Source organism: Podarcis erhardii (assembly GCF_964252035.2).
Source record: "Podarcis erhardii genome assembly, chromosome: 7".
NCBI lineage: Eukaryota > Metazoa > Chordata > Lepidosauria > Squamata > Lacertidae > Podarcis > Podarcis erhardii.
In genome coordinates this window covers 25,578,652-25,722,830 of record NC_138511.1, presented here as the reverse complement: position 1 = coordinate 25,722,830, position 144,179 = coordinate 25,578,652, and the positions used below count along the sequence as shown (strand labels likewise).

At 47.1% G+C, this 144,179-nt stretch overlaps 2 protein-coding genes across 12 annotated transcripts in view; both read right to left on the bottom strand.

The window, feature by feature from the left end:
• The window catches only part of LACTBL1 (lactamase beta like 1), a 19,762-nt gene extending 18,284 nt beyond the window's left edge, over positions 1-1,478 (bottom strand). The window contains exons 1-2 of the mRNA XM_081871048.1: positions 1,360-1,478; positions 901-978 (exon numbers count right to left, since the gene is read on the bottom strand). Coding sequence (XP_081727174.1) covers positions 901-921 — 21 coding nt within the window. The 5' untranslated portion in view covers positions 922-978; positions 1,360-1,478. The remainder of the gene's footprint in view (positions 1-900; positions 979-1,359) is intronic.
• Positions 1,479-30,078: 28,600 nt separating this feature from the next.
• On the bottom strand, positions 30,079-142,490 carry EPHB2 (EPH receptor B2). Of its 11 annotated transcripts, none has more exons than XM_081870854.1 (16): positions 142,105-142,490; positions 111,771-111,835; positions 100,031-100,715; positions 68,720-68,875; positions 67,691-68,026; positions 53,442-53,566; positions 49,478-49,640; positions 48,023-48,131; positions 47,226-47,332; positions 44,598-44,723; positions 43,523-43,770; positions 40,984-41,199; positions 36,995-37,216; positions 35,417-35,610; positions 34,429-34,584; positions 30,079-34,088 (listed from the first exon to the last, which is right to left on the bottom strand). In XM_081870854.1, the coding sequence occupies exons 1-16, from the start codon at positions 142,193-142,195 to the stop codon at positions 33,980-33,982; spliced, it is 3,108 nt and encodes a 1,035-aa protein (XP_081726980.1). In that variant the 5' UTR covers positions 142,196-142,490; the 3' UTR covers positions 30,079-33,979. The 11 variants fall into 11 exon arrangements, with proteins under 11 accessions (XP_081726980.1, XP_081726984.1, XP_081726986.1 ...); XM_081870858.1 differs by having other exon boundaries at positions 47,226-47,293; XM_081870860.1 differs by having other exon boundaries at positions 47,226-47,290.
• Between the last annotated feature and the right edge of the window lie 1,689 nt (positions 142,491-144,179).

The following is a 144,179-nucleotide window of genomic DNA, read 5'->3' as shown; positions in this document are numbered from 1 at the left end:
TGGCAACATGACAACATTGGCAACATATGAACGAACAGCTTATAGGCACAGACTGTCTTTGGATAAATACAATGACATGCGTTTATACAGAATATATTAGGTTATTGAAAAGTATATGTGGATTAGGATAATAAGAATATACATATTTGTATATTAATGTATGGTAATGTAACAGTATCGTTTCTTTTTTCCATTCTCACTTTTTCTTTCTTCTTCTTTTCACTCTTTTTTATAAATGATTTTTTCTTAATAAAATATTAATATATAAGTTTTTTATATTAAAAAAGAAAAGAAAAGAAACCCTCATTCTGCTTTCTGTCCTACATTGCACTACACATCCTATGGCATGATGCAATAAAGAGTTAAATGCTTGTGCTGTTTATCATGCCCAGAAGGAGACGACCAATGATATCTATGGAACACATGAAGCTGCCTAAAATGCAGATCACTGGTCCATCTAGCTCACTATTGTCAACTTGGACTGGCAGCATCTCTCCAGGGTTTCAAAGCAGGGACACTGCCTGCCCAATCTGGAGATGCTGGGGACTGAACAGGGCTGCTGTTAGGGAAGCAGGAGTACTACCGCTGAGCTACAGCCCTTCCCCAAAGTGCCAAATTTGCAAAACTGCACTTGCGACGATTTGTTTTAAAAACCACCTTGGCTGTGTTCCCCTCCTGACTATTGGGGTTGTTTTGTTTTCCTCCATCATTTCCCCCCTCAGTTGTTCAGACTCGCCCCCAGGCAGCAGTTAACTTGCAGATACATAAATTAACCTATGCAAATGAGAAATAACAAGGAGGATGGCAGACCTGGCCTTCTTATCGGAGAGCCCAGGTTGCTGCACCCAGAGGGCAGCTGCAGACTCCCTCTCCCCTCCCCTCCTTCTTATTGAGGCTTACCCGAAGCTGCAGGCCTTCCATAGCTCGCTACAGTTTTTCCTTCATAGCGATATCTCTAAAAATCCAGGGAGATGGCCCCTGCAAGAGAGGTAGGATCAGTTAGAATAGGGCTGTAGTTGACTGGGAGACCTGGGAAGCAGATGCTCTGAAAGTTCCCATGGCCTCCGATAAATCTTCAGCACCTTTTCCTCCTCCTATATTTGCAGGTAGGATGTCTTCCTCTGGCCTTTCATGTCTCTAAAAGCCCAAGAAAACTTAAATGGGTGCTCTGGTGCTGGCCAGGCACTTGGGGCAACAGGGGCACTGCCCAGCTCCCCAATTCCGTTCCGGTAGACTTCTTAATTTGAGAATGGCCTGGAATAATCCAACAAGCAAAACCACCCTTACCTCCCCAAAAAGGAGCCTCACAAGGGCCACCAACTCCCATTTTGCAGAGATGCCATAAAAAAAAGTTCTTACCAGGCTCTCTGCTTCTGCTTTGTGTGTCCAAGCGGTGCTGCCTGGGAGTTTGGGGGCTGGCGTCCTGCTGCAGATGTTAAGACCGGACAGAACGGTAATCCCGTCGGGCACAGATTACTCCCCTCGCCAAGGCAATGTGCAGGCTGTGGAACATCTGGTCCGGAGCAAGCCCAAATGGAGCCTGGGGTTTCACGGGGCAGACGGGGAGGAGTGCTTTAAGCCCTGGCACAAACATTTGCTGGCTGAGCTGTGCAGGCAGCTGACCACTCCAGATTTCAGAAGGGAAATGCGTTAATCAGGGCAGGAAGGGAAGGAGGTGGAAGGGTGCTGGGCCTTGGGACAGCCGGGCAGCCTTCACTGCAAAGGCTGTATGTGTTGCAACATAGAATCATAGAGTTGGAAGGGACCACGAGGGTCATCTAGTCCAACCCCCTGCAACACAGGAATCTTTTGCCCAACGTGGGGCTCGAACCCACAACCTTGAGATTCACTGGGAAACAAAATTTTTGTTGCATTGACACTTGCAGTTGTTCTAATCTAATTTTGATATGCTGATTTCATATCTGAAGTTGGTTTTGTTCTGTAAGCTCTAGTTGTTTTTTGCAATTCATGTTTTTCACTTTTCACCATAATTTTTGTTTTTCACAATGCAATAATTCAATTAAACAATTAAATCAAGAATTTTATTAAACAGATAGCCAAAGTAGTACAATATGAGTATAAATGTAAGTGACTTATATAGCATTGGACATGTATAGCATTGAAAATGACATGTATATCTATGTACAGTTGGAGGTATGCAAAAAATGTATTCCCTTGGGATACACAGTATACTGGGGAACATTTTTTTTTTTCATTTTCTGTTGCATGAGATTTTTCAACGTGTACGTGCTATAGTTATCTTTCAATTTCCGTCTTTTGCCAATATGTCATATTTACACAACTATAAAAATAAAGAAAAATTAAGTTTGCAAAACAATAATTACCATGTGGTTAGGGTGATCAACGTGTCAGTGTCCACTTATCCCCAGTGTAAATATGACATAATGGCAAAAGTCGGAAATTGAAAGATAACTATAGCACGTACACGAAAATCGATGTCAGATTTGAAATCAGCATTGAAAGAACATATAAGAACAGCTGAAAATTCTCATGCAACAGAAAATGAAAAAATAAAATTGTTCCTCAGTGACAGATCGAAATAGGGGCACACTTATTTTCATAGCAAGAATGCCCCCTGGTTGTGCACCACTGAAGTTCTATATTTCCTGGGTTTGTTTGCCGTTTTTAACTGATGTAAAAAAAGATTGTTCTTTTGGTAAAAGATACACTACTACACACTGCCTGAAATCTTGAAAAGCCACCTCCATTCCGCACAGAGTAGGTGTGGGAAACTTTTGGCCCTCTGGATGATGCTGAACTACGACTCCCATCACCCCTGGCTTTTGCCCATGCTTGCTGGGGATGCTGGGAGTTGTAGTTCAGCAACACCTGCAGCATGAAAAAGTCCTCCAGCCTTGGCGTAGCCAGTTCTGAGATAGATGCACCAATGGTTTGACACATCTTCCAACGTTTGCATGTTAAAGTGAATTAAGCTGTGGAAATTCATATTCCTGGAATCACCACGAAGACATGCTGGGACCCCTCCCAATGACCCTCCCCTCCCTACTACCTGCCAAGAGGCTGGCACCTCCCTCCTCAGTTGGCATGGATGAACCACAGCCAGCATACAATCTTATACAGAAGCACCAGCTTAGATCCCTGTTACGTTAAATTATGTAAGGAGCTTTCGGATCCAGAGCTCAGCATGGGGTGCTGAGCAGAACGAAGTGGCTTCTCCAGCTGGTGCTGGGCTTAGGATCAGAGCAGCAGCACATGTGTTTTGGCTCCCCCCTTCATTTGCATATATTTATTTGTTTAACCGGATCCAAATAGCCCGCAGAGGCTGGGCTAGGAGGCAGAAAGAACAAGCGCAATCACTCAGCAACCACACCTCCTCACCACCAGTCACTAGTTCAGACACAGTGAGAATGGGTCGTGCCTGCATATAAACATTTTCCTTGCTTTTAAAATACAATATATTGATTTACATGCAGGCTGATTTACTGCACTGAAATATATACACCCATGACTGAAATGCATAGTCATCTGTGAAGGAGTGTGCTTAAGAAACAAAAGGTTCCCAATCTTCATTAAATCCATCACATTTTTATTTACTATGGTGATGTTTTAATAATGTCACTGTAGTATTTATTTTCCCATGCTTCTGTTCCAGGTGCCTCCCTCAGCATTCACCATGGAGCTCAGAAGATCATTGGCTGTTAGAATATAAACCAGCAGTTCCTAGAATCCATTGTTTATAGCTTCGTCAATATATATATATATATATATATATATATATATATATATATATATGAAAGGTTCACTTCCTCCCTTCGACTTGTGATGACATCTATAAATACAAAAAGCAACTATGTCACATACAATTAACATCAAGAGCGGGTTTTCCTAGATACTGAGCAGCTGCAGCTACTAGGATGGGACAGATGAGGCTGATTACTGAACATGCTTCTGGGCTCTAAACCAAGCCAATACAGAGCCTGGCTCCAATCTAAGCCAATACTGAGACATGCCTGGCAGCTCCTGCCATACCAGTTGCAAAGCAGTGAACTCCAACTCTCAGGACTGCTCCTGTCCTGTCCCATCCAATCTCATATCTCTTTTGCTGCAACGAGGAGAGCAGTTGACCTTTGAAGCTGCTGAAGGGATGGGAAAGGCAAGGCGCATCCCGACAGGCTGCCTGGCAGGGCACCGTCTCCTGTCAAGTGCTCTGCTGTGGAGCTGTCACCTTTGCTCAAGTCTGCCCGCCAGCCTGCTAAGCAAGAAACCAGATCTAGAAGCTCAAAGGGCCTTCCCAGGTGGCACTGGGAGAGGAGAAGACATCTCCATAATGCTGCTGATTGCCTTGCTTGGGGTATTGGTGGGCTACAGGTATAATAGACAAGTACAGTGGTACCTCGGGTTAAGTACTTAATTCATTCCAGAGGTCCGTTCTTAACCTGAAACTGTTCTTAACCTGAAGCACCACTTTAGCTAATGGGGCCTCCTGCTGCTGCCGTGCCACCGGAGCACGATTTCTGTTCTCGTCCTGAAGCAAAGTTCTTAACCCGAGGAACTATTTCTGAGTTAGCAGAGTCTGTAACCTGAAGCGTATGTAACCTGAAGCGTATGTAACCCGAGGTACCACTGTATAAAGATAACAAAGGGTATGGACAGAGTTGGCAATAGAACACTATGGGAACCTGCAGGGCATCTACTGCTGGCCTCTGAAGCCTCCTGCATGTCCTCCTTGCTTTAACGGGTTCTCCTTGAGGGCTTCTGATTGGCCAAAAGATGCAGGACTAGACGGACCTTTGTTCCAATCCAGCAGGGCTCTTCATATATCCTTCTTGTAGGCTTCCCATTAGGACTTCTGGTTGGCCACTGTGAGAATTAAATGATGGGCCTTTGACCTGGTTCAGCTGGGCTCCTCTGACCTTTGCATATTGCCTCTGGAAGATGGGGACCAAGCCACCAACCTGAATTGCTTTAGAAGAGGATTAGGCCATTTCATGGCAGATAAAGCTATCGGTGGCTACTAGTCATGACGCCTATGTTCTGCCTCCGCCGTCACAGACTGTGTACCCTCTGAATACCACAAGTATTCACAAGTGTGTGTGGGGGAATAGCTCTTGTGCTCAGGTCCTGATTGCTGGTTCCCCACAGGCATCTGGTTGGCCACTGTGAGAAGAAGATGCTGGAGCAGTCTCCTCCTGCCCTCCCCCAATTTGCACTGTGTTTCGTTTGCACAGAAATGAATGGAGTGGAATCACACAATGTGCCTAATTAATTACCTCAATTACATAAGTTAGGTAACGTCATAGCAGACAATGAAATGAACGATGTTGTTTATGGTGGAGGATGAACCGCAGTGGAGCAGCAACAGCGCCGCCTGAGATGAATGGAAAACAATGCCCTTGTCATAACCTGTGTGGTTTTCTTGTAAGGATTAATGTGATGATGAATGTGAGATGCTTCAAAAGGACTACACAGATTTTCAGTGTCATTAATATTTGCCCATGAGAGAGTGTGCGCCAGAGAGAGGCAGAGAGCGCACATGTAAGCTCGCATAAACCTCGGCTGGGTCTACGTGCGCCCGATAACCCAGCCTGCTGAGGAAAGCTGGCTCCTGTGGGTCCCTAAGGCTAAAGCACCCTGATTCTTCCTTGAGTGCTAATAGCCATTAAAGATCTTGTTGCCATGGGGCTGAAATATCCAGAGGCGATATGCATTATCTGTAAACGGGCTGCCGCGGGCAGTTAACAAAGGAGCTCCGAGGCGGCTGAGCCCCTGCAGATTTTCTGAGACATGCCTAAAATAGATTCAGGAACTCCCAGGGCTTGGGGGAGATGCTGAAGAGAGCAGGCAGGCAGGCAGGCACAGAGAGAGCAAAGGAGGGCATGGCAGAAGTGTATGACATTGTGTATGGTATAGAGAAAGAGAAGTTTTTCTTCCTCTCTCAATTCTAAAACTCACCCAGTGCCACTAAATGTTGGAAGATCCAGGAGTGTTGTGCCCCACTGCAATATCCAAGCGGTCAGAGCAGGGATGCAAGGGGTGTGGGGCACCCGGGCGCTGAATTCTGGGGGGTGCCAGGTGCCCGCTGCTGAAGCCGCCTAAGCTCTTAACTATCTACCTGTTACGAAATAATAAATATTTTGTATCAAGCTAGAAAAACAAAATACACATATATCTAGGTATTACCAGAATGTATACCCGCTGTTTCACTGAAGGACTTTCGACTTTGTGCCCTCGTTTACCAAAGACGCGCCGTGCCAGCGGTGGTGCTTGTCATTCACAGAGGCGCCGTGCACACAAAATTAACTCTTACATCAAAATATTATGGTACGTATTGCATTGAGCTGCTATGCGGCAGCAGCACCTTTGACACGACTGATGTTTCTCCTAAGTAGGTGCCTAAACAATACTTATAAGTTAAATGTGGTGGTGTTGTATACTTAAGTATAAGTGTACTGTAAATGCATGAGCGAATAAAAAAGTTAGTTTCCTTTTCCTCCCTTCTTTTGTAAACAAGAGATAAGGCGTAAGTGTGGTGTCTGACACAAGCATAATAAAAGTTAATTTGGGGGGCTAAACTAAATTTGGGGGCGCTGGGCGAATCTTTGCACCCCGGTGGCACATATGCTAAAGACAGTGCTGGGTGCGAGATACCAGGGGTTCCAGGCATATGCCCAGAGTTTGTGCTTCCTCTGAGAATGAGGCACAGAGGAGACTGTGGTGTCCTCATGATATCTGGTTTATTTACACGTATATGCAACCTGAGTCTGTGATGGAGAGGCTCAGAGCATCGACACCTCAAAAAGGGCCTTGTTTCTCCCATAGCCACAGGCCACGGGAGAATGCCAGACAAGATGGGCTTTGGGCCTGATCCAACAGGGGTCTCCCCATGTTCTTATCCTTCTTTTTGGACCCAGTCTGTGTTTGCTTCCCACCTTTCGCAAAACACAACAGGGTTTGGAGCAGAGGCAAGGCTTGGGCCTGTTTCTATGGTGTGTGCAAACACTTATGTGCAGATTCATTCTGACTGCTTCTTGTGCCATTCAAATCAGAGTATTCCAGGGTAAGCTGAGTTTTCATGCTCTTTTGCTCCACGTTGTTCTCCATCTCTACTCTTGCATCCTTTTCCCCAAAGTTATTGAGTTCTTTTCCCCCCAAAATCTCAAAAAAATAAAATAACCAATGAGCTATTTTTTTTAGGAAATTCACCAAAACCTCCCCACACATATGGGTTTCCATACATCCAGATTTTCCCAAACATTTCAGCAATTTCTGCCCGGACACTGCTTCAGACTGCAGTATTCCGGCTAAATCCAGCAAACTCCAGATGTATGACAACCCTGTTCCAGTTCAAAACTTCCATTCTGGCTCGGCTGAGCTCTGTAGTTCTGGGCTGGTTCTGGGCCAAACTGCATGCTACATTATTCAATCTCCTGCCACTCCCAAAAGAATACTTAAAACTGGCCACTTCAATTATAATGGACCCTAAAACTCTCTATTTTCCAAGGACAAAGTCAGGCACCTGCAAGGAATTATTGCTCTTTTTATAGCAGCTCACACAGAAATAGCACATTTCTCGGAATGAGAGGAAAGGTCTGCAATGAGGAAGAGGGCCAATGGAATATGGATGGCCACTGGCACATGCTGATAAGCTAACACAGTCATGTAGGCTTGGTAGGGGCAAGGTGAAGCAAGAAACTTACCCCCCCCCCAAGTGATTGGTAGCCTTTTCATTCATATATTAATTCCAACCCCGGGGAACCCAGACCACCACTTTCTCAGATGTCATTTTGGCTTCACCGATATGTGTAAGAAGTTGGAAATAGATATTATGCCCAGACTTTAAATGTTGAAAGATAGGGCATCCCAGGTGTGATATATACACTATGTAAAAGGTAAAGGGACCCTGACCGTTAGGTCCAGTTGTGGCCGACTCTGGGGTTGTGGTGCTCATCTCGCTTTATTGGCTGAGGGAGCTGGCGTACAGCTTCCGGGTCATGTGGCCAGCATGACTAAGCTGCTTCTGGCGAACCAGAGCAGCACACGAAAATGCCGTTTACCTTCCCGCTGGAGCAGTACCTACGTATTTATCTGCTTGCACTTTGACGTGCTTTCGAACTGCTAGGTTGGCAGGAGCAGGGACCGAGCAACGGGAGCTCACCCTGTCAGGGGGATTTGAACCACCGACCTTCTGATCGGCAAGTACTAGGCTCTGTGGTTTAACCCACAGCGCCCCCTGCATCCCATATATGCTATGTATTATAATAATAATAATACTGCTAATAATAATACTGTAATAATAATAATAAAATATTTACATTGTTATTTATACCCCACCCTCCCCAGCCAGGGCAGGGCTCTGGGCGGCTAATACCAAATATGAATTACAATAAAACGCAATAGGAAAAAACTAAACAAAACAAAAACAAAAACAAAGAAACAAACAAAGTTAATTAAATTACGGTTTAAAATACAGCTTAAAATACAGCTTAAAATGCAGCCTCATTTTAGTCGTAGCCCATAAATCAAGACCATAAAGGGAGGAAACATCAGATATTCACCTGAGCCAGCTATCCATGCTGGTCCTATATGGGCCAGCAAAAAAGCCAAGGGAAAATTTATATACCAATTCCCATATAAGGGGTCAGAGTGAGTCTAAGCCGAAGGCCAGGAAGAACAGCTCTGTCTTGCAAGCCCTGCGGAAAGATGTCAAATCCCGCAGGGCCCTGGTCTCTTGTGACAGAGCATTCCACCAACTTGGGGCCAGTGCTGAAAAGGCCCTGGCCCTATTTGAGACCAATCTAACCTCCTTGAGGCTTGGGACCTCCAAAGTGTTGTTATTTATGCACCTTAAGGTCTTCTGTGGGGCATACCAGGAGAGGCGGTTCTGTAGGTACGAGGGTCCTAGGCCGCATAGGGCTTTAAAGGTCAAAACCAGCACCTGAAACCTGACCCTGTACTCCACCGGGATCCAGTGTAGCTGGTTAAGCACTGGATGAATGTGATCCCGCGGCAAGGACCCCGTAAGGAGCCTCACAGCAGTATTCTGCACCCGCTGCAGTTTCTGGGTCACCACCGAGCCTCTTGGACTTGCTGATCAGAAGGTCAGTGGTTTGAATTGAGCAACAGGGATGACAGATGATTTGGAGGGTAGGGCACCCCAATTTGCCCTTCTGAAATGTTGGAGGGTATGCCTTGATTTGACTGGGGGACAGGCTGTCTCCAGCATGTTAGTGCCTAATCCCTTATATCTCTGAGGTCGGGGGGAGTTGCTGCCAGTGATTCCCCATGGCTTGAATGCACAGCTCACGTCCACCAGGAGCCTCTCTATGTCAGTATTGTGCGTCCAATTTTGTGGAACTCCTTTCCAACTGAGGTCAGGCAGGCCCCCTCCCTGTTGAGCTTCTGTAGCACCCTGCTTGTGGTTAACGCTTAGCTGGAATGAAATATTCAACGCAGCAATAGAGAAATTAAAATAGTAATTTATTTGTCAGACAAATAAATAAGAGGCACAGTGGTACATGGTTACCAAGCTCTGGCCTGGCCTCCTGCCATTCTGGCCAGCACTTATATTCCCTTAATCCAGCCCCCTTTGCTCCTCCTGTGGCTGCCTCTGTCCAATCAGCCTGGTTGAAATTCCTATTGGCTGTTTGCTAGAACCAATCACAAAAGATACACCCACAAAAGATACACCCATTTCCTTGCCCTTATAAGGGAGACAAAGAGCTATATATATGACATATAAGTAATAATATATCTTACATGGAATCTTAATTACCAGCTCACCTCTTGCCCTCCTTGCCCTATTGCCTTCTAAAACAAATGTTTAATCTTACATTTTTATGTTCAACAGATGTCAAGGATCTTGAGTTTCACATCAACATTGAAAGATTTCCTTCATTTAATGTTTCTAAACAAAATGCCTGACAACTATATATCAAGACTGCTTGGATGGCGTCTTCTGTCTGGCGGGGGGGGGGGGGGGGCTAGGCTGGTGGCTGACTTAATTTCAGGATAAATACAACTCTTACAACCATATGAAATAAGAATCTAGCATTCCTTAAATCCTTTGCATAATTACATTTAAGCCAATATATTTAAGCTAATATATTTCATACATTTATCATAGGTAGCCTCTTAAAAGAATAAAGCTTTTCAAAGTAAAAAGGAAGGAACTCAGTAAAACACAGCTTTTAAACAGAAACCTCTTCAGTGTACACCTCCCCCTTTCACCCCCCTTTCCAGCCTCAAAATAAAATAGGAAGAAGCTTCTTCTTCTGCCAAGCCAGTTGCCTTTCCAACATTTAACACATTTTAACCTTTTTAACTCTCTCAGTTTAAGAAACAGCTTTAGAAGAGACTTTTCAAAAATGTTCTCTTTTTCTGTCAGCTAAATGTTTTTCCCCTTTGCTCCTGGCCTTTCAACCTTAGAAAGAAGATCTGGCTCATTTTACTGGGAGGCACATTAGTATTATCTTACCCATTCTTAATAGTGTTTTTTCAGCCTTGGGGCAGCATATGTAATTCTCCCTTTTTATGACTTTGAGAATTGTTTTTCTACTATAAATCAATGGGGCCCTCTTGTCTTAGGAGAATGGCCAAGGTTTTCTCTGCCTGGCATGAAACATTTGAAAATCCTTTTTAAGCTCATTTTTAAATACAAGCCTTGATTGAAATATATAGAAGCTTTGATAAAAATGCAGGCTTATGGTTAGGTGCCTCACTTCCACTGCCAAATGAAGACTTTAGGGTTTTTATTATATTTTTATTTTTATGTGTAATTTTTTTTTTGTTAAATTTTCTGTCCTCCACTTTAGAATACTCATTTAAGCATCCTTAAAATCTCAATGACTTCCCTTCTTCTGTTTCCATGGTTCATTTTGCATATCATAAATCCCTGCATATTTTACAAAAACGAAACCATTCAATATTCCATTATTATGTCCATCAAAACTTATTTACACTGTTGAATTTATCTTAATGCTGCCAACGTTTTCAAGTGTACACAGTCCCCCCCCCCATATATTCAATAAACATTTTCCAGTCTTCCGGTTTTTATTTTATTTTAATCTGAGTTTGCTTTTATAGTTTTAGTTGATTTTTAAAAAAATGTTCTGTATTGTGTTTTATGTGAACTGCATAGAAACCACTGTTGTTAAGTAGAATATAAATGGCTTAAAAATGAAAACAGCTTTGTTTTCTTAAAAATAGTTTTTATTAAGTTTTACATTTTTATATTCAACACAATCATCGTCACAGAAAAAACAACAACATATGCAAATCCCAGTCTCCCCCCTCCTCCCCTCCCCCACCTTCCCTCAGCTTCCTTTTCTGGTTCTTTAAATATTTGTTTTTTCTGCTTGTTTTATACTACCTTAATCTGTAATCTTTTAGCTAAATATTATTGCATTAATATCATTTTTATACCATATTTCCCAAATTACATCTTATGCTTTATTATTTTCCCAATTATTGCTGCTTAACTTTTATGCTTATTTTCTTAATTGTAAGTGTTTAGTCAAACCCTGCTAGTGAGTCTGTTTCTTTACAATGTTTCTGTAGGTACATTATAAATGGTTCCCAGTCTTTTTAAAAATCTCTATTGTCTTTGTCTCTAAGTTTCCCAGTGAGCTTCGTCATTTCAGCGTATTCTATCAGTTTTACTTGCCATTCTTCTTTTGTTGGTATCTTGTTGTCTTTCCATTTTGGGGCTAGAAATATCCTACCCGCTGTTGTAGCATACATAAATAGTTTCTTCCACTCTTTTGGCCAGTCTTGACCTGTGATGCCTAGCAAATAGGCTTCTGGTCTTTGAAACCATTGTCGTTAAGCAGAATAAAGGTAAAGGGACCCCTGACCATTAGGTGCAGTCATGGCCGACTCTGGGGTTGCGGCGCTCATCTCGCTTTATTGGCCAAGGGAGCCAGCGTACAGCTTCTGGGTCATGTGGCCAGCATGACTAAGCTGCTTCTGGCGAACCAGAGCAGCGCATGGAAAGGCCGTTTACCTTCCCGCCGGAGCAGTACCTATTTATCTACTTGCACTTCATGCTTTTGAACTGCTAGGTTGGCATGAGCAGGGACCGAACAACGGGAGCTCACCCCGTCGTGGGGATTTGAACCGCTGACCTTCTGATCAGCAAGTCCTAGGCTCTGTGGTTTAACCCACAGTGCCGCCTGCGTCCAGTTAAGAAGACTATAAATGGCTTAAAAATAAAAAAAACAGCTTTGTAGACATTGCAGAGTTGGATCAGTGCCTTAGCAAAAACCGAGACATGTACCTTACAGCTCTGCTCTGTGATGTTGCAACCATATTTGCATGCTGCACTGAATTCCGAAACAAAAGTTTTTAAACAATCAGATTGTGGCGAGAGTTTGTGTTCTGAGTTTCAAGAGGGGAGCCAGGACACATCTCTGCCTGAGCAGGTATATCAGGAATAGCCATTTCCTGATGACAGGAGCTTGCTGCACTTATCAGGCTCAGCTCGGCCTGGCCCAGCCACTCATTCTTTCTGTTCCCATCTCCACCTGTCCCTTCCCATTCCCAGTCATCCTTTGGGAGCCCCAGGGTGGCCAGTAGTGGGCATCTGCTGCCACCTGCAGGCTGTTGCTTAGCTCTGGGTATCTTAGAGAACGGAAAGTAAATATGAGCAGGGTGTTTTGGGGATTCAGTGAGTGGTTCACATTTTAATACAGATTTACTTAAATCACACCTCCCGAATCAATGTATGAACCGAAACACAGTTATCCTCCCGATTTTGCACTTTTAAGAGCGGTAGTCTCATAATCTGGGGAACCGGGTTCGCGTCTCCGCTCCTCCACATGCAGCTGCTGGGTGACCTTGGGCCAGTCACACTTCTCTGAAGTCTCTCAGCCCCACTCACCTCACAGAGTGTTTCTTGTGGGGGAGGAAGGGAAAGGAGAATGTTAGCCGCTTTGAGACTCCTTAAAGGGAGTGAAAGGCGGGATATCAAATCCAAACTCTTCTCTTCTTCTCTTCTTTTTCAAATAGTGCAATGTAGCATTCAAAACAAAAAAGTGTATATTCAGAGAAAGTGTGCATAAGAATGGGGGGGGGGAATATTAGTGAAAATAGCAAACAGAAATGCATTAAATTGGGGAAAATTGCTTGCACAAAGGCATGCACTCAGCAAAACTGCATGTAAAATGTGTAGGGTTGCCATATATTGAAGAACAAAAAAAAAAAAAGAGGGCACATTTGCCAACTTCTACTTTTGACTGTGGATGGCTAATGACAACTCTCATTTTACATACTCAAGAAAAAGAGGACATGTCCTGGAAAGAGAGGACATATGGCAACCCTTCGTGGTTAGGAGAATTGTGCACCATCGTGATACAGAATGTTCATGCACAGTTTTCTTTTTGACATTACATAACAGACTCACAATTATGAAGAGCTGAAGAGTGGGAAAAACAAGAAACCAAAGTAGATAGATCTGTCCATCCCTAGCTGAAAGAACCAGTAATACCTGCAAGTTTGGATGCTGTGGATACTCAGGGTAGACCTGCTGAAATTAACAGACCTCGGTTAGTCAGGTGCTTGTTGTATAGAACTCCAGGACAGATGCTGCCCTGAGTCCTCTTTAACCAGTGCTCCAGTCCAATGAACAACACCGAGTCTGCAAGCTGATATTTTAATTTCCCATAATGCCCCTGAAGTAGTGTCACTTTGGGGCATGGAATGGTGGATCCCCTCCCCATAGATTGCATTATGGGCAGGGGACCATTAGAAGGTGCATTTCTAAGAGGTCCCATAGCCCTGGAGTAAGCCCACCCACACTGCAGTGAGTTCCTCCACTTATGCATCTAGATGTTTTGCTTATCCCTAAACTGGTATCAGACATGGAGCCCTCAAAGGATGAACCAGGCACTCTACAGGTTCAGGACCTTAGGGAGTGAGCTGTCATGGACTGGCTGTGCACAGAAGAATGGTGGGAGAACCCCCAACAGAAGGAAGCTCAGAGCCCAGGGATTGGTGGTGGGACAATGATGAATGGTCAGAGGGAGAAGCCTGGGAGGAGAGGGTGGTGGAAGCTGAAGAAGAGGTAACAGGGGTTTGTGAGCAGGGAGAATTGGTGGCAGAGGGAAGTCCAGAATCAGAATCAGAAACTGAAGCAAGTAAGGGAGACCAAAAGGCAGAGATGAGTTAGATTAGTGAAGAAGCCAGGTCTCCCAGAACCAGAAGATGTATGAAAAGGGAGGAGCAGGGATGGCATGTTCTCTGATTGCTTGGGAAGGGGCTGGGGGGAAGAGGAGATTTAGGCAGCTGTGGAAAGGTAGGTATAGGGTGGTATATGAATTTAATTGATAACCACTGGTTGAAAAAACCCTAATGAATCATTTCTCCCACCCACCCCAAATTAATTTCAGGCTGAATCTGGCTCGTGTGTCCCCTGGGTTGGGTTTGGCTGGGGCTAAACTGGGTCCCTGAACAGCCCCGCTGAATACTGCATCAAGCACTTTGCAACACCATCAAAGCAGATAGCTGCAAACTATTATTTCATCACGTTTCTCTCCCCCCCTTTGATTCCCCCACTCATTGCTTTGAGGTGTGGCTTAGCCAGGGCACATGAGCCCTGCAAGAAAATGCCCTAGGTGTATTTCAGGCAAATCGCAGTACAAAAACTGTGCATATAAGAAGGGCACACTCAAAGGCTGACTGATTTTTCCCAATGACTTAAAAAAAGAAAAGAAAAAATATCACCAATCAATGTAGAAAGGTAGCAAACTCGACAACACTGGACAAATGAGAAACCAAGAGGAAGGAAAGTTGGGCAGATGTTTTCACCTGCAAAATGTAGAGGGATGGGGAGGGAGGGAGTCTGGATGCACCTTTTAAAATGTTAGGAGGTGTGTGCACTAGTGCTAGAGAAGGTGAGTGCCTAGGCATCAAAGAGCAAGCCTTGCAAGGTTTATCCCCATGGAAAAGAAAATTTCCCCAAATCTTCCTTGCAGCTGTCCTTCCCCCCCACTGCCGGCTGAGCAGGCCATGCTGAGCCCCTTTTATGTGCTCATTAAATGGGTCACCAGTAGGTAACAGGAGGAAATTACCCCTCATTTTATTCCGAGGAGCTGCAGACCCAGCGCTCCCCTGTAGCTAAACAGCAGGGTTGACAAAGGAGGTTTGAGAACGGGAGCTGGCAATGTGGCTTAACCCCTTTTGTGCCTCTTCCGTCCGCCTGGGAGATGTGAAGCATGATCGAGGGCTCCTGCTCTGTTTGCCTCCAGCTCCCCCTCCATCCCCTTCTTACCTTTCGCCACATTGCCTGTCCCCTGACACGGTACCTTCTCACACAGGACATAGTTAAATAGAGGGAATTCACTCCTGCAAAATGTAATCATCGCCACCAACTCGTGTGGCTTTAAAAGAAGATTGGAACAATTCAGAGGGACAAAGCAAGCTGGCTGACACTGTGCCATTGGTTCATCTAGCTCAGCATTGTCCACACTGAAGTTTGGGATTTCAAGCAGGAGATTCTCACAACCCTACTTGAAGATGCTGAGAGTCCAGATCAAGGCTTCTGCAAGCAAAGTAGATGTCTATCAGTGCACTCTCACTTTGTGGAGGATAAGACTATTGATGATTCCTAGCAATGACGGCTACATTCTGACTCCACTGCCAGGGCCAGTAAGTGAGTTGCCTGGAATTGCAGGTGGGGAACATTGCTGTTGTGGGCTTCCCAGAAGCATTGGGTTGGCCACTATGAGAGTAGGATGCTGGGCTAGGTGGAGAAGGATTCTTCTTATGTTCTTCCTGAGATTTAGTGTTGCTTCCAAGTTTTTGCATTTCTGGGCTCAGAAGCCCTTGTTTTCTAAGTGCAAAGGGGAACATTGTTTCTGGCTGCAAGTGATATCTCAATGCAGATAGGGGTTGGGGTTGGAACAAACTCAGTGGGCAAACACACTGAGACTCCCTCTGGTTTGGCTCAGTGGAGCCACATGTACTAATCTCCCTACCTACCAACAAATAACAGTTGGGGTGACAATTCCCCAAGCCAAACTGAGTCATTGCAGCCTGGGTGAGAATGTGAGCTATGTGGTGGACTCTGGGCTCCAGCCATCAAACTACCTTCTCAAGAGCTGACCAAACCTTGATTGCTCTTGTTATTACTATTGGAACTGTTGTTCCTCTTAATAAAAAGGGAAGAGGGGGAGGGCAGGAGGGAGTGTGTGTTGGAACCTGCCATTGATGTAGGTTGCTTTGGGCATTTGGGCAGAGGTGGACAGCTTTCTGAGAAGGGCCATTCCCCTCATGCCCAATGATCATGATTGCTGGGGCAAGGCTGAAGGGAACTTTTAGAGGGTCTCAAAACATCTGGAGGTCTAGAAAATGCCCTATTTCTGGTCAAGAACTTTTCTACATTATTTGGAATCCTCTCTGAACAATTAACTCCCATTGACTAGTTAGCAATTGATCCTTCCAGACCATTAACCATATGCATTTCTGTGCACACTTACACACACACACACACACACACACACACACACAATTGATAACTTGATTGTACAGTGGTACCTCAGGTTACAGACGCTTCAGGTTACAGACTCCGCTAACCCAGAAATAGTACCTCGGGTTAAGAACTTTGCTTCAGGATGAGAACAGAAATCGTGCGGCGGTGTGGCAGTGGCGGTGAGAGGCCCTATTATCTAAAGTGGTACCTCAGGTTAAGAACAGTTTCAGGTTAAGATTGGACCCCCAGAATGAATTAAGTTCTTAACCTGAGGTACCACTGTATTGCAAAATTCAGAGAAGTGTGAATTTCAAAGGATGGCTCTTTTTTGGTTTTCACATTGTTTTGGAAAGGATGGATTCAGTTGGTTTGCCTTTAATGTGACCTGAGTCGAATTCCCTCCCCCATCCCTAATGCAGAGAAGCCCTTACTGAGCCTTGCCTAACTGGCAATTCAGAGCTACATCCAGCCATAATTGTCACCTCCTCCCACAAAGGTGCAGCTTCTGGAAGAGTGGCGCTCATGTTCAGAGGTGCATTCATGTTCGGAGCCCCACCTGTGACCCTGCTTGCTAGGTGGGATCCCTTTGACACAAAATGAAAGGAGCCCCTTTTACAAGGTCACCTTCAGCCCTTACCTTGTAGTTGTTAGAAGTCAGCACCTTCCCCTGGGTGGAGATGAGGCCAAAGATTTTTTTTAAAAAAGGAGATAGCAAGCTATCAGCAGATGCTGGGGCTGTCAGAGCCCCATCAGAAACGGGTACAAAAGACTCCGCAGTGGGGAACAGGCAGAGAATTAATTGGCCTTGTATTGACAAAAGCAGCAGGCAACACTGGATTGTCAAGGTCAGCAAGGCAAGGCTGGAATCAGGCTACCCAAACGCGTGAGATAATAGGCACTGAGAACAAATGCAGAGGGGAGGGGGGCAGCAGTGGGGCAGCCCATCAGCACAGCTAGCGCACCGAGTGCCATGCAGAGGCAATGGCTGAATTGATGGCTGAGGTGCACGCCATTTGCTGAGCCTGCAGAATGAATTGGGTAAGCAGGAGTGGGCTTGCAGAGATTTGGTCTGCGTTGGTGGCGGTGGTGGAGCTTATCTTGAGCATGATGGGAATAACAGCTGGAGACTCCCCACCATCCCTCCTCCCCACATAGCTCAGTAGTAGAGCAACTGCCTTGCAAGCAGAAGGTCCCAGGTTCAATCCCCAGCATCTCCTAGTAGGGTTGGAAGGGACTCCTGCCTGAAATCCCAGTGTAGACAATACAGAGCTAGATGGACTTGGTATGTCAGCTTCCTATGTTCCTATATGGTTATCTTCCTCTGGACTGAGCAGAAAACCACTTGGTGTTCTTGAGGGTTTTAAGCATTACTCAGAGTTGTTGGCATCCATGTGTCTCAAGAGACAATGGAGTGCACCCCTGGGGGTGAAGCCAAACTTCTCTGCTAGTAGCACTGAAGTGACCTCCCTGGGGCATGTTTATGGAGGTCCTGGGCTGCCTAGATGACAAGACCCCCCTCTCAGCCTTGCTTATGTGGACCAAAGGAAAGCAGAGCAATAAGCTTGGCACCAGCTTGGCTGCAGGAGTTGCCGGAAGGCACCCAACCATTTTAGGGACATCCAACCTTCTTAGGGACTCACCAGGGTGGTGGCTTTGATTTGCCTTCCCGTGATTGATCCATGCACACGGCTTTGTGTTTCAAACCCAAGACCCACTGAAGAACATCTCATCCAGTTCAATCTTTGAAAAACAGATTTGAAAAACTTTTTCATATTCTCCAGTGCGCTACCCTTGCCGTTGTGGCGGCACGGGGTTGCCGTTCTGTGGCTGGACTTATGCTACTTGTTGAACGGTTCATTTATCCAGTCTGTAGAACGTTTACTGCACATGTAACTTGTTAAGATAGAGTTGTACATTTATCCACTCCATGTTTACAGTATCTCCAGGCTTTGTCTTGCACATGGCACCTTAGGATGTTTGTTGTTTGAATGGTTATAAGTCTATCTCTAGTCTAGCTATTATTCTAGTAAATTTGGTTTTATACTTATAAGCCAGTTTGTGGTGTTGTTGTTTTGTTGGCCTTTTCTTCTCCCGAAGATATTCCAGAAGGCAGCAGAGGTTTCTTCTTTAATTGAAAGACTGCATGTAGGTATCCTAACAAATAAACTTTTTCTAGAAGGGTTGCCATATGTCCTCTTTTTCCAGGGCATGGCCTCTTTTTCATGGGTAGAGTCGTCACAATGATCCATAGTTAAAGGTAAAGGTAAAGGTACCCCTGCCCGTACGGGCCAGTCGTGTCCGACTCTAGGGTTGTGCGCCCATCTCACTTAAGAGGCCGGGGGCCAGCGCTGTCTGGAGACACTTCCGGGTCACGTGGCCAGCGTGACGAAGCTGCTCTGGCGAACCAGCACCAGTGCAGCACACGGAAACACCGTTTACCTTCCCGCTATAAAGCGGTACCTATTTATCTACTTGCACTTTGACATGCTTTCGAACTGCTAGGTGGGCAGGAGCTGGGACCGAACGATGGGAGCTCACCCCGCCGCGGGGATTCGAACCGCCGACCATACGATCGACAAGTCCTAGGTGCTGAGGTTTTACCCACAGCGCCACCCGCGTCCATAGTTAGAAGTCAGCAAATGTGTCCTCTTTTTTTGCTCTTCTGAATATGGCAACCCTAATTTCTACTATATATTTTGGGAAGTGGTTTGCCTGTTTCTAACCAACTCTCTCCCCCCACCCCCGCAATGGTTTCAGAGATCTAGGAGATCCAGGAACAGTTTGGATACAGTTGGACACCCTTTTGATACAGAATTGAAGATGGAACCTTTAAAAACTGCATTGCTTTTAACCACTGGCTTCAGAACTGTACAGATTTGGGGGGCTTCTTAGAATTCTCGAGCAACACCAGTGACAAGGCTGCTAAAACAGGCTTAGTTCAGCTGAGTTCCTAGACCCACTTACCTGGGAGAAGGCCATTCCTCCATTGTGAATTTTTCCAATGCATGAGTGGGGTTCAGCTGAGCCCACTTCCCAATTATTTCCAGGCATCACCTTCAAATGAACATAAATAGGAGTTTGTGATAAATGGTCCCAAAGCACACCCCCCCCCCAAAAAAAACCAACACACTATCTTCATGGACATCAGAGTGTTTTGAGTTTTGTTTGTTTGTTTTACACCTGGTGAAAATTAAGATGAAATCAGTGAGCGGCTAAAAGGAATGGTGTGTGGAGCAGGGGGAGGCAGGGCACTGAAAGCAATGTCTGCTCGCGTTTCCAGCCGACTAGGCTGAAGTGGCTGAGAGGCATCAACGGTGCTGTTTGTGTGGCTGATTCCCAACACTTCTCAGTTCCTCCTCTCCTCTCCCCGCTCCCCACACCTTCACCTCTGCTCCTCCACCCATCCTCCCCCTCCATTCCAGGGAGAATAAATCAAGGCAAATTGCACAAGGCAGCCGATAGGCACATGTCAAACATTTCTTAATGGAGTAGCTCAATGAAGGTTTCTGCTGCCTGGGCGTGGGGGCTGGTGGGGGGGGGGGGTAGGTTGGCCCTCAACTTGGGGAAAGAGAAGATAAAGAGAGGAAGCAGAGTGTAGGGGAGAGAAGAAGGAACAAAGAGAGGCAGGAGATAGGAAACATAATACTTTTTTTTCCTGCCTTTTCTGCCTTTGCATTTCAGAGTATGAGTATAGGCTTGTTTTCAAGGTGGAACTTTTAAGGAATTCCTTAGAATAAAATCTGAATGTTGTGTGGTGCATGTTCAATTCATTCCTGTTTTCCCCTGCCACATTAATAATAATAATAATAATAATAATAATAATAATAATTAATAATACTTGCCCTTCACCAGCAGGTCGCAGGCCAGGTTACCACACTTTAAAAGCAGTTAACACTGATGTGACAAAGAGTCCTCCTGCTGGTACCAGATTTTTATTTTTTTTATTTTTTTTTTGCAAACCGCTTTGATGATTTGAACTGATATTACCCTTACTGGGACCTTTCCCGGGAAAATCAGAGCCTCACTATGTCAGGTTCCTATTGGAAGACCGGACAAATGCTAGAACATTAGCAGTGGCGAAGTTTTTATCGGTGGTTGCAAGAACCAATGATCCCTATCTTTAAGTCTGAACAAAATGCTTGTTTAACCTGGAGGTAGGCTGTCTCAGTGAGGGACGCGGGTGGCGCTGTGGGTAAAACCTCAGCACCTAGAACTTGCCGATCGTCAGGTCAGCGGTTCGAATCCCCGCGGCGGGGTGCGCTCCCATTGCTCGGTCCCAGTGCCTGCCAACCTAGCAGTTCGAAAGCACCCCCGGGTGCAAGTAGATAAATAGGGACAGCTTACTGGCGGGAAGGTAAACGGCATTTCCGTGTGCTGCGCTGACTCGCCAGATGCAGCTTGTCACGCTGGCCACGTGACCCGGAAGTGTCTGCGGACAGTGCTGGCCCCCAGCCTCTTAAGTGAGATGGGCGCACAACCCTAGAGTCGGACACGACTGGCCCATACGGGCAGGGGTACCTTTACCTTTTTAGGCTGTCTGAATTGTGCATTGCTTTGTAACGATTTGCTGGGTCTCTGGGCCGTAATAAAGATTGATTGATATAATCAAGATGTATCTAAATCTTGTAAATAAATAAGATTCTTTCTGCAGGGAAGTAAGAGCAATTTTTACCTTTGTATAATAGACTAATTTCCACACACACTTGCACACCCTTTCCCCTATCTTCCATTCAGGGAAGGAAGAAGCGTTATTTGGGTTCAAGGCCACATGCCAGCTAGGCAAAAGCACTCAAGGAGGGTACGAGGAGAAGAGGGGTGGTGGTGGATGCGCGGGCTGAGATTTTCCAACCATGGGATAGGTCTCATCCAAGCCTCATCTTGGAATGAGAGGATTTCCCTTATGTTTCTTATTCCTCTGATACTAGGGTTGCTACCTTTGTTCTGGCAAAATACAGGACAGGGCGGGGTGGTTGGGGGGCTTTCCCCCTCCCCATCTTTTGCTGAAGTGACTTCAAAGCAATCCATTGCAATCTATTGCAGCCTAACAGGATGGCCCCTCTGGAATTTGCCCCACCCACCCACAAATTTGTTAATCTGTCTGTGCTTGGCTACACAGAACTTAAATACATGACCTTTCACACACCCTTTCAAAAGCATGCATTGGAGAGTATCCCTAACTTGGCAGAGAGAGAGAGAGAGAGAGAGAGAGAGAGAGAGAGAGAGAGAGAGAGAGAAAAGACCTGAAATCAGGGCCAGATTTAGGTTTGATGAGGCCCTAAGCTACTGAAGGTAATGGGGCCCTTTATATGTCCAGCTATCCTTTGTCAACAACATATTGTCACAGTTTTTTGTGTTGAATGTATGCTATATGGTAATGTATGGACCTAATAGGTATCTAAAGCCATTTGCACATAACAAAGTATGTATTTTATCAAAGTAATTGTTGAACTGAAATACAATTAAGAAGTATATTAATAGTGAAATACAATTAAGAAGAAGTATATTAATAGTGAAATAATTACTAAGCTCTAACTTAAAATTTTGGAAATGTACATCCAGTTTTTTCCCCTTTAATTTTTTGGGGGCCCCCCGAGCCCTAAGCTATAGCTTGTTTAGCTTATACGTAAATCCGGCACTGCCTGAAATATAGGACAAAACTGTATCAATACAGGATGTAGCATTTTACATTGAAATACAGGACAATCTTGTATTATACAGGAGGGGTGGCAAACCTATTTGATATCCACTACTGCTTTTGAACTTCAATTAAACTGGAATAACTTCCAAAGTTATTTCCCAAATCAGAGTGCTTTTTGTTTGCCACAAATCTGTCCATTACTTTGCACCTTTTACGTTACCAGTGAATATGTGTACCATGATTAACACTGTTATCCACATTAGCTCCACATTAGAAACGAGGGTGGAGAATTTGGAACTGCAGATTGTAAGGGGAATTCAGACGAGGGTTTCAGAAGCTCCCCCTAGGATTACATTGCAGAAGTTGGGCCTTCTCGGCAAACAGAGCGTTCAGTGTTTGCCTCACTGAAGAATTGTAGAGCTGGAGGGAAAGTTGAGATTTGGGTAAGCAAAATGACCAAGGGGAAGGAGCAACACCACCGTGAAGAAAGGTTCCAATATACAATATTATTGTATATAATAATGGTAATAGGTTAGTTTAGGGAAGAGGCAAGTCAGTAGGGGCATGATAGAGGCTTATAAAATTAGTGTGGAGAAAATGGATAGGGGAAATCTTCGCTCTCCCACACTTAATACTAGAACTTGAGGACACTCAATGACGCTGAATGTTGGAAGATTGAGAACAGAGAGAAGAAAGAAACTTATCTATGCAGTGAATAGTTAAACTGGGATCTGTTCTCACAAGATGCCCATCAACTAGGATGACTTTAAAGGAGGATTAGGCAAATGCAAGGAGGGTAAGGCTATCCGTGGCTACCAGCCACAATGTCTGTGTTCTTCCTTCACTGTTGGAGGCAATATGTCTCTGAATACAAGTTTCTGAGAATTAGAATCAGGGAGCAGGCTCAGGTCTGGCTCGTGGACTTGTCCTGGGGCATCTGGTAGGCCACTGTGAGCACAGGATGTGGAATTAGATGGGCCTTTGGCCTGATCCTGCAGCAGGTCTCTTCTTAAATTCTCACATTGTTCTCTCCAAGCTGTTGAAAATGAGTTTGGCAAAGGACTGCTGTGGGAAATGAGATTTTTTTCAAAAAGGTTGTTCTGTTTTGCTTTCTCCCCTAAAGTCAAGCAACAGGACAAAGGAACAATATAGTTCCACGTCTTCAGGGATTCTGTGCTCCACATGGCTACAGGGCCTGTCATTCATAGACACTGACTTTGCAATGTCTGGCAGACGTGCAGATTAAGAGTGGCGCAAGTCCTGGAGAGCATCTCTGACCTGAAATTTTGCTCATTTTTTTTGCAGCATTTTCTGCAGTTGTGGGAGATCGTTCCCTCTTTACGCTAGCAACAAACATGGCGGCCCCTTTTCTTTTTTGCTGGTCTACGGACTGTAGCGGGTCTACAGACCGCACCGATAAAATGCTGGGCTTTAATTGTCCAATGGTATTGGGCTTCTACCAGAATGCTCCTCCAATCACAATTAGTCAAGAAAAGAGGAAAGGTGAGAATTTCCCAATTATCCTTATTTGGTGCGAAAAGCTTCCTCCCCACCCCCACCCGTCACGTTTAGGAATGGGAGGGGGGATGTTGATCTCTCCTGATGTGCGCTGAACTTTTGAACCCGCGACGACCTATTTTAATTTTTTTTTTTAGTTTTTCAGGAGTCATGTAAAGTTCATTGCCCTTTTGCACATTTGCACCACCAAGGGGACACAAGGGAGCACATCAAAAGCAATATCCGTCAACCTGAGGATGCATTCAGGATCCATCATTTTATTAGCAACCCCAGTGAAACACCAGTAGCTGTGGGAGGTGCAATGTGCAGCATAGGCACATGCAACAATATCTCTTTGTGCAGAACATGGGGACCTTTCTTCATCTGCACCAATTAGGAAGCTGCCTCGCTGTGAGTCGGAGGGGTCCGCAAGACCGACACCCAAATGTACCCAATTTTCGCTGGTTCAGTGCTCTTTCCTTCCTGCCAGAGCTCATAAGGATCCAAACACCAATTTGCTGAGCACACAAGGGGTGTGAAATCCCTTCTCAAAGTTAATTGGAGCCGACTGAAGCTTCAGAGAGATGGTGGGCAAGCGAATTCTTCCAGAGCGAATTGGGCATGTTCTATAGATAAGAGCTTCGCGGGGTGTTTTCTCTTTCTCTCCCCCGCCCCTGCCCTGCAAAGCTTTGATTGGGGATGAGCTGCACGGCCATTTTGGTATCAGCGGCTCCACTCACAAGGCGTACTAAAATGGCCATCTCAGTCGCTTCTGATCTTGGTATTCTAAACGTTATGCTTACCGGCTGGGCTGAATCGGATACCCAGGCAGACCCTGAGTGCTGTGCAAGCTCTAGATTTGGAAGAACTGCCCCCTCCATGCACAATAATGTCCCCATCTCTACTCTGTTGCCGGCACTCTCTTGCTTGCCCATGATATAGGAATTCTTAAATATAGAATAAATATAGTCTTAAATATAGAATAAATGTTGATAATTTCACAAGGTAAACATACATACATAAGTATATAAACCACATGTCTAAAATAGTACAAGAGAGCAACCCACAAGCCATCTTGGCTCTCCTAAAGACTAAATATTTCCTCTGCCTCCTTAATCCCATCTGCCTGAGAACAGATAGCAACCAGGGGAAGTTCCTGAAGAGATTCCTCTCCTAGATCTATGAACCTCCTTTGCATTAATGGTCATTGTCTGCCCAGATGCTCTGCATTGAGGGATGTCTGACTGACCTCCTGGTTGTCTTATCAAATGCTAATGTTTTGTGTAAACTGTGTCTGGAACTATGTAAAACTTGCTAAATCCTCAGGAATATCACACCTTGGCCTGCCTGAACTACAATAACCCCACCTTATGTGTGACGTAGGGATGTGGGTGGCACTGTGGGTTAAACCACAGAGCCTAGGGCTTGCCGATCAGAAGGTCGGCGGTTCGAATCCCTGCGACAGGGTGAGCTCAGTCCCTCGCTCGGTCCCTTAGGTTCTTAGGAGAACAGGGGGTGGAACAGCTTTTGGGCAGGTGAGTAAGAGAGCAAGGGGTGAAGAGGAAACGGTTGCTAATGGAATGACCCAAGTCAGCAGTGGGCTGATGAGAAAGTATCGATGGCAGTGAGGAGCCAGCATGAGGTGTCCTTTGGGGCCATCAGGGTGCTAATTGCTGATCTTGAGAAACATCTGCTATGGGGAAGATGTGGGTCCTAATCATGTTGTTGGGACACTAGTTTCCATCAGCTCCAGCCGGCATGGCTAATAGCCAAGAATAGTGAGAGATGGAGTCCAGCAATATCATGAGAACCACAGCCCACCCCCCCCCCCGGCCAGCCCATGAGCAGCTATTCTTTTCCAAGCATTCCTTTCCCAATCCCATCTCTGACATCTGTGCTCATGGTCAGCCATGGGAGAAGCTGATTCAGACCATGTGCATCAGCTGTTGGGAGTTGAGGAGTTGAGGCCTTTGAAAGGTGCCTCCTTAGAAGCAGAAGGCAGAAGACCAGGGCTTTCTTCTCCGCACCTTGTTCCCAAAGCACACATTTGTCACACGCTTTTGCCAGAAACTGTTGATAGGTCACGCTTCCCCTTTTCCACTTGAATTAAAGTGGGATGACACATTCCAATGTAAGTATGCAAAATAAGATTTACCTGGATGAGTGATTTGGCCATATGTCGCTGTGCTCCACTGTGAGTCCATGTCCTGCATGGTGGCCATTGTTTGGAAGCAAGCCAGCAAGCCCAGATTGTTAACTCACACAGAGATGCAGGGCGCCTTCCTTAGAGGGCAGATGATCCTGATGTTTCTCTGCCTCAAGAGTGATCAAACAGTCTCATCCCACTTAACACAACAGAGCTAGCCTAGTTAACACCCAGAGCCATGAATGATGCAACAACTAGACTTTAATTTGTTAATTTTCTCCATTCTCACTGTGCTCTTATAGCCATTTTCTCAAAACAGCCCTGAGCGTGCCCAGGGCTGGCGTGGAATTTCAGATTTAATCTATTTCCAGTCTGGTTTATTGAATAATTGCAATTGGAGGGTCCTCCCCTACACTTGTGGGAGTGGGAGCCTCCTCTTGGGGAGCTTGCACTTACACAACTCAATGTTTCGGTAAAACATTCCTCAGTCACCTTCATCCAACACAGGGATTGAGGGTGACTTGCTGCAGGTCGCTGCTTCGTGATCCTGTGAATTTTCACACAAGCGGCACAGCCGCAGAGGGGAGAAGGCAGTTTCTAACTTACAAATCAGAACTGTGTTGAAGGGAGGCAGCAAAGTTCTGACTGGTGAGGGAGAAACTTTCAGGCTAAAGAACCAGGAAATGGAGTGCACCTCAGGCTACGACATCTGAGTTTCTCGGATGGCTGCCAGAGACCCAGCAAAACCCAACCTTGAGTGCCGCCCAGTGACACAAATGCCACTCACCACCCTCCCTGACAACCCCTGACAGCATTTTAGCAATGAAGGGGGGGGGGAGTGCCACTTCTGAATGGAAACTACGCTCAGTTATCAGCCCCAACAACTATGTGTTGGTGAAAAGCTGCTATAGCTTTGTGAGCTCTGTAGCTTTCACAGGCTGGGTTGTATAGACCAGGATTCCTAAACTTGGGTCTCCAACTGTTTGTTTTTTGGACTACAACTCCAACCATCCCTAGCTAGTAGGACCAGTGGCCAGGGATGATGGGAATTGTAGTCCCAAAACAGCTGGAGACCCAAGTTTGGAAAACCCTGTATAGACTATCTAGAAACTGGGCATTGCAAGGAGAGGCAGGAATGAGATTTGGAGATATTCTTCAAGGTCGAGACTATGGGAAGTCCCGAAAAAATAATAATTATTTGGATGATAATTTGGTCTTTTTCATTTTTTTTAATTGGATTATAATTTGATATGTTAATTGGATGTTTTTTATTGGAAAATTAATAAAAATGATTTAACAAAAAAGAAAGAAAGAAAGAAAGAAAGAAAGAAAGAAAGAAAGAAAGAAACTGGGTGGGCACCAAGCTTCATTCTCAAAGGTGACACCACTAGGTGCCCCGTAAGGAAGGCCTTGAGTGGCAGCATGCCTGGGTCAGGGCAGTGAAAGGCCCCTTTGAGACCCTTCACCATTGCCCCAATCCCACCTCCCCCCACCATGCAGTGATGAGCAAGAAGGGGCTCATTGCCTTCCATAAAGGGAGGATATATGGAATTCAAATCATATAAAACCAGGGCTCCAGTCTTTACATTTCTAGCTCTGCCTACTTTTACTTTTACCTGTGCCCTTACCTGCCTCTGGCATGTGGAAGCTTGCCCAGAATGGAATGTGACCTTCAGGCTGAATTCTAGCCCCCTCCCCCCACCTTGGTAGACTTATGGGGAGTGAGGCCTGCAGGCTCCATCAGGCAGGACTGCCTAAAAGCCAGAGCCATCCCCAAGCTTCACTTCCATTCTGCATGGTTCTCCAACGAGGCAGTCGACAGCCGACGAACAAAGAATAAGAGCCCGCCAGTGAGTGCTTCAAACTTTTACACTTCACATTTATTTTGAAAAAAAAGTCTTCTTAAAAATACTCCTACAAAGGCATCGGAGCAGCAGATTTTGTTTCCTTTATAAATACATCTGGTTTATTATTATTCATTATTATTCTTTCCTCCCCAGCAACATCAAAAGATGCATCATGGAGCCAGGAGAAGGCCCTGGTCGGAATGGAAGACACCCCCATGTGAGCAGGGCTGGAACGCCACTTACCTATTCACATTTTCTAAAAAATACAAACACGGTCAGGGGAACAGCAAATGTCGCACACCCAAGGCCACGGCCCATGGGCAGATGGAGACTGCGCAGGCATTCTGAAGTAGAGACCTGTGCAGTAAATGGGTCACCATTGAGCAGGGAGAAGAGGCTTGGCGACTGAAGACGTTGCTCTGAGCCAGAGCTGAGGTGCAGGGCTGCAGGGTAGGGGTGGGGTAGGAGAGAACCCAAAGTGGCAACAAACGCCCGGCCAGTTTTGTTTTCATCTTGAGACTGGTGATGGTTGGTGCATGGGGATCTTCTGAAAAAAACAGATCCTTTAGCTGTCATTCCTGCATTGCAGGAGGTTGGACTAGATGACTCCAGATGCTGCTGAAGGAATCATTCTATGATGCTATGACTTTTTTCAGGGCTGTTTGTTGCAGCTGGCCGCCGCTCTTCCCTCCTACATCTGCCGCTTTTTCAGTAGTGTTCATTTCAACCTCTTGGTTGGTTCCAGCCAGTCAGGAATCATGCACTGGATGCAATGATACTAGCTAATCAGGAATCACAGACTGGATGTGAACTATGGTAGCCAGTTTTGGAATGAGTGATGGGCTAATGTCAATTGTGGTTAAATGAAACCTTTCAGAGCCAGGGAAGTGCTTTCTGTACTGTTCACAGGGACACATCTAACCTATCAAGCAGCACTGCAAAAAGGGAGAGATCTCCCAGAAACCACCCCCAATGTACTCTCTTTTAATCCTGATACTGTTGTAAGTGAAACTGTCACCTGCTGTTCTAACCCTTGCAGTAAGAGATCTCCCAACTTGGTGGCAATGACAGTGGTGTTTCCAGTTGTCTTTCTAGCAGCATTAGAACACAGGGCCACTGGAAGCAGCAGGCAGGGGTCTTTCCCAGCCCTGCCTGGAGATGCTGGGGACTGAACCTGGGATCTTCTGCATGCAAAGCAAGTGCTCTACCCCTGAGCTACAGCCCATCAACCAGTTTCATCCTTATTGGATTGGGCATGGAACTTAAAAACCAAAGTCTACCCCTGGAACTGGTGATGGGGCATGAATCAAAAGAGGTCCAACTGGAAGAGGACAGCAAGTATCTGAGAACAAGGCCAGGCTGCATCAGTTGCTGCAGGGCCCATCCAGAATTTAAAACAGTAGCCATCTACAGTTATGGCTTTCTAGATGTTGCTGGACTCCCATCATCCCTGACCACTGGCCCTGCTGGCTGTAGGGGCTGATAGGTATTCACCAACATCTGGCTCCTCTTTGCTGATCTGTAGAGCATGGAAGTGTAGACAAAACTGAAAGGGGGCACAGACAAGGCAGCCTGCAAGAGCCAGACCAGAGCCTTCTAGCCTGTTTCTCTAGGCGACCCAAGGCCTCTGGAAAGCCTGTTCTCATGAAAGAAAGGCAAAGAAGATGCTGAGGCCATTGAGTCTTCCTGGAAGTCACAAGAGGGACAGGCTGTAACCCCACCTTATAGGTATGATTCCCCAGTAGAAGGAATATCCACTGAGGATGAACCCAATCTGACCCATGTCTGTTCTCTCAGCATCTCATATTTTCTTCCACCCTTTGGATAATTAATCCATCATTATCCTCAGCAGTGTGAGATGACACCATGCGGAAACAGCTTCCATGCTGCTGGGCATGTGCAAAGGGTGGGGTTGGGCAGCAGAGACCAAGATCTAACACAGGGCTGGGGAACCTGCAGATGAGGAGAAGCACCTGGTTCTGAAACCCAACACACAACTCATTTGTTCCACTGAATTCAGTGGGGCTGACTGACTTCTTGAGTTGGCATGTATAGGATTGCACTGCAAGCTGGGTTTGTTCACGGGTAGAGTTTTAAAGCAGGGGTGGTGAACTGGATCTGGCTAATGGGCTGGATCCTTACCTCCCCATCCCACTATGGGTCAGGTTTGGCAGGTTGCAGGCAGCCTGCCCACCTTTCAATCACCTGACATCAATGCCAGGCAACCCATTTTTGCCCATGTGGCTTGAAATCAAACTGTGTGGGTATAGGCACTGCACTTCGCCTGCCCTGATGATCGGCTGATTGGTGGTAACAGCAACACCCCCTGCTTCCAGCCCAGCCACATCCTTATCTGCCCCACACCTGACATAAAGTATTTCATTGGATGTAGGACATGTGAGCATGGCTTGACCAAAACATCCTAGTGTTCCAAACCTGGAGACTGGTGGACCTAATGAAGCTAGCTAGCAGAAGCTTCTCCACCCCTGTCTTAAAATCCATTCCAGTTACTGTTCTGCTTTTTTAAAAAAAGAAAATCACAGTGAAATATTTGAGCATTCTATCAGACTTTTGCATTTAGGAATTGCTTTTCTCTGCTCCTCTCTCCCAGCAGCCCCAAAGTGCTTGCCTTTGATATGCAAATCCTGGGGCCATACTGAGAACGTTGCTCTTTCCGACACAACATGCCCCCCCTCTCCACTCCTAGCCCTATCACAGTGTCCAGAAGTGCCAGGGCCCGGGGCCTGACGATTTATTGCTATCTTCAACAGAACGCTGCCAATCCAGTTTCAGTTCCAGGATCGCTAAAAAAAAAAACATGGCGATGGCAGAGGGAGGTGGTGGGCATGGGATGAAGAGAGGGTGGGTGCTGGCTCAGCGTGTTGGAAGAAATCAGAAGGGTGACTCAAGCAGTTGCAATGGGGTGATGCGGACCGACAGGACAGCTCTGGTGCATTAAAGGCAAGTGCTGTGCATGGCACAGTCCTGATTCTGAATTCTGACACTGCACTTGAAATACCTGCAAAATAAGTCTCTCTGCTGGCTTAAGGACAGAGAAAAGACGAGTGTGCATGTATGCAGAGGGGAAGCACAGTTGAGGAGAAAGAGGGGAGATTTCCAGGATCCTGGTGAGGTCACAATGAAATATCTAGCATAGATGGGTGAGTCCCATCTCATTAGAACAGTGGAAGAAATGAGGTGAGTCTCCATCAGCCCCCTTCTCTTGAAATCGTAGTCTGCATTAGGCGTGCTGTGAGTGCACTCCCTCTCTCACACACACAGTGAAATGGCTCAGGTAGATGTGTGTGTTGTGTTGTGTTGCCCGTCTGCTGGTGAAGACAGCTCCCCTGCCCTCCCTCCTGTGACGCCAGCAGCACCCAGTGGAACAAGACCGGGCCTTCGTCAGGAGGGAAGGGTCAGGGCAGCCTTAGTGCAAAGATACATCAGGTCCTTTCCCCTGTGCAAAGGAGCTTGCACAGAAAACCAGAAGGAAGGCAGCGGAGCACAAAGGCCAAGGCTAGCTCAGGTTCCAGGGGATAGCTTGGTGTGTCACTAAATGGGGATTGCTTGGAATGGGACACCCCACCCCACCCAAAGGGATGAAAGCTACCCATGGCATTGTAGGAGCTCTTTGCTCTGTACAACCAAGCTACACCTGATTCTGTGATAGCTGTATGGGATTATGACAGATTTCAGGACATTGAAATCTGTTTCTCCCTGCCATGTGCACACACCTCTGGCAAGTCCACAAGATGGTATATGTACTTCTGCCAGCATTTGTATTTATTTATTTTTTAATCAGCCCAGGTAACCTATCTAGAGCAGCCCAGTTCAGGAGTAACGGAAAATTGGGGCTTTCTGCCATGCAAACAAGCTAAGGGTTGCGTCTTTCCTTTTCTCCTTTCCTCTTTTCTGGTCACAAGGAAGAGATCAGATATTTTTGATCTATTTTTAACCAAGGCACAGTTCCTCACAATGTCCAAACTCAAGGACTGAAGGTTTGTTTAAACTAGGATTTAAGAACAAACCAGGATCTGAAAAAATGTTTTAGTGCTGGTTGATCTCATTAGCTCTACTTTAATTCTTCATGGCATCTGAATACTGGAAAGCATGATTTGTTCAAAGCTGGAAACCAGGAGCCACCTAGGGCTCTAACCTTATTTTATGCAGCCTCTGACATCTCCAGAAGCTGCCCCATTCTTCTGCCCCATCAGAGTTCTCTTCTTCCTGTTTGTTTTTTCCATTCTCCCAGAGTTTTCCTCTCCTTCTGTGTAGTTTCATGACCATCTGTGCAATATTTAGCTGATAAAAAATAAATCTAAGCTTTTATTTGGGGCTACGTTTTATTCTGGATTTGTCTTTAGACTGGATCCCAGATAGTTCTCTCTAAGGTGAAACAAACCACAGTTCTCTAAAGTTTGAATGTCAAGGGGAATCGTTATTACTTTAAAATTAGAAGCCAAAGTTTACAAACTCCTTCTGATTTGCTTGAAAGAGGAAGCACTGCTCATTCATGTAGCAGATGTCTGCAATTTTCCATTATCCCTGAACCAGGCCTTTGTCTCTCGAACCCAGAGAGATGAAAATTCTGTGGAATTATTGGCACTGCTGGTTATCATTACCTTCCCCTACAGAAATAAGAGACCCTGAGCTAAGCAGAGTGACCCTTTCCAACCTGTGATCCTCCTGACAGTGACATGGTGGGGTTCCAAACTATTCACAACTTTCCCTGTTCTTTGAACCTTCAGAAGGACAGACTGAGTCAATGAGGAGAGACCTTCTGCAAGGTTAAGCTCCAACCAACAGTCTTTCTCACAACCTGCCAGAGCTTGGCCATGGCAGGTCTGAGATCCACAATACCACCCATGTGCTGAGCACCAGTAGGGGCCCAACTTGTGGCTGCCGAGACTGAGATATGGGGCCTTGGGCTGGAGGTTAACAGTCCTGCCGTGAGCCTTTCCTGACAAGGCTACAGGCTCCCCTGTTGTTGACCTCCCTCCACTTTTGTTTCCAGTCTCCTCATGATGCTGAAGGACAGTTGAGGTTGTGTCAGAGGACTTGAAGAACCATTGTCCCATGCTCCTCCAGCCCTCTTAGATGTTTCTTCACTCCCAGCTGAACTTCTCAGTTTAAGGCCCCCTTGGAGCAATTCCCAGGTTGGTATCATTTTTGAAAACTATCACAACAAGCACGAGGTTCAGCAAGGGGTCCCCAATATGAAACAGCAGACAAGCCAACTAACTTTGAGACAACTGCTAAGGGATGACAAAGGACTTAGGAGCAGCCTGGCAGAACAGGGGGAAGGGGTTAGAGTGTGTCCGAAATGCTCATGGCCCCCTGGGAGTGCTCAGCCAGGAAGCTGCCTAGGAGGAGACAACAGAGTGTCCCTGGGAGAGAAGAACAGTGGATTTGCCATCCTGTTTTCTTTTTGTTAAAACAAAACAACTTGGCTCCCCCCAAAATAATAATTCCCCCTCCTCCCACATCCCATTGTAAACAAAGTAGAAAAAGATGGAACAACAACAACCAGATGGAAATGCACATCAAATCTACAACATACTGCATGGAACAGGACGAGAGGGGCAGGGAGTTTCCTGCCGGAAGCAGGTCATTGGCAAACCATGAAGCCTTCTCAAATGTCTTGTGCATATTGATATGTATGAGCTGCCACTGGGAAGTGCAGCACGCAGAGCCTCTAGGAGGCGCCACTTGCAAAAACAGTCCCAGCGCAACAGGGACCAAGACCTCCGAAAGCCCCATGACTTTGCTTTCCCCAGTGTGGGGCAAAGATTCTCTTTCGTACAGAGGAGGAGGTATGGGTGGGTGGATGGGTGGGTAGGTGAGCTTCGCCTGGATCCAGTCCTTCAGAGGAAAGGAAGTTAAAAAGATGTGTCCATCTCTGAAGTCTGTGACTCTAGAGGTGACCCCATTACATGGGTGGAAAGTTTGCTGGCGCTTGTCCCCTCTTCGGTCCGCAGATCTGCTGGCTGTTATGGGAAGCGGAGGGCATGCCCAGCAACACTTGTAGGGACATGCAGTTTTGTAACCTCCCCCCCTTCCTGAAGACTTTCTGGTCCACTCTGTGCCCCAGGGGGTCCAACTCGTGCAAAGGAGGGCGAAAGGGTCCCTCTGGATCCCTCCCTAGCTTGCTTGTCTCAGAGCCCTTAAAGAGAAATCCACTGTGGTTCTGTTTCATTTTAAAACATCCTTCTAAATAAGAGTCCTTCCTCTTCTCTTTTTTTTCTGGATTCTTGAAGTCTGCAGCATCTTTGCCCTGTGGCTGCCCCTTCCCTGTAGCTGCCGTCTCCATGGGGGAGCATTAAGACCCGCCCAAGGGCTCGGACACACAGGGACAAAAGGGGAACAGGACCTTGAGGAAGAGGTGTGTGCAAGTACCCAGCTTCTCAAACCTCCACGGACTGGATTTGATTCATCTGTGCTCGCATCACCTGGATACTGTTCAGGATTTTCTTCTGGTGCCCGGCTAATGTGACCCCTACTCGCAGGATGTCCCTAGGGGAGAAAAAAACCCACAGCAACAAGAGAGAAGCATTAGTGGTGGCAAAAATTGGGGGCACTGCACACTATTATAGACTCAGTCATAGGATCATAGAGTTGGAAGGGACCATGAATCTCAACATGTGGTCCCCCATCCAGTTTGAAACCACACTGGACCCTGCTTAGCTTTGCTAAGTGGTCAACCAAATGCCTTCATGGGGAGCCTGCAAGCAGGACCTGAGTGCGACAGCATCTCTCCCCACTTGTAATTCCCAACAACTGGTATTCAGAGGCATTGCTGAGAACATAGTCCTCATGGTTAGTACTCATCCACTTTTTCTCCCCTGGAACTTACTCCATGTTCATTTGGGACACCACGTCGAAGTTGGTGAAGCCAGCACTGGCAAAGCTCTCCTTGTACTGCCCCATCTTGATGGCTTCAAGCCACTCGTCCACGGTGTTGAAACTGGAATAGTCTGGAATGGTGCGGTCCAGTAAGGGGAGGTTAATCCTGGAAGGGAGGGGGGGAGATCGCAACAAATGAGCAGAAGAAAAGATCTGGATTTGTTTGGCATGGAAGAAACCCACACTGATCATTTTCACAAGGGAAGCAGCGTAGCACCTGCTTTGCATGCAGAAGGTCCCAGATGTAATCCCTGGCATCACCAGGTAGGGCTGGAAGACCCTCTTGGTTCAGGGGGATTATAAGACCTGACCCACATTCTTGGAAACTCTTATGATTCATGGGCCATGACGTGCATGGTGGAGGATTTCAATGAGGACAGGTCCCAGGCTACTTTCTTGGGGGAGAACCTCCGGTGCTTCATTTGGGACCCTTGTGGTCAGGGAATGCAGCTTGGCCATCACCATGTGATTCAAAAGACGAGTCTCCTGCAGTGGCTCTTTCTTGCAAAAGGCAACAATGGCAAAAGAAGGCAATGGCCCTTTAGCCAGCCAGGTAGTTCCCTCCTCCCCACTCGGGAGCTGGAAGGATCAGCCTACATAAGGCTTTAGTTGGCTCTGGCTCTCTATCCAGAGGTCTTCTCTGGCAGCTGCCTTTGCAGGACCCCTTGGAGCTGTCCAAGGTCCTGTAGGCTCCCTGCTTGACATGGACTCCTGACAACTAGACACCACCTGCCTCCCTTGTGAACCTCAAGCATCTTCAGCACTCAACAGTAAAGCACTGCATGTGGACATCCCTGACCCAAAGTGCCAACTCTGGGAAACCAGAAATCCATTTGAGCTTGGGTAAAATTCTGGAGCAGCCTTCCCCAACCTGCTGCCATCCAGAAGATGCTGAACTCCCATCAGCCCTAACCCCCATTGTGTGCCCTGCATCCTACCCAGAGGAAAGGGGTGCCATGGCTTTCAGGCTGTTTGGGTTCCGGATCATCTTGTCTAAGGTGTTGACAATCTGTCCAAATTTGGGCCTGTGGTTACGGTCCTTCTGCCAGCAGTCCAACATGAGCTGGTGCAAGGCACTGGGACAATCCATGGGTGGTGGCAGCCGATAATCTTGCTCAATGGCGTTTATTACCTGCAAGGGGGGAAAAAAGCCCACATACATCTTTTTGTCCTTAGATGCTGACTGCTAGCCAACCGGTGATGGCTAAATGACACCGTTCTCATGGAAACAAATGTGACTTGAGAGTTCATTCACAGGTTCACCCACAGCTTTCCCCTTCTTCATTGTCTGAAGCGGCTCATTAATTGGCCACGTCAACAGACTTAATCCACATCCAAAGGGAAATATTGCCTAAGCATCCATCGGCCTTGACGTCTGACGGCCAAGGCTGCCACTCCCGATCCGTAATTGGGGATGTGACAATGCACATTATGCACATGCAAATACACACACACATGAAATTGCTCTCCCCCCTCCGGGAGCTCCTCTCCTCTCCCCTCCCCCACCTGCTACGCTATCAGCACAAATGCCCTGCTGGAGACATGAGCGGTTCTCCCCTCTGCTGGTGTTCGCAGCCCAGGTCGAGGAGGCTAATAGGGGGTGAAGTTACTGAACGCTCTGCCCTTGCTGGAAAGATCACTGTCAATTAGCCAGCAATGGCTTCTGGGGTGGAGCGCTCCAGGGCTGGAGGAAGGGCAGGAGCGCAGAGCAGAAGGAGCCCGCCAAGGAGATAGGCTGGGAGCTGCTACGAACTGAGGCAGCTCCCTGAGACGATCATGTTCCTACAGGGGCAAGGATTTGACATCAGACTGAGAATGACAGCAGTCCACAGGCTGAGACAGAATGCCACCCTTGGCTTATGATTATTATTAATACCCCGCCTATTCCCTAGACTGGGACTCAAAGTGGCTTACAGACAAAAATACAAACCACAGATAAAATACAAAAATGTATAAAAGGCCATCATTAAATAACAATTAAACCTTGATAGAATTAAAACAATGTAAGGGAGGAATCTATCAAAATGCAGATATTGAAAACAGCACAGCACTATTAAACGTCCTTTCCTAAAAAACAAAACAAAACAAAAACAAAAAAATTCCCCACCTAACTATACAGTATAAGGCATAATAAGTCATAACCAGTACTTTGAATTGTCCCCAGAAACAGACTGGCAGCCAAGTGGATTTTCAGCAAATTCCTGCCAGACCTCCATCCAACCTCTGCCAAAAAACCTCCAAAAAGGAGAGCTGACCACCTTCTGGGGAAAGTCTGTTCCACTGTCAAACAGCTCTTACCATCAAGAAGTTCTTCTTAATATTTAATTGGAATTTCCTTTCTTGTCATTTGAGTCCATTTGTTCAGGTCCTACCCTCTGGAGCAGCAAAAAACCATCTTGTTCCATCTTCCACGTGACAGCCCTTCAGATATCTGAAGATGGCTGCCCTTTCATCTCTCAGCCTACCCTTCTCCAGGCTAAACATACCCTGTTCCACCAGCAGTCCCTCATACTTACATCTTGGTTGGTCATGTCCCAGTACGGCCGCTCTCCATAGGACATCACCTCCCACATGACTATTCCGTAGCTCCACACGTCGCTTGCAGAAGTGAACTTTCGGTACTGGATGGCTTCCGGTGCTGTCCAACGGATCGGGATCTTTCCGCCCTGTAGTGGGGGTGGAGCACAGGGTTTCTCGCTTGGGTTGCTTGCATCAGCCCCAGCCAAGTGGAATGACTGCTAATGGAGTCAGTGGGGAACAAGTAAATAAGAGTTAGCCCTAACCAACTTCTTGTAAGGAGGCTAGTATGATGGCATAGGTCCAGTTGCACCTGTACTCATACCTGGAAGCACTGCAGCACCATTAATGCAAGTGCAAGTCTCTCATCCCCTGACTCCTCAGTTGAATATTTCACCGGTTGGTGAAGTGATAGCATTCAATGTGGGCTGCTGAGTCCAGGTTTCTTCAAGCAAGCAAGGCTACCACAAGCCTAAGAATCCTCTCCATAAGATACTGGTTTTAAAACTATGGGAGTCACTCCATATATGCCTACTTGATTGCTTCGATTGGCAGAACTGGCACCAGCACAGGTGAAACATAATACCCATTCCACATTGGTAAGAAATCATTATTTTAATGTGGAAAAACCTACACGCTGAAACTCAGGCAGCTGCCTTCATCAGGGCTGGACCACCCATGAGGCAAGGTAAGGGTCAGGGACTGGACAGAGGAGGAATGGTGGAGACCGCCTCCCCATCCTGACTCTTCCTGGGAGGAGGAAGAGGAAGACAGTATAGATTTACAACAGTGGATTGAGGGAGGTCACAGCTCAGAGGCAGATAAGGGGGAAAGGTGGGAAATAATGTGAGAGAAGCAGGAGGAAGTAGAAGCAGGGTAACAGGTGACTGACACAGTGTCATTAGAAAGCATCCCAGACCCTCCATCTCCCAGAACCTGGCGAGTCTTAAAAGTAGGCGAGCAAAGAGCTCAAAGACAGAGGGCACATAACAGCACTCGTAGAAGTGACAAATGAGGAAGTGGGAGAGATGGGTGTGTGTGGAGATTCACTTGGGACAACGCCATTAACCAAGAAATTGGGTTCAATAGCCTCTCTCTGTAAAGATCGAAATGAAAAAGGATGGTAAGAAACCTTTCCTTGTCTTTATACTTTCCTGAGCAACCAGCCGGGAGCCACTGACAGCATCCTGACAGTAAGGTGAATGCCTCAGGCGGCAGGATCTACAGGGACAGAAGCTCCCAATGTAGATCTTTATTTTCCCCTTGTTCCTGATTTAGACCTTCGCTCGCCCCTTCTTCCCTAGTGGGGAAAGGGGTGCCATTTTGTGGTTTGCTTCTGGTGCCAAAATGTCTTGGGCTGACCCTGTACTCTTTTCAGTGCCTGCAAGAAATATTAAAAGAAAAGAGGCATGCCTGCACAGACATGTAGAACATGGATGTGTCTTTTGATCTGTTGCTGATTTTACCTTTTGAATGTTTTAAAGGGTTGCTTTTGTGCTTTCCACCGATAATTTCATTTTATTCTCTCTGCAAACTGCTTTGAGGTGCTGTTTTTCTTTTTACAATCAAGCGGTGCATAAAGTTTATGAAACAAAAGTGAATAAATACAATGAGAAGGGAGATTTTGAGGCATGAGAGCAAGATAGAACTCCCATGTTGAGATGCAGTCTGCCTTTGAATACCAAATGCTTGTATGGGGGGGGCACCCCCTTTCTGCCCTGTTGGTAATGCTCTCCAGTGGCAACAAGTTGGGTACCACTAGATACAGACATGCTGAATGAGGCAGATCTTTGCTCTCCATCCAGAAGGGTTTTCATCCCCCCACCCCCATATATTTCCTTATTTTCAAGGATGGTCAGGAAAAATTAGGTTGCCTGTTTTCACTGTACCGATCCAGTTCTGTGACAGCACAGTGCCAGACCCCCACCCAGCGCTGTTCACACCGACCAAATAAAAAATGCAGCGGGAGAGGCTTCATTGCCAGCATCAGTGATGCTTCAACAGCCTCGCTGATCATCAAGGAGGAAGAGCCATAAATTCTTAACACTGCCGTGCTGGGTTTGCGTTAAGAGGCCTTTGGCGAAGGCCATTTCTGCCTGCTGCAGAGAAAAGCCAGATTCCTGTGGAAGGTTGACCCAGATAAGGTGCCCCGTGACCCTTCCGACTCGTCTCTTCAGAACAAACTTCTTGTGTGTGTCTTCTCCCCTGTACATGCTTGGGCTGAGTAACTCACGTCACGGGGAGATGTCCCTGCCCTGCCCATAGTCCTCTGATCCACTGTGCCAACTCTAGAACCAGTTTTCTTTGTGTGTTTATGGGAAACACTTCTTGAACCATTTGCCCCAGGAGCAGGGAACCTTTTTGGCCACACGGGCCAGATCCTCACCAGGACCGGCCTTGAGGGCCAAATTTGACAGGTGGGGGGAGCCGTCCACCTGCTAACCACATGACCTTACAACTGCCCCATGTGCGAGGTGCTGCAAAATGAGAAGTGTTTCCCACCCCCACATCGTTTTAGCAGACTTCCATGGGGGTCTCCTGCTAAAGTGATGAGCTGGAGATTCTCAGGCATACCCGTTCCCAACTCCTTGTGGGCAACCTCACTTAGGTCCATTACTTTGAGTAGAACTCAGTTGAATAGCATCAGAATAGAAGGCCCGTGATGAAGCGGTGGCAAGGCAATTTCACAGGAGGGGAACATAGAAGAGAAGAAGAAGAAGAGTTTGGATTTGATATCCTGCATTATCACTACCCGAAGGAGTCTCAAAGTGGCTAACATTCTCCTTTCCCTTCCTCCCCCACAACAAACACTCTGTGAGGTGAGTGGGGCTGAGAGACTTCAAAGAAGTGTGACTAGCCCAAGGTCACCCAGCAGCTGCATGTGGAGGAGCGGAGACGCGAACCTGGTTCACCGGATTACGAGTCCACCGTTCTTAACCACTACACCACACTGGCTCTCTCAAGCTTGCTGGATCAGGCCAATGGCCCATCTCATTCAGCATCCTGTTGCTATGGCAGCCAACCAGCTGTTCGTGGGAAGCCAGCAAGCAGGATTTGAGCACAAGAGTGCTCTCCCTTCTCCTGTGGTTTCCAGCATCCCGTATTCAGAAGCATTTCTGCCTCCAACTGTGAAGGCAAAGCATAACCATCATGGCTAGCAACCATTGATAGCCTTCTTCTCTATGAATTTAATCCTCCTTTAAAGCCATCCAAGTTGGCCATCATTACCTCTTGTGGAAGTGAGTTCCATAGATTAACTATGCACTGCATGAATAAGCCCTTTTATCTGTCCCAAATCTTCTGACTTTCAGCTTCATTGCATGCCCATGAGGTCTAGTGTTTATGAGAGAAAGGGGGAAGGTTTTCTCTATCCACTTAAGTGTGCTGCATGTTTTTTCTCCCAGAGATTGACCACCCACCTGACCACCTATCAGGGACTGGGCAGAGGAAGAATGGTGGAGACGACCTACCCAGCCTGACCCTTTCAGAGAAGAAGAAGAAGACAGTTCAGAATTACAACAGGGGTTTGAGGGAGGTCACAGCTCAGAGGCAGATGAGGGGAAAAGCTGGGAAATAATGGGAGGGGAGGAGGAGGAGGAGGAAGAGGACACACTGGGGGGGGTGACAGCTGATGGACACAGTGTCTTTAGAAAGCATTCTAGACCCCCCCCTCCCAGAACCCCGTGAGCCTTGAAAGTAGGAGAGCAAAGGGCTCAGAAGCAACGGGTCCTCAGCTCCACCCGTAGGGGAGTGATGACGAATGAGGAAGTGGGAGAAAAGGGGGGTGGAGAGTCACTCGGGACAATGCCATTGTTCCAAGAGGCTGTGTTCCCAAGCCTCTTTCTGTAAATATGGCATAAAAAGCAGGTGGTAAGCACTTTCCCTTGCCTTATCCATTCCTGGCAACCTGCCGCCTGACACCACCTTGGAAACTGAGTTTTCCCTCCATCCTGCCTTCATCCCGGAAGGTTTCCATCCTGTGTCTTACCAGGGCGCTGGTGTAGGTGGGATCTGAGGTGTCATCTTCCAGGAAGCGGGAGAGGCCGAAGTCTGAGACCTTGCAGACGAGGTTGCTGTTGACGAGGATGTTGCGAGCCGCCAGGTCACGGTGGACGTAGTTCATGTCGGCCAGGTACTTCATGCCAGCAGCAATGCCCCGTAGCATCCCCACCAGCTGGATCACGGTGAACTGACCATCGTTTTGCTGCAGGGTAGAAGAGAAAAGGGCCGGCAGGGTCAAGCAGGGATCAGGGTTGGACAAAAGGGGGTTTCAAGGAGAATTCAGGCCACCAAACCACCTGGCTAATCACCTTCGCTCATGGAATCAGACTTGCAGAGCTGCAAGGGACCCCAAGAGTCATCTAGTCCAACCCCCTGCAATGCAGGAATCTTTTGCCCAACATGGGGCTCGAACCCAAGACCTTGATATTAAGAGTCTCATGCTCTTATATATATATATATATATATATATATATATATATATATATATATATATATATATGTCTATAGAACAAAATATATAAAAAACAAACAGAACTGTAGCAATAAGAAAGACAATCAAAAATTTAAAAAGAAATGATAATTTATCACATTTTTGGTGTGAATTTTTCCTATTATACACATTTATGTGAGCGGTTGTGACTGATATACACATTTCTGCAAGCCACTTTCCTCAATTTAATGCATTTCATAGAATCGTGGGGTTGCAAGGGTAATCAAGTCTAACTTCCTACAGTAAAGGAATCACAAATAAAGAATCCCTGATGGATGGCCACCCAGCCTCTGTTTAAAAACTTCCAGGTAGTCTGTTCCATTGTCAAATAGCTCTTACCATCAGAAAGTTCTTCCTAATGTTTAGTCGTAATCTCTTTTCTTGTAATTTTTGAATCCCCTGGTTTGGGTCCTCCCGTCAAGAGCTGTAGGAAACCAACTTGCTCTGTCTTCCATGTGGCAGCCCTTGAGATATTTGCCGATTGGCCCAGAGACCTGAGCAGGTTGCTGCTCTTCGAGGGTTTTGCACCAATCAGGCTCAGTCAGTTAGTTCCCTATCCAGAGGGTGTGGAGGGGAGGAAATCCTGTCTGACAACGTTATCGTCCAATATGCAGGAAACAACATGTGCAACAGCTGCTCCCTGGGGAAGGCGGCTAACTTAGTGGTAGAGCATCTGCTTTGCATGCAGAAGGTCCAAGGTTCAAGCCCAAATGGCACCTAAAGTAGGGCCAGGAGAGACCTTGGCTTGAGATCCTGAAGAATTGCTGTCACTCATGTGTAGACAGTACTGAACCTGATGGACCATAGGAAGTGACAGCTTCCTCTGTTTCTATGCTCTCTTTGACTGCACGGCCTGCTTCCTACCACTCAGCTCTTAATACACGTGGTGGAGTGAGAGAATAGAGCAGCTGCTCTCAACCTTGAGTCCCCAGATGTTGTTGGACTACAACTCCCATCATTCCAAGCTAACGGGACCTGTGGCCAAGGGTGATGGGAGTTATAGTCTAACACTATCTGGGGACCCAAGGTTGAGATTAAGGATCCACATGGACCGGAGGTAGAGAGGAGAGAAGAAGAAGAAGAGTTTGGATTTGATATCCCGCCTTTCACTCCCTTTAAGGAGTCTCAAAGCGGCTAACATTCTCCTTTCCCTTCCTCACCCACAACAAACACTCTGTGAGGTGAGTGGGGCTGAGAGACTTCAAAGAAGTGTGACTAGCCCAAGGTCACCCAGCAGCTGCATGTGGAGGAGCGAAGACGCGAACCCGGTTCCCCTGATTACGAGACTACCGCTCTTAACCACTACACCACACTAGGGTTAGATTGCTATTTGTATGATCTTGTACGGCCCTACACGGAGGTGGGTGAGCGATCTGTTTATAAATGATACTTAATGCGAACAGGTGGCTGTCTCCAACTAAGCCCTACTCAGAGTAGACCCACTGAAGCGAGTGGACCTAAAGTTAGTCATGTCCCTTAAGTACAACAGATCTACTCTGAGTACTTCTAGCATTAGGAGCAACCCAGAGACTTTGTGTGTGTGGATGCAACATTGATTCCATTTATTTTGTTTAGCTGTTAATGATGTTTACATGTGGAATTTTAATTGTATTTTGGTATTCGATTTACATTTGTAATGCTTTTCTTCAATGTTTAAGCACCTGCTTTGCATTCTCACTAATTATGCTGCTTTAAATGTGCTTCTCCGCTCTCTTTTTGTATCCGATTCTCATATGTAGTGTTTCATTTTGATATTTTGTAATGTTCAATTTGATCAGTTAAGAAAGGTTGCAGGTGGGATAGAAACGATTTAAACGGATAGAAAAAAAGGGAGTCAATGTGATGACATATTTAGCCACTTTTCGGTAGATACCCAATTCCAATTGTGTGTGTTTGTCTCTGCATGTTTGTCACCTACTTTTGTGCATCTCTCTTCCAGGTCTTCAGAGAGGCTCACAAAGAAGGCAGCTGCTTCCATGAGGAACCTCTCCCCCGTCATTGAACCCACTCCCAGCCTCCCCCATTAACAGCGTACCCGTAGGAAGGAATCCAACGAGCCGTTCTCCATGAATTCTGTAACGATCATGACAGGGGGGCTCTTGGTGACCACCCCCTCCAGGTGGATGACGTTGGGGTGATCAAACTGGCCCATGATGCTGGCCTCGCTCAGGAAGTCCCGCCGCTGCTTCTCGGTATAGCCAGATTTCAGTGTCTTGATGGCCACAAAGCTCTCCCTCTTGCCTGGAAGCTTGAGGTGGCCACTGCACACCTCGCCAAACTCCCCTGGAGTGGAAAACAGGGTGTAGGAAGAAAGAGCGCCCTAGGTTTCTGAGCTTTGGGAGTGGGTGGGGGAGAGATAGCAGTTACCTCCCACTGTTCCCCATTTCCTCGCACCCACCCCCAGTTCAAAAGCAGGGCACGATCCCTCCCTCAGTCAGAGCCACCCATGGGAAGGTGAGGCACCCACACAGACTGGGCCCTAAGGCTGCACCAAGCGCCTTCCCTCATTTCTTAGCATCCTTGGATTGTAGAGTTGGAAAGGACCCAAAGAAGCATGAAGGCCAACCCAATCACATCCCAATAAAATGGGGCCATTTATGCAGTTTTGACAGAGGTGGGGAGGGCATTTTTTTGGGGGGGGGAATGTTGAGAAACTCTTTGTCGCTTTTCCTGGTTCTTGATTGTTATTCCCCCTTCCAAAATAGGGAATGTCCTAAAGATAGCAATGTTCTGAGTCATTTTTGGAGAAATGGTGGTCCACAAAAGAGGCCACCAGTTTATGAAGTAGCTGCCATTTTCCTCCAAAATGCTTGTTCTATATCTGAGATATTTTGAATGTGTGGGGTGGGGTGGAAATGGCTGCTGCTGAAGAGAGCTCCACTACCATCTAGGGAGAGAGAGAGAGAGAACCCCATCTCTGCCACCATTCATCCATCAGCTCCACCTGAAATGGCCCCTGTCCCACTCTTGATTTTCAAGATGGAAGTTCAAAAATGCGGATTTTTGGCATGGCCCCAGCTAGGTGTGCACTCTGCCACACCCTCCCATTGACACACCCTCCCTGTGACAGTTTGGGGTTGCAGCACAGGCATCCAAGGGCGGGGACTTACCTGCACCAATCACCTGCTCGATCTTGACACACGAGATGTCAATCTCCTTTGCAAACTCCCTGACAGCCTCATTGGGGTCTTCGTAGGTGAAAGGGTCGATGTAGATCTTCATGCCGGGAGTCACTGCTCAGGGGTGGAAAAGGGTAGAGATGTGTATATCTATATGTCTCTGTCTCTGTCTCTGTCTCTGTCTCTGTCTCTGTCTCTGTCTCTGTCTCTGTCTCTGTCTCTCTCTCTCTCTCTCTCTGTGTGTGTGTGTGTGTATGTATTCATTCATCACACTTAAATACCCAGCCCATCCCCAAAGAACCCAGGCCAACAATCACTGTTTCTCCTACTTTACAACTTTTGGCACCCTTCCAGCACCCTTAACAAACTACCCTTCCCAGAATTCTTTGGGGAAAACCATGAGTGTTTAATGTGGTTTAACCACAGCACTTTAAACATGTAGTGAAAATGAGGCCAAAGCAACAAGATGAACCTGTTCTCCCCGGTTGCCAACCAGTTTTCTCCCTTCCCATTCTGACCACCACAGCACACTGCAAATATGCAGCGATACCTGGAAGCGTCTGCATGAGCCTGTGGTCAGCCTGTATGGGGAAATGCTTATGCACAACTCAGCTGTGTGCCTCTGGTGGATCAACTGAAATGGAATCTATCACGGTGGGATCATTGCAGTGTCAGGAAACAAGCACAGGGTAGAAACTGCTCTTATTCTAAAAGGGTGATCCCCGTTTTGTGGGCAGGGTTGCGACATGGGAAGTTCTTGCTACCGTACGTGCTGGGATTGTGTTTATGTCAATGCATATTGGGACCCAGTGGCTTTTGAACTTGGCACCATCACTGCACCAAAGATCTATCTGGACCCCCAGGTTGTGCTTACTTTCAATATTTATGGGAGATTTACTTCAATTTAACAAAGCAAGATATACTAATAACTCGTTTGCTAACAGCTGCTTGTTCAGTCGTGGCTCAAGGGAGGAAGCACCTTTCTACATATTCCATTACCAACTGGTTTCAAAGAGCCTTCTTTACAGGGCCATCAGAGAAATTGACCCACAACTCTGGGTTCTCAGACGAGAAACAGACCTGATGGGTTTTGTGGCTGCCCGGTGGTTATTGTAGCTTATTTAATGACAGTCACACACACACACACAGCAAATCCTATTGAAATATGATTTCATCTTGCACTGTTTTTGATTTTGTGAGTTTTTGATCTGTTGTTTACGTCTGATCTTGGATTATTGTTGCCGTACTGCCTCTTTTTGCCCGATTTCCTTTTTATCTTTCGTCTCCTTACCTTTTACCTGATCATGCTCAATTCCCCCCTCCCTTTGTTGTTGTTGAATTGTTGAAATAGTCTGTTAGTTATATAAAAACAGTTTCAAAATATATTTAAAAAATAAACTGCTTTTATACTTGCTTTGCTATTTGGCTGTTCCATTTCCCTCCTTATTGAAAGTGGGGTATTTGGCGATTACATGTGGAGTAGGGGCTCTAACTACCTGAAGCTAATATCCAGTTTTCTCATTTATACAGTGCCTGTGTGTAAAAGAAGAAGAGAGAGACACTGTTGGGTCAGACTAGCAGATGTAGCGAGGTCTGGGGAGGAGGCAGCAATGCCTCAGACTGGGGCTCCAAGTGACCAGGGCCCAACACTTGATCCCTGCACCACTAATGCAGGGCTGGCCGACTGTGTCCTATACTTCAGAGGTACTACCAGCCACCCTGAGCATTGTCAGCTGATCAGCAAAGGCCAATCCCTGGGTGGCATTTAGCTACATTCTGTCCCCGCCCCCTCTCTGCATGCATGATGCTGTCCCAAATCTGCTGAGATTTCAGGAGCCTTCAGGGGGAGGGGAAGCAGAGATCATTCCATTGCACAATTAAAAAAATCCTTACATTGATGGAATAATTTGCTTAGTGCTTTGTTGAATTCGCCCCACCAGCATCCTGGACTACACTGCCATGCAATGCCCTGGCCTCAGTGGGTCAGGAAATCATTTATGGTGTAAGGACAATGCTTTCAGCCAGGGGTGGGGAACCTTCCTCAGCCCAAGAGCAAGGGTCGCTTCTGGGCAAGCTTCTGGTATCAAGCAAGTCAGTGGTAAGTGGGCCTCTCTGTGGCCCTCTCTGGTCTGTGTTTTCTGTCCCCAGACTGTTCCGAGACACGCCTCCATTTCTGGTGCCCAGCTCCATCCTCCACTCCACCCTATATCTCTGTCCTCCGCTCTATCACCAGAAGCCTGGCTCTTATGGAGACCTGACTGACAGCTGGGGACTTTTCGTGTGCAAAGAACAGCAAAGTGTGGGCCTAGAGGGTGGAACATTATTTGGAATATGCTAGGAAGGAACTCTTCAGCCTTGGCTCTCCTAGATGTAGCTAGACTACAGGGCCCATCATCCACAGCCAGCATAGCCAAAGTTCAGGGATGATGGGCCTTGTAGTCCGGCGACATCTGGGGAGCCAAGGTTGAAGGAGGTGACTCTAAAGAAGTAAGTTTGTCCAGATGCCTTCAAACAATGGGGGGTAGAGGTCTGAAGGCACTAAGGCAGACCAGGAAACAACCTCCCCTCCCCACCCCTCACCCCACCCTTGGGGCTTCATGCCCACTGGAGAGTACATACTGTGGCCGCTGGTATAATGCTGCAGCTTGTCGGTGTACTCGGAGTCTGCACGCTCAAATCCTCGTCTTCTGGAAGGAGAGCACCGGGCTGAGCGGGAGGCAGATGGACTAGCAGAGCAGGGGGGCAAGGCTGGGCTTCAGCTCTCAGCCCAGAGGCACAGAGCATCTTTCCCGCGCCCCTCCCAGCCTGGAGCCCGCCCCTTCCCCCCTTCCAAGTCCCTCACTCCCTCTCCCCGGAGGCTGCATCTGCACTGGGGTGCATATGGGGTGGCCGTTCAATTTCCACAGAAGCTGCACATACAATTTGCACTGTCTCTGGGGCCAGAGCAGTGCCTGTGTTAAGCATTCACAGGGCACCAATCTGCACCAGCCACCTCTCTCCCACAAGGTTATCCCACCCACCCTTGGACCAGCAAGAGCCAATCATCTCAGAGCATCTTCTACTGCTGCTTCTTTTAGGAATATAATAAGCTGCCTCTGTTGGTCTGGCCCAGTATTGTCTGCTCTAACCAACAGAGGCTCTCCAGGGTCCTGCCTGGAGATGCTGAGATTCAAAAGTGGGACCTTCTGTATGCAAAGCAGAATGTTTTAAACCTGAGCTAGCATAGAAGTTATTCCTTTCAGACCAGCACCACTTTCCTCTGCAGCACCGGTTTCTCCGTTGTGCATTGTTTGATGCAAGAGCTGTGAAACAGGAGCAGCACAGCATCTCTTAAAATGCCTGCTGGATCTCTCCCAGCTTCCCTCCTCCCACCCCAGGAGCCCCACCTGCCTCTCCCAGTAGCAAAAGCGCCCTACCTGTTGCAAACAAGGACGATGACCACCAGTGCAATGAGGAAGACAAGTCCCGCAGCTGAGGAGCCAATGATGAGCGGCAGCTTCTCCTGGATGCTGGTTTGGTACTCAGCTGTGAGGAACAAGAAAGAAGAATAAGAGGGGGTTTACTCCTCGGTTGGATGAAGGGGACCCAATCCCAACCATGGTTGGCACTGAGAGGGAGAGCTAAGTCACTGTGCATGTGAAAAGTGAACCTCTCTAATTTGCACATCCTGAAACAACAGGTGAAGAAAACACAGCCATCCTTTGAAATTTGCACTTTTCCTAATTTTGCAGTGCAAAGTAACACATGTAAGATCACGTATGATAAAATGCATATACCAGTGACCAAAATTGTGTACAGGTAACTCACATCTTTAAGGGACGTGGGTGGCGCTGTGGGTTAAACCACAGAGCCTAGGACTTGCCGATCAGAAGGTTGGCGGTTCGAATCCCCACAACGGGGTGAGCTCCTGTTGCTTGGTCCCTGCTCCTGCCAACCTAGCAGTTCAAAAGCACATCAAAGTGCAAGTAGATAAATAGGTACCACTGTGGCGGGAAGGTAAACGGCGTTTCCGTGCGCTGCTCTGGTTCGCCAGAAGCGGCTTAGTCATGCTGGCCACATGACCCGGAAGCTGTATGCCGGCTCCCTTGGCCAATAAAGCGAGATGAGCGCCGCAACCCCAGAGTAGGCCACGACTGGACCTAATGGTCAGGGGTCCCTTTACCCTTTACCTTTAACTCACATCTTAGGCAGGGGTTATGTTCTGGGGATGGCACTTATATGCGAAACCATGGATACTCAAACCACCTCCTTGGAACCACTTAAGTATTGGTGAATTTTCAAGAGGTCTTTTGATATATCAATCAATCAATCAATCTTTATTATGGTCCAGAGACCCATAAAAAGCAATGCACAATTCAGACAGTCTACCTCCAGGTTAAACAAGCATTTTGTTCAGACTTAAAGATAAAGATTCTTTTGAAATATATTTGCTGTTGGCATCCATCTGTCTTGAGAGACAATGGAGTGCGTCTCCGAGGGTGAAGCCAAATCGCTGTGTTAGCAGCACTGAAGTGACATCCCCTTGGCGCAAGCCTGGGCAGTGCATCTGGGGTGCCCAGATGACAAGACCCCCCTCTCGGCCTCACTGATGTGGTCCAAAGGAAAGCAGAGCAATACGTTTGGCACCAGCTTGGCTGCAGGAGATGCCAGAAGGAGGCGTACAAGGTGCCAGCCAACCGTCTTAGGGTCTCTACTCCAGATTTGTGTAGGGTTTACTCCATCGCCTTTTCTTCTCCTGAAGATACTGTATCTTGCAAGGCAGCGGAGGATATATATGTATAGATACATGCTCTGAAACAGATATGGAATCATGGAGAACTGAGCTTAAGATTCCCTAACTGGAGCAGGGAGTCTTCTACACCATATCTCACCTTCGGTCATGGTCTGGAAGTACATCTTGCCGCTGTAACGCCCATAGCCTGCCACAGTGCGTGCCCGCACCTGGAAGACGTAAATGGTGCCAGCTTTGAGGTTCTGCACCGTCACAGTGTTGGTGGGGCTCTTAACTGCTGTGGCGTTGAACTCGCTCAGATCCTGCCAGGCAAACAGAAGCCAGCTGATAAAGCAAAACCTTCTGGGCACCCGTCGCCCCCAAGATATATCACCCTGGGCGTCTTCTAGGTCAGCCTTTTGCAACTTGGGTTTGCAGCTGTGTTTTACTTTATTATATTTACCATACTCATAGTGATTCTATGTCATTTTATATAATTAACACATGCATTTTTTATATGTATTTATTCTGCACCATGGCACTTTTTTTTTTTTTAAAGATTACAAAAATTTGTGTACAAATATTTATGCCCATTGGCTGAACTATACTAAGGATAATTATATATATATATATATATATATATATATATATATATATATATATATATATGATATTGCAATCATACTCACAGATAGTTATTCTGTGCCATTTATATAACTTGTGCAATACTGTCTGTGGTTTTGCATGTATTAAAGCTTGTAACAATATGCAAATTATCTATTTATATAACAACAACAACAACAACAATATCCCATCCATCTAGTTGGGTTGCCCTGTCACACCTCTCTCTCTCTCTCTCTCTCTCTCTCTCTCATCTATCTATCCAGTGCTTTCTTTCTAAAAAACATGTTTAGGGGTGCTCTCATTTTGACTCAAGAAAATCACCACTTTATAGTTCAAATCAGGAAAAATAAATACAGTAAATAGACAAAAGTACAAAGATTCACAAAATGTTTAGGGGTATGATTACCTCTGCATACCCCCAGAAAAAAGCTCTCTCTCTCATCTCTCATCTATCCATCTATCATCTATCTATCATCATCTATCCATCCATCCATCCATCCATCCATCCATCTATCTATCATCTATCTATCAATTATCTATCTGTCTATCCATCTATCCAGCCATCTATCCGAACATCCCCTCACCTGAAAGTCCTTCGACTTCCATGCCACCCTCCTGAAAGTCTCCCCCTAAAATTTACATGGGAACAAAGATCTGGTGAAGGAGGTGGTGGTTGAGAAGAGAACGCCCCCAGCACACTGCACCAGCCCTGATTCTGCCACTCTCTCCTGGCTTTGCTATGGAACAAGGATGGAGCAAGGCAGAGCCAGGGCGCCCGTTTATGCAATATAGGTCAGGACCTATTTATCGGCTCAAAACAGTGGGCTCTCCCCCCCTCCCCCAGCTCCTGCTGGCCTGAAGGGAACCAAAATATAGGTCATCTGGAGGGAACAGAGGATTAGCCCTTTCCACTGCGAATTGAAGTGTGGGGTGCGGGAAGGACATTTGTGACTTCATGCAATCATGGAGTTTTAATTAGCTTTTTTCCCTGATACATACACCCCCTCTTTGATACACACACAATTCCTCACAACTGGGGAATAAAAGAGATTGTGGATTCCCGTCATAAGCATTTCTGTCTGCCAACGATTCTTGCACCTGACTCATCCCAACTGAAGAGTGCCTAACTCAATCTGGTTTAAAACTGCATGATTTTTGTAGAGGAAAGAAGTTTAGGAATTCATTGAAGAAGAACAGGGTATTTATAATCATCGCAGGTGTCCGTGGAGGGGATATATTAATGGAAAATGTCTAGTAAACCAGACTGGTTCCTACTGAGGGTCTTTGACGAGCCAACATGACAGTGAAGAGGCATTGAAGATTGGAGTGATTATTCTAGGATACTATGGCAGCAGACCAAGATGTATTGTAACTTTTGAATAAAATTTATATTTTAATTTTATATGCATAAGCTATTTATATAGTCAGATAAAAGCTATTTTTAGGACTTGAAATTAGTGAGTTGGCAGCAGAGGCAGACGCTGTACCCTTCTGTTTATCTTTTTTGCTGCCTGTTTTTCAAGATTTTTGAAAACACTGACAATCACACTTCCCGTTGCTGGGAACACCATTCATTCATTTATTTTCTCATAAGGCTCCACTGTGAACGCATGAATTATTGCCCTCACTCTCAGTTGGCTTTGGATGGCATCCCATGGAATCATCATGAAACCAGATCAGAGCGAGGGAACTAATTTCTGCCCTCACTGTTGAGCTTGGGGGGGGGGGACCTTTCTCAGCCTGAGAGCCACTTTCCATTCTGGACAACCTTGTAATAATAATAATTATTATTATTATTTATTTATTTATTTATTTATTTATACCCCACCTATCTGGCTGGGTTTCCCCAGCCACTCTGGGCGGCTTCCAACAAAACACTAAAATACAATAACCTATTAAACATTAAAAGCTTCCCTAAACAGGGCTGCCTTCAGATGTCTTCTAAAGGTCTGGTAGTTATTTTTCTCTTTGACATCTGGTGGGAGGGCGTTCCACAGGGCAGGTGCCCCTACTGAGAAGGCCCTCTGCTTGGTTCCCTGTAACTTGGCTTCTCACAGCGAGGGAACCGCCAGAAGGCCCTCAGAGCTGTGTAGGGGTCGCATGACGGTGGTGAGTGAGGCCAGAGGCAAAAGTGGAGAAAATCAATAAATATAATATATACCTTTGTACAACAGGATAGTTTCTATGCACACCGCTCTCTATCCTGTATCCAGACAAGCAAGAGGTATGCTCAACATTCAAGGACACATTCCAGCCAGAAAAAAGACTCAAGAGGTATGAAGCAAGACTGGTGAGGGATATGGCTTGGGGAGAGTCCTGGGGGCCAAATAGAGAGCTGTTGAGGGCCACATATGGCCCTCAGGTTCCTCCTTGTTTGCACATCCCAAATTTTGTTAGAAATGCCCCCCCTCCCAATTTCATAGCTGGCCAGCAGAATGGGGAGGTTGGCGGAGAGGATTTCAGCTCAGCACTAATCAGGGTGGAGGAGAGAATGAGATGCAATTGCATGTCAAGTGAAGTTTGAGGAGAGGGGCCAGAATGGGTCCATTTCCTTCCCCACCCTCCTCACCCGCAGCTCCCAGTATGAGGCTCAGAAGTGGCTCTCCAGAATAAAACCAATGTTGTATTTTTCCAGAAAAACGCAACACACACATTGACAGTAATTGTCAGTTTTCCATTTCAAAAAAGAAAAAGGAGAGAGAGAGAGGGGAGTTTTCCCAGCGGGAGACGATTCAAAGCCTCTTCTAATGCCAGAGCTCTAGAGGAACTCAAGAGGCTCACTTCAAAGAAACCCTGTCGGCAGATTCACTAATGCAGAGATCTTACTGGAATTTGAAATCCAGCTCTGTGCCTGGTGTTCAGGTGCAACATCAAAGTGAGATATGGGAAACACTTTGAAGGTGTATCTTCCCACTTATAACCAACTAGGCCAATTAGGCTTCTTATTGGACCAATGCATTTGACCCAGAGTTCATAGACGCTTCCTCCAGCTCTTCCTCCTCCACAGCTGCCTCATATTCCATCAGACCTATCGGTCCATCTAGCTCAGTGGTTCTTAACCTGTGGGTCCCCAGATGTTGTTGGACTACAACTCCCATCATCCCTGAGCTCTGCCCTTGCTAGCTAGGGGTGATGGGAGTTGTAGTCCAACAACATCTGGGGACCCACAGGTTGAGAACCGCTGATCTAGTTCAATATTGCCAACCCTGACTGGCAGCAGTTCTTGGGGGTTTCAGGCAGGAGGAACATCCTCAGTCCTACCTGGAGAGGCTGTTGAGGACTGAACCTGGGACCTTCTGCATGCAAAGGAGATGTTCTGCCTAAGAGTTGGGCGATAACTGGTTTTCAACATTGCAATATATCACAAGCTGGCTGGTCTCTCGACTGGAACAGCCATGGCAAGTGGTCTGCCAGAGAGTGCCCGCAGTTTGGTCCCTGATGACTCTCCCCAAGGAGAGTTGGATGTATCCCCCAACCCATGCCCCTCTGTCCCCTGGTACCTTCTCGTAGTATTGCAGCTCATAATCCAGAATGACTCCGTTGGGCTGGTCGGGCTGTGACCACGAGAGGGTGATGCTGTCCACCGTCCGACTCACCTGGTGCATGATGGACACGGCTGAAGGGGCTGTAAGAGAAAGAGGTCCGTTGCCTTAGTCAGTGTGTGATCACTGCCCTGCAGGGAGACGTTTCAAGGAAGCTCCTCTATATGCTGATGCCACATCAAACACTTAGTGACCTACAAGCAATGGCTCAGCATCTGCAACTGTCACCATAAGTCACCATAAAGCCATTGTTGGTATCAATCCTGTGTCAGTGAACTGGCATGTCCCGTGAGCTCCTTCCCCTCTCTCGACAACTTTCCTGTGGCTGCAACAATATTTCAGGCTCATTCTGGGGTTACCTGCTGATCACAGCTTATTCCAACTCTGCAAGGAGCTGTCCAGCCTGGACTCTTGCCTCATTGCCTGAACTTCTTGGGCCAAGTTCAAGGTGTCACTATTAATAATATAAAGCCCTTAACAGCTTGGGACCATTTTACTTGCGAGATCGCCTTACCCATCTATACCCACTCATCCACTTTGATCTGTGGAACTGGCACTGTAACAAGCGTTCCACATTTGCAGGAAACATATTCTACCATGGCAGCAACTTTGGAACTCCCTGCCTTTTGACAACAGGTAGAAACCTTCACTGTACTCTTTTTGGCACTAGCTAAATTCATTTTCGTTCATGCAAGACTACCTAGTGATGGAACTTTGCTGAGTGTTTTAATCTAGTTTTTGGCCTACTGTTGATTTTAATTATTTTTGAATGTTTTAAATAGCTGTTTTTAACTGACAGTTTTATTGCCTTATTCTGTTTGTAACCACTTTTGTAACCAGATGGATGGGGTATAAATAATAAATTATGATTGTAAATTATGATTATTACTTTGAGGTTTTGTTACAATAAAGCATTATATGAAACCCTACTCTCCAACATTTTCCCAAACAAAATAGGGACATCCTATTCCATAATAATAATAATAATAGTAATGATTTTATTATTTATACCCTGCCCATCTGACTGGGTTGCCCCAGCCACACTGGACGGCTTCCAACATATATAAAAACACAATGAAACATTAAACATTAAAAAAACCCCTTCCCTATACAGGGCTGTCTTCAGATGTCTTCAGAAGGTTGTAATTAACTTATCTCCTTGGTTTTTGTGGGGAGGGGCATGACTCCATACCCTCCAACATTTCTACGATTAAAATAGGGGTGTCCTAAGGAAAAGCAGTGGGATGTGGGTGGCGCTGTTGGTTAAACCACAGAGCCTAGGACTTGCCGATCAGAAGGTTGGCGGTTCGAATCCCTGCGATGGGGTGGGCTCCCATTGCTCGGTCCCTGCTTCTGGCAACCTACCAGTTCAAAAGCACGTCAAAAGTGCAAGTAGATAAACAGGTACCGCTCCGGCGGGAAGGTAAACAGCGTTTCCGTGCGCTGCTCTGGTTTGCCAGAAGCAGCTTAGTCATGCTGGCCACATGACCCGGAAGCTGCACGCTGGCTCCCTCGGCCAATAAAGCAAGATGAATGCTGGAACCCCAGAGTCAGCCACGACTGGACCTAATGGTCAGGGCTCCCTTTACCCTTTAAGGAAAAGCAAGACATTCCAGGACCAAACCAGAAACTGAGACAGCTTCTGTAAATCCGGGACTGTCCCTGGAAAATAGGGACACTCGGAGGGTCTGTAAAACTTGTCAAACAATAATAAAAAATACCCTTGTGATGGGGTTGGGCTAGCTGAGCACATTCCTGTTGACTCCTTCATGCGTTTGGTAAGCGACAGGTACAAAATACCTGAGTAGGGTGTATGGTTGTGGTGATGGATGAATTAACCCCACAGCAACCAAGAGCCCAGCCCCTGAATAGTTTCTGCACTTGTACCTCATTCAAGAGCCCTGTGGTCAGAGCTCCTTGATTGTGTTGTTGCCACAAAGGTGTCTCAGTCATTTCCTTCAAGTTTTGTTCTGAACTCCTGTCTGATCAGGTTGGGCTACTGATTCTCCTCCTCAGCATCTCCCTTTACTTCCCATCCTTCGCTAACACAGGACAACTTCATACAGCATGATGTGATCCAGGTCGGGTGGGGGTGGGGGTGGGGAGTGGAGTTCTGGTGTCTTGGATTGAACACTAATTTGTGGAAATGGGCTGTGCTATGCTCAGGGCAATTCATTACAATGAAACTGACATGTCTCAGTTGGGAACTGCCAGCCAACTGAGAATTGTGTCAGGCAAATGAGAGAACAAAAGGCCCCTTTTGTAGCGGCTTTGTGGCCCCCACCGGGTGACAGGGCTAGATGGGGAGGGGAAGATTACCTAGTCCTGTTGTTAACTAGGCTGCGTCTCACATGTGCGATGTGTCTGAGTCAGGGATGTTGGCAGAAGTCCAAAAACCCCAACACAAACCTAGACCACCTACAGCTACCACTCCACAAAAGTTGCCTCTTAGTTAAAAAAAGCAGCAACATGGTGGCTACCAGGAAGCAGCCACCGTGGGGACACTGAGGTGAGTGAGAGTCTGCCTCTCTGATCTGAACATGATGAGTAAGGACATTTGGAAATATGAAAGCCTGGATTTTCCTGATTCAAATTTCTAGGTAGTAGAGAATTCATGACCATGTTTGTCCTAGGGCAAGCATGGAGAACGTTCTTTTATTAAAAATAAAATAAAATATTTTTTATTAATTTTTCATTAATAACAATCCAATGGAGGCCACATTAATACAATGCCAAATCATGCCAAATCACAATAGTACAACCAAAAGAGCCAATTAAACAGTTCCAAAGTAAACATTTTTTTATGACTTCCCGTGTTCCAGCTATCAGGAGTTGATGTTATTCCTTGATCCTGCACCAATTCTCTTAATTTGTCTGAGTTCTCCAAGCAAGGAGAACCTTCTTAGCAGCCACATTCTTTTGGGGGAAACCTTTTGTGGGCTGCTGATGCTGGGTGGGGCCTGGTGGGGAAGTGGACAGAGCCCACTTTTTGCATTGTAGAGTAAGGTAGGTTCTATACATTCTCACACACATCCATCCAGACAAGCAAGAGGTATTGCTAGTGCTCAAGAACATATCCCAGCCAGGCCAAAACACTTGAGGAGGGTGAAAATTAGGGCCAGGGAGGAGGATGGCTGGGGTTGGCATGTAGCCTAGGAAGAGTTCCAAAGGTCAGATAGAGAGGCTGGATGGCCACATCTGCCCAGGGAGGTTGGGCGAAGACAACTGCACCTCTGCTGCTATGCCTAGTTCTCCTTCTCTAGGTGGACAATGGGGAACCTGTGCTGTTCCTGGCATTGGACTGCAGCCCCAATCATCCCAGGTTGGGGCTGAAGGGTGTTTTAATGCAGCAACATCTGGAGGGCCAAAGATTCCCCAATCGCCGCTCTGTTGTTGTTTAGTTGTTTAGTCGTGTCCGACTCTTCGTGACCCCATGGACCAGAGCACGCCAGGCACTCCTGTCTTCCACTGCCTCCCCGCAGTTTGGTCAAACTCATGTTTGGTCAAACTCAGGATCTGTCCTTCCAGTGAGCACTCAGGGCTGATTTCCTTCAGAATGGATTGGTTTGATCTTCTTGCAGTCCATGGGACTCTCAAGAGTCTCCTCCAGCACCATAATTCAAAAGCATCAATTCTTCGGCGATCAGCCTTCTTTATGGTCCAGCTCTCACTTCCATATACCACTGCTGGGGAAACCATAGCTTTAACTATACGGACCTTTGTAGGCAAGGTGATGTCTCTGCTTTTTAAGATGCTGTCTAGGTTTGCCATCGATTTTCTCCCAAGAAGCAGGCGTCTTTTAATTTTGTGACTGCTGTCACCATCTGCAGTGATCATGGAGCCCAAGAAAGTAAAATCTATCACTGCCTCCATTTCTTCCCCTTCTGTGCCTTCAAAAAGGGAAGGCGTCTCAATGGACTGCTCAACCACTCTTCCCCAACTGCATCCTGGGGCTCAATTTGCACCAAACACACAGCCAGCATCTGCAGCAGCCACAAAGGGTCCTTTAGCCATGATTGCCTGGTGGGTACCCCTGGTCCCTACTCATATAGGGACCTGGCTCATACAAGACCATGGGTCCATCAAGTTCATCCACATTGACTGGCAGCAGCTCTTGTCAGGGTTTCAGGAAGGAGGCTTGGGACATTCCATTTGCAGAACATGTGCTCTAGGACTGAGCTACAGACCTGCTTTGAGTTCTCACAGTGAGAGCGCATTTTAGTTAACAAACATCAGGCTAGTGTTGGACTAAAGCAAGCCATCCAGCCATTTTTATAAGGTTTTGAGTTGGAGCAAAAATGCAAAGCCTCTTCCCATATAAACTGGCCTGGACTCTGCATTCATCATCTGAGGCCCTTCTGTGTGTGCCTCCTCCATATGAAGTCCAGAGGCCTTCTCTGTAGCGGCTCAGTGTTTGTGAAATGCTCTCCCCAGGGAGCTTCGCCTGGAGCCTTCGTTATATATTTTTAGGTGCCAGGCGAAAAAGTTCCTCTTCCAACAGGTTTTGGGCTGATTAATATCCTACAGACTTTTAAATGGGTCTATGGGAAGGGGGAGTTATTGTTTTCTTTAGTTATTTACTTGTGTCTTCTCTTGTGTTTTATTCTGTGAACTGCCAGGAGATCTTTTGATGAAGAGTGGTATAATAATAATAATAATAATAATAATAATAATAATAATGTGGGAGGCAGTTAAATTCTGAGAATTCTTTGAAAAGGGAGATGTCTTTAAAAAATGACATGTGGGTTTCCATAAGCCCACAGTCCCCAATGCAAATATTTCTGAGCCCAGAGATAAGAGTCTTGGTGGCAACTCAAAATTTCATGAAGACATCAGGAAGAACACAAGAAGAGCTCAGTTGGGTCAGACCAAAGGCCCATCTAATCTAGCCACCTGATCTCACAATGGCCCACCAGTTGTCTATGGGAAGCCTGCAAGCAGAACTTGAGCACAACAGCACATATCCCCCCTTGTGAACTGATATTCAGAAGCTTCCCAACTCTAGCACTGGAGATACCTTCTTCTCTGTGTGAAGAAGAGCTTTCTTTTGTCTCTCCTGAATCTCTGAACATTCAGCTTCCTTGGATGTCCCTGGGTTCTAGCATTATGAGAGAAGGAGAAAAACGTTTGCTCCTGTCTTCTGCTCTGAGTACCCCGTGACCTGGATTAGCAGGGGTGAGGGTGGCTGGACGATGTGTGAATGGCCTTAGAACAGGGATTTGAACCTGATTGTTATCTGATCCTTTGTTTTCCTGAAAACTGCGGCAGCACTGACATTTAAATGCTGATTTATTTATTTACTTTTTTTAAAAAAACCAAGCTTGTTTAGGAGAGAAAATGCTGGTCTGTCCAATTCCAGGCAAGGGACCACCCCAATGGGCTATTTCTCTACAATCTAATTGGTTCCCTCCACCCCACTTTTGCACAATCCATATGGACATAGGAAGCTGACCTATATTGAGTCAGACCACTGATGTATCCAGCTCAGCACGGTCTACACTGACTGGTAGTGGCTCTTCAGGGTTTCAGTCAGGGGGACTCCTAGCCCTACCTGGAGATTCTGGGGGATGATCCTAGGACCTTCTGCACACAAAGCACACCCTCAAGACATGGGAAGCTAACTATTCATCTATCCAGATCCATATTGCCTACACTGACTGGCAGCAGCTCTCCAGGGTTTCTAAAAGGGACAAATTTCAAGCCCAATTATTGATTCTGGAGAACGTGGGACCTTCTGCATCCAGGACAAAGAGCTGGCATGGTCCCCCAGAAGTGGCTGGACCCACCTCAGACCCAGGCATCATGGCCAATGACCAGAGAAGATGGGAGTCAGACTATACATACTCTGCAGCTACTGAGAAAGAAACTACTGAACTGTGTTGCTTCAGGGTGAAGCCATTAGACCATAAGATCTTGCTGGATCAAGCCAATGGCAAATTAGTATTAGTATTAAAATGTATATACTGTCCTTTATCAAAAGATTCCAGGGCAGCGTACAACATTAAAAACACATTATTATAGAACATCAGTTATAAAAACATAATAAAAAGCATAGTGACAGACAGCCTAATAATAAAACGGCCATCATAATAGCAGTCCTATTTAGTCCAGCATCCTGTTTTCACATGGGCCAGCTAGGTGCCCGGGGCAGCCTGCAAACACGATTTGAACACAAGAGCACTCTCCCTTCCTGGGGTTTCCAGCAACTGGTATTGAGAAGCATTGCTGCCTCCAGAGAATAACCGTGATGGCTAGTCTCCTTGCATAGCCCCTCTCCTCCATGAATTTGCCATGGAAGCTGCCCAAGTTGGTGGACACCATTGTAGGCTATTTGCAGATTAGTTGCGCTGCAGAAGGCGTGCTGGGGAGACCACACATTACAAGGAACGCAAAAATAACTTTTGCAAGGTTTTAATATGAGGGACACAGGTGGCGCTGTGGGTTAAACCACAGAGCCTAGGGCTTGCCGATCAGAAGGTCGGCGGTTCGAATCCCCACGGCGGGGTGAGCTCCCATTGTTCGGTCCCTTCTCCTGCCAACCTAGCAGTTTGAAAGCATGTCAAAGTGCAAGTAGATAAATAGGTACCACTCTGGCGGGAAGGTAAACGGCGTTTCTGTGCGCTGCTCTGGTTCGCCAGAAGCGGCTTAGTCATGCTGACCACATGACTCGGAAGCTGTACGCCGGCTCCCTCGGCCAATAAAGCGAGATGAGCGCCGCAACCCCAGAGTCGGCCACGACTGGAGCTAATGGTCAGGGGTCCCTTTACCTTTACCTTTAATAACAAAAACAAAGACTCATTTTACACTAAATAGATCAATAAGCATGACCCATCCCCCAGGGTACTGAGAGAGCTGGGTGCTGCTCTTTATATACTATACCCAACAGCTTAATTAACATAACTTACCAGCACCTGCTATACTGCTTCACAGCTGTAAAACTAGGTCACGTTATTTGCTCTGGCCCGTCAAGAAATAGACATCTTGTGGAACAATAATGAACCTTCAAATTTGAAGAGACCATTCAACAACCATTGCTTCCTGATGGAGCGAGTTCCATCATTTAACTAGTGTGAAGAAGTGTATTCTTTTAACTGTCCCGAGTCTTCCAATGTGGGCATCCCAAGGGTTAGAAAAAGTTGCTCTGAACTAAAGAGACCAGCTAATACAGTGGTACCTTGGGTTACAGATGTTTCAGGTTACATACGCTTCAGGGTACAGACTCTGCTAACCCAGAAATAGTGCTTCAGGTTAAGAACTTTGCTTCAGGATGAGAAGAGAAATCGTGCGGCAGCAGCAGGAGGCCCCATTAGCTAAAGTGGTGCCTCAGGTTAAGAACAGTTTCAGGTTAAGAACAGACCTCCAGAACCAATTAAGTTCTTAACCCGAGGTACCACTGTATGGGGAAGAAGTTGGGGGAAATCAAGGCATGGGGATGCAAGGCCCTCCCCTCCTCCTCCCCTCCACGTGGCTTTCCATCCCGCCCCGCCCCCCGCAAGACACGAAGCAGACAAGCTGCCTCTCTCAAGCCGCTCCTCTCATTGTGGGTGGGTTGGGGAAGGGAGCTGGGCGGTGGGGGTCAACTGACATGTTGTCTGGGACGACCCTGGACCACATGCTGACCATGAAACCACTACCCGTCTCCAGTTTCCCCTTTCATGGCCTGAAACCCAGCCAGCGCCAATCCATTTTCACTGTTCCTCTCTCTCCGTCTCTCCCTCGCTCTGTGTCAGCTGCCAGGTCTGCGGATCAAATCTGGTCCTCGCAAAGGGGTCTCCCTCCTGCCCACCCACCTCCTGCCCACAATCAAAGGGTCTCCTTGGGCTGACAGGGCTCAGCCGCCCGGCTTGGGTTACGTGCAGCAGAATCAGTCTCTGATCACAGTAATCCCCGTAACTTGTGTTGAATTGCAGGGGCAACTGAGCCCACCGAAACCCCCTCTCTGTCCCCCACCCCACCCCAAGAGCTTCGAGGAATGAGATGGGGCAAGGAGGAAGGACAGAGCAGCTGGGGGTCTTCCGGACTCCCCCCACCCCCTGCTCCAAACCTTCACTCAAGCGTTCTTCCCCCAGCATCAGGTTACCGTTGGCCACCATCAAGCCAACGGGGGAATTCTGGTATTTTCAATTAACGTCCGGCAGACACGGCTGTGCTCTGAGGTCAGGGTCAGAAATGTCTCGTGGGAGGGCGGCTGCGTGTGGCTGGGGGGTGGTTGTGGGGGGAAAGGGAGGACACACAAAGCTGGACTAAGCAGATTCAGATATGCAGGCTTCTCTTATCACTGGAGACAGAGCTTTTGGGGGGAAATTCCAAGGTCAGGACGGATGGACCTGCTCATTTCTCTGGGTTTTCAAATTTTCCAGGCTTAACTCCAGTTCCTCCCAATTTTGCATTGCTTTTTTTTTTAAGACTGCATAAAAATTCACCCACATTTACATTTGCATTTTCCTAATATGCACATTTTTGGGGAGCAAGGCATACATATTTTTGCAAGCCATTTCTCCTAATTAGAATGCATTCACCATTAGGCACATTTAAGTGCTTTCCTATTCCCAAATAGATGCTCTTGCATACAGAGTTTGGGGTTGGAGAAAAGCATTGCAAAAGTCCAAACTTTCCAAGGACAGCTGTTGTTTAGATTCCCCTACTGGATCTGGAAGCGTGAGTGAAAATGCAAACTAAGCCAATCTCCCCTCCATCCTCATTTCAAAGCCAGAAGTGGAAATAGTATAAGAAGAAGAAAATCTTCCTAATCACTTGACTTGTCCACATCAAATGTTATTCTGTCTTCGGGGCACAGAAATGTCACGGCTGTGGGTTTGAGCCTCACGTTGGGCAAAAGAGTCCGGCAATACAACGAGTTGGGCTAGATCACTCTCTTCCAACTCAAAAATTCTACGATTTTATGAAATACTCGGAGAGTCCCTGTTCCTTGAAAGGGAGTTTCAGAGATGAGGGGCCCAAACTGAAAAGGTCCTGTTGCCCATAACCACCCACCTTCTTCCAGATGTGGAATGGCAGGGGGAGAGAGATGGAGCAGGGACAGAGTCTGATCTCAATGGTGAGAAGTGTTCTTGAAGGAGCAGGCAAATTTCTAGAGATCCTTTTCACAAGCCATACGTAGAGGAATCTGTGCACATACACAACCCCACAGACTGCGATCTTAGGCAACTCACAGTTCGAGCCTTATCTGGGCATTCAAACACCACCAGTGGAAGTGTGGGGAGGGTGTAGGGGGTGCCCCTTATGTCTCCACCTTTTGTGTCAGCCCATTCCTCCTTCTTAAGTGGGAAGGACTGAAGGTGGTTTCTGAGAGCTTTGGGATGAACGATAGCCTTGCTATACGTCTGGGAAATCCCCAACATGTCCTGTTTTGGGGGGCCTACATGCCCATTCAGGGGTGGGGATGGAGATTTTTATAATTGTAAGCAAATGTCCAGCTCAGGCTCTGTTTAGGGCTCAGAGGTAGCCTGAAAAAAGCTCAGCAACTTTGTTCATCTGGAAATATGAATGCACTTAAAACCTTCGGCGCGACCAGGTGTTCAGAGGCTTCAAATCACAATCAGCTGAGTGCTGCAAGAACTAAGGTACCCAGGCTATTGGCTGCCAGGTGTTTTGGACGACAACTCCCATCATTCCTGGTTATCGGCAGTGGCTGATGGGACTCACAGTCCACAACATCTGGAGGCAAGCCCTGTGTTAGAAGCCCCATTCCTGTTTAGCACGCCAAGGTCTCCTCTGGGCCCAGGGACAATTTGGGACAGGGCTCACACCCTGCTGCCTTCTTCATGTGTTCACTTTGACCACATTACGCATTATGTGGACCTCGAAATTTGTGTGCCTGGTGCTTCCTACCCGGCAGCCATGGCTGGCAGATGTTGTTGGACTCTGACTCCATCCCCAGACAGCATAGCCAATGGTCAGAGATGAGAACCTAAGAAGATCCTGTTTGATCAGGGCAATGGCCCATCTAGTCCAGCCTCCTGTTCTCACAGTGGCCAACCAGATGCCTGTGGGAAACCTGTGAGCAGGTTCTGAGTACAAGACCACTCTCCTCTCCCTGCGATCCAGAAGCATTAATCCTCCAGCTGCGGAGGCAGGGCATAGCCATTATGGCCCGAAGCAATCAATAGCCCTCTCTGCCACGAATTTGCCCAGTCCACTTTTCAAGTCGTCCAAGCTGGTGACCACCCCTGTCTCCTGCAGGAATGAGTTCCATAGTTTAACTATGAGCTGCATGTAAAAGTGAAGTCTTTTATCTACCCAGGAGCTTATTCTGGAACTCAGAGGAACTTATTCTGAGCAGAAGTTAGATTTTTCCAGGGGGGGGGGGGTTCTCCTCCAGGGCAGGGGACCTGCTGAAAGAAGGCAGCGTGGGCAGAGCAGCATGCCTCTGCACTCAGAGAAGACAAAAGTCTCGGCCTGCCTCAACCTCCCTCAGCGCCATCATTCATGATCGCTGCTGCCATACCCTCTTGTTGTTGTTCGAGCTCCATGCTGGATGTGTCTCTCTCTCTCTCTCTCTCTCTCTCCCCACAGCTTCTGTTTCCAGCTGCTAATGATGAACATCAAGGCTGCCAGGCTGTGCAGAGAGCTTGCGAAAGAATCCTGCCTCTAATTACGGGAGAATTAGCGAGCAGACAGTTACTGTTTAGCGCTAATGAACAGATACATTAAGGAAGGCGTCGTGCCCGGGCTGGGAGCCTCAGCTCGACGCATAATAAGGCCGAGCCGAGCAGAAACACGCAGGGGGAGCAAAGGCAGAGCGGGAGGTTTCCCCGTCTTCCTCTCTCTCTCCCCCCACCCGCCTCCATTGCTACCCTCCCTGCCACCCCTTCCCTCCCGCCAAGGTGCGAATGTTCACAGTTGCTGCAATAAAGTCGCAACCACGTTGCTTAATTACAAGGGGTGAGATCTGAGCATGCAAGAGGCAGGCCTGACAGCTCGCCTGCTCTGGCAGCTCACAGAGGCAGCCCCAACAAGCGAGGGGAATTCAGGAGCACGTCAGAAGTTCGGCCTTTTGCAAATCCCAACATGCACTGACCAGACACCTCCACATATTGCTTTCAACTAAGTCCTACTCAGAGTAGACCCACTGAGGGAAAATAGACCTGACTCATATCTATTAATTTTAATGAGCCTAGTGGTCCGATTTTGTATATAGTCTTAAGGCTTCGATCCTAACGCCACTTACCTGGGAGTAAGCCCCACTGAATTCAATAGGGCTGACTTCAGAGCAGACAAGGGGTTAGGATTGTGCTGCAAATGTCAGGATCAGAATTTAAGGTATCCCCGAGATTACACACTTCCCAAATGTTCCAAGAGGGTTCTCCAATTTTTATTTTTAAATTACCAAAATGTGGTTGAGTGGTAATGGTGATAGACTGCTCTGCAGGTGTCAGTTCACAACCCACCTTTGCCAGCATGGTGTTTTTGAGAGAAAGTGTAGTGTAGTGGTTAGGGTGTTGGGTTAGGCTCTGGGAGACCAGGGTTCAAATCCCCACTGAGCCATGAAACTCACTGGGTGAGCTTGAACAAGGCACAGTCTTTCAGCCAAACCTACCTCACAGGGTGGTTGTGAGGATAAAACGGGGAGGAAGTGAATCATATATGCTGCCTTGAGCTCCTTAGGGGTTAAGTTAGGATATAAATGGAACAAATAAATGTGTTTTGAGAGGAAATAGGTTTTAAAGAACGTATTTGAATACTTATTCAATTGCAATTTCTCTCTCTCTCTCTCTCTCTCTCTCTCTCTCACACACACACACACATCAGGTTAATGCAGAAGTGAGTCAGAATGACTACTGCTGAAACCTATGTGAAAGTGGGGCTGTATGAGATGCTATTCCTGCTCCAAGTAGATCTACTGAAATTAATGGCTGTGATTGATTTAGGTCAATTAATTTCAATGGGTCTACACTTTGTGGAAGTTAGTTGGATGCTGGGCAGGGCTTGCCAAGAGTTGTGGACAATCCAAACGTCTCAGGAGAAATTCAAGTGAGGAGAACTTTGTAACCATTCCTAAACATTTATACAAACCAGCATAGTGTCATTTCTCCCTGAGAATCCCATCTTTCCTGGGGGGAAATAAGCTTCAAACGGACAAGATGTTAGTCCTCAAGATTGTGGGGGGGAAATGCCTCCTTGGTTTGGCCAGCCTCTACGCTACACCAAAGTGTGTGTTTTCTTGAAGCGTGGAAATCTATCGCCTGAATAACTGTTGTCAGTATATACAAAATGCACGGTCGATTCAGATGTTACAATTAGGATTCTGCACACCTACCAAGCCATGCTATGTAAACAGAGGTGTGGGCAGTGCCAGATTTACATATAAGCTAAACAAGCTATAGCTTAGGGCCCCACTCTCTTGGGGGCCCCCAAAAAATCTAAAGGAACAAACCTGGATGTACATTTCCAAAATATAAGATAAAAAAACAAATAAAATAAAACCTTCATACAGCAACAGTGTTTTGTGTTGTGTAGGATCCTATGATGTAAGTAATGGGCCCTGCCTGCTAGCCTGCTCCCTAAAATATCACTATTAATATACTTCTTAATTGTATTTCACTATTAATATACTTCTTCTTAATTGTATTTCAGTTCAACAATTACTTTGATAAAATACATATTTTGTTATGTGCAAATGGCTTTATTAAGGCCATAAATTACCGTATAGCATATATTCAACACAATAAACAGTGACAATTTGTTGTTGACAAAGGACAGCTGGACCTATAAAGGGGCCCCATTTACCTTCAGTAGCTTAGGGCCTCATCAAACCTAAATTCGGCCCTGGGTGTGGGCCTCTAATGGCCAGTCCGAAGGAGCTGACTTTGTGTCTCGTTAAGGGAGATGAAGAAGACCCCAGAAGATGCTATTTTCTCAGTGGCAGAGTTTTAAAAATGCCCACCTCCGCGGGGAGCTGGCAGAAAGGAGGAAACTAGAGGTGGCGTTTTCTGCAAATCCCAGTGCCTAATTTATATGCACAGATTTCCCCCTCACACACACACACTAATTTCCATCTCGCTCCTTGATCTTGACAAAAAAACAACCCCATTTCCACACACACACATACCCATAATATTACACCCTTATTATGTATGTATACATTCAAGGTTTCTTAAACGAACCAGCACATAAACAGATACACTCAATGAGGCGTATAACTTTATAATCAAACACATATGTATTAATGTTTATAGAATTATGCTGCAGTAATACAGTGGACGTGGTTATTTTAAATGTGTTGGGTTGTAGCTTACTCGGAGAGACAATGCCCCTGTGATTCTGGACAAATAGAAACAATAGAGAATGTGCTTCTCCAGTGCCTATATTATAGAGACATTCATATTAGCCTCATCTCCCCACTGCTCCATAAGTACTCAGGGCACACAGGACAATTCTATACCTCCCTGCTACAACATACAATTTTGCCAGATTCTGCATAGCAGCGCTCAAAATCCGTTGGATGACAATCTGTGCCACAAACTAGATTTAATGCATACTCCTATCAGAATGCTCTGTAAATTGATAGCTATAGTCTTTTATATACGGTACCAACCTTTTCTGCTCTTCCACATCCGTTTAATGCTCCTAACGCTTCTTTTCGATTATTTCAGCTTCTTTTCGATTCTTATAGTCTTTTATATATAACCTGTTTTAATAATTTTTAGCTTTCCAAAAAGGTTTTACAGATATTAAATGATTGTACCTCACCCTAATTATGCTGATCTATGACTGTAGTAAAGATTTGATTTGATTACTTAGATGCATTGAAATCAATGGGTCTACCCTGCATAGGACTGGCGTTGGCTTGTACCCAGTGCTAATCCTGCACACAGTAAGACCTATTGCGGTTAATGAACATTCCTAACTTGGGTTTGTTAATCTTAATGGGTCTATTATGGGGTATCATTTTGCATATAGTTAGTCAGACCTTTAAAAAACAAAGTAGGATTAAAAACCCAGCAATCTGAGTGCTCACTCGCAAGAAGCGCTTCAAGGCAGTCAAAGCTCGGTTGGGTCAGATAAAGCCATTGAAAACTGTTTCGTCCTTTGAGTATAGAAAGTATAGAAAAGTATAGAAAGTAGAATAGTTGGGTATTACCTTGGACCAAATGTTTTGATTATTTTTCTATATATAGCTGACAAAATAATAATAATAAAAACAAGAAGAAGGAACCTGGCATTGGAGTGGAACAGATCCTTACCAGCTTGGTTGGTGGTGATGTTGACAGAGGCGAACTGAGGCGAGAAGGGGCTCTGGTCAGTGACGCCGTTCACCGCCTGTATCTCAAAAGTATACTGGGTGTGGGCCAGCAGGTCGCTGATGTAGACGCGTTGCTCGGCCAGGCCAAGCTGGCGTGGTGCGAACTGGACGTTGTCCCCGCACCGGGTGCATGCCCCCCGGCCCGAACCGCAGCTCTTGCAAATGATGTTGTAGACCAGGTCCTCGCGGCCCCCTGAGTCCCGGGGCGGACTCCACTCCAGCATAAGGGAGGTCTCGTTCACGCTGGAAATGACGGCCTGTGGGGCTGATGGGATTGCTGCGGGAAGGGAGGAAATGGGGAGGTAAGATGGTGCAGGACAGCAGGGACTTTCAGGGCTGCCAGAACTTTCCTAAGGCTACAGCCATTACAGGCTCTGTTTTGCATCCCAAATGTTTCGCTCTGGCTGGAGTGTTTCTTCCACTCTGATACTGTTTGCCTGGATGGAGGATACAGAGGCAGGGGTGTGTGTGTATGTGTGTGTGTGTGTGTGTGTGTGTGTGTGTGTGTAAGCAGCTTATTGGATAAAAGTAGCATTTACACTCATTGCTTCCTGGCATCTCTGGGTAGGCCGGTGAAAGCCTCATGACCAAAACCCTGGAAGCTGCCACCGATACTGAGATAGATGGACCAATAGTCTATGCCAGGGGTCAGCAAACTTTTTCAGCAAGGGGGCCAGTCCACTGTTCCTCAGACCTTGTGGGTGGCAAGACTATATTTGAGGGGGGGGATGAACAAATTCCTATGCCCCACAAATAACCCAGAGATGCATTTTAAATACAAGGACACATTCTACTCATGTAAAAACACACTGATTCCTGGACCGTCCGTGAGCCAGATTTAGAAGGCGACTGGGCCAGACCTGGCCCCTGGGCCTTAGTTTGCCTACCCGTGGTCTATGCCCACAGGACCCTGAAGGATGAGGTATACCACCCTTCTAGACTTGCCCCCTCCCCTTTGTGGGCAACTTACTGGTGCATGGCATGTCCAGCGGATCGGAGTCTGAGCGGTAGTAGTTGTTGCGGCAGACACAATTCGTGGCTCCTTCTGACGTGGTCCGGCTGTTGATGGGGCAGTGGACGCAGCCCTCGTCTCCCTGGCTGGCTTTGAACGTCCCTGAGGGGCATCCTGAAAAAGGAAAAAGGGGGTGGGGAGAATCCTATTAAAAGCAATGAAAATACAGGGAGGTTTGGAAATGGGTGAGGGATGGATGGATCTTCCAGTTTCGATTTCTCTCAGATTCTCTACTTCTAAATCTTCCATTCAGTTCACCACATTTTGGCAGAAATTTGCATTTAGACAAAAAAAATGCCATGAAAACACATCAGCATTCTAGTTGAAATTTCTCCTAACAAACAGTTCTGCCTAATATGCACAATTTTGCAAGGCTTTTTGTATGACATTTCCCCAAAATATATTCATTTTTGAACACACTCTTCACTGGGAGAGCTGCACTGCAAAATTCAGAGAAAGAATCTTGAAGGATATTCACGATTTCGTTCACGTTTTGGTTTGAAAGTTGCCAGTGATTTAGTTTCACATTAAAATGCAAACGGAAGTGAAATTCTCTCCCGTCCCATCGTGGGCCTTGGGGGTGGGGCATTTACATGCTCAGGAAACCCACTTCTCTGAAATGGCAACATTGCTTGCTGATATAGTCCGAAAGATTTATAAACTGCTTAATCTAAGGAGCACACCCTATAAAATTATAGGTAAAGCACAGCTAAAAATTGACAGACTATTAAACAGCCAATGTAAACTGGTTAATATTGAAATAATAATCTGCACAACTTTTAAAACAAATATACGCAACTAAATTCCTGAAATAACAATAATAAATTAATAGTTTTCAGCATGCATCTGACATGGCATTGTGCAGGTGCCTGTTTCATGTCCAGAGGCAAGGAGTTCTAAAGTACAGGTAAAGGTAAAGGTAAAGGACCCCTGGATGGTTAAGTCCAGTCAAAGGCAACTATGGGGCTGTGGCGCTTATCTCACTTTCAGGCCAAGAGAGCCGGCATTTGCCCACAGACAGCTTTCTGGGTCATGTGGCCAGCATGACTAAACCGCTTCTGGTGCAATGGAACATCGTGACAGAAAGCAGAGCACACAGAAATGCCATTTACCTTTCCACCACAGCAGTACCTATTTATCTCCTTGCAGTGGTCTGTTCTCGAACCGCTAGGTTTGCAGGATCTTGGACAGAGCAACAGGAGCTCACCCATCGCCGGGATTCAAACCACTGACCTTCTGATCAGCAAGCCCAAGAGGCTCAGTGGTTTAGACCACAGTGCCACCTGTGTCCCTAAAAGTACAGGTGCTTGCATACTAAAAGATGGAGTCCTTGCAAATGTGAAATGAACACAATGCAACGCTTGGAAAAGCACCAGTTCTGGGGTGCAAATTGGGTAATCTTTGGGAATATGGCACCCTGGGAGAGGCCACAATTCAGTGCCCCCAAATGGATCTTCTTAATTATGGATCTTCTCAATTTGGCACCCTCCTGGCTCAGTGCCCTGTGCGGGGGAGCCGCCTTCACCGCCCTAAATCCAGCCCTGCAAATAGGCATGGGTAGGACAAAGCAATCTGCTAAGGAAACTGATCCTAAGCTGAATGCATCACTTTCTCAAGCTGCAAGCCTCTTTGGTTTCAAATCCCAGATTTATGTGTGTTTTGAGTCTGCATGCTTCAGACCCCCATATTTCTGAACTGGAGTGCCCTGACAGATCCTAGAACTGCCCATTCTTCTCTCTCTGTCTCAACTGCCCCCCCCCCCCGCTATTTTGTCTGGGGAAAGAGTTCCTTCTGTGTAATCCGAAGCATCGCTCATTCCCTTGACAATAGAGGCAGCTCCAGTAAAAGCTATCACCTTACCTCTTTTGTATCTCTCTCAGTTCCCCCACCCTATTTGCAGAAAGACCTCCTACCACAATCCCATCCTTCAAATATCCAAGATTTAGGATGGAGCTCACAGCAACCCCTCCTCTAATTCTTGTGGCAGCAGCAGCTGGGAGGTAAAATTGAGATTCTTAAGTCACCAGCCCCCTCCCTCCACAAACTCCAGGCTGTTCCAGAGCAAAGGACCCATCCTAAGGCACGGGAGCTGTGGGCTTTGTCTCTCCTGAAACAGCTGCAAATCCAGCCCTCTCCTTTTGCTCTAGTCTCCGTGGAGTTGGAGGGACATAGCTCAGCGGAAAAGCATTTGCTTTGCAAGAAGAAGGTCCCCAGTTCAATTCTACCCCCCACCACCCCGCATCTCCAGGTAAAGGCTGGGGGAGACACCTGCCTAAAAATTCAGACAGCTGCTGCCAGTCAGTGTAGAAAATATTGAGTTAGATGGACCAATGGTCTGACTGGGTATAAAACAGATTCTGATGTTCCTCTGTGTTTGTGTATGTTTTAGGGCTGGCGATATATCATCCAAAACCAGTTTCAAGTCCATATCATGATACTGGTTTCATAATTTTTGACCTGACAATATACTGAGAATCATGATGGTGGTTCCCTCGCTGCGAGAAGTGAGGTTACAGGGAACCAGGCAGAGGGCCTCTCAGTGGAATCCCCTCCCATCAGATGTCAAGGCAATAAACAACTATTTTAGTTTTAAAAGACAACTGAAGGCGGCCCTCTTTAGGGAAGTTTTTAATGTCTGGTGCTATATTATTTTTAATATTCGGTTGGAAGCCACCCAGAGTCACTGGGGAAACCCAGCCACATGGGCGGGGTATAAATAAATTATTATTATTATTATTATTATTATTATTATTATTATGTGTGTGTGTCTGTGTGTGCTATGCAAAAATCACAATGTTGGGGGAACCATGAAGCCAGACAATGCCTCTAACATAGCTCCATCGTTATTGCAGACACAATGCTTAGATGGTGGTATATCCCAAAGTTGAAAACCAGATACTGCCCAGCCCAAGTATGCTTGTGTGTGTGAAGGGGGGGGGACTCTTTTAGCTCACTATGGATCCTGCCAGTTTACATAGCTACAGTCAGGGGTGTAGTGTGGGATGTGCCAGGGACTTTGACCCTGGGTGCACCATTTTTGAGAGGGCGCAAACCAGGTCTGGCCTGGTCTCCTGTCCAGCCGCCATGGGCTGCATTGGCTGGCCGGGCTCCCCCCCCCCCCCCATGTGGGTGGGTAGGTGGCTCGATACAGCCCCACTTTGCTCCAGTGGTGGTAGTGTCAGTCTGGAGGCACTGAAGAAGAGGGCAGGCTGTGATGTCTTGCAGGAGCAAATTCCACTGTATAACTATGCACCATGTGAGGAAGTATTTTCTTTTGTCTGTCTTGAAACAGTCAATATTCTAAAAAAAACCAGAGGCTTTTTTTATTAGGAATTGTAGGTGCTGATATTCCAAGGGAGAAGAAAAGACTTTTGATGTATACAATGACAGCCGCACAGATGCTATTAGCATGCCTACCAGAGAAGAATTGCAAGTTAAACTGATGGACTATGCCGAAATGGCAAAACTGACCGGAAAGCTCGGGAACCAAGAAGACCAAAACGTCTACAAAGAATGGGGGAAATTTATAATTTATCTTGGAGACCACTGTAAGCAAATGAAAATGTTAGCAGGATTGCAACAACACTTGTCATGTAGCAAGAATTGTGGAGATAATGGAGTTATGTTAAATATGGACTATTGAAAAGGATGCAGTAGAAAAGGTTTAATAATAGCACTCACGAAAGGGAAGGTGGGAAGTTCAGAGATTCAGAGGAATCTTTAAATGTGGATGTGTATGGCTGTATTGTTATAATTTAATATTTGTAAAACCAAATAAAAATTTAAAGAAAGAAAGAAAGAAAGAAAGAAAGAAAGAAAGAAAGAAAGAAAGAAAGAAAGAAACTGGATGACCCCAAGTTCTTCTTCTCTAAGGTAAGGAGGAAAAGTTTTCTTTCTCTATTCCGTGCATGATTTTATATGCCTCCACCCCGTTCCCTCCTTGGTTGCCTTTTCCCTAAACTGAAACACATTTCCTCCTAAGGCGGCTGCTCCACCCCTTGATCATTTTAGTCGTCTTTTTTTTTTTTTTTTTACCCTTTCCCATATCCACAATATCCTTTTTTGATGTGAGGTGACCAGGGTAGTACACTGTGTTCCAATTGCGGTGGCACCACAAATTTGTATAAACAACAACAACATACAGGGAGGCCAAGGGATCCTTCCAGTTTCCAGTATTTGTGGCTATGGTGGATCCCGCCTCTGAAGCCACGTGGGCTAAGTGGGGTCCTGTGAAATCTCAGAATCCAGCGGGTGATTGAGTGAGAGGTCATATGACCCTGCGAGACTCCCCCTCCTTTCCTACAACCCATCTATTCGGGATGACATCTCCATGACTCATTCCAAAAGACCTTGCCCAAGAATGTCTAATTACTGAGGAGGAGGAAGAAGGGCGGTGGTAATGGTGGAAGCCACATTCTGGATCCAAATCAACCAGAACCACCAACAACAAAAAAGATCCTTATGAGAAGTGGTGTTCCATCCTTTGATCTCAACATAAATCTTAAGGCTCCCATTGTGGAAAATTGAAGGGCAAGGATTAGGGTGGATTTTCTAATACTGAGCTTAACCATCTACCCACCTGGTTTGCCAGGTACAGGGAACTCCTAGGGACCAAGGTCCCTTTGCTCCCAACGCCAATAAAATATTTGAGGAGGCTGGGGGTCCCCAAAGTTGATGGGCACTGCCATTCAAATGGTGTGTCTTGCGATCAGTTATGTGGGGCGGTGCTTGTCACGGCTAAAAATTGGCCGCTGTTTCTTTAATGCTAAAAGAACTATGTCAGCATGAGTCAGCGGCTTACAATGACTCATGCAACCTTTCACCTAATTGTACCTGTATAGACAGAGTGGTCAATGTTAGTGTTGGGTGTGGGTTGGTTGGTTGGTTAGAGAAAACTGGTAGTGTTGATGTGTGTACAGTTGTTCGGTCGTTTTGCAGATAAAGACTTTTAAGAATAAAAGCAGAAAATACTCTGCAAGGACACTCCTTTTGTAGACTCTTTTATGTTGACAAGGGTCCGAGGACCAGGCTGAGGAGACAAAGGAAGTGAGGACCTTTGCTTTTTCCAAACACTGACAGGGCTTAACTGGACACCCCCCCCCCCAGTATTGGCACCCCTGGTTATTACGTTAGCTTAACTTGTTGTAACCCTGCTGCATCTGACCAATGGCCCACCCAGTCCAGATCCTGTTCTCACAGTTGCCTGTGGCAATTTCTTTGGCTTGTTTTTCTCCTGTGATCGGATGAGGCACTACTGTCAAACAGGTTTGCAGAGCCCAGATAAGGTTGCATTCTTCATGTTTTACTTATCTCTACCATTAAGTTGTTGTTTCTTCTTCTTCTTCTTCTTCTTCTTCTTCTTCTTCTTCTTCTTCTTCTTCTTCTTCAGCTTTCCCAGGAAATGCTTGTGACCATTTGGGCTGACAGCCCAAAAGCTACTGGTCCCAGTTCAAGCTGCTGATACTGGTGTGCAAAGCCCTACACAGGATTGTCTCACCCCTAATACATTGTGTACTGTGGGCGAGGGTCTCATTTCCAGTGCTTCCAGCAGAGGTGTCACATGCTGCCAGCAGTTTGGCACTGAGAACTTTGCACCAGCTCCTGCTTCTGGGCCAAATTCAAGTCCCTGGTTATGTCCTGCTGGTGAGAAGAGTGAGGAATGGGAAGGAGAGCTGGTTTTCATATATGCTTTCTTGAGAGAAGGAGTGAGAGGGAATGACTGTCTCCTGGGCAGCGTCAACATGCCTTTGGAGATGAGCTTCAACATACTCATAGGAAACTCAGCTAGCCTATATGGGTTTTTTTTGCAGGAACTACTTGGCTATAGAACTGCATTGCAAAACTAAGACAAGTGCAAATTCTGAACATTGACTGAGCCTCGGTTCACACATTGTTTCTGAAAGTGCAGAGGAGATAGGTTCGTCTTTAAACTCAAACTGAATTTAATTTCTTCACCATCTCTACTGTGGTGGGTGGGACATCTACAGACATGAAGGGAGCTGCATTAAGCATAAGCACATTTAAAAAATAATTGTTTCAAGATTTTAACATTATTATTAGGTTTTATTGGTGGCTTTGGCTGTTTTAAACATTGATGCTTTGCTAATTTATATGAACGATATATGTCCCATCAAATAATTTTCCCAGGGCAGCTTCTATTTCAAGTCCTGCCTTGTGGATCTAGGTTGCCAACTGACTGGGGTGCTGGGGCAGGAATGAAACTGATCTGGCCTGCTCTTCAGCCAAATATTTTTGGAACTCCCTCTCTGCTGGTCCTGCCAGCGCAGCCACAGTGTCAAACTGAAGAAACTGGCAGCAAGTGTCCTATCATGCATGGCATGGGAAGAGTGGACAGAGAAAAGCTTTTCTCCCCCTCTGATAACACTAGAACCTATTAACATTCTGTGAAGCTGAATGTTGGGAAGTTCAGGACAAAAGAAAGGAAGGATTCCTTTGTGCAATGCATAGTCAAACTATGGAACTATCAAATTAAGGGCTTTTCCTTCAGCTATCCAGAAAGGCCATTTTAGGAAGACACCGTACGAGGAGAGGAAATGCAGACCTTCTAAGTGTCCCTATTTTCCAGAAACATCCCTGATTTACAGAAGCTGACCCGATTTCTGATTTGATCCCAGAATGTCTCGCTTTTCCTTAGGATGTCCCTATTTTCAACGGAGAAATGTTGGAGGGATCTAGTTATCTGACTTCCAAGCCATCTGAACTCAGCCCTGTATAGGGAAGTTTTTTTTTAATGTTTAATGTTTTATTATGTTGTATACATGTTGGAAGCCACCCAGAGTGGCAACCCAGTCAGATGGGTGGGGTACAAATAGCAAAGTTCTTCTTATAATTATGGAATAGAATGTCCCTGTTTTCGTCAGAGAAATTTTGGAGGCTATGGAAATGTCCATGTGGCTCTGGGCAACTGGAAACAACAGAACATGCAGTTTTTCACTGCCAATTCCATACAGACATAGGAGCTAGGTTCACCCTGCCTATACAGTAGTACCTCGGGTTACATACGCTTTAGGTTACAGACTCCGCTAACCAAGAAATAGTACCTCGGGTTAAGAACTTTGCTTCAGGATGAGAACATAAATCGTGCTCCAGCGGCACAGTGGTAGCAGGAGGCCCCATTAGCTAAAGTGGTGCTTCAGGTTAAGAACAGTTTCAGGTTAAGAACAGACCTCCAGAACAAATTAAGTACTTAACCCGAGGTACCACTGTACTATACAAATTCCCAGGATGTACATAAAAACTCTGTATCTCCCTACTACTCCAAGATGAAAACTCAAATGTCACATACTCAGCTGCTAGATTTTGCGCTGCCATGATGGACATCTGTCAAAGGATGGTTTGACAGCAGGACCTGTGCTGCTTCACGCTCCCTCCCCTATAGCCGCTTTTAGCTGCTTGTCTTTTGTTTCTGTTTTAAATTGATGTGAGTTATAATCACTTTTAACTATTAGCTTTTATCTCTTTCCTCTTTAAGTCTCACGTGCTTTATTTCATTCGCATGTTTTTATCTTATGCTGGTCTGCGACCGTAATAAAGTTTGATGGTGATAAAGGTCTGTGCCAGCAGGGGTGGGGAGTGAGGAAGAAGCAACTCCCAGTATCTCTTTAGCATTTGGTTAGAAACCTAAGAATCCCAGCTGCCTGTTCAAATGAGAAATGAATCTCCTAGCTCTCATGATTATTATTGCCGACAGCAAGCCCATATGCTGAATCAGAGGTGGCAAACCTTTTCCAGCCTAAGTGTAGCATTCAACATCTGGAAAGCCTTCTGAGGGCCGCATGGCAGTGATGGGCAGGGGCAGAAGTAGGCAGATGAGGGTTTTTTTTAACCTTTGTACAGTAGGCTTGTTTCTACAGACATTCCTACCCCTCTCTCTGTCTGGCAGCCAGGACAGGGGAAAAGCATGAGCTCAAAGCTGCATGGCTTAGGAGGCTGCATGGCCTGAAGAGAGTCTTAAGGGCCAAGTGGAAAGGTTTGGAGGGCCTCCTTTGGCCTGCATGCCCAAGGTTCCCCACCCTGGCATTAAATCAAAACACAAATCAAACAGAAAAATCGGGTGCTGTTCCCAGATTTCCTGCTGCATCCCCCACCTGCCCTTCTTCATTTTTTAAAAAACAACTTTACTTATAATGTTGCTGGACATGCTTCAAATTGCAGCGCCAAGGATATCCTGCCCAGCCACAATATGCTCAGACCTAAATTTGCATCTATACATATAACCCAGCACCTGCAAAACAGTGTGCCTATACATGCTTATGGGATGGTGGCCTGCATTTTTCTAAGTGTCCAGTGATGAATTTGCAGCCAAATCCCAAAGTTAATGTCTGGCATAGAAGCAACTTACTGAGAATCACTTTCACTGACTCTCAGCCGTTACTATAGATCATGTTCTCTACAGCAAACCTTTGGCTCAACCACTGTGCTAACATCCTTTTTCATGTGGCTGATTCTTCTCTGTCTGTCTGTCTGTCTGTCTGTCTGTCTGTCTCTCTCTCTCTCTCTCTCTCTCTCTCACACACACACACACACACACACACACACTGCACACATGATTTGTAGTATCCTTTGAAAGCAGAATTTTGGAAGAAGAGCAAATTATGTAAGATATATGCATGACTGGTGGTTTAAAAAAAAAAAATTTCTGGACACATATACAGTGGTACCTTGGGTTTCATATGCTTCAGGTTACAGACGCTTCAGGTTACAGACTCCGCTAACCCAGAAATAGTACCTCAGGTTAAGAACTTTGCTTCAGGATGAGAACAGAAATCGTGCTCTGGCGGCACAGCGGCAGTGGGAGGCCCCATTAGTTAAAGTGGTGCTTCAGGTTAAGAACAGTTTCAGGTTAAGAACAGACCTCCGGAACGAATTGATATACTTAACCCGAGGTACCACTGTAATGTCATGGTTGTTGTCGCAACTGTTAGTAAAGTCACTTAAATAATACAGATGGAGTCCAGAAAGAAATTAAATCCTGATCACACTTTAACGAGGAAAACTGAACCAAAACTGAACCAAAACAGTGTAAAATTTGAGGAGGATGGAACAGAGAGGTTTTGTCTTTCTTATGTCAGGCGTTGTACATAGCAGGGAGACATTCAACCAAACAAAAAATGGGAAAACTCCCTCAGAACTACGCAGCCAATCAGGGCACATGCTATCTCAGCAAACATCATGCTGCTCCATCTGGTTGCTAAGCAACACCTCCTCCACCACCCTCTTAGGGTGAGTTGACCTATTGATAGCAGAGCTCACCCTTTCATTATAAACTGAATGATCCTTCTAACTGCTCCCCCCCCCCCTTTGCATGGAGAAGAGAAACTTGAAGCTTGATGAAGCTCTGAGGTCAAGGTCTGGCTCATGAGCCAGAAAACAACAGCGAGAAACCTTTCTTTCATATACCCAGATTTTAAGCAATAGCTTTCAAGTCAGGCCCTTTCCCATCATTTCTGAAGAGCTTTCCACATTTGCGGTTATGAATTCCAGAAGCAGAGCATCACGCTGGCTCCGTGGACCACATGGGCTGCGGTTGGGTCCCTGCCATGTGGCTCATGCTTTGCTGTGCGCTCCCCACATCTGTGCAGCTGCGCTGTGGCTCCAAATCCTCCATTTTTATCCAATGGAGCCTGGAACAGGCGTGGTGGGGGAAGGGGCAGGAGAGAGAAGAAGCTCCTCATCATTATATGTTCCAGGTTCCATCATTATATGTTCCTGACTGTTCCAGTCAGGGTTTCAAGGAAGCCAATGAGGAGAAGAGTGCAAAGCAAGGGATTCTTTCCCAAAGCCTCCTGAGAGGTTGGGCAGGTTCCTTCTCATCCCTCAAGAGGAGCTACTCTGCTCTTTAGAATACAGTGGTACCTCAGGTTAAGTACTTAATTCGTTCCGGAGGTCCGTTCCTAACCTGAAACTGTTCTTAACCTGAAGCACCACTTTAGCTAATGGGGCCTCCTGCTGCTGCTGCGCCACCGGAGCATGATTTCTGTTCTCATCCTGAAGCAAAGTTCTTAACCTGAAGTACTATTTCTGGGTTAGCGGAGTCTGTAACCTGAAGCATATGTAACCTGAAGTGTTTGTAACCCGAGGTACCACTGTATATCTATGGGTGAATCAATCAATTTCATTATGTATGTGTGCATGCAAATTTTATTTTCAGTTTATCAGTCTTACACCATACAAGCAACAAATAAAATATTCCCTTCAACTCCCCTCCTCCCTTTTGTGGTTCCTTCTGTTGAGAAGCATCTCCTATCTAACTCCATTTTCTATTTACTTCTTTACTTTTCCTCAATCAATAACCTTGAATTTTAGATTAATCCTGCTAATGGGTTTAATTGTTAACAATGGTTTTTTCAAATAAATGACACATTTCCCCCCATTCTATCTTAAAAGAATTTCAGTTTCTCACCGTTTCTTTCTTTTCCCAATCTTAAATTCAACCCTCCATGTTTCTGCATCATCATCATCATCATCATTATTATTATTTTAAAAAACAAAACCCTGTAAGTTTTCCTGTGAAAACCCCTCGGCATTTTAGTGTGAATTCCTCCTGACACATTTTTTAATGCAACTTTTCCAATAGACACATTTTGGCAAAGCGCATTTCCTCTAATGCTTATATTTTCCCTAATATAACACATTTCTGTATGTTATTTTCACTCATCATGGAATCAAAGTGTCAAGTAGGAAAGGACTCTAAGGGCCATCTAGTCCAACCCCGATTCCGGAGACAGGGGATAATTCCTGGCCAGCTGCTCTCCAGAAGGAATCCCCACGTCTTGTGAGTTTGTGGGGCTTTGTATGAACTGTTCCTTAAAAGCCTGCATCTATTTCCTGGGCCTGGCCACTATTAAGCAGAGACCAAAGTCAGAGAAGGGAGTGGGAGACATCAAAGTGGAGCTGATGAAAAGCTGGATCTCTCCCCCCCCTCCGCACTCGCCAGACTATATCATAAACCCTTCTTGATTTAACTAGTGTTAAAACAAAGATAATCTTATCTCGGGGGGCTTTCTAAAAGAGAGAAGCACGGCCTTTAAAAGGATTGTAAACCTGACAGCATGCCACCCCCGGAGACTAAGAGCGGTTTGGATCTAAAAGGAAAAATGAGTAATTTCACAGAGGAAAGGGCCCTTGCTAGGAGTCTGCCCCGAGACAAGGCCGAGTTAAGAGGATGAAGATGGAGAGAAAGAGAGTCTGCAATGGAGCAACATGGTGTCAGGAATCAAAAACAATTTTTCTCCAGCTGTCCTAATTTAACCCATCTTCTTCCTGGCACCTTTTCTTCTTTTGCCCTTTTGCTTTGTCTTTTGGCATTGGGGATTGATGCCCACTGGGGCTGGCAGGGCAGAAGGCAGGGGAGGTCAACAGTAGGTGCCAGCTCAGGCCACATGCAAACCACACATGTGAAGTGCACAGATGCCACTTTAAACCATCAAGGTCTTCCAGACCCTCCAAGTGTCCCTATTTTCCAGGGATGTCCCTGATTTAGAGAATCCCAGTTTCTGATTTGATCCCAGAATGTCCCACTTTTCCTTAGGATGTCCCTATTTTCATTGGAGAAATGCTGGAGGGTACGAAGTTATCTGACCCCTGAGCGGTCTGATGGCAATCCTGTATATCAGGGGTGGCCAGCTCCCAAAAGACTGTGATCTACTCACAGAAATAAATACGAAAGCTCATACCAAGAACTAACTTAGTTGGTCTTTAAGGTGCTACTGGAAGGAATTTTTTTATTTTGTTTTGACTTAACTTCATCTTCCATTCTGCAGGTTGTGCAACAATGGAGGGCGGGGCTGTATTCTCTTTTACCAATACTAAGGAAATAGACCCAGCAATTGACTGCGGTCTACCAAAACCTCCTGGGGATCTACCAGTAGATTGTGATTGACCTGCTGGGCATCCCTGCTGTATACCGAAGGGGAAAATATATATATATAATGTTTAATGTTCTATTATGTTTTTATATATGTTGGAAGCTGTCCAGCGTGGCTGGGGCAAGCCTGTAAGATGTGTGGGATATAAATAGTAAAATTATCATTATGGAATTTGACATCCCTATTTTAATCGGAGAAATGTTGGAGGGTATGGGCTTCCCCCAACGAATTCTGGAAGTTGTAGTTCATGACTGGTGTTGTGGGTTGTTAGGAGGCCCCAACTCCCCTCCAAGATCCACAATTCCTAGAGTGGTCTAGCAGTCATAGAATCATAGAAGTGTACAGTTGGAGGGGTCCACGAGGGTCATCTAGTCCAACCCCCTGCAATGCAGGAATATTTTGCCTCATGTGGGGCTCAAACCCATGACCCTGAGATGAAGAGTCTCATGCTCTACCAACCGAGCTATCTCAGCAGACGACCCCCAAGCATAATTTAGCTGGATACAACCCTATGTTCCCGTGATCACTAACTTTGCAGCTTTCCTGGCTTTCGCTCTGAGTCACTCTGCTGCATTCAGGGATAAGTGCACTAGATCAAACTTTTCCATGAGCCCTTCAGGACTGACTCACCTCACAGCAATCCACATGGCTTATCTCTATGGCACAAGAAACTTGCTTTAAAGGGAAGGGGAAAGGAACATAACATAATAACCTTCTGGGACCTTCTGCACTGAAAGCATATGCTCTGCCACTGAGCTATGATCCCAGACCCTCCAAGTGTCCCTATTTTCCAGGGACAGTCCTGGATTTACAGAAGCTGTCCCAGTTTCTGATTGGATCCTGGAACATTCTGCTTTTCCTAGGATGTCCCTATTTTCATCCAAGAGTAGGGAGTCATCCAACCCCAAGCCATCTGAAGGAAGTCCTGTATAGGGAAGTTTAATTTTTTTAATTTTTTTTTGTGTGTGGTCTAAACCAGTGTTTCCCAACCTTTGGTCTCCAGCTGTTTTTGGACTACAACTCCCATGATCCCTAGCTAGCAAGATCAATGGTCAGGGATGATGGGAATTGTAGTCTGAAAACAGCTGGAGACCAAAGGTTGGGAAACACTGGTCTAAACCACTGAGCCTAGGGCTTGCCAATTGGAAGGTCGGCGGTTCGAATCCCCGTGATGGGGTGAGCTCCCGTTGCTCTGTCCCTGCTCCTGCCAACCTAGCAGTTTAAAAGCACAAAGTGCAAGTAGATAAATAGGTACTGCTCCAGCTGGAAGGTAAACGACGTTTCCATGCACTGCTCTGGTTTCGCCAGACACAGCTTAGTCATGCTGGCCACATGACCCAGAAAGTCTGTCTGTGGACAAACGCCGGCTCCCTCGGCCAGTAAATCAAGATGAGCACCACAACCCCAGAGTCGTTTGCAACTGGACTTAACTGTCAGTGGTCCTTTACCTTTTTTATATATGTTGTAAGCTGCCCAGACTGGCTGGGGCAACCCAGTCAGATGGGAGTATTATTATTATTATTATTATTATTATTATTATTATACCTCGGGTCACATATGCTTCAGGTTACATACGCTTCAGGTTACAGACTCCGCTAACCCAGAAATAGTGTTTCAGGTTAAGAACTTTGCTTCAGAATGAGAACAAAAATCATGCTCCGGCAGCGTGGCGGCAGCGGGAGGCCCCATTAGCTAAAGTGGTGCTTCAGGTTAAGAACAGTTTCAGGTTAAGTACGGACCTCCGGAACGAATTAAGTACTTAACCCAAAGTACCACTGTATTATTATTGACACCCCTATTTTCATCAGGGTATGTGGTCCTTCCCCAAACTGAACTTCATTAACTGAGTGTCCCAGGACAGAATGTACACATCTGGAACCCTGGTTTGAGGACGCAGCTTGTGGGGAAAGAGGACTTATAGAGTGGTCAATGACGCATTGCCAAAACCAAGGAAATGCATCATAAAAATAGGGGGCAAAAGAGGACAGGTATCTGCGTAAAATTAGCCCATGTACGAGCTATAAGCCTGGAAATAACAGCTGTGTTTTAAATAGAAATCCAATGCATAGTGGCTAGAGTGTTGGACTTGGACCTGAGAGTCCAGGATTCAAATCCCTGCTTTCCTTGAGTGTTTGTTGCCTGGCTTGCCTGGATGATGCCTGGGGAGGTCCATGTATTGGGGTTTTGTGCAGATGCCTTTGTCTTTTGTAAGACCGACTGTATGCAGGTAGAGGCACATCCCTTGCCCTTACCACTTTTTTGCCTCTGGCTCCCACGCATGCCCAGCTATATAGCCACTGGAATGTTGCTCTCTAAGGCAATGTGGCCCTGGGGCTCCATGGCCATTAGACAACATTGATTTGAGAAAATCAGGAATCTTTACTGTGCCTTACTAAAGTGCTTGGAAGCTGCTTTGAGCTGATTTTACAAAGAAAAAGTGGGGTATACATTTTTAAATAAATAAACGCCGTAGAATGGAAGGATTGGAAGGATTAGCGGAGGGTAGGGGGGTTAAGTCTGCCTCCCCACTTCCTTCTTCAGCAACAACATTCCAGTTGTTGCGCTTCAGCCCCTGATCCCGAAATTAAATTAAAACCGTGACAGGGACAGTTGATTAAAGCAGAATGTGAGACTAATTAGGGGTTCTGACACTGGAATTGTCAAGATCAGTGCTGTTAATTAGCTGCTTGTTAATGTCAGCTCCCTGTACTATATGGGAATATTTAGTCACTTTCTGTAGGAAAAACTGTCCAGGGTGAGAGGGTGAAGGGGGAATTCCTACAGGGGCTTTTATCTCAGAAAAAGGGCAATTGAAGAACCCTGCATAAAAGTCCACTCATGCTTTGCATACAAATGCAGGTCACAGAAGCCCATCGGACGTTTTCCATAGAGCAACACAGCGCTGGTGTGGGAGAAATTTGATTCCATTCAAATTTATGGGCAAACCTAATTCGCACTTTCCAACACAGTATGACAACCAACGGATCATTCAAATTTAACTTTTTCACCACACTTTCCTGGTCTGTGTCCGAGCTTTCCCCCCTCCCCACCAGCTTTCTCCAGGAAAACCCACTCTTTAGTGTAGAATCAGAGCAAAAGGTGATTCGGGGTTTCCATGAATTGCTGTTTGTTCTGATTCAGGGTTTGTGTGGAGGAAGGAGAAGGGGGAGACGGACACCTGTCAGACGTGGACCTGACCTATGCCTAGAAGTGTGGAGCAAAGGTAACTGTAGATGAACCCTGAGACATCATCATCATCATCATCATTTATTTGCACCCTGACCATCTGACTGGTTGCCCCAGCCACTCTGGGCAGCTTCCAGCATATATAAAAACACAGTAAAACATCAAACCTTGAAAAGCTTCCCTATACAGGGATGCCTTTAGATGTTTCTTAAATGTTATATAATTACACATTTCCTTAACGTCTGATGGGAGGGTGTTCCACAGGGTGGACGCTACTACCAAGAAGGCCTTTGGCCTGGTTCCCTGTAGCTTTACTTCTCACAGTGAAGGAACCACCAGAAGGCCCTGAAAGCTGGACCGCAGTGTCCAGGCTGAACAATGGGGGTGAAGACACTTCTTCAGGTATACTGGGCCGAGATCATTTAGGGCTTTAAAGGTCAATACCAACACTTTGAATTGTGCCCAGAAACATACTGGGAGCCAATGTAGGTCTTTCAGAACTGGTGTTATATGGTCCCAGCAGCCACTCCCAGTCACCAGTCTAACTGCCACATTCTAGATTAGTTGTAGTTTCTGGGTCACTTTCAAAGGTAGCCCCACGTAGAGCACATTGCAGTAGTCCAAGCAGAAGATAACCAGCACATGTACCACTCAGGCAATACAGTGCGCAGGCAGGTAAGGCCTCAGCTGGCATACCAGATGGAGCTGGTAGACAGCTGCCCTGGACACAGAATTAACCTGAGACTCCATGGGCAGTTGTGAGTCCAAAATGACTCCCACACTGCGAACCTGGTCCTATAGGGGCACAGCTGCCCCATTCAGAACCAGGGAGTCCCCCACACCTGCCCGCCCCTTCCCCCAGAAACAATATTTCTGTTTTGTCAGGATTCAACCTCAATCCATTAGCCGCCATCCATCCTCCAACCGCTTCCAGATAGCAACTCTTGGAAATGTTCATTTCTCCCAATTTTGCATTGCAATTCTCCAGCCAAGTGATGTGTACAGAAATACATATGCTGGGGTAAAGTGTGCATAAATTAAATAGCATACAGAATGCATACAGAAATTGCATGGTGATATATATATAGAGAGAGAGAGATATAGATATATATATATTGCTCTTCCTCTCCTCCCCGCCCCCACCTTTCCCAACACACTGAAGGTGCTAATCCTGTTAATGAAAGCGCATTGCCCTCCGCAAGATGCTTCTGCCCAAACTGGGGAAGTGGGTCACGCAGGACAAGGGGAAGGGTGCCTGTGTGTGTCAAGCCCTCTGCTGAGATCAGGTGCCTTGCTCTCTCCCCTGTGGGGTTAAGTCTCCATCGCTATGGCAACCGCACAGCTTTCTCTTGGCCTCTCACCTTGCCCCATCGGGAGTGCCAAGGGAACAGATGGGGAAAGGTTTGTGGTTCTCCCCACCACCACATGCATCAAATCGGCCCCGTAGCCGAGCGAAAGCTGTTCTAGGGACAAGGTCTGTGTGGGCCCAGGACATTGAGGGTTAAAGCCAGAGAGGTCTGGAGCTGTTTCTTGCTGCTTTCTTGATACTCCCTTCCATCATACTAATACAGAGCTCAGACGCCACACCTCCATTCGATTTTGGTGAACAGCCAGTGGGAGTTTTATCAGCAAACATATCTACTCAGAAGCAAGTCCTATTAAAATCCAATGGATCTTACTCCCAAGGAAGTGGAGTTAGGGTTGCAGCCTCAATTCATCAGTTTCCCAAATGCAGTACAGTGGTACCTCGGGTTACAGACGCTTCAGGTTACAGACTCTGCAAACCTAGAAATAGTACCTTGGGTTAAGAACTTTGCTTCAGGATGAGAACAGAAATCGTGCTCTGGCGGCATGGCAGCAGCAGGAGGCCCCATTAGCTAAAGTGGGGCTTCAGGTTAAGAACAGTTTCAGGTTAAGAACGGACCTCCGGAACGAATTAAGTTCTTAACCAGAGGTACCACTGTAATAATATACCAGGGCATTTGTAAAGTTCTCTATCACGGACTGGCTGGATGCAGAGGAGGGGAGGGGGAGGAACCAGTTGGGGAACTCCCGGGGAAGAAGTCCCAGATCCAGGGGATTGGTGATGCAATGGCAATGAGTGATCCAAGGGAGAAGGAACAGACTGGGAGGAGGAGGTGTCGGAAGCTGAGGAGGCAACGGGGTTTAGTGAGCAGGAGGAGTCTGTGGAAAAGAGCCATCCAGAAGCAGAGGCTGGAGAGGAGGGGGGGCCAAGAGGAAGAAATGAGTCAGGCTGGTGAAGGAGCCAGAGCGTCTTCCTCTCCTGCTGTGACAAGCTCCCCTCCCCCTGGTCTCCCAGAACCAGAAGAGGTATGAAGAGGGTAGAGCAAAGTCAGGCATAGTGGCAATGACTCAGACTGCTTGGGAAGGACCTGGGTGAGGAGAGGACTGAGGGAACTGTGGGAAGGCGGGGACCTTCAGTCCCCACAACTGCCTCATAGGGGCAAGATCCACCAGGATGCGTTGCTGTGCTCATTAGGCCTGGCCTCCTGAGTCAACCTTGTTTCCTTGAATAAAGAGTTCACTTCACTGACGCCGTGTGATTTATTGTTGACCTGCTTCTGGCACTGGCCCTCATTCTTGGGACTCTTCCCACACATCCCTCATTCTTGGGACTCTTCCCACACATCCCTCTCTGCACCCCTCACTGCTGCTGCTCCAGAATGCCCTCAAGTGTTTTCTGGCTGGCTGGAACGTGTCCTTTATCCATGCTAATGGCTCTCACTTGCCTGGATCAAAATGCTATGTCACCATGAGTAGCGTGGCTCAAATGCAATCCACTGTGAGAGTCTCCTCCATTACTCCACCCATATTGGCCTCTGGTCTCACCCGCTTTTGCCTCAGGTGACACACAACCCTCACATGTGGCCCTGAGAAACATGTTCATGACATAATGTGGCCCTTTAAGTGAAAAAGGGTCTCTGGCAGTTTCTCTTTGTTGAGTGGGATGGAGCTATGAATGGCAGCTGGAAGATACTTTATGCTGAGGGGAAAGGAAACTTGGGGGTGCAATAGGGATGCATGTGATGAGTTGATAAAAATACATTTTATTGGATAGCAAGTTTCTAACACCATTAATAAAACAATGCTGGTTTCTTCTTTAAAATTATCCGTCTTCGGGACGCTGAGTTCAGTAATGGACACAGTTAAGAATCTTGCATATTTAGTGTGTCTTCTGAACTGGCAGTGTCCTGGCTCTGGTCCAATGTTTACCATAATTGTACAGTTTCTCTTATAATTTGTTGGTCCCTCAGTGATTTTTGCTGATTAAAGCATCTTTTTAAGTTACTGATTAAGCATTTGCGAGGATATCACTAAGTGCCAATATTGCAACACAAGCCGTCTCGCCCAGCTTCCTCCCCTCCGACAACAAGCAAGCAAAACATCCGATCTGGAGTCCTCCTTCGCTGGAAAAATGGCACGTATTGTCCAGGTGTCTCACTGTACCGGAGACAGGAAAAGTCCCATAATTTAATTGATGAGTACAGAGCGTTATGTTTAATGTCCTGATAATGTGTGGCAGTTCCAAGATGTCTGGGATATTAGGAAGCATCACCTGTGGTTGGGTGATAAAGATATTAAATTCTTCTCTAACTGAGGGTCTTTCTCTGGATATAGATGTATGTAAAAATGGATTCTGATTTTGCTAAGTGCTTTGTCTGTGCATGTGCCACACCACTAAGAAACAACTGAGGTGGGGGGGGCCACTAGGGGGCGCATTGGAAGATGGCCGACAATCTCTCCGACCCACACGGGGTAATTAAGAGGCTGTTATGGGAGTAGGCAGCCTCCCTTGTTCCCCCAAGGAAATGGGGAACACTGCCCTTGCCTGCTGTGCCCATAAATCACCCCCTAATTCGAAAGAAGGGGGTGAGGGCCCTAGGCAGAATGCCCCCGTGTGGACCTCGGCTCTCCTGGACGCTGTCTCTGATTGCGCACTAGCTGCAGCAATTTGGAATAATTAATTACAAAATAAGCAAATGCACATATTTCAAGTGAAGAAGGGGAGTGAAGTCTGCTAATTTAAGTCAGTGTTACCCAACCTTGGGTCTCCAGCTGTTTTTGGACTACAATTCCCATCATCCCTGACCACTGGTCTTGCTAGCTAGGGATGGTGGGAGTTGTAGTCCAAAAACAGCTGGAGACCCAAGGTTGGGAAACACTGATTTAAGTGACCTCTGCGAAAGAAGACGACGGGTTGGAGAAACAGGAATATTTTACGATGAAGATACACCAAAGGCTGGGTATGTTGACAACGGGACTGAATGGGGAGGGGACCTTTTTTACTTTCCTTCTATGTGATTTACAAGAACCCCTCCTCATTAGAATCATCGGTTGAACTGACCCAAGCAAGATGATTAAGGTCTGTGTGGAGATAAACTTTAACCAAAAGCATGCTTTATGGAGATCGAGAAGCAATAAGAGCTTTTGGAATGGCGCAGCAATTAATTCGCCATCTTGCCAAAGGATTTATAGCCGAGAGAAGGAACGGACTTGTTTTCAGACTGCATTCCTGGTGAATCTCCTTAGAGGTTTTGAGAAAGGAGGCAGATTGGTGAAGATTAATGATGCTAAGACTGTTTTGATGTATGGAAGTGATGTTACATGGAAAATGTCTGGATATGGCTACTGGATAAAAAAAAAAATCCACGCAGGATTACAAACTGTCTAACCAGCTTGTGGAGACTATCAGAGGTCACAAAGAGAAGGGAAAAATATATGAAAATAACAAGAGATGTGGAAAAACAAGAAGAAAGGACTGGATAGTACTGTGAACATCATAAGTTTAGATTTGTGGACATTAAAACAGCAGTAAGAAGCAAGAAGTTGATTGGATCCCCTTCAGAACTTGAAATATGGGTACCCCCAACAAAAATTTAAAATCCGGCTGTGTAATTTGGAATTTATGTAATTTGGTTGGATTTGATGTGATTGGTCAGTTAACAAAAAATTATTCTTAAAAAAAAAGAAACAACTGAGGTGGGATGGAATGACGGGAGAGCTGAAAAGGCATTATCTTTGCACAAGATCACCTCATTTCAAAAAAAGGTGACTGCCCTCTCCTGGGCTGCCACTACCCAGAGCCTCTGGGGGTGAAGGGACTACCAAGAGGGCCCTCTCTGTTAATCTCAACCCTTGAGAGGGTCTGTAGGAAAGGAGGCAGTCTTTCAGATATTTTGGACATGAGCCATTTGCTGAGCCCTTCTGGATGCAAAGCAGATTCTCTTCCACTGAGCTAGTCTTTCCCCGATAAACCCAAATTCCCCCATCACTCTCAGTGTGCAGAGAAGGGACAGAGGACCAGCTGTGCCATTTGCAATATCCACTGCTTATCACAGCTCAAAGGAGCCATTTCCAGCAAGCTAAGAAGTCCCTTTCAGAGGCCACTCTTGCTCATTTAAAGCTCACTACCTAACCACAGGCACCCTGATAAAAACACACACAGAGAGAAAGATATATTTCCCAGAGACACCTCCTGGAAGATGCTCAGGCTTAGCGCGGGATGGGTGTCCACCAGCAGCTGTCAGGGCAGCTGTTGCCAATTACACAGCTACTATTATTTATACATCTGTTTCACTGCATTCATATCCTGCTTCAATGTTGAGGAGCTCAAGGCACCCTATGCAGTTCTGTCCCTTCTGTTTTTGTCCTTGCAACGGTCCTGCGAGGCAGGTTAGGAGGAGGGCACACAAAGTTTTTTGAAAAATAAATAAGAAGCAAAGGATATTTGGTCTGGGGTCCAGTGCCCCCCTCCACTATGATCCCAGTCTAGATCTGCTGGCCACCCCCACCATGCTTGCTACTTGCATGGGGATAGAAGTTTCCTTTGGAAGGAATGGGCTCCCCCGGTCAAAATAGCAGGCGTGATGGAGCAACTCCAGATAGGGACCACAACAGAGGAAACCCCACACACATAGGTAGATGGTAATGGAAATCTGGAGTGTCATACACACATATCGGAAACCACAAATTGACAATTTTTTGACCAAAAAAAGTGGGGCAACCAGTTGCTGAACACTTCAATTCTGAGAGTCACAGCCTGTTGGACTCATCAATAAATGATACAGTCATGCCAAAAGGGAGATCTTGTGGATGAACATGCCTGACACTTTAACAACACATGACAGCAACCTATGGCATCACTTAGCATTCCCACCCTCAAACTGCCACCTTAGAAACAACATTATTTGCACCTGAGCAATTGTCAAAGGCAGAAATACTTTATTTTCTTTGCCCTGAATCTTCCAGCATTCAGAGTCACTGGATGGCCCTGAGGTCCACTCTCTCGCATCTAGTTTGTCCCTGAAAGATCTGGAGTCAGTCTTATTTCCAGTCTGGCCCATCTGGATTCTGCACATTTTTTGCAGTCTACCCTAAAATCCTCATTTTATAGGCAAAAAGGCACCATCTTTTCAAAGGCTGTGCACACACCAACCAGCTTGTAGCCTCTTTGGAGCCTGTTCCACTGTCAAACAGCTCTTACGATCAGGAAGTTCTTCCTATGCTTTAGTTGGAAGCTCCTTCCTTGCCGTTTGAATCCATTGGTTCGGGTCCTGCTCTCTGGAGCAGCAGAAAACAAGCTTGCTGCATCTTCCATGGGGCAGCAATTGGGCTATTTTAAGATGGCTGCTTTATCACTTCTCAGCCTTCCCTTCTCCAGGCTAAATATACTGAACTTCTTCCACCATTCTTCATAAGGCCTGGTTTACAGACCCTTGATAATCTTGCCCACCCTCTTCTGCACATAGCTGTCAACTTTTCCCTTTTCTTGCGAGGAATCCTATTCGGAATAAGGGAATTTCCCTAAAAAAATGGGAAACGTTGACAGCTATGCTTCTGCACACATTTCAGCTTCTTAATATCCTCCTTAATTTGTGCTGACCAGAACTGGACACAGAGCCATCCTCTGACACAAAGGGCTCCATCACAGAAGCTGTGATGCTCACACATCTTAATTTAAGCACCTTTCAGGGATGGTGAAGCTGGCAACTGGGACAGGACCTGCTGCTCCTCAGTGAGGCCTGGTTCAAAGCTAGCTGTTGCTGAAGCAACATTAGAGCTCAGTGTGGTTCAGACGCAGGAAGCTGTCTTAGCCTGACCCATCCAGCCGCTACCATCCCCGCCAAACTAACAGCATCTGTCCAAGATGTGAGCTGAAGAAAGGCCTTTTCAGATACCCTACCAAGATGTTTTAAGCAAAGTTGTTAAAGAAGGAACTGGCAAGTTTTCCCTACATGCAGAGAACTGGGAGAGAGAAACAGAAGTGGGGGTGGGGAGGAAAAGAAAACCTATCCCAGATCTTCTTCCTGTGTTGGAAAGGGCGGGGGATGTGAAATGCCTTTCTGCCACAGCCTGGCATCCTGCAAGGGGCAGGAGGCCAGCAGCCAACACAACCAGCCAATCGTGCCAGCCATGCCAGTTGGGCACAGATTCCAGCTGCCTAAAGTGGTTTCTATGGCAACGGGCTCAGTGCTCACAGCGGGGCTTAGGAAACGCAGTCAGACAGAGACACACATACACAAAACAGAGAGCTGCTGAAAGCCGGTTGGAGGGGCATTTGCAAAAAACGAGGCAGGAGAAGAGCGCAAGGCCCGGCTGGCCGAGGGAGGCATTGACCTCCAATGAAGGAAGGCCCACGACCTGTTAAAAGCCCAGCAGAAGGCAGAGAGGACTCCTGCCAGACCTCTACTGGCAAGGAGTTCCACAGGGCACTAAAGACTCAGTCTCTGGTAAAGACCAACTGAGACTCAAGGACAGTGGGGGAGCACAAAAAGGGGAAATTTCAGTGTTCAAGGAATCAGGTGAAATTTAAGGTCCTTTGGCCCCAAGTTGTTTGAAAGGTTATTGTGCGTTGCTGTTGTTGTTTTTTTTTAAAAAAATAACTGGTGCAACTTTTATTTACTATTACTTGCTCAATTTGGGTCATGCCCCCCTTCAGAAATTCTGAATATTCTGACTTAAATTTGCCAATAACCACACACAACAAAATAATGCACGGGTGCATGCATTCATGGCAATCCATCCCCCCTCCCATGACCCTATGACCTTCTTTTATGGAGATTCATAAATGGAGATGCTCTCAGAAAGAAAGCAGGTGACAAAAGCAGTATCAGTTTAGAAAAAAAGGGGGGACACACACCTCATCATCATCATCATAAATAAAGATGCCTGGCAGTCTGCTCTGCCATTCTATTCTGGCAGTCGGTCAATAACACACTGCTAAAATGAAGCTGCTGAAATCTAGGTTATAACAAGCAATGATTCTCAGGTTAATTCGCAAAGCCCTAAATCACCTTCTGCAAAAATTGGATATGTGCAGCTGTGGCTTGTGGTTCCAGGCTTCCACTGGGCTGAGGGACCTTAGTTCACCTGCTTCACCTGCCTCAGGTTTGCTCCCTGGTGGCTCCAGTTAAAACAGAGCCCCTCTGTCCATTGTAGGGCCCCAGTTCCCACCAACCCCAAGTCAGCACAGCCAATGGTTAGGGAGGATGAGAGCTGAAGTCCAACAGCTCCCAGAGAGCAGCACATTTCGCAACCCTGAGTTAAAAAGGTCTGACACTTTGGAGAGCTGCTCCTAACCATCTTAATACTAGGATAGACGACAATGATAGAATCAGAAAACCTTATGACCCCAACGTTCATCTAGTCCAACCCCTTGTGATGCAGCTACTGCTGCTAATGCAATTTCAGGATGAGCACTTTTGCCAATTAATGTTCTTTCACCTCCCTGGCAAATTGTGAATATTGTATCGTGCAAGCAGCTTTGAGACATCTTGTGCGGTAAGCAATGGATAAGTGTGAGCAATGGTGACAACAGAGTTGCATACAATTAGGATTTAGTCAAAGCAGTCCTCCTGGAATCCATTGGACCCAAGTTAGGCATGTGCACTGATTTAAGTGTTTCTGCTTCAAGTAGGACTAGCTCTGGCTACAACACAATAAATAGATGGACAAATTGTATCCGTCTTGGTGTAAAGAAAGGTTTCTACATTACAACATTACAGCTCAACTTCTTTCTGGCTTTTATCCCCAGGGCTCTGCACTGGTGCCTGATACAAATCCTGAGCATTCTAGGGCACGTGCAATTTGAGGTTGGGTGGGAGACAGCCACATATGCAAGAAAATCTCTCTCTTTTACAAACAAACCCCAAATAGCCATGCAAATACACACACAATTGTGCAGGTGCCCCCGGTTTCTCACACATTAAATGTGTAAATATTTCAGACAAGGTTACAAGGGATGGGAAGGTGCTGCACCGGCTTCAGCAAAAGCCAGGAGCTCCCCCTGCTACAACCCCAGCCTACATTCTCTCCTGATCTAAGAGGGAGGAAATATAAAACTCAACCCCAAGCCTTTGGTTTTATTCCAAGGCGAACCTCGTGGTTTCTCCCTCCGCCTTGTGGGTTGTTCTGCAGTCTTGCAGTTTGCTGCTCAGTAAATTTCCACTGCATCATTTAAACTCAAGATTTGTTAGTTAGTTTTTAAAGCACAGACATGCACAGCCTAGCTAAGGTAAGCATCTACTTCTTCCCATCCATCAAGTTTATGGATAAATACAATGGTTGGCCTTCTTTTCCTGAGATTTCTATTTACACCCAGGGTTGCAAGCATGGTGGCATCCAGTTGCTTTGGATTTCGACTTCCTGCAGCCCTTACTTCCACAAACAATAGCCAGGGATGATGGAAGTTGTAGTCCAAAACTTCTGGAGAATGCCACGTCAGTGATCCCTGACTTACACAGTTTAAGGAAGGTCTCAGGCAATGCTGTGCCAAAAACTGCACCCTCCCAGCTTGGTCAGTGTTCTCCATTGATTGATTAGGAAAGAGGTGCATTCAGGAATTATCAAAATGGAGAGAAAATATTTTAAATAAAAAAAGAAGCCATAGAGGCCTGAACTGGAGTGTACTCCCAATCCAGGGCCCAGACCAAATAAAGTCAAGCATCTTTTTTTTTCTAAGCAGGAAGTTGGCATGGGGCTCCACATCTGAGATAGGGAGCATGGGTTGTCTCCAGCTAAGTTCAGCACAGACCCACTGAACCTGAGTGAGCCATGTCCATTAACTTCAGTGGATGTACTCAGAGTAGGAGTCACATTGGACACAAGCACAAGTTCTGGATCAGGACCCTGTGGCTGCTTTGGGATCCACATAAAAGCAGCCGGTTTGAGGACGCTCTCTCTCTCTCTCTCCACACACATAATGTGACAAACATTATGCATAATATTAAAGATGCATTTTGTTCCCGAACCTCCCCATCATCCAAACCAGCTGAAAACAGAACGGAAAGTTTAAGAGCCAGCAAGGGAGGCCTGCGGGGAACCAAGAATCAGCAATCTTGTAAGAAGCAATAAGAAAAACCAAAGAATGACTCACAACTAATAAATAAGACTTCCAGGAGTCGGGGAGGGGGGCTGTGCATGTGTTTTTAAAAACCACTTAGTAGTCTCTCATTGTTTCCAAATGTATTTAACGGAGCCTGCTTCTTTCTTCTCCTTTTGGTGCTCAGTAACTGAGGGTTTTCCTTCCACCCCGCAAAAGTGGCAGGTCGACATGAAAGACACCCTCTGTCACAAACAGAGGACTGAACACGGGGGCAAAGCAAAGCAGAGATTCCTGCTTGGGGAAGTGAAAAGTGGTTCACATATTTTTTGAATGGTGTGTGTGTGTGTGTGTGTGTGTGTGTGTGTGTGTGTGTGTCTTTTAGGGTAAACAGCCCAGACCTCCACCTTATGCAGCAAGGGTGAGTTTTAATCTTCTCCACAAGTGGGTTCTGTAAGGCCATCTTGCAGCATGACCTTATTTCCTACCACAGTGCCGCTCAAAGCGGTGGTGGACCACCACTGCTGCAGACAATATTGAGCTTTCTATGTACTAACTCCTCTGTGATGCAAGCTGGGGGTGGGGGGTTGAATGGGCAATGGGCAGTAGCTCCTTGAATAGAGACTGGGGTCAACAAGCAAAGTGGAGAGATCAAGGGAAGCCAACATAGTGTCCATAAAAAGGTGCTAAAGTCCTATAAGATGTTGTTAGATTCCCATCAGCCCCCAGCCAGAAAATGCAATGGTCAGGGATGATAGCTCGGGGTTGATAGATCACACACAGAGAGAGGCTGTAGTTCAGCAGCAATAGAATCATAGATTTGTTATTGGAAGGGAACCACGAGGGTCATCTAGTCCAATCTTCTGCAGTGCTGGAATCACATCTAAAGAATGCCTGCCAGAGGACTATTATTCTTATTCTTATTATAATTTATGTACCGCTCTATACCCAGAGGCCTCAGGGCAGTTCACTGAAAAGATCAACATAAAAACCACAATATATATAATCAAATTTAAAACAACAACCCAATAACAATGCCCCCAAAAGAGCCACATTTTAAAAGGGCATTGGATGGGACTATCCAATGAAGGCAAGTCCACCACCTTCTGAGGGAGTCCATTCCACTGCAAAACAACTTTGACTGTCAGAAAGTTCTCCCTTCTTGGAATTTGAATCCATTGGTTTGGGTCCTACCCTCTGGAGCAGCAGAAAGCAAGCATGCTCCATTCACCATGTGACAGCCCTTTGGATATTTGAAGACTGCTATCATTTCATCTCTCAGTCTTCACTTCTCCAGGCTGAGCATACCCAACTCCTTCAACCATTCCTCAGAAGGCTTGGCTTCCAGACCCTTGATCGCCTTGGTCACCCTCCTCTGCACACGTTCCAGCTTGTCAATGCCCTTCATAAACTGTGGTAAACTGTGGTAAACTGTGGTACCCAAAAATGGACACAGGACTCCAGGTGTGGTCTGACCATGGCAGAATAGAGTAGGACTATGACTTCCCTTGAGCTGGACACTACAATTCCATTGATGCAGCCCAGAATTCCATTGCCCATTGCCAGTCAAGGCAGATGATACTGAGCTTGATGGAGCAATGCTCCGTATAAGGCAGCTACCCATGTTCCTACGTCCTCTCCCATTCAATACTGCACAGAAGGAAGAGAGATGTGAAGTGCACATCGTGTTGCAGGGCTGCAGAAGTGAAAGCCCTTAGTGCTTGCCAAAAACTCTTCCCTCGACACCACTGTTAAAGGTACAGGAGCCCCATTCACACACACACACACACACACACACACACACACACACACACACAGTGCATCCAACCCTTCTGGGTCTTTTCCTTTTCCTGTGCTGCTGCAAAGCTTTGGTCTCCACCCGCTACTCTCTCATTGGTGCCTGGACTGCGATGCTGATAATAGAGGCGGCTCTGTGTGGCTGTGGTGGGGGTGGGAGGGAGGAGGAAGCCTTCTGTGTGCGTGTGCGCGAGGGACACAAAAGCACCCGCAGCTGTGTGTTTGCAAACAAGGCGGCCGAGCCGGGAGAGGGCCTGAAAGCAGTAATTGTCTTTAATTAAAGGAGCTGGGAGCTATCTCAGGCGGCGACAAAAGGCTGCGAAGCAACTCTGCCGCTCAGCGCTGCCGCAGATGGGTGTTTGCAGCAAGGCGGGGAGCAGAGGTGGGCCGCCCACCCCCTACAAACACACACACACACACACACACACACACACCAAAGGGGCCCAGAGGGAAGAAACCCCCTTCCTTCAAGGCTGGCCGAGTCTCCCAGAAGGCAGACCACCCCAGCGCTTGGCAACTCAGGTCTGACGCCTGCCAAGCCATTCCCTGGGGGCCTTTTGGGCATTCCTGAACAGGGAGAAGCACCCTGATTGAGGGCTGCAGCCAAAACCTGAGCTGGCCATGATCAGAGTCCAGGGACCTGCCTCGTCAGCCAGTAGTGAGGGATTGCAGGCCCAGTTGAATGTGGTCCTCCAAGCCTTTCCATCTGGCCCTTGGGACTCTGTCCAGGCCGTGCCTCTTGTTGGCCTTGATCTATGACCTCCTCAAGTGCCTGGCTGGAAGATGTCCTTAATGACTCTGGCTTACGTACATAGAGGTGTGTCTGTCTCCCTGTATTGTCTGTGTCTCTCTGTGTGTTTGTGTGTAAACCTCTGAATTCTTTCATGTCTAGAATGCACCCTATAGTATAAAGGTAAGAATCTCATCTGCTGCATATGGCCACTGCAAGGTTGCCCACTCATGAATGCCACCCTTGGGCCAAAGGAGGCTCCCTACCCTTCCCTGGACTTGACCACCAGCATCCAGACTGACAGGCAGCGCCAAAAATTATGGGATGGCTGTTTGACACATGAACCAGAGTGGCAACAACACAGAACTGCTTCTCAAGAGACAAGGTAAAGGTAAGGCAAAGGACCCCTGGATGGTTAAGTCCAGTCAAAGGCAACTATGGGGTTGTGGCGCTCATCTCGCTTTCAGGCTGAGGGAGCCAGCATTTGTCCACAGACAGCTTTGCGGGTCATGTGGCCAGCACGACTAAACCGCTTCTGGCACAACAGAACACTATGACAGAAACCAGAGTGCACGGAAACACCGTTTACCTTCCCGCCGTAGTGGTACCTATTTATCTCCCTGCAGTGGTGTGCTTTTAAACTGCTAGGCTGGCAGGAGCTGGGACAGAGTAACAGGAGCTAGCCACCACCGAGGAGATTCGAACCACCGACGTTCCGATCGGCAAGCCCAAGTGGCTCTGTGTTTTAGACCACAGTGCCACCCGCATCCCTCCTCAAGAGACACCTAAGCTAGGGATTGCCAAAAATCTTCCCTCTAATGCTTCTCCAGCTACCTTCCAAGGCTGGGGTGGGCCTTGCCATGTTCCTATGGATTTATTTCCTTATACTATGTAGCATCCCACTTCATCCTATTGATGGTCCTATTGGCACTGAAGATGGAATCTTTCCATTCAAGGCCCATTCAAGATGCTGACTTTAACCAGCTTGCAAATTGCAAGACTTGGCTATGAATGGAAATAAAACAAACGTGCAGGCGGTAATTCTGCAGCTCCTGTGCTCAAGAACTGCTTAGGACCTCCCCATCCAAGCTCTCTGCTTTCTGAGCCTCCCACACCCAGATGAGCCTCCAGAACACCCAACAACTTTGTTGTATCTGCATGGTGTTCACTTACCAAAACACAAAATGCGACTGCACATCAGGTGAGTCTGTGGCGCCATACTGAAGTTAACGCTCATATAGAAATACTCATATATGCTCAGTTCATATTATTCAGAATTGTGCATGCATTGAAAATGAAATATTTGTCTTGCCAGGTGGAAAAATGTTTCCGCAACCCATTCTGTGGTGTGATCAACAACTGGGATACGGACGCAACACAGATAAAATATTGAGGGGCTGAAACAAAAACCTGACCTGGCAATATTACCTGGTGCAGGTTGCATTGTGAGTCACTTTAGAACTCTCCTCTTTTATTAGAAGCCAGTGTGGTGCAGTGGTTAGAGTGTGGGACTAGGACCTGGGAGACCAGGGTTCAAATCCCCACTCAGCCATGAAACTCACTAGGTGACCTTGGGCCAGTCGCTGCCTCTCAGCCTAACCTACCTTGCAGGGTTGTTGTGGAGATTAAATGACAAGGGGGGGAACCATGTGGGCCACTTTGAACTCCTTGGAGAAAGAGGTGTGATATAAATGCAACAACAACACTGTTTCATCTTCTCTGAGGACATGGGTAGCCACTGAATCAAGTTCTGTATCGAGTACCTGACGACCACCACAAGATGAGATGGAAAGTCCCTTCTTATCCCTTATCCCCCCCTTTTTATATCATTTTTATGAAGTCTCCAAAAACATTTCAAAGCATTTATCAGCATATACATTTTTTTAACATACAAAGTTTCTCCTTGACTTCCTACCCCTGCTTTCCTGATGCTTGGTTCTTACTCCTTTTTAATAAAGTGTGCTTTATAACGCACACATTTTTATTACCTAAACCCGCAGCCATTTAATCTTTCAATAATCCACTGCTTATATTTCAAATCCTGCCTGCGACTTCATATATGGGTGATAATTTGATACATAATTCATCAGTGACCTCCATTCTTCCTTAAACACTTTGTCATTATGTCCTCTTAATCTGGCAGTTAATTTTGCTATTTCACCATAGTTCATCAGTTTCATAAGCCATTCCTTCTTACTTGGTCATCCTTTCCCTTTCCAGTTCTGTGCATACAAAAGTTCTAGCAGCTGTTGTCACATACAGTGGTACCTCGGGTTACAAACTTAATTCATTCTGGAAGTCCGTTCTTAACCTGAAGCATTCTTAACCCAAGGCATGCATTCCCTACATCGGCCTTCCATGCCCCAGAAGTGGATTGCGTTCATATCCCAGGGCAAAGTTCATAACCCGGGCCACCTACTTCCGGGTTTGTGGAGTTTGTAACCCGAAGCGTTTGTAAGCAGGACTGTTTGTAACCCAAGGTACCACTGTGTATAAATAAGCTTGTCATCTTTCTTGGGAGCTCTGTCCCCATTATTCCAAGTAAAAAGGCTTTCAGGATTTATTAGTTTAAACATCCTTTTCAATTCATTATTTCCCATATCAATTATTTCCCAAAAGCCCTTCGCCATTTCACAGGACTACCCCATGTGATAAAATGACCCTGGCATTTTCAGCATATACTTGCTACATTTTTGTGAGTCCTCCCCACCATCTCCCTTTGACCCAACAGCTTTTTAGTGAACCAATTCCAAATCGGCCGTCCATTGCAAGGTGTCAGGCATGGAGAGTCCTCCCCTCCCTTCAGTAACTTCACCAATAAGAATTAACGAGCAGTTGATAGATTTATAGTCCTTTCATTACAGCGTCATGTTGGGAGCACAAATACACAGCTCTCTGCAAGGAGGGCAGTTGGCTACTCTAAATCCTCCTTCTGACTTCCACAGCATTTTGGGCGCCAATGGGAAGTTCCTCCCTCCCTCTGACTCCTTTGCTGTCTGATACATTCGGACCTCTGAGTCCATGGTGGTGGTGGGGGTCCCTCACACTCTCCAGTGACATTTCAACTAGCTGCTCCCTCCTGTCTGGTTCTGTTGTCATTATCTCATAACTAGATAACTCCCTGCTAAGCTGTTCAACTCCTGTCTCTCTCTCTGCTTCTGAACATGCTGTGGCCAAGAGGGGTGACTCTTCTCCCTCCAGTTCTCCCTCTTCAGACCATTCCCTGACACGAGATGAGGCAGAGAATCCCGCTCCCTCTCCCTTTCCTTGCCCCACGCACCCACCACAGAGGAGCCACATGGCCCCTTGATGGATGGTCATCTTACCTCTGCAGACCGTCCCGTTCTCCACCGATTCGTAGCCCGCCTTGCACATGCAGCGCCCGATGGGGACCAGCCACTCCCCATCCCCGTTACAGTACAACTTGATCGGTACATCCACTTCTTCGGCGTTGGGGATGCAAGTACCCCGAGCTGCTACCAGTGACGTGCTCTCAGCCCCCGAGAGCGTCTCCTGGAAAACAGCTCCGTTCTGGATAATGCGAGGGCACTTGCGGTAGAAGACGCGGACGGCGATCAAGGACATGCAGCCCCCGTAGTCCTGGAAGGCCAGGTAAAAGCCGTTCTTGGAGACGGGCCCAAAGCTGCGCACCTCGGTGTTTATCTTCATCACGCGGCCCCCCAGGTCCACCTGGGAGAAGCTCTCGTCTGCCGCAATGGTGTCCACCTTCACCCAGGGGTTCTCCATCCAGGCAGGGAACGTCTTGGTTGCGGCGTCGTAGTCGGACTCATAATAGTAGAGGTTGAAGGTCTCCTTGCAGGACCCGGGGACGTTGGGGATGCTGCTACAGTCCCGGACCGAAAACTTCATCTCCACGTGGATGCGGTGGGCGCCCCTCCTGCGGATGAACTTGGTCCTCAGCCAGTTGTTCTGGCTGGATTCAAAGACATTGCACACCTGGTAAGTCCGAATCGTGTTCATGTTCTCATCGTAGCCACTCACTTCTTCCCACTGCAGAAGAGGAAAAGCGGAAAGTCAGAGCTCGGCACGCACAGCCCCAAAGGCGTGGGGCAAACGGACAAGGCAGCAACGCCCCAGGGTTTTAGCTGAGCAGGTTGCGTGCCTTCTCAGGGGTGTCACTAACCCTATTGCTCAACCCCCCCCCCCAGCTGCCCAAGCAGCTACAGGACCAGATGGTGAAGGGATGATAGAGAGAGAGAGAGCACAATATTTTTGTTTTAACTAAAAATGCAGTAAAACAGCTACAATACACATTTTGATACAACTGAGAATACAGCACAAAGCAATTCATCATGCGACAACAGCAGTTCCAAAGCAGCTCAAAAAACCCAGCCACGATGTGTTGATTAAAACCTGAGAAAAGAAAGTAGTTTTTTTTAAAAATAAATAAAAAACCCACCTGCCTATTTTATTTGAAGCAGGTGCTAGGCAAATACAGTTTCAGGACTCCACAGTTTTAATTAATTTACTTATTTTGTAAAAAAAAAATGAAAACCACCACTATATATATATAATATGTATATGGGTCGTGTGCGATAAAAATCATTATAGAACATTTTAAAACACACAATGCCAGAACAAAGGAATTCTCCCAAAACAGCTCAGCGAAACCAAAATGCTTTCAGTGGGAAATGGAATTGCAGGATTGCAGGTGCCTGTCTGATTTTGAAAAGGAACAGTGCCCCAAAATTGCTGGTTGCCGCCATGCTGAAAGCCTTGGTTCACATAGAAATGGAATGAGTTTGGGATGATGGTGGGAGAGTCGGGAGTGCTTCTGGAGGTGACTGTGGCAACCTTTCCACTGTATAAAGGACAAGGTGGTCCTTCAAGTCACCTGGTTCTAGGAATTTATACAATAGCAGAAACAGCTTGAACTTAGCTGGTAACATACTGGCAACCAATGCAAAGATTGGAGCAAATAATACTTTGCATGGCTACTCCATCTGCTCAGCTGAAAGCCAAGCAGCTATGGGCTCCTCCTCAAATTTGTTCACTTGAGCTATAACCTCTGTTACTAAGAGTTAGTGCCTGAGCTTGCTTTTTCCTCCTCCCTCCCTCCCTTTGCTTTTCCTTTTGTGCCGTGTCTCTTAGGTAGTGAGCCCAAAGGCAGGGATTGTCTTCTCACTGATCTCTGCATGCCACTGTATGAGTGGGGTAAAAACACATTGTCATCAAATAATACATTTGTTAGCTAAGTAAGGACAACCTCGTGCACATTCCGTTCCTTAAAAATCCTGCGGCTGGAGGTAGAAACAAACAATATTTCCCTTTCAACCCCCCCTCCCCTGCCATGCTCCTGATTCATACAATTTAAGGCAGGGAGAGGCAACGTGGGACATATCTGGCTTGCCTCAGCTTCCCCTCTGGAACTGCTTTCATCCCTCTGCAGCCCAGAGCTACTGACACTCAGGTGAGTTACCACATGGCAGCAGAGCGGGAATTCTCTGTGGGTTAGATATAGCCCACAGCCTAATGCTGCCTCTGGGCATCTTAACAGGGTCTAAAAAAAAAAAAAAAGATGCAGAAAACATCTTCGGAGAATAATGCGGAATGAAAGCAGGGGTATCCCAGAGGGAACAGCTCCTGCTCAGACGCATAAGCTGTTCTTGTCTTGTAAAAGATGAATAGTGCCTGGGAAAGTTGGCTGAGGCTGTAGGGATATAGGGATGTAGGGAAGGGATGAAACTCAGCAGCAGAGGATCTGTTTTGCATACCAAAGGTCCTGAGTTCAATCCTCGGCATCTCAAGGTCAGACTGGGAGAGACAGGGAGAAGTTGAATCCCTCAAGAGATGCTGGTGGTCAAACACAAATGACCAACATGGATCATCCGTCTGACTCATTATAATGTGTCTCTCCATGTTCCTAGGGTAAAATTGCACCCCAAAGAGCTATTTCTACATGCAGTGGGGCTGCTACTCAAGTCTGTATAGCAGAGGCAAGGGGCCACCCAGGCATCTCTAGCTGGTCCTCAGGACTCCCCCAGAATGCCATGCCCTTCTCTTCCTTTGAACCATTCTTGAGAGTCCTTGCTTGCCTGGATAGAGGGCAGAGAAAAGCGTGTGGGCCTCTGTAGAATCACAGAACTGTAGAGCTGGAAGGGACTCTGGGGTCATCTAGTCCAACCCCCTGCAATGCAGGAATGTTTTGCCGAACATGGGGCTCAAACCCATGACCCTGATGTTAGAAGTCTCATGCTCTAACCACTGAGATAGCCTACTGTTCAAGGGTGAAATTTATAGCCATTGCTCTGCTTCCTATTGCTGCTTTCCTCGTCTCTCTCTCTCTCACACACACATGGTAAGTGGTCCAGAAGGGAACATGGCCGTTGGGCTGAAAGAGGTCCCCTATCTCTGCCGTGCAGCCTCAAGAATCCTAGAATTGTAGAGTTGGAAGGGACCCAGAGAATCGTCTAGTCCAACCCCCTGCAAATGCAGGAGCCACAGTTAAAGGCTCTCCATCCTCTAGTTCTGCTGCAACCAAAGGTGCAGAGCCAGCGCTAGACATTTTGCCACCTGAAGCCAAGGATGAGATGTATGGAAGCCAACTGGACAGGTAGTTGCAATTTATTTCAACACTGGCAGTGGGATAGTATCTTCCACCCCACAAGGCTCGTTTGGGGTGTGCGGGGCAGGATATGCTGCGGAGAATATCCAGCTCTGTCCTCCAATGGAAGGAAATTGTTGGTGAGGAGAATTTAGGAAGAACAGCTGGGGAACTTGCTGCTGCCACCCACCAAACATCTACCACCTGAGGCAGTCACTTCCCTTTGCCCAAGGGCAGAGCCGGCTCTGCAAATGTGTGCAGTCCACCTTACTTTGCCTCTCGACCAGGCTGCATTCACACGGCAGTTTCTTCCATTCTCCTGGCATTTCCCCAATTGTTCATTTCCATGTTGTGTCTGAGCTTTCATACGATGCAACAGCCATTTCTGGAAACAGAACTCTCTATCTGGCACAACTTCCATGTGATTTGCTTGCAGAAAAGAAATATATTTGCAACGAACACTCCTGTGAGTGGCTTTCCGTTTCTGTGAGTGGTTTTCACATTGTGGCAAAGCTCAGATATCGGCCTGAGATTGTGGGAGGCTGCTGTCCATGGGTGGCACTGCTATCACCCATGGTCTGGAGTGCCTAAGATCCCTGCAAAATCTTTTTTGTAGTGCAGATGATGGGGTGAGAGGAAGACATGATAGGCAGAAGTCCTGCCATATCGCTTTCAGCTCCCTTAGACCAGTTGTAGGGAACCTTCTCCTGCTTTGTGGGCCAAATTTGACAGGTGGGTGGGGCTTTCCACCTGCCAATCCCCTGATGTCACAATGATGTCAGGCGATGGGGGACTTTTCAGTCCCCAAGTTGGACCAGACATGGGGCTCATGAGGGAGTTTCATGCAGAAAACCTCCTTGCACAACCAGGGCTAGAAGAAAACAGGATTTGGTTCTGCCTCTCCAACCCTGCCGGAGACAAACTATCTGTCTCCATCCTAAGAAACAATTGCATTATTATTTTCCCTCTCATTTCTGCTCAAAACGTGTACCTGTATGGCCGATGCTTACCTGCCAGTTGATGCCGCCTTCTTATGGGACATGGATTTCTGCAATTTTCTTGGCCAGTATTGAATTTTGAAAATTATAGTTCTCGGGGAATGAGATGCTGTGCACTGAACTGATAACAACTTGGTGTGAAAATGCACTTTCTGGCTGAAAGTGGGGGTGTATATTTTTGGATGACAGCTGCCAGACCTTGAAGAATCCTTAGGGAACCAGCTCTTTGAGAAGAACACATAGGGGTGGAAAGAACCATACAATTGTCCAGCTGGAAGGGACCTCCAGGGGTCATCTGGTCCAACCCCCTGCAATGCAGGAACCACGGCTAAAGAATCTCTGGCAGTGGCCACAAACCTGTCTGTTCTGCTTTCTCTCAGTTTCTCAGAAACAGAAACGTTTGTCTCGAAGCTTGTCATAAAAGAAAAATGCAAATATGGGGGGAGGGGGAGGGAGGCCCTTCTGCGACTGACAGGCCTCACCTCTGATCAGAGAAAACGCCTTTACCAGGGATCCCCGACCACAGTGCTTTGGGGGGGGGGGATGCTGAAGCGATGTATCCATTTGCTCCTGTCCATTCTGTTCTGTGTTGTTTGCTAGTTCTGCTTGCTTGGGAAACGCAGGGCATCAAAGCCCTTCTGCCTCTGTGCCACATGCCTGCACATCCTCTCCTGTCAACTCAGCTTTGCATTTTCACCCCCGCCCCCCTGGGCCCCCGGTCGCCTGCCCTAGTGACATTTGGTTCCAACTGAGAAGAACACAAGCCAGGAGTGGGGGGGGGGGATCACAACTCCTGGCACCTGAAATACAGTGGACGCTCGGGTTGCAAACGTGATCCGTGTGGGATGCACATTTGCAACCTGCAGTGTTTGCAACCTGCGTCCGCACGTGCGCAAACGTTAAGATTCGGCACTTCTGCGCATGCGCAATCACCAAAACCCAGAAGTAACCAGATCTGGTACTTCCCGGTTTTGGCAGTCCGCAATCTGAAAAAACGCAACCTGAAGCATCTGTACCCAAAGTATGACTGTACTGCAGGTTACTTTCCAAGGAGCACTTTCATGATTCAAGGCCATTTTGGGGAAGGGGATGCCTTTTTGTTCTTTTTTTAAAAAAGCAACTTTTAATAATAATAATAATAATAATAATAATAATAATAATAATAATAATTTGTTATTTGTATCCCGCCCATCTGGCTGGGCTTCCGCAGCCACTCTGGGCGGCTTCCAACAAAGATTAAAAATACATTAAAATGTCACGCATTAAAAACTTCCCTGAACAGGGCTGCCTTCAGATGTCTTCTAAATGTCAGGTAGTTGTTTATCTCTTTGACATCTGATGGGAGGGCATTCCACAGGGCGGGTGCCACTACCAAGAAGGCCCTCTGCCTTGTTCCCTGTAACATCACTTCTCGCAGGGAGGGAACCACCAGAAGGCCCTCAGCGCTGGACCTCAGTGTCCGGGCTGAACAATGGGGGTGGAGACGCTCCTTCAGGTATACTGGACCGAGGCCATTTAGGGCTTTAAAGGTCAACACCAACACAAAACAGAGGCGTCGACCCTGCAGGGTGTCAGGCATGAAGGAGAGTGCCGGTGCCGGGTCTGCCTTCTCGTGGGAAGATGATGTCACAGGTCAAGGAGGCCTTGGCCTTTTGCAGTTTTCCCATTCCACCTGCCCCTGCTTCCTGCTTGATGCCCCACCCCTTGCCAAAGGAGCGGGGCAAGTTGCCCATAGGGATGGGGTGCCTCTGGAGTCTGCTTGCCTCCTCCCACTCAGCCGCCCTACAGCTGGGGGGGGGGGGGGAGGCAGCGGGTGGACCGTTTGGGCAGCTCGGATCCTGCGTGTGTCCAAGCCACCACATCTCTCCCAGGAGAGACACGTGGCTCGGGCACGCTGCAGGCCCCGCGGTGAATGCCAGACGGCATTTTGTCACCCCCCTCAGTGGTGATACCTGGGGCAGCCTGCCCCCACCACACACCTCTTCACCCGCCCCTTGCCAGCCACGGATTGGTCTGCACCACCTAACAAGACTCGCAGGAATCTGTGACTGTCTGAACCTGACTTATTTGATGCCAGAGTCCCTCGGAATGCGCCCAATTTGGCTCAGGACTCAGCCAAATCTGGTGCACACCGCTCCTTTAAAGATGCCTAAATATAAAAGCACTCCTAGGCTGATTTATCTATGTCTTGTTCAGTTTCCTGATCCACAGACACCTGTCTCCAGTTTGCTACTTTCGTACAAATTCCCCACTAAGTGCATCTCAAGCATTAAGCGATTCCTCTTTAACCATCCCCAAACTGTAAAGGCTGTCCTTGCCTGAGAACCCCGGCAGCACTCCGTCTGAAATTTGGCAGGATCCGTCCTCTCACGGGAGGCTAACAAGCATGCAGATATCATTCATTTCTGCCAAAAATGAAAGAGGCTACAGATGGCTTCCTTTAAAAATAATAATAAAATAGAAAAGGTTCCCATCACAAACTCCCTGGACCTATCTGCCTGCAATTTGGCAGGCTTCATCCACTTGTGTCGAGCAACTCTATCCGCAAGTGTCATCAAGTTCCGTCAAAAGGGAAACATAGCCTCTCCCACCCAGCCATTTTTCATGTGATAATTTAAAAAAAGAGGGAGGCACAAGCTTTACTTTCATTTTTCTAAATTGGGATTTGGGTCTGAACCGAATTGGGAAATTTTCAAAGTGCTGAATTGGTGTCCGAGCCAAATCTAGTAGTTGGTGTGCACAACTCTGTCCAATTACAAGAAAATAAGATTTAGACACAATATTAGGAAAGACGCCCAGATGGCACACACTGTTTGACAGTGGAGCAGATGGTCTCACAAGGTGGGGAATTATCCTTCACTGCAAGCAAAGGCTGGGTGGCCCACCTTTCAGGGTTGTTGTGGCAGGGGATTTCCTGCATCAACGGGTCAGTGGTGGACTAGGTTGGATGACCTCTGAAGCCTCTTCCAACTCTACTATTGTTATTTATTTATTATACAGCCCTTCATCCATACATCTCAGGGTAGTTTGCAACATGATAAAAAAGCACAAAATACATAATAAAAACAAGAACAAACAAACCAATACCCCCCCCAAAAAAAAAACATTTAAAAGGGTGTAGGGTGTTCATCAGCCAATGGCCTGGTTAAAGTTTTCACCTAGAGCCTAACAGTATATTTTAACTACTCTATCCCGAACTTAAAAAATGGAAAGTGTAATGCTGGTGGTCAACAAAAGAGGTTTAAAGACGCTCTCAATGTAAATCTAAAAAAAAGTAGTATAAACACCGACAACTGGGGAACACTGGCCTGCGAGCACTCCAACTGGAGAACAACCTTGACCAAAGGTGTCATGGACTTAATAATAAAGGATTAACAAAAACAAAAAAAGGTGTCATGGACTTTGAAGATGCTCAAACTCAGGGTGAAAGGGAGAAATGAGCTAAGAGGAAGGCATGCTGGCAAACCCTCACTGTGATCAACTCCCACCTGGAAACCTATGTTCCCATTGTGGAAGGACGTGTGGATCCAGAATTGGCCTCCACACTTACGGACTTACGGACTCACTGTTAAGACTTACGGAGTCACTGTTAAGACCGTGTTCATGGAAGACAATCTTACTCGGCTATGAGCGATCGCCAAAGAAGAAGAAGAAGAAGAGTGTATCATGAAGGCACCAGCCCAAACTCCATGAATCATGCCTTTTATTTAACCCCTGTGCCCCACCCCAGAGATGGACATTTCTGCTGGTCCATCAGAACTCTTCATCGGAAATTAAAAGGTAAAAGAAGAGTTCTGGAGAAGCCTGGCCACAGCAGCTTCCTGTGATAACTCATCAGAAAAGGAGTGACTCACCTGCAGCCCTCTAAATTGCTTCTGAACCACAACTCCCATCATACCCTTCTAGTTTGGCCTGTAGTCAGGTCTGATGGAACTTGTAGAATCATAGAACTGTAGAGTTGGAAGGGACCACGAGGGTCAGCTAGATTCTAGTCCAACCTTCTGCAATGCAGGAATCACATTGAAATAATCCCTGACAGATGGCCATCCAACCTCTGCTTAGAAGCATAGAATTACAGAATCTTAGAGGAACTTCTGGTTGCCCCCACCCCCTGGAAAACAGGCGTACCCATGAATACCACGGACAACATAACAGGAAATGTCATTGGTACCTTGCTTACATGTTTCCAAGAAGCTTCTGGTACCAGCCACAGGAGTTGACATCCACCCTTTCATGGAAAGTCTGCTTAGGTTCTAAGTAGCTCCTGAAACCTGCTGTGTCTGCACTTCCCGAGTGTGAGCAGAACCCAGAAATTGTTGGCTCAGCCTGGCTCCCTTCAGTCCCTGCTTAGACCTGCTCCCCCTCCTGCCTCTGTCTTCCTCCCCTCCCCTCCTGGCAGCTGCTCTCTGCTCCAGACTTCCTCTCTGGCTAATTGATCCCAGCTCACACCCTACAGGATCGCTGTGGCAGTTCCTGCCAGGTGAATTCCATCACCATGACCCAAGCAGTTCAGGTTTACTGGCTACTGGCTGGACTCCCAAAGCTAATAGCAAGGAAAACATTTAGCGTTCACATAGCATGAAGCAGTCAAAGCGTTCTGCACACACATTAGCTCTGCAGATCCTGCAACTAATCTGCAAGGAAGCGAAGTGCTATGATTTGCCCCCATGTTACAGATGGGGAAGCCTGAGTCTGCAAAAGCATCCCAGCGTTTCAGGGGGTTAGACTAGACGGCCCCTTAATATCCCTTCCAACGCTACAATTCTATGGTTCTGTTATTCCAAACCCAAAGGCAGAAGCAGACCCTCTCCTTTATGTCCCAAGAGCCAGCACCAGCACCAGGGCAGTGACGCATTCGTTCACCCCTTGCTTGCCCGATACATGTGGCCCCTAAAAGGTAAGGTAAAGGTAAAGGACCTCTGGACGGTTAAGTCCAGGCGACTATGGAGTTGTGGCGCTCATCTCGCTTTCAGGCTGAGGGAGCTGGCGTTTGTCCGCAGACAGCTTTCCGGGTCATGTGGCCAGCATGACTAAACTGCTTCTGGTGCAACGGAACACCGTGATGGAAACCAGAGCTCACGGAAATGCTGTTTACCTTCCCAACGCAGTGGTACCTATTTTTTCTACTTGCACTAGTATGCTTTTGAACTGCTAGGTTGGCAGGAGCTGGGACAGAGCAACAGGAGCTCACCCCATCAAGGGGATTTGAACTGCCGACCTTCTGATTGGCAAGCCCAAGAGGCTCAGTGGTTCAGACCACAGCACCACCCACGTCCCTATGTGGCCCCTAGAAGGCTGCCAAAGAGGCTATTTGGCCCTCAGGCTGAAAAAGACTTCGCACCCCTGGCCTAGCTGGGTGGAGGCAGTAAACTGCAATCATACCGCTTTGCTTTCTCCTTGTTGGTTGGCTTAGAAAGCAACCCCAGAGGCCCCCAGGTGGTTTGCGCCTGACAGAACTATAATTCCCAGCATGCTAACCAAACTAGTTCCCAGGGTTCTTTAGTGATGTGTCTTGAATGTGCTTCAAATCTACAGTGTGTACACAGCCCATGCTGTTGAAGAGGGCATTCAGGGCCTTTACGAGTTTAAATAAAAGCAGATCCACGTGAAAACACATCGAAGGCTCAGTTAGCACACATGGCTTCCCCTAAATAATCCTAGGAACTGTTGCTTACTAAAGGTGCTGGGAATTGTAGCTCTATGTGTGTGGGAACTACAGTTCCCAAGAGTCCCTGGAGGCATATGCCTTGAGTTTCTTTAACTAGCTTCTTTCCTAACTCCCAGCATCACTACCAGCTTTTGCTTTTTATCCTTGCAGCTTATTTGATTGACCAGTTGCCAGTTGATTTGGGTTATGCATAATATGCTTATCTTTAATTTGCATTTGATTCTTCTAGCGCAGATGCCTTCAGTTCAAAATGATGGGTCGTATATATGCATATTTTCTTTTAACAAATGAAATACAGCCTCTGGAAAGCTCCCTGCTTCTGATTTACTTGTCTGAGATGGGTCTGGCTTACTGTAGCTGCTTGCTAGGTTACATCTGCAAGCAGATATTGTGTGTGTGTGTGTGTGTGTGTGTGTTGAGACTACCTGGGGGAAATAAGCATTTCCTTGGATTCAACACCACAAAATGCTTTATTTGCATACCCCCCCCCCAAAAAAACCCTATTCAAAGTGTGATGCCTAAACATCAACTTGCTTCCCGCAATGGCATCCAAAGTGTCCCCACCCTCAATTAAACACCTTTTTTAAAAAAATAAAAAATAAATTGCCATGAATTTAATTAATCAACTAATTGCGTTCATTAGCGCTGTCAGCCTTATCAGAATTATTATGTGAGAGTTTGCGGCATTCCAACGGAAAATTACCTAGGCATTTTCCTCGGTGCAATTCGCAAATGAGCAGCGAGCATTTGGAGCCTTCTCCTTATACATATTACATGGAGGGTTCTGAAATTGGCTTGGGGAGGGGGGAGCTTTTCATCAAAAACCTGCAAATCTCCCTCCCTCTCCCTTGTCAATATTGAAGAGGCTCAGCGGTAGATTGCATGCTTTGAATGCAGAAGGCCCTAGGTTCTATCCCAGACACCTCTGGTTTAAAGGATTGGGTTGCAAGGAATGGGAAAAGCCTCTGTCCGAGATCCTGGAGAGCAGCTGCCAGTCAGAGTAAGCAATACTGGGTTGGATGAGCTAATGGTCTGACTCAATATAAGGCAGCTTGTCAGGAGGGCATGTCAAAGGTTTGAGGTTCAATCCCCAGATCAGAGAAGCGGGTGATGGGCAGGACTCTTTTCAGCCTGAGAGTCAAACAGTTGGAGCTGGCATTAGGCAGCTACCAGTGTTGCTGTCCGTTGTGCACTGCATGCTTTGCATGTTTGCAACCCTGCCAGATAATTCAAATTGTATCCACCGTCTCCCACCACCAAGTCATCACAGCACAACTTGCAACCCTGAAGTGCCACTTGAAGCTAGCTCATTTCCCTCTTTCTTGGAGACCAATATAGAAAGTTGTCCTTGACCAAGCAGACCTTTCTCATGTCTAAAGATGGGCATACATTCGATTCACATTTATAGGCAAACTTGCCTTGTTCACACTTCCCGCACGCAAACTGAAAAACAGCTGCCCTTCGAAATTCACACTTCTCCAAATTCTGCAGTTCACCTATCCGGCTGAGAAATGCATACAAAAATGCAAAACACTCAGATGAAAATACATATATGTGTGAAAACGAATTCCAGAGATGCATTCGATCAGGGGAAATGCTTTTGCCAAAATGTGTATATTAGGAGAAACCTGCACAAAGCACTGATTAGTTTTCACAAGGAGTTTTTTTTTTTTTTTTTTTTAAAGCAAATTGGTGTAGAAATGGGGAGAACTGAGTTTAAGATTGGGGAAATGAGAAACGCCAAAACTGATAGGTTCACACAACCCTGCTCATGTCAGACTGACGAAGCCCCTCTTCCCCACTCTGGTTCCTGTGCCTCTTCCCCACAAACTCACCCCTGATGGTGGATGCACTGTCCAGCCTAGCTCTGCCGTTGCTGTGGTGGAGTCCATCAGTGTTTCTGCAGGTGAACAGAAAAGAAAAAGAAGTCAGAGGTCACCTTCTCAACCAGCCCAAGCTTAGAGTTGACCCCTATTTGGTTTCTGACCCTAGAGCTAAGCACTTCAGCAGGTGGTGTGTTATGTACTGAGTTGAATAGGATCCAAAATGCAGCAATCTGATTGGTCCTAGAACAATAGTATTCAGAATGCAGCAGTCTGATTGGTCCTAGAACAATGCAGCAGTATGATTGGTCTGCAGGAGCCACCCAATCCGGCTCCAGGTGGAAGTGAATCCACAACCTGATTGGCCTACAGGAGAATTCCGGAATTAGCCAATCACGTGCAGCCCATTGTGCAAATAATATATATAAAGCAGATACTTTGAGGGGACTTTCATTCCTCCTCACCACTATGAGCTGAATAAAGAGCGTGAAATCCACTCTCAACTCTGAGTATGGTGCTTCCCCCACTGGGCAGATGTTGCAGGAAAATGCATGCCAATCTTACCCAAACAACAGCAATGGGATTCCAGGTTACAATCCTAACTCTGCTTGCCTGGCAGTAAAGTCCCACTGAATTGGATAGGACTCACTCCTGAGCAAACATTGGTTAGGAATGCACTGCTAAGTTTCCCACAGAGTTTTGCCATTCCCAAATTGTCAAGTTCTTTGCTTGAAATATATATCAGAATGAATAGTAATTGAAGCTCAGTGGAAGATGTTATTCCAGATGCTAGGTATCACTCACTCTGGAATATATTTATCATGGAGAAGATTAGGCATAATTTGAGATTTTGACAAGGACTAGAACCTCCAGATACTTTTTAGATAACTTGGCATTCCTTCATTACTTAAACAATAGAAGCTTCTTTTCCAAGGAACTACATTTGATATTACTTTTATTATTTTTCATTTCATTCCTATACCACTTTACAGTTCGAAGGAACGATCTCAAAGTGGTTGACAACACAGTCGAACATCAAATCAATTAATCCAGAATAAAGCATCATTGAAGAAAGTCAGATATAAAGTATATATTCAAAGCAACAAAATTAACAGGAAACAGAAACATCATCAGTATCAGTGTCTGTGTGTAGACACCAGCCTACTGTACAAATGGTAAAAGTTACATTTCTTGCTTTGGCCAGTTTAGCCTCTGGCCTGTGCACTACAGGCAAGCGGCCCACAACAGAGGGAGATGTGGCGGCACTGTGGGTTAAACCACAGAGCCTAGGACTTGCCGATCAGAAGGTTGGCGGTTTGAATCCCCACGACGGGGTGAGCTCCCGTTGCTCGGTCCCTGCTCCTGCCAACCTAGCAGATTGAAAGCACATCAAAGTGAAGTAGATAAATAGGTACCACTCTGGTGGGAAGGTAAACGGTGTTTCTGTGCGCTGCTCTGGTTCGCCAGAAGCGGCTTAGTTATGCTAGCCACATGACCCAGAAGCTGTATGCCGGCTCCCTCGGCCAATAAAGTGAGATGAGCGCCACAACCCCAGAGTCGGCCATGACTGGACCTTATGGTCAGGGGTCCCTTTACCTTTACCTTTACCTTTACCTTTACCCCTGCAGTCAGGGATGACTGTGTGGCGCCAGTCCTTTGCAACTGTGAGAATCATAGAGTTGGGACTCTCAGGCTCTGCTGTTTCCTCTCACCTCAGCAAAAAGCAGAGGGGGGGGGTGGAGGGGACATCAGGGTGTGAGCCAGGAGAAGGCACTCGACCGCCTGCCCTCCTACGGCAGGACGAGAGAGCCAGGGATGCTGGTCTGTGGGGCTCCTTTTGTGCCGTTCCAGCCCACGTCTGTCTCTGCAGGCCGGCACGCTGTGCCTGGCATTTAAAGCAAATCCTCCTCAGCCGATGGGAACGGGCAGGCGCAGGCCTGGCTGCCATCCCGGCAGGAGTCTGTGCCACTTCCCCCCCCCCAGGCCCACTTAGCCAAGCCAGCCCGACCTGGCCTGCCCACGTTGATGGGCTTTTCATTAAAATGTCCGTGCCGCCATGGCTGGCCTCCCTCCAGGCCGAAGGAGATGCCAGGGCTGAATGCCGCTCTGGCCCCCGAGGGACCAGGGCAGGCGTATCTTCAACAGTAAAAAGTCCAGATTTCCAAGCAGGAGTAGTGGATTGGCGGCGGGGGGGGGGGGGCGACATTGGCAAGGCATTAGCCTGCCCAGCGTGGGGAGAAACTGTGAGACGTCTCCCAAGGCCCAAGTTGTTGTGGGCAGCATTCCCAGACGTGGGGCTGGGGTGGGGGCAGCTGCGGAGGCTGGGGGAATTCAGAAATCTTTTGTGCCTCCATAAAGGCAACCTCTCCTCCAACCGTCCGTCCCCCCCCCTTTATTCAGGTGGATTCTTCCTCCCTCCTTCTCTGGCTGAGGAATTCACCAGGGGTTTTGGGGTCTCCCCCCTCCCCTGCAGCATCATTACCTCATTAAATAAGCGTCCCCATTGACATCGGGTCTACCCCCTCCCCACGAGCTATACTGAGTGGAATTAATTGCCCAGATAATTAAATGCTTCTTTTTTTCCCTCCCCCTTTTTCCTTTTCGCAGGCCTCAAATCTTTCAAGTGCAAACGGCAGCCGCGCAGACACCAAAGTCTCCACGGCACACGACCTGCCACATCTTGCCACGCCGAGGCACCGGGTGCGAGGCAAGGCCACACACAAGGCAGAAGGGTGGCTTCGGGGCTGGGCCCTGGCACTGCAGGTGAAGATCCATAGGGATCTGCTCTGCCGAAATGGCAGAGAGGAGAGTAAAGTACAGTGGTTAGAGCGAGGCTTGCCTAGCCCTGCGCTCCCATGATCCAGTCGAGGAAACCTCGTGGACAGTTCTTAGACGGTGAGGTTCATAAGAACATCATACATGCATGCAGGATCTGTTGGAGTCAGAGTAGCGAAATCGCAGCTAAGAAGCTAAAATGACTGACACCCTTCTTTGGAAATTAATCCCATGTCCAGACTTTAACATTCAAAAGCTTTACAGTGGTACCTCAAGTTACGGATGCTTCAGGTTACAGACGCTTCAGGTTACAGACTCCACTAACCCAGAAATGGTGCTTCAGGTTAAGAACTTTGTTTCAGGATGAGAACAGAAATCATGTTCCGGCAGCACAGCAGCAGCGGGAGGCCCCATTAGCTAAAGCGGTACCTCAGGTTAAGAACAGTTTCACGTTAAGAACGGACCTCCAGAACAAATTAAGTTCTTAACCCGAGGTATGACTGTACTTGCAAAATATTTGAAGCACTATGTACACTGCGTACTGTAAACCGCCCAGAGTGGGCGGGTATAAATAATAAAATTATGACAATGGTGATGCCACTTTAAACAGTCGTGGTTTCCACGAAAGGATCCTGGCAGCTTTAGTTAACAAACAGTGCTGAGAGTTGTGAGAAGGCCCTTTCCCTCGCAGAGCTACCATGTATCTGCAGGCACTACTCGCGGGTATCTGGATATGACCGAATTCTCTGAAAAGCTTGGTGAAACGAAAATGTTTTGAGTACGTTTCAAAATAGAATAATTGTAGGTGCCTGTCTACAATTCAATAGAAACAGCATTCCAAATTACTGGTGCCACTAAGCTAAAAAGCTTTGGTTTGCATACGAAGTAGAGGAATATGTGAATAACTGTGGGAAAGTCAGGCCTGCTTCCTCAGATGATTACAATAATGTGGCTTGTGTTTAAGAGCCATGGTCCTAGACCGTTGAGGGCTTTATGCCCTAATTTCATTAATTATTACTATTAATGGCATTTATAGCCCAACAAAGGTCCGTATAGTTAAAGCCATGGTTTTCCCAGTACGGATGTGTGGAAGTGACAGCTGGACCATAAAGAAGGCTGATCGCCGAAGAATTGATGCTTTTGAATTATGGTGCTGGAGGAGACTCTTGAGAGTCCCATGGACTGCAAGAAGATCAAACCAATCCATTCTTAAGGAAATCAACCCTGAGTGCTCACTGGAAGGACAGATCCTGAAGCTGAGGCTCCAATACTTTGGCCACCTCATGAGAAGAGAAGACTCCCTGGAAAAGACCCTGATGTTGGGAAAGATGGAGGGTACAAGGAGAAGGGGACGACAGAGGGTGAGATGGTTGGATAGTGTTCTCGAAGCTACCAGCATGAGTTTGACCAAACTGCGGGAGGCAGTGGAAGACAGAAGTGCCTGGCGTGCTCTGGTCCATGGGGTCATGAAGCGTTGGACACGACTAAACGACTAAACAACAACAACAAGGTTGCAATCCTGAACACAATAGGACTTACGTCTGAGTAAGCATGCAATACGATTGTGCTGTAGCTCAGCAGTAGAGCATCTGGCTTGGATTCAGAAGGTCCTAGGTGAAAGCCTTGGTATCACCAGGCTGGGGGAGTTCTGGCCTGAAGGCAGTGTGCTTTAGTGGTTAGTGCGTTGGAGACCAAGATTTCAGTCCCCACTCAGCTATAAAGCTCACTGTGCCTTCCACCATATTATTATTATTATTATTATTAATTATTATTATTATTATTATTTACACTGTTATATACCACTCTTCATCCATAGATCCCAGGGCAGTTCACAGCATAAAAATACAATATAAAAATACAAAACAAAAACAAAACAAAACAATAACTGCCCCTCCCATAAACGTATAGGATCATAGAATCAAAGATCTGTAGAGCTGGAAGGGACCGTGAGGGTCATCTAGTCCAACCCCCTGCAATGCAGGAATCTTTTGCCCAACATGGGGTTCAAACCTATAACCCTGATATTAAGAGTCTCATGCTCTACTAATTTAGCTGTCTGCCAGGGACTGTGCTCAGGAGAACTGCACTGAGGAGGAATGGTGGGAGCCTCCCCCACCCTCTGCTCCTGCTCTTCTGAGGGTCACGAAGAGTCGGACACAACTAAATGACTAAACAACAACAGCCCACCTTTTCCTCCAAGGAGCTCAAAGTGGTCCACATTTAATCCCCGCAGCAAGCCTGTGAGGCAGATTGGGCTGAGAGGCAGTGACTGGCCTATGGTCACACCCAGTGAGATTTATGGCCGAACAGGGATTCAAATCATTGTCTCCCAGGTCTTAGTCTGATGCTCTAACCACTACACCACACTGGTTCTCACTAGCAGTAATATTGGCTTGGTGATGTTCCGGCAAGCAGCGAGGCACTTTCAGCACCAAGGGTAATATGCTGATGTGGAGCTACTGCAGCCAAAAGGTCTGCTCAGTAAATGAGGACTCCGCCCAGGGTCTTTGAGTCCTGCAGGAAGTCCTGCAGGGTGTACAAGCACCGATCTTGACTGCTCAGCTCCAGACAGATCCTGCTTCCTGCTAGGAAGCTGCTCAGAGGGTCAAAACCTCATGAAGATGAGCCAGGGCTGGGACATATCCTGCCATACCCTCTCCGCAATTATTTGCTCTTGGCCTTCTGCATTTCCCCAACAGCCAAGAGCACCAGATTTCGCTGTTTTAACTGACAGGCTGCAAAGCAGGCAACTGTTGCCAGCTCCGCACGGGCTTCTACCCAAGAAATGGCTGGTGAGGAGGACCAGTGAGAAGGAAAAGGGACTCCGTTTTGGGATGCTCTGGTGGCAAGAGTGTGCGTATCGATGGCACAGGGGAGCGCTAGCAGCACAGCAGAGGTTGTACAAGCATGCAAGTAAACAGGATGCCAGGCTTGGTGGTGCTTTTGTCTCATCCAGCGGGGCTCTCCACGGGTGCTTACTTTCCTCTACAGTGGTACCTCGGGTTAAGTACTTAATTCGTTCCAGAGGTCTGTTCTTAACCTGAAGCACCACTTTAGCTAATGGGGCCTCCAGCTGCCGCTGCGCCGCTGGAGCACGATTTCTGTTCTCATCCTGAAGCAAAGTTCTTAACCAGAGGTACTATTTCTGGGTTAGCGGAGTCTGCAGCCTGAAGCGTATGTAACCTGAAGCGTATGTAACCTGAGATACCACTGTATTTTTAAAAGGTATGCATCTACCCTTGCGTGTGCACGCAGGTCGTGCTCAATCACATGTGCAATTCCAGTCATGTGCAGCAGAAAAACAACAGTGGGCCGTCAAAATGCATGCGAGCATCTCTGTACCGCAAGGAGAATACACATGACAGTAGGATATTCCAAGCTAACTTTTTGATTAAGTTTGTATTTAACAACAAATCTACCTCATTCGCATTCTCTAAAACACAGCCACTCTTCAAAGTCCAAATTTGCCATGCAGTTCTCCAGCCAAGAAAGGGTTGCAAAAATGCACCCGCTTAGGAGGAAAGGCTATATTTGGGGCTTTTTATGGTGATAGCAGTCACGACATTAAAAGACGCCTGCTTCTTGGGAGAAAAGCAATGACATCTTAAAAAGCAGAGACATCACCTTGCCAACAAAGGTCCGTGTAGTCAAAGCTATGGTTTTCCCAGTAGTGGTGTATGGAAGTGAGAGCTGGACCATAAAGAAGGTTGATCGCCAAAGAATTGATGCTATTGAATTATGGTGCTGGAGGAGACTCTTGAGAGTCCCATGGACTGCAAGAAGATCAAACCTATCCATTCTTAAGAAAATCAACCCTGAGTGCTCACTGGAAGGACAGATCCTGAAGCTGAGGCTCCAGTAGTTTGGCCACCTCATGAGAAGAGAAGACTCCCTGGAAAAGACCCTGGTGTTGAGAAAGATTGAGGGCACAAGGAGAAGGGGACGACAGAGGACGAGATGGTGGGACAGTGTTCTTGAAGCTACCAGCATGAGTTTGACCAAACTGCGGGAGGCAGTGGAAGACAGGAGGGCCTGACGTGCTCTGGTCCATGGGGTCACGAAGAGTCGGACACGACTAAACGACTAAACAACAACAAATTGGGGGGAAGGGATAAAGGGGAGTGATGTGGAATGATCATAGAGGCGCATAAAGTTATGGTGCGGAGAAACATTTGTAGAAAGTTGAGGTTTGCATTGGATGCTCCGTCCACTTCTGTTTCTGGCCCCATCCATCAGTGACATGTGCCTCCCCTCCAAAGATTTTCCAGGAGGAAAAGTTGCCCTCAGGCTGAAAGACTTTCCCCACACTTGCTTTAAAGGCAACCTGGTGCACAGAAACTACTCTGCTGAAATTTTTCCTTGCTGTAAGGCAGAAAGGTGAGGGGAAGATTTGGCTGCTCCATTTCTACATGCAGGGATATTGTTAAGATGACAAGGACAGGGGAAGGTAGCCATCCAGCCTAGGTTTGATGCAAGGAGCCAAGACTGGAACCCACCACCCAGGGAATGGCCCTTGCATCAGCAAACATCACTTGTTTTCTTCTTGATCCAGGGATAGCCAACACCTGTCAGGTGTTGCAGCTTGCAGACTCTCCAAGGGACAGTCCTGGATTTACAGAAGCCATCCTAGTTTCTGATTTGATCCCAGAATGGTTTGGTCCCACTTTTCCTAGAATGTCCCTATTTTCATTGGAGAAATGCTGGACGGTATGGAGTTATGTGAACCCCTGGACAAGGAGAAAGCAACTATATAACCTTTAGAAGACATCTGAAGGCAGCCTTCCATAGGGTAGTTTTCTAGATGTTTAATGTTTGTGTGTGTGTGTGTGTGTGTGTGTGTGTGTGTGTGTGTGTGTGTTGGAAACTGCCCAGAGTGGCTTGGGCAACCCAGTCAGATGGGCAGGGTAAAAAGTAATAATAATAATAATAATAATAATAATAATAATAATAATAATAAATTTTATTTATATCCCGCCCTCCCCAGCCGAAGCTGGGCTCAGGGCGGCTAACAACAATCAAAATAATCCAACGATTCTAAAAACATTTCATTATAAAAATTAATTAAAATCAAATTGATGGCAACCATTAAGCAAAATTCTGTGCAGATTGCCAGAGGAGGGGGGGCAGAATATTGTTGTTGTTGTTGTTGTTGTTGTTGTTGTTGTTATGGATGTCCCTATTTTCATCAGAGAAATGTTGGAGGGTATGATCTTGAAAACGCCAGGCTGCTTGGGTTGCCTCCAGAACCAGTTTTGTGTCAGGCACTCAGGCCTGAGAGAGGACAATGGAAAGGCTGATTCATTGAAGATCCAGACTTTGACAGTATGGAGGAGGGGCCTGGTGACCTCCCTCACTAACAAGTAGCTCAGGACTGAGCAAATTTTGTCGTTTTCCTGATGGGTGGTGGTACAATATTGGCCGTTGAGTGTCACATGACTTTTTTTTTTTTTTTTGCCAGGAGGATTATGGGCTGTTGTGTGGCTGTCCCATCCGGGACCACCTGCCCTAGCTTCAGATTGGCCCATGCCATGTGACCTCCCAGGCTTGCTGCATAGTTGGCACTGCATGTTGTTCCCTCATCTGAGCACCTGTAGGGAGCAACTCTTGGGACTGGCAAGGAGGACCCTCACTGCTCCTTGTAGGCTTGTATGTTTCCCCAGAACATGCAGTACAGGGTGACTGACATTTAATCCCACTGCATCAACCCTAAGATGAGGCGGGGCGGGGGCAGGCTCTGTATGAATAGGAGAAAAACCCTACAGCAGCGGTTCTCAACCTGTGGGTTCCCAGATGTTGTTAGACTACAACTCCCATCATCCCTGAGCTCTGGCCTTGCTAGCTAGGGATGATGAGAGTTGTAGTTCAACAACATCTGGGGACCCACAGGTTGAAAAAGGCTGCCCTACAGGAAGGTTTGCATCCCAACTCCTGCCAGAGGTACAGATTTTTGCGGTCTAGCCTGCTCTGCTCTGATTCCTCAGAGCCAGCCGCAGAACGGAGAACAGCTGTGCTAGCAGCTAAAGCAGGCAAACTGACCTAAATCTCCACTGAATGAGCCCAGGCTGGCCTAGTATCAGAGCAGGGAAAGCAAAGAAGTCCTTCCAAAACCCCGACCATCCCAGAAGGGTTTGAAGAACACAAAGAGAGCCCTGTTAGATCAAGCCAGTGGCCCATCTAGTAGTTATCGAGAGCCTTCCCTTCCATGAGTTTGCCACATCTTCATCTAAAGCCATCCAAGTCGATGGCCAGAGCCACTAACGGCAGAAGAATTCATGCAAATTTCACCCCTAGCTTGTACACACAAACACACACACACACACACACACATACCCCTCTTAATCTTCCATCCAGCAAGAGTCCTCATCAGAGTTTGGGAATATGTTCCAGCCAGCCAGAGAGACCCAAGGTGGGTATCTTCTAGCAAGGTCAGTGAGGAGTGTTACCTGGGGAGAGAGGGTGTGGCTGGGGAGGGGTGTGTGGCCTGAGAGAGTCCCAAGGGCTAAGTGGCGAGTCCTGGAGGGCCGCGTTTGGCACCCAGGGCTAAGGTTGCCTCCTGTTATCCTAGAGAGATGTTGCTGATTACTGTGGACCAGTCTTCCCCAACCTGGTGCCCTCCCAATGTGCTGGATGACAACCCCCACCCCATCAGTCCAATAATAACAATAATAATAATTAATAATAATAATTTATTATTTTTACCCCGCCCATCTGGCTGGGCTTCCCCAGTCACTCTGGGCCGCTTCCAACAAAGATCAAAAATACATTTAATGTCAGACATTAAAAACTTCCCTGAACAGGGCTGCCTTCAGATGTCTTCTAAATGTTAAAGGTAAAGGTAAAGGTACCCCTGCCCGTACGGGCCAGTTGTGACCGACTCTAGGGTTGTGCGCTCATCTCACTCAAGAGGCCGGGAGCCGGCGCCGTCCAAAGACACTTCCGGGTCACTTGGCCAGCGTGACGAAGCTGCACTGGTGAGCCAGCACCAGTGCCGCACATGGAAACGCCATTTACCGCTATAAAGCGGTACCTATTTATCTACTTGCACTTAGGGGTGCTTTTGAACTGCTAGGTGGGCAGGAGCTGGGACCGAACAATGGGAGCTCACCCCGCCGCGGGGATTCAAACCGCCGACCTTACGATCAGCAAGTCCTAGGCACTGAGGTTTTACCCACAGCGCCACCCACGTCCCTCCCACAGCGCCACCCTAAATCTAAATGTTAGGTAGTTGTTTATCTCTTTGACATCTGATGGGAGGGCATTCCACAGGGCGGGTGCCACTACCGAGAAGGCCCTCTGCCTGGTTCCCTGTAACCTTACTTCTCGCAATGAGGGAACCGCCAGAAGGCCCCCAGCGCTGGACCTCAGCGTCCGGGCAGAACGATGTGGGTGGAGATGCCCCTAGATTGTCCTAGATTGAAGCCAGCTGGATATAGGAGGCTGCTATAGCCAAGCATGAATGAGCTGGATGGACCAATGAATTTGCAAAGTTGTAGAGTTGGAAGGGACCCCAAGGGTCATCTAGTCCATGTCCTTGCAGTGCAGGAATATGTCTGTATGGGGACTGAAGCCATGACTCTGGCGTTATCAACGCTACACTCTAACCAACTGAGATAGCTGGGCATCTGACTTTTCAGCTCTGGCTCCAACCCCGCAGAGTGTGCATTCTTACCCTGCTTTCCCCTCTCCTTTCTCTGTCTCCCAGTTGTCTGACTCAGTTTAAGGCAGCTTCCTTTGCAAAAGTCCTTTTCCAAGCAAGGTGATCAGGAGGGGTGATAGCATAAGCAAGCCAAATTCACTGATTTCAGTGGCCAGAACATGAGAATACAGGGAAAATGGTAAAAGAACGACTGCAACACATTGATTTGCATCAAGCAGCCTTGTTGCAAGACACCATAGAGATGCACATGCTTTGCATACATTCCTTAGTGGAAGATCACATGTATGGCATGCATATTAGTTCATTTGAGTTTGCCATTCATAAGAATGCAAGGAGAATTCTGCTGGATCCATCTAGCGCAGCATCTTGTCTAAAGGCACTCACAGCAGCTTGGTTCCCATGCCCATATGCTTCATTCAGAAGGTGTGTATCTTGGTGATACTCCCTTAATCCAGCATTGTCACTGGAGGCTCAAGGGCCTTTGATGCCTTTTAATAGCTCTTCCTGGGTCGCTCCTGGACAGGGATAAGATTGGGGACGGTGTCCCATGCATTGGTAGCCTCAAGCTGGAATGTGTGCAAAGGAGGACAACCGAGATGATCAAGGGTCTGTAAACCGAGCCTTATGAGGAATGGTTGAGGGAGTTAGGCATGTTTAGCCTTTTAGAAGAGAAGGCTGAGAGGTGATATGATAGCCGTCTTCCAATATATGAATGGGAGATGGAGCAAGCTTTTTTTCTGCTGCTTCAGAGGGTAGGACCCAAACCAGTGGATTCAAATTATGAGAAAGGTGCCGCTGATTGTACTCACTCCAAAATCACAATGTGCAACCCTGGCAACCCTCACTCTAAATTAATGATTTGTCATATAAGAAAGGACTTCCTTTCATCTGTCCTAAATCTACTGCTCATTCATTTCACTGAATGCCTGAGTTATAGTATGTCAAGGGAGGGGGAAAAAAACTTCTACTTTCTCCACACCACGCAGAAGTATATATATTTCAGTGACACAGGCACCCTTGCCATCTCTGAAAGCCTTTTGATGTATTGCAAATTAAAAGCATCATCTGCCTCTTGAACCTGAAACAGGGCTATGTAGAAATCTTAAATAACAAAACTGGGTCTCTTCTACATACCTCAATGTGAAACCTCATTTCCCCCTTTTTTTTAGTATAACATGGCTTGATTGAAACACCTGTGCATCATGCAAGGGGTTAGGAATACCTGACAAGCAGAGGGTCAGGTAACATGAGCAGAATCTGACCCTGCCACACACACACACACACACACACACACACCCCCTCTGCAACTTTAACCCACTTGAGAGAAAAGGCTTAGCAATGCATGAGCTGCATTTAATGCAGGCTTGGAAGCTCGGTAGAGAGTAGGGATGGGCAAAAGATTTGAAGGAATCCAGAATTGGAAACTTCTGAAGGAAATCAGCCCTGAGTGCTCACTGGAAGGACAGATCCTGAAGCTGAGGCTCCAATACTTTGGAGCCTCAGCTTCAGGATCTGAAGACCCTGGTGTTGAGAAAGATTGAGGGCACAAGGAGAAGGGGACGACAGAGGACGAGATGGTTGGACAGTGTTCTTGAAGCTACGAACATGACTTTGACCAAACTGTGGGAGGCAGTGGAAGACAGAAGTGCCTGGCGTGCTCTGGTCCATGGGGTCATGAAGAGTCAGACATGACTAAATGACTAAACAACAACAACAGAATTGGAAACTGAAGCAAGATCTCTCCGAAGCAACCCAAAGTGAAGCAAGGATTCCAAGGAGCTTAAGGGTGCTTCTATGATCTGGATGTAGATCAAAGAAATTAGATAGCAACGGTGTTAGAAACTCAGATCTATAAGCTAGGCGCCAACTGGCTCCTTAAACCACAGCTGCCAAAACGGAATGCCTAGTTGCCCCTTTTTAGGGCCAGATGACAGGAAAGTCACGTTTTTCAATACAACTTTTTGGTTCCTGAAATTCATTCTGATTGTGTAGATAAAAAAACCACAAATAGAATTCTACAGTGTGTGTTGTTAGTGTGCGAAAACAGGCAAAATCAAAGAAGAAGAAGAGAAGAAGAGTTTGGATTTAGTATCCCACTTTATCACTACCCGAAGGAGTCTCAAAGCGGCTAAAATTTTCCTTTCTCTTCCTCCCCCACAACAAACACTCCGTGAGGTGAGTGGGGCTGAGAGACTTCTGAGAAGTGTGACTGGCCCAAGGTCACCCAGCAGCTGCATGTGGAGGAGTGGAGACCCAACCCAGTTCACCAGATTACAAGTCTACCCTCTTAACCACTACACCACACTGGATCTCCAGGTATGCACCTCCAGATGGTGGAGACATCAGGCACTATCCTGGCACCCAGGTATCTTCACTTAGTTGCAACTGGCTGATAGCCAGGTGCAAAATGCGCCTGGTACCCGATGAATTTCAAACCCTGGATAGGAAGCATGTTAAAGAATTTGCCTGAACCATGTGGCCTCTATATCCATGGACAGGAGGCAGGGAAATGCTTGCAAGCCCCGCTCCCAATGTCTGTGAGCATTGCTACATATGCTCAATCTACAACCATCCTGATGTTGAGCAGAGAATATCCGAAGGCAGCTTCTACTTGTTTCGCGTGAATGCCTGTAGAATTATCTATGTGGTCAAACATCCGAATAAAGATGGATCTCCAATCATGAGAGGTTTTCTACTTGCATTCAGATGAACATTAAATAGATCTCCCCTGCAGACCTTCTCTGCTCAACACAGGGTTGGTTGGGAACCGAGGAAGCCTCTGGTTTCCATCCCAAACATGGGATGAATGCATGGACATTAGCAATTGCTGCTTCCGTTTCCATTTTGGGATGTCAGAATTTTCCAGCATTCCTAGGAATAAACTACAGTGGGTGACGTGTGCAAGATTGTCAAAGACTAGAGCTAGGCAGATCCACCTTTCTCTAGTGCCCTAAGGAACGAGTTCGCTGCTGCGAAAGAAGTGCTCTTGTAGATGAGGCTGGAGGAAGTAGAACCACTGCAGAAAAGCAGATTCCGCGCACTGAATTCCCCACTGCCATCAGGAAGAGCCGGATCTGCTTTGTGTCAAGGAAGCCCAGTCCAAAACTTTCACCAATAGAGGGGTGAACGAGAGCCTGTTTCCAAACACGCAACGGTATGAATCATCCACATTTCCGAATCCCTGCGCTAAAAGAAATGTGCAGCGTAAGGAGACAGAATGCAGTGCCGGGAGCATATTCAGTGCTGAACAAAAGCATTAGGTGGGGAGGCTGGAGCGCAGAGGCAAATGTTCCCAACCCCACTGAAGGCGAGCACAGCGAGTCTTGGCTTTGCACATGATCTCCGGCAAGAGGATTCCCGCTTCAAAAGTTGCACATCTCTCCCCCCCCCCAAATATGCCCAAATATGGCGTGATGTGTTTGATCTCCAGCTCTGTGCAAAAACAAAGGACCCTGAAACAGACAGCACTGGCAAGCTGGCTAGATTCGAGAAGGGTGTCCAAATCCCAGGATTTTCACTCAAGATGTTTCTCAGCACAGTCTCCCCCAGTTTTTTTCATTTATTCTTACAGGACAACTGCAACTAGGAATATTCAGACTCTGCAACCCTCCGACCATGGCAGCAATCCTCCCAGCTCAAACAGAACACGACCAAACAATGGGCATGCAGCAGACTGCAACAGTTTATATAAGAAGAGCCTGCCTGGTTCAGGGAAAGGGCAATCCAGCTCAGACTCCCATTTCCCACTGCATCAGGCAATGATGATGTTGATATCTTACCTATCATTTCCCATAAGGTCCCAGGGAGGGGGACCGTATAAAAATGCAACAGGTTGCTTCCGATGTTAGCTCTGCTCATGCTTGAAGTTGATGGGCATGGCATACAGGTCAGCTCATTTCAACAGGTCTACTCTGAGTAAGTCCAAGTTGGCTACAACCCATGATTAACATCTGTTAAAGCAACTTGCAATCAGAAGATGGTACTAAAGATGTACATATAGAATGAGTGAATCATAGACTTGTATAGTGGTACATCGGGTTAAATACTTAATTTGTTCCGGAGGTCTGTTCTTAACCTGAAACTGTTCTTAACCAGAAGCACCACTTTAGCTAATGGGGCCTCCCGCAGCCGCTGCGCCGCCACTGCATGATTTCTGTTCTCATCCTGAAGCAAAGTTTTTAACCCAAGGTACTATTTCTGGGTTAGCGGAGTCTGTAACCTGAAGCGTATGTAACCTGAAGCATATGTAACCCGAGGTACCACTGTGTAGTTGGGATGGACCCCAAGGATCATCTGGTCCAACCCCCTGCAATTTAGGAATCACAGCTAAAAAATCCCTGACAGAGGAGCACCTGACTTCTCTTTAGAAACCTCCAATGAAACAGAGTCTAACACATTCTGGGGTAGTCCATTCCACTGTCAACCAGCTTTTACCATCAGAAAGTTCTCCTGATGTTAAGTCGGGATCACTCTTCTTGTAATTTGAATCCTTTGGCTTGGGTCCTACCCTCTAGAGCAGCAGAAAGAGAAAAATTTGCTCCATCTTTCATACTTCATACGTGTGTGTGTGTGTGTGTGTGTGTGTGTGTGTGTGTGTGTGTTAAAGGTCAGAGTAAAGAGGTCTCTTCAGCATAAGACAATCACTGTATGATAATGTACTGGACTCACCTCTGTGAGGAGGGTATCCCACAGTTTAAGGGCTGCCAGAGAGAATGTCCTCTCCCAGCCCACAACTTCCTCCAAACTTCCAAGGGCAGTGGAACTACCAAGAAGCCCCCACAGATGCATCTTGGTATCCCAAAAGGGTCCTCAATTGTCCACAAAATCTGGATATTATGACCTCTGAACATGACTGCATGGCTACCAGGTACTACCAGGGCTCCACATCTACAAAGTAATGAAAGGGTTGTCCTCCATCCTGCAGTCTTGCCCCCATCAAGGTTGCAACCCCCCCCCCCCGAATTAATACTTTGGGGCACCTGAAAAAAAACAAGCACTTGGGGTCTCCAAGCCAACAGGGGGCTCAGTACACACAAACATTCTGCCCCCCTGCAAGGGACAAGACAAAGCGATGAATTCTAGAGATGAGTTCTGAAGTCACGTTCCAGGAGTCGTTGTGGAGAGCCCTCCTCCCACACTCTTATCCCAACAAAGGCCACCAGAGCAATCTCCATCCTCCAGCAGAAGCCCTCAGCCAAAAAGAAAGGTCCTTTGGCTGCTTAATGGACCCTTTATAGAGTCTTTTACAGGGAGGGCGGGTAACATAATCCCAGCCTCAACATTTCTTTTGAGTGCTCTGCGAGGTTTCAGCTGTGATTCAACTGTTGGCAAAGTCCCACGACCCATAAAACACACACAGAGAGAGCCCAGCACTGCAGAGGAAGCCCCGGGGTATAGCAATGAACTCAGTCAAAGGCCACGTAACCAGGCTGATCTGGGGGATGGCAGGGGGGCTCAGCTGCAGATCCACACTGCTGGGATGATGAGGGGTGGGGAGTGGAGAGATACCCCACTCCAAGGTTCCCCATAGCCCATGATATTCTGTCCAGAAGAAAACTGACGGCTACATCACTGCTCTCGCTATCAGAGAGAACTGACATCTCTGCAGGGGGAGGCACCCTCTTTTAATGGGATGCAGGGCACTTCCAATGGCGGGGGGCAGAAGAACACCAGAAGAGCCTGCTGGATCAGGCCAACGGACAACCTAGTCTGGCACCCTGTTCTGCCAGTCGGATGGACTCCTGTTCTAACATGTGTTCATTAGGAACATCTGCAGATCAGCAAGAGAGCTGGAGCACTGCATGCAGAACAGCTCAAGTGCAACCTCCAACATAGGAAGCTGCTTTTTGTGGAGTCAAATTACTGGTCCGTCTACCTCAGTATTATCTACACTGACCGGCAGCAGCTCATGAAGATGCTTCCAGCAGAAGCGCTTCCCAGCCCTACATGGAGATTGAACCTGGGACCTTCTGCATGAAAAGTAGATTCTTTCTCTCCTAAAGGTAAAGGTAAAGGGACCCCTGACCATTAGGTCCAGTCGTGACCGACTCTGGGGTTGCGGCACTCATCTCGCTTTATTGGCCGAGGGAGCCAATAAACCGACTAAGCCACTTCTGGCGAACCAGAGCAGCGCACGGAAACGTCATTTACCTTCCCGCTGGAGTGGTACCTATTTATCTACTTACACTTTTGAGTGCTTTTGAACTGCTAGGTTGGCAGGAGCAGGGACCGAGCAACGGGAGCTCACCCTGTCACAGGGATTCAAACCACTGACCTTCTGATCAGCAAGTCCTAGGCTCTGTGGGTCTAGTCCTTAACCCACAGCGCCACCTGCATCCCCCTTAGCCTTTCCCAATACCTGGGCATCTCCAGGTAAGGCCAAGAGTGCCCCCTGCCTGCCTGCCACTATCATAAATACATGACCTGCTGTGCTGTATTTAGAGAGCAAAGTCTACAGGTACTTCACCATCGCAAATGTCTTTTTAAGCCATTCTGATAACTATGGTATTTAGGCACATCTGTTTGTAGTAAGTGCAGTTTTCATTTTTAAATCAGGTTATTTAATTCTTTTTAAAGGCGTGTGAGAGGGGAGGGTGAAGGAGAGAGAGAGAGGCTGGCTATAATTGATTTTTTTTAATTAAAAATCCAATTTAAAGTTTAAGCAAATCTTTCCTGTAATTATTGCTCGAAGCATCCAAAGTGTTTTTGCCCTGGATTCAGGCTTGCTGGTGTCCTCATTTGCCAGAGCACTTCAAGGTCAATATCAATCACACATTTAATGCATAAATAGAAATTGTTATTAATAATGTTGATCATCACCCTAATCACAGCCACCACCATCTAGCAGGGTATCTAACGTACTGAAACAGGGATGGGGAACCTCAGCTCCAGCAGCCAAATGCGGCCCTCCAGGCCCTTCTATGTGGCCCTCAGGCCTTGCCAGCCACACCCCCTTCTCCCAAGGCCACACCCCTCACCAGCCCTCCTTTCTTGCTTTTCCCTGGCTAGAGTGGGTCCTTGAACTCTGACAATTCTTCTTGCTTGCCTGGAGGGAGGATAGAGAGGTGGCTGTCAGGGTTTGCAGAACCTCGCCTACTATACAGTTGTTAAAATTCACACCCACTTTTCCTTCTAGTCCTGCCAACCCCTGGCAGGTGGCCCCTGGAAGTCTGCCCAGATGAGAATCTGGCCGTCAGACTAAAAAAGCTCTCCCCACCCCGTACCAAAAGGCCACCTCTCTCAGTGCCCATTCAGTCTCTTCTTGAAACCCTTCAGGAAAGTGAATCGCCCAGGCTGCATGGCTGATCTTATCACTTCAAACATTCTGACACAGCTTAGCCCAGATCTGTCTTCCTTGTCCTACCTTTGGTGGATAAAAAACAACAACGATTCTCCTTCTCCTTTCTGACATGCTTTTAAATATTTGAAAGGGGAGCGAGGAGGGGGAAAGAAGTCAAAGTGCTTTGTATTCTCCAGATTTGGCAGCCCCAGACCTGTCTGCTTTCCCTCACAAAACTCACCTGGGATCTTCCGCCACTATTTGATGGGATGCTGGCAGATGCCACTGAGGACCATGGCTGCAGAATGGACTTTCAACAGGGGTTGAACAATAAAGGCTCTTCTAAGATTGCAATTGGACCATAAAGAAGGCTGATTGCCGAATAATTGATGCTTTTGAATTATGGTGCTGGAGGAGACTCTTGAGAGTCCTATGGACTGCAAGAAGATCAAACCAATCCATTCTTAAGGAAATCAACCCTGAGTGCTCACTGGAAGGACAGATCGTGAAGCTGAGGCTCCAATACTTTGGCCACCTCATGAGAAGAGAAGACTCCCTGGAAAAGACCCTGATGTTGGGAAAGATGGAGGGTACAAGGAGAAGGGGACGACAGAGGGTGAGATGGTTGGATAGTGTTCTCGAAGCTACCAGCATGAGTTTGACCAAACTGCGGGAGGCAGTGGAAGACAGAAGTGCCTGGCGTGCTCTGGTCCATGGGGTCATGAAGCGTCGGACACGACTAAACGACTAAACAACAACAACAAGGTTGCAATCCTGAACACAATAGGACTTACGTCTGAGTAAGCATGCAATACGATTGTGCTGTAGCTCAGCAGTAGAGCATCTGGCTTGGATTCAGAAGGTCCTAGGTTAATGCCTTGGTATCACCAGGCTGGGGGAGTTCTGGCCTGAAGGCAGTGTGCTTTAGTGGTTAGTGCGTTGGAGACCAAGATTTCAGTCCCCACTCAGCTATAAAGCTCACTGTGCCTTCCACCATATTATTATTATTATTAATAATAATAATAATAATAATAATAATAATAATAATAATAATAATAATTTACACTGTTATATACCACTCTTCATCCATAGATCCCAGGGCAGTTCACAGCATAAAAATACAATATAAAAATACAAAACAAAAACAAAACAAAACAATAACTGCCCCTCCCATAAACGTATAGGATCATAGAATCAAAGATCTGTAGAGCTGGAAGGGACCGTGAGGGTCATCTAGTCCAACCCCCTGCAATGCAGGAATCTTTTGCCCAACATGGGGTTCAAACCTATAACCCTGATATTAAGAGTCTCATGCTCTACTAATTTAGCTGTCTGCCAGGGACTGTGCTCAGGAGAACTGCACTGAGGAGGAATGGCGGGAGCCTCCCCCACCCTCTGCTCCTGCTCTTCTGAATCTCCTGAATCTTCTCAGGAGCAGGAGGACAGTATAGATTTGAAACAGTGGCTTAAAGAGGGGCATAGTTCAGAAGGCAGAAGCTGGGAGATACTGGATGGGGAACAGCTACGAGAGGAAACACTGGAAGAGAGAGGGTTAACAGATTCACAGTCATTGGACAGCATTCCTCCGCTCTCCCCAAGGTCAAGAAGAGAGTCGCAGAACAGAAAGTGCAGAATGGTATAAGCTTGGATGACAAGACATAGGAGTGACGTAGATTAATAGGGACGAAAGGGGTGTGAGCCTTAATTGGGAGCACCACCATTCCTAGGTAGATGCTTTCCTTTGTCCCTCTCTGTGTTTACTAAAGAAACTAACTTGTAAGAGTTCCTTTTGTTTGATGTGCAGGGGAGGAAGCTGATTCCCTGAAGCCTAACACTATCCTATATGTATTATATCACAGGGTTGTTGCGAGACTAAAATTTGGAGAAGAGACCCATTTCACACTACCGTGGGCCCCTTGGCGCATGTAAGGAATTAAAAGTTAAAATAAATCTTGGAGAGTTGCTGCCAGTCAGAGTAGACAATACTGAGTGCTCTGATGGTGTTTCCTGCTTGGCAGGGGGTTGGACTCGATGGCCCTTGTGGTCTCTTCCAACTCTATGATTCTATGATTCCATGACTTAATTGAACGAGCAGTCCGAATCAGCATGAGGCAGTTTCCTATGGTGGGAAGGGTCAGTGCTTGTGGTAGATCCCAAGCTCAGTCCTTGGCATCTCCAGATATAGCTAGGAATGTCCCCCTGTTTGGAACCCTTAAGAGGTGCTGCCTGTCAGTGTAGACCATACTGGACTAGATGGAGCAATGATCTAATTCACTTGTGAGGCAATCTCCTATAATGGGAGGAATGCACAGTAAAATGCTGGTTTTTTTTTGCTTTTTTAAACGCAAACTGATTCAGAGAGATGGAGAACTGGATGTAAGATTGGAAAAAAAGAAAACCAAGAGACACCAACATTGACAAATCCCATCACAAGCTGTGAAGCCTCCTGCCATGTCAGTGACAGCTTTGCTCCTTCTTGAGCCTGAGCAATGGACCTTGGACAGCTCTGGAGCTCAGATGTTGCATGCAAGCAAATCCTTGCTGTTTATTCTTTTATTGAATTTGTAGCCTGTCCTCTCTCCCCAAGGACCCCAGGTCGGTAAACAGATACACAACTTAAAAACAAAATGCAAAAACTATCTGAAACATCCCCCTCCCCCCAAAAAACCCATTTATAATGTACTCTTCTGCCACTGCTCTGTGAGCCCTCCTATCACGACTTCATCCCCTCTGACTTCTCATGTCTCGGGGGTCAATTTGTAAACCGGCCCCCAGCCTGAAAAACAAGTCACACACCAACTCAGTGAATCACCTTTTGCTCCTGGATCTGAAGTTGAAGCGAAACAGGCATGAAGCCAAATGTGGATAGATAAAAGTTTTTTTCCTCTGTGCTAGAACTCGTGGACATCCACTGAAGCGGAATGTTGGAAGAGTTGGGACAGAGAAAATAACTTCGTGCCATTAATCTGTGGAACTCGCTCCCCCAGGAACCAGTGATGGCCACCGATTTGGATGGCCGTAAAAGAGGATGGGACAAATTCATGGAGGAGAGAGCAATCAAGGGCTCCTAGTCGTGATGGCTATTCTCTGCCTGCACGATTAGAGGCAGCAATGCTTCTGAATGCCAGTTGCTGGAAACCACGAGAAGGGAGCTGGAATTCTGCTTATGGGTTTCCCATTAGGACATCTGGTCAGCCAGTGGCGTAGCGTGGGTTGTCAGCACCTGGGGCAAGGCAAGTAATTTGCACCCCCTAACCCGTGGATTTGCGCCCCCTAACCCTAACCCCCAGATGTTGCGCCCGGTGCGGCCGGCCCCCCTGCACCCCCCACGCTATGCCACTGTGGTCAGCCACTGTGAGAACAGGATGCTGGACTAGATGGGCCACTGGCCTGACCCACCAACAAGCTCTTTTTGTGCTCTTATGTTCTCATATATCTCCTTACACTCCGTCTCCAAGCTGTTACGAACAGCCAACCTTTCAGTTTCAACATAAAGCCCAGTTTTCCCTTCTCTCTTCCTTCTGAACCCCAAATTCAATTTGATTAACATCCAGCCAATGGAAAACTTCCGGAGAACTTGACATTTTGTTCACAATTTTGTGACATTTTAATTCAGGGATAAGGAGCATCAGGTCTGGTGACTAAATGCAGTCCTCTGGTCCTCTTCCTCTAGCTCTCTGCACTCTCCCAAACCACCCCTCCTCTTCCCAGTCCACATCTGGCCCTGCTCTACACCCTCCAGAGTGTTTTTACCTGGCTGGACTTTGTCCTTGAACTCTAATGATGCTTCTTGGAGGACAGAGAGGGAGGGCTGAGAATAGCTAGGGTACTATGCAAAGATAAACCTTATATGTGTTTCTCTGCCCACTTCTGCCTCTGTCCTGTCTGAGAGCCAGTGTTGTGTAGTGGTTAAGAGCAGTGGACTTGTAATCTGGTGAACCGGGTTCGTGTCTCCGTTCCTCCACATGCAGCTGCTGGGTGACCTTGGGCTAGCCACACTTCTTTGAAGTCTATCAGCCCCACTCACCTCACAGAGTGTTTGTTGTGGGGAGGAAGGGAAAGGAGAATGTTAGCCACTTTGAGACTCCTTCGGTAGTGATAAAGCGGGATATCAAATCCAAACTCTTCTTCTCTTCTTCTGCTGTTGATATGCAGCCCCTGGAAAGTTATCCAGAAAGGTATGTGGCCCTTAGTAGTTAGGGCTAGACCCCTGTCTGAGATCCAGCAAACCCACTAGGTAGACCAATGCTGTGACACAGTGTAAGGCAGATTTCTGTACAGATTAGCAGCATCCGAAGCTCAGCTGCATGCAAGAGCTTTTGAGTTCAATCCCTGACATCCCCCAGTAAGGATGGACATTGGACTACAATTCCCATCGACCATTGGAGATACAGGCTGATGGGAACTGGAGTCCAACAGTCTGTCTGGAGGCCACTCCATTTGCATCTCCATCATCCCAAATGTAGACAACTCTGAGTCAGACAAACCAACGACCTGACTCAACACAAGGCACTTCCTGATGTTGCAGTGCAAGAATGACATACCCTTTCCCGGCTTCCCATTGTCTGTTGTCTCCCTCCTGCCTATTTTTAGACTGTAAACTGCTCAGAGGCCTGGACCTGTCATCTCATTCTTTCTCCAGAGCAACTTACGTGGATGGTGCTGTCTAAATCACTGGCATCATCAGTGCTGCCGGCCTATCAGGACTCTTCCCTTCACCCCATGACCCAAAAGAGAAACACCCTCCTGTTGCCACCAATGACAAGAGGTATTCTCTCCCCCCCCCCCCCAATTCTTGGTGGATGTGAAAAGGGGAGATAAAGAGCAGGAGAAAATTCTCCCTCCACTTCCTATTTTAAAAACAGTAGATCCTGTCACCAGATGCAAAAGGAACTTTCCCTTGTTCACCTTCCACAAATAAAGAGGACTCTCTCTCTCTCTATTCCAAACCTGGATGTGCTGATCTAAAAATATTTAGCGTAAATATTTTAGATGCAGGTCGTTGCATTTCAGATGGAGACCTTTAGTGCCATCGCAGATGCCACTGAAGATGGGGTAGCTGTCACCAGCCTCAGATGGTTCCAGATTCAAATGTGGGATTTAAATGTGCACATGCGATCACGCTCTTGTCTTTCTTTGACATTAACATTTCCCTGTTTATGTCTAGCAGTGGGAGATCTCCCACGACTGCAGCCAGGGCCACTCTTTCCCTGCCCATCTGTTTCTTTTGTGATTCTGCTTGGCTCTGCAAAGCATTATCTTTGAAAGCATCAGCAATGCACACACCGCAGGCCAGTCGAGTGTTTCTGTTTCATTTTCTGTTTCTCAAAGCAGCCTGCTTTGCTTCTATCCGGGGAAGAGATCTGTGTCACGGGATGACACGGGATGCCTTCTCCAGACAGATGGCATAGGATTAGAACCCACAGCCCTTCATTCAAGAACGCCAGTGCAAATATCCAAAGGACACAGCTGGGAAGGTCCCAGGAGAGACAAGCTTAAGCCTAACAGGTATTACTGGTTGGTGCATTTGAGGCAGCTTAATTCCTTCTCTAAAGTGGGAATGAGGAACTTCCACCCCTCCAAATGATGGGAGCTGCAGCCCATCACCATTTAGAGGGCCACATGTTTCCCATTCAAGTTCTACATCTGGTCTACACCTGGCCCTCCAGATATTGTTGAACTACTGGTGACTGGGAGTGGCCGCTGGGACCACATAACACCAGTTCTGAGAGATCTGCATTGGCTCCCAATATGTTTCTGAGCACAATTCAAAGTGTTGGTGCTGACCTTTAAAGCCCTAAACAGCCTCGGTCCAGTATATCTGAAGGAGCATCTCCACCCCCATCGTTCAGCCCGGACACTGAGATCCAGCGCTGAGGGCCTTCTGGCGGTTCCCTCATTGCGAGAAGTGAGGTTACAGGGAACCAGACAGAGGGCCTTCTTGGTAGTGGCGCCCACCCTGTGGAACACCCTCCCTTCAGATGTGAAGGAAATAAGTAGCTATCCTATTTTTAAAAGACATCTGAAGGCAGCCCTGTTCAGGGAAGTTTTTAATATTTAATGCTGTATTGTTTTTAATACTTGATTGGGAGCCGCCCAGAGTGGCTGGGGAAACTCAGCCAGATGGGCGGGGTATAAATAATAAATTATTATTATTATTATTATTATTATTATTATTATTATTATTACTACTACTACTACTACTACTACTACTACTACTACTACAACTCCCACCATCCCTGGTCACTGGCCATGCTTGCTGTTGCTAATGGGGATTGTACACTGCAATACAGTATCTACATCTCTGCCCTCTTAGAGGCATTGAAAGGGAAGGAAGCATTTTGCTTTTGTGTAACAGCTTCCCCCCCTCTCTCTCCACACACACACACACACACACACACACACACACACACACACACACTACTGTTCATGCTGACTTTACTGTTCATGCTGAATTTGGTGAAAATAAAAAGCTTCAGGTGTTATGAAACCTTTAACCTCCTTAGGCCACAGATCCCAAAACTAGTGCATGCAGCGTTCCACGTAAATTCTGAATCTGAACTCAGATTCAGAACCACAATGGTCAGAATCCAGGTGCTTTAGCTTTGTTGGCAACTCTTGTTTTGATTTTTTTTATAAGGTGCTGAACATGACAAATCTTAAGCTGGGACCTCTCAAATATTGCCAGACACATCAATTGAATGCAACTCTAGAAGAGAATAGCGTTAAGTGCTGCAGCTTAGATTTGGGTGTCTGCTTTGCATGCAGAAAGTTCCAGGTTCATTCCTCCAAGTAGGCTGCAAGAGCCTCCTGGTCTGAAACTTGAGAGAGCCATTGCTGCCAGTCCCAAGAAAAGCTTTGCTGAAAAGGAAAAAGGGGGGAAAGAGCCCTGCTGAACCACCACCTTCTGCAGGAATGAGTTCCATAGTTTTAACCATGTACCTTTGTTTTCTCTGTCCTGAATCTTCCAACATTCATTGGGTGTCCACAGGTTCTGCTGTTGTGTGTGAGAGAGAGAAACTTTCCTCTATCTCCTTACTCCATGCCAGGCACCATTTTATAAACTTCAGTCATAACACCTCACCCCATACCCGCCTTTTCTGTAAACTCAAAAAGCTCCAAAACGTCAGGCTTTCCAAATCATGGTTAACATAATCCACTATGATCTCAAGATCTTGTGATCCAGGAAAACAATTCTCTTCTTCCTATACCCTTTTCATACCATGTCCAAGACTGAAAGCCATTGCATGTTAACTCTTAAATGCTGTCAAAAAAAAAAAAAAAGGAAAGTGTGCATCATGTCAGCTACCAAACATAATCAGTTATATTGCATGCCGGCTTGTCACAGATAGTCAAATACCATGGGCAAGAGCTAAGCGTGGACCCATCAAGTTAATGAACACAACTAACTTAGGTCACAAGGGGTCTGCTCTGAGTAGGACTTGCTAACCAATACAAAACACCCGATGAATGTTTGGTGAATACAGGGGGCATCAACACCTGCAAAGGTGAATTCAGAACGTCAGGTACAAGAGCTCTATTGGATCAAGACACAGGGGGCCCTTCTAAATGTCCGCCATCCTATTCTCATTATCAGTGTTAGAAAATAGCCAGGCGCCAAGCGCATTTTGCAACTGGAGTGGGTCCAATTGCGACCACATGGAGATCTCTGGGTGCCAGACTGAGGAAAGCAAAATGTTGCTGAGGGAAGGATCTGAAATATTTTCCTTGAAGCCTGAATTTGTTTCATTCTGGGTTGTTTCATTTGATGTTTTAATGTGTTGCAAACCACTTTGTGATTTGTTCTTTAAAATATAAAGTGGTATAGAAATGAAAATACTACTACTACTACTAATAATAAGGTAACGGTACCCCTGCCCATCAGGGCCAGTCGTGTCCGACTCTAGGGTTGCGCGCTCATCTCGCTCAAGAGGCCGGGAGCCGGCGCCATCTGAAGACACTTCCGGGTCACGTGGCTAGCATGACTAAGCTGCATCTGGCGATCCAACACCAGCACCGCACACGGAAACGCCGTTTACCTTCCCACTATAAAGCGGTGCCTATTTATCTACTTGCACTTAGGGGTGCTTTCGAACTGCTAGGTAGGCAGGAGCTGGGACCGAACGACGGGAGCTCACCCCGCCGCGGGGATTCGAACCGCCGACCTTTCGATCGGCAGGTCCTAGGCTCTGTGGTTTAACCCACAGCGCCACCCGCGTCCCTACAATAATAATAATAATTTAGCATTATTCCTCTTAGGGGGCAAAAACAGGGCCTAGACATTCCATTGTGGTGACCATAACCTGGGTTAAAGGTGCCATTTGGTGATTAGATTATACAGTATATCTGAGTTTCTAACACTGCTCACCATGGCCAAACAGATGCCCTAAGAAGCATACAAGCAGGTCCTAAGCCCAACATCAACACTTCCTTCTTGTGGCTCTGAGTAACTAGCATTCAGAGGCATACTCTCTCCCACATCAGGATCTGCCTCCAATGGCAGGATCTGCCTCTCATTCATTTTAACTAGGAGGCAATAACTGTCAGGAAAGCAGAACACAAATCTAGAGAAATAAGTCAAGACCCCTTTGTTTTCCCAAAGATCTCAAATATAGTCTCTTCACCTTTATAGGCACTGAGTAATTCTCCAGGCTCAACCATGACGCCTAGGCTCAGCCAAATGTTGGGGGAGATAGCCAGTAATGTGATGTCCTCCAGATGTCATTTGACTTCAGCTCCCATCATTCTCTTGCCTTTTGGCCCTACCAGTTGGGGCTGATGGGAGTTGGAGTCTAAGACCCCTGGGAGTCATCACCCAAGTTTTACAACAGAACTCCCACCATGGTCATCTAGTATTTGATTCTGGACAGCTCTGCTGGTTGCAGCATGGTGCTGATAATGCCAAAATTGCAAGTTCAATCCCCATACGGGACAGCTGCACATTCCTGCCTTGCAGGGGGTTGCACTCTATGACTCTCCACTATAAATGAGGATGAAATATTTTGTGCATATGAAGTACAAAGGAAGCTGCAATTGGTCATTGGTTCTCCTAGCTTCGTACTGTTGAAACTGATCAGTAAAAGCTCATCAGAGTTTCAGACAGGGGTCCCGTCCCAGCAATCCCCATATGTTTATTTGTTATTATTCCCAAGGGAGCCAAGGGCCACAAACAGCAAGCGACAAACCCATAATTAAAACAACAACAACAACCTTTAACACAATTCCAGTTCAGATAAACACTGGGAAGGGTTTTGGGTTTAAAAGGATAGCTGGAAGAGGAAACTGCTCGGAAACGGCACCAGAAACAGCACCTGCCTAATATTCAAGGACAAGGTGTTCCAAAGGGTTGGTGCCACCACACTAAAGGCCCCGTTTCTACATTGTGAGGAACAGACCTCCTGAGAAGGTGCTAGCTGCAGGAATGTGGTGATCAATTTACATAAGGGGTGCACCTAACCCTTGGCTAGATTTGCAAAGGATTGAACCTGGAACCTTCTGCATGCAAAGCTGTTGATTTACTGCTGAGCTGAGGCCCTTCCCTTAAGACATAGAAAGCTGCTAGATTATCGATCCGTTTAGCTCAGTGTTGTCAACTCTGACTAACAGCAGCTCTGCAGGGTTTCAGGCAGGAGTATTTCCTGTACTTGGGCACTTCCTGCAATGACAGTATTTTAGGTAACCAAGTTCACATGGGGCGGGGAAGGGGGCGGGAAGCAACAGAAGTCTGGTTTTGGCAGAATCTTAATGCCAAAATTGACACAGGGGAGCTGTTATCAGATCTCCCAAGCTTTTTCCCCCCATTCTTTGCTTTAGTGCTTTATAAAAATATATATAGCCACTGGGATTCCAATTTTGATTACACCAATAGAGCTGGGGAAAGGGGTTGTTCACACTTTCCTCCATGCTGCATGCTGGCTCTAAATCACACAATCTCTCTCTCTCAGCTGCTTCTGACCGAGCATCATGAGGAAGGGCCTTAGCTAAGCATCAGAGAATCAGCTTTGCATGCAGGAGGTCCCAAGTTCAGTCCCTGGCATCTCCAAGTAAGGATCGGAATGCTCCCTTGCCTGAAACGCTGGAGAGCGTGTAGTAATGAGCTGGATGGACCAATGGTTGGATTTGGTAGAAGGCAGCTTCCTATGTTCCTAAACCCATGCGGGGTGTAGAGGAAGGAGTCTTGGGTTTGGAAAACAAATGAGAATAGATTTAAACAGCCACTCCATAAGCTGCTTCAACTGAAATCCGAACACGCCCCCTCTCTAAAGCTAAAAAATAATAATATTTGTGGCTGCATTCATAGATCTCCAGCATTCTGCTTGACGCTTGTGATCCATCCACACACAATTCAATATTTACATTGTGGTGGATTCCCTGCACACACACACACACACACAGAGAGAGAGAGAGAGACGTTGAGTATTTTGTTGCAGAGAACAGTGGTTTAAATGGTTTTAACTGGAGTAGGGGAATTCTCATGAGGACTAGAAGGCACATCATTTGGAACCCATCCACCCGCTCCCAAAAAATCAAATCAACAGGACAGGATCTGAGAGTACCCTTAGAAACCCAAGGAAGTCATGGCTGATGAATCTGGAGCTACAAGACGACTATAGCATACAGAGGCTGCATGGAGGGGGGCTGCCCCCCAAGTGGGTGTTTCACCATTTTTTAACCCTCTTGCCCAATACCTTGAACTTCTGCAAATACATAAACGCCTGCAGAACCCCAAATATTGCAACAATAATCCTGCTCACAAATCAAGTGTGACCCGGTGGTCAGCACTGTGACGAAAATATTTGGCACCTGTGGTTGCCACCAGTTCACCACCAGGAAGTTGGGGATGAAAAAAGTCAAAGTTCCGACAGGGCAGTAGGTGGCTCCCAAATCATGAAGCGAAATGTGTGCCTGCCTCAGTCCTGGACGTGGGTGTGGGTGTGGAATGACACGCCCCTAAAAGTGACTGTTACATGTCATGTCTTGAATTTGTGCTTGGTGTATCCCCGGGAAGGAAGGCCACAGCACATTGTACATGGCCAAGAGTTGGGCTTTTAACTTAGCACCTTGTACTAGAGCACCGGGTGGTAACTTCCAGGTCCATCTGGGCCCACATCTAGCAGGAAATGGAGAGGGAAAATGGGTGCTCTATCTCTGCGGAGACAGAATGGGGGGAGGCAGAACCAGCCCTGCGACTTGTGTCTCAAAATGGCGTTGCACAAGCAACATTCATTCGCGGTGGTCAGTGAAGGCGGTCCATCACCCCCTCCAGACCACTTCCTAGCTGTGTGACTGCAGGATGAGGTCCATTCATGCACCAGCCTTGCTGCCGTGAGCGCAACCCATTCATAAACACATACGCACAAGCACCAGGTAGGGCAAAACCTGTGAGATGAGAACATCCACCACATTTCTCCTAGAGGGTCAGTGAAGGAAGCCCATTGTTACTCCACCTTGCAGAACATGATCGGCTTCTGCTGGCCACTGAGGGCAGACCACCTTTCTCCTGCTCCCCCCTCCCCAAATTTCTGGCCAACTGTCACAGGATGAGGCCGTTCGTGTGGGGACATCATTCCTGCTAGTTAATGAGGACCATCCTGTCCTCATGGAAGATGAAAGGTTTGACATGCAGAAGGTCCCAAGTTCTATTTATGGCACCTTCTCATAGACCTGGGAAGAGCCACTACCTGGAACCCTGGAGAGCTGCTGCCAGTCAGTGTAGACAATACAGAGCTGTATGAATTGATGCTCTGACTCGCAGCTTTCAGTGTTCCTGTTTGGGATAGGCCTTCACGTGCAAAAGGTCCCAGATTCAACCCTTGGCATCTCTAGAAAAGGCTTCCTGCTGAAATGCTACAAATGCCACAGAGTGTGGGCAATATTGAGCTAGACGGCCTGCCTCTGCTTCCTGTGTCCCTAAGCACCCCAGATGACAGTCACCTGTCAAAGGATGTCAAAGGATGAGGCGACCGTCCAGGCACCATTCCCGCTGGTTCGTGAGGGCTCCCCTATTCTCCTGCAACCCAAATCGAGAGAGCAAGTTCCAGCCTGGGCTGCGGCCACCTCCCAAGCATCGTGCCCGTGCCCGTTCCCTTTCCATTCCCCCACCAGCACAAAAGCCCAACCACGCTCTGGAAGCAGAGCCGCGCCAACGCCAAGAAGCGAGGCAGCTTTCAAAATCCAAATGGCAAAGCCACGTTGGAAGAGCCACCGTAGGAGAAGCTACTGCTGCCCAGACCAGCCCAGCCCAGTCCGGGCCGCCCTCACGAAATCCTCGTAGGCAACTCGCTGGCCGGGCCTCCTTCCTCCTCCCGGCCGCTGCCAGCCAGGCCAGACCGGGCCAGGGAGCGGCCTCTCAGCGCGCCCTGGACTCCGGGCTCCGGCGCGCGTTTGCCAAGGCAGCGGCCGCTTCCCAGAGAGCGCCGCCCGTCGAGGGGGGCTGGAAGCAGCAGCCGGAGCCGAAGAAAGAGCGACGCGGTGCTGGCTCTCCAGGTCCGAGGAAGGGCTCGTGCTGAGCGGCCTCGGCTCCCCTACCCTTCCCCCTTCCTCTCGCCACCTTCCCACAAAAAACCCCCGAAAGCTGGCCGTCGCGGGGCGCCCTTCCCGGCTCAGCATCCTCGCTGTCGCCCGCTCGCACTCACCTTCCACGGCGGCGGCCAGGCGCAGCAGCGGCGGCAATAGCAGGAGCCCGAGCCGAAGCAGGAGCGCACCCGGGCCCGGCGGCGGCTCCATGGCGCGGCGCTCTCAGGGGCTCTAGGCGGCCATGGAGCTCCGAGGAGAGCGGCGAGGCCGGCGGGGGGGAAAGGAGGAGGAGGAGGATCGGGGGCTAGAGTGGGGTAGGGAGGAGGATCGGGGAGGGGGCGCTGCCTGGCTCGCTCGCGCCCCGCTTGGACGCTCGCTCGCTCGCTCCGTCCGCGAACGTGTCCGCTTGGCGCTCTGGGAGAGGGAGCGAGAGCCGCGGCTTCTGGACGGAGGCGCGCTGGGCTGGCCGCCTGCCTGCCTGCCTGCCTGCCTGGAAGGCTCGGGATGCTGCAAAGGCAGGCGCGGCGAGGGGAGGGGAGCAGAGAGGAGGGGGCGCGGGGAGGAGACTGGCGGGGGGAGGGGGCGGCGAGCGAGGGGCTGCTGCTTCTGCCGCCGCCGCCGCTCCGCCCGCTTGCCTCGCCAGGGCCGCGCCAGGAGGCCGGCGAGCGCGAGGACTTGGGCACGTCGCCGGCCTTTGCGCCCTGCCTGCGCGCTCTTGTGGATTCCGCTCTCGCCGGGGAAAGGGCTTGCCCAGCGCTTCCCTAGAGCTTTCCAGGATAGAGAGGGTTAATCCGGCATATATGGGGGGGTGGGGAGCGGGGCGGATAATTGGACGTGTGGCCTCAGAAGCCTCTGTGCACATGGAGATCCGCTGCGAGGGGTGTGAGATGCATCCGTCCTGCGGCCATCTCACTCACCGCATCCCCTAGGGGGATAGGCTAGCTCTCTGGCCCTCAGTGGCTGCTGCTAGTCCCCGTTGCGGAATGGAGCCTCCGTGTTCAGGAGCAGTCTACCAGATGATGGGGAGTACGGGCTTCTCAGAAGCTTTACGGCTGGCCAAGGTGGGCTGCGGTTTAGATATATGTGATATCTCAAGGGTTGTCGCATGGAAGAGGAAGCAAGCTTGTTATCTCCTACTCTGGATGGGTAGGACAGGAACCAATGGTTTCAAGTTCCAAGAAAGGAGACTCCGACTAAACACCAGGAAGAACTTTCAGACTGTTCGACCGTGGAACAGTCTCCCTCTGGAGGTTGTGGACTTTCCTTCTTGGATGTTTTTAAGCAGAGGTTGGACGGCCACCTGTCATTGATGCTTTAGCTGAGATTCCAGCATTGCAGGGGGTTGGACCAGATAACCATTGGGTCCCTTCCAACTCAACGATTCTATGAGTCTATTAATCCTGGGCTGACTCAGGCATTGTGAAATAAGTGAAACTGACCACCTTAAAGGGAACCTGGCTGTTAAGTCCAGAGTCTATTAATTGTTACTCTTACCGCTGTCAGGTGGAAAGAGGAGGCTGGACCACACATAGGTCTCAGCCACCAAGGTTCACTCCAGAGGAGGGAAGTCCCTCCAGACATTGTGGACTACAACTGCCATCCTCTCTGCCCATTGGCCATGCTGGCTGGGGCTGATGGGAGTTGAAGTCCAGCAACACTTGTCCGAGGGAAAGACACCTAGCAACATGCAAAAATCACTTATGTGTTTATTTGTAGATTCCCCACTACCACCACTTAATGTAAAGACTTAATGTTTTTACGATAAAGCAGAACAACATGCAATAACATTTTTCTTTGGAAAGCTAGATTAAAAAACAAGATGTAACTTTGTCAAGTCAAGTCAAACTGAGTATGAAAAGCTGCCCACTGAAATCAGTAGACCAGGAGTAACCGGAAAGTATTATTCTTTGTGCAGTACATAACTGCTCATTGCAGCAAGAAGTGGAAATGGTTGCCTCTGTGTTAGATGACTTTACAAAGACATCAGACACTTCCCTGGAGTTGGAGAGGTCTATCAATGACAGAGCCTCCAAGATTAAGAAAAGTCTACCTCTGAATACCAGTTGCTGGAGAGCAAGGATGTGAGTCTTCTGTCACCTTCATGCCCCTTTTGTGTGGGCTTCTCAGAGGCACCTAATCAGCTACCAGGTTGAGAGTCTAGGTGGGCCTTTGATGTGATCCAGAACAGGCTCTT

Bases quoted from the DNA above. Each gene is read 5' to 3' on its own strand.
- EPHB2 (XM_081870854.1), bottom strand. From the start codon at position 142,195: ATGGAGCCGCCGCCGGGCCCGGGTGCGCTCCTGCTTCGGCTCGGGCTC. The intron at 100,716-111,770 runs GTGAGTTTGTGG...CCTCTTCTGCAG, and splicing joins CAGTGCATCCACCATCAGGG to TGGGAAGAAGTGAGTGGCTA. The intron at 34,585-35,416 runs GTAGGATGCAGG...CCTCCCTTCCAG, and splicing joins ATGGCACCCCTTTCCTCTGG to GATTAACCTCCCCTTACTGG.